The sequence below is a fragment of the Indicator indicator genome, chromosome 7, assembly GCF_027791375.1.
Source record: "Indicator indicator isolate 239-I01 chromosome 7, UM_Iind_1.1, whole genome shotgun sequence".
Lineage (NCBI taxonomy): Eukaryota > Metazoa > Chordata > Aves > Piciformes > Indicatoridae > Indicator > Indicator indicator.
Window position 1 is genome coordinate 1,550,001 of NC_072016.1, and position 142,664 is coordinate 1,692,664.

At 45.1% G+C, this 142,664-nt stretch overlaps 1 protein-coding gene across 3 annotated transcripts; it reads left to right on the forward strand.

The window, feature by feature from the left end:
• Positions 1-11,904: 11,904 nt before the first annotated feature.
• On the forward strand, positions 11,905-110,795 carry FGFR2 (fibroblast growth factor receptor 2). Of its 3 annotated transcripts, XM_054382215.1 has the most exons (17): positions 11,905-12,022; positions 30,057-30,323; positions 31,275-31,349; positions 40,135-40,304; positions 51,780-51,903; positions 74,233-74,423; positions 77,198-77,342; positions 79,935-80,131; positions 90,753-90,904; positions 94,707-94,828; positions 95,464-95,574; positions 96,799-96,989; positions 100,374-100,496; positions 101,922-101,992; positions 104,267-104,404; positions 105,193-105,298; positions 110,631-110,795. In XM_054382215.1, exons 1-17 carry the CDS (start codon positions 11,905-11,907, stop codon positions 110,793-110,795), a joined length of 2,466 nt encoding a protein of 821 aa, XP_054238190.1. The 3 variants fall into 3 exon arrangements, with proteins under 3 accessions (XP_054238190.1, XP_054238191.1, XP_054238192.1); XM_054382216.1 differs by lacking the exons at positions 77,198-77,342; positions 79,935-80,131; XM_054382217.1 differs by lacking the exons at positions 30,057-30,323; positions 31,275-31,349.
• Positions 110,796-142,664: the final 31,869 nt, after the last annotated feature.

Below are 142,664 nucleotides of genomic sequence, written 5' to 3' on the forward strand. Positions count from 1 at the left end.
AGCCATCTCTTGAGAGCCTCCCCACCCTCCTGTGGAACAGGGTCAGGCAGATCCCCGGAGAGGAGCTAGGTTGGTCGGTCTGTCTGTGCCCAGGGTGAGGAGCATAAGAGGTCATCCTCATCTTCCCGCACACGCTGCTTCCTCACAGGAAGCATTGTGGGGGATCTGCTGGGATGTTTTGCCTGGTTTTTTCCCCTCTGTTTATGCTTGTAGGACCTGATCCTCCCAAACAGCAGAGGGCTGGGGCCAGGAAGCTGCTCCTTGTTGTGTGTGACCAGGTGGAAGGCAGCACCAAGAAAGGTCCACTCAGTGCTCACTCAACACTTGATAGCTAAGGAGAAAGCACTTGGTGCAGGGTGGGATAGGCAGTGTGCTGGGATGTGTGATCTGGAACCCAACCATCACCTGTCTGTGGCAGGGCTTGCCTGACAGTGCCATGCAGTTTCTTGGCCTCCAAGCTTTTGTGCAGCTTGCTCTCAGTCTCTTCAGGGATGATTATTCCAGACTAAACAAGTGACACCTCTAAGGCTTTATAAGCCTTGTTTACAACAGTCCTCTTGCCCAGAATGCTCATGCTAACTGCTCATCAAAGGCAAGGTGGTCAGATAATCAAGTCCTGTCATCATGACAAGACTCTGCTTGGCAAATTAAGGGAGCATTACCTGCAGCTGATGTTAATAACCAGGACAAGCATTTCTGCACATCCACACAGATCTGATGTGTTCCTCCCACTAGAGGACAGTAGCTGGTGTACACAGCTGTCAGTAACATTTTACAACAGAGGCAAGAATAAAACTGCCCTACCCTTCCTGTAGAAACATGCTCCTTTCTAGTGGTTTTCAGGTAATGAATCCCAGTGAATATGTAACTAAGTCTCCCCTGTAATCAAGTTTCTGGCCTCCTTGCTTGTATCCACAATGTAAAACATTTCCTGATCCATTACACTCAGCATTTCTGGGAGTCTCCATCAGTATCTGTTTCTCTGCTCAGCTGGCATTAGACAAGCTGCATTTGATTGTCATTGAGTTTTTCTCCTCCAGACATTACTGATATGACCTTTCCTATCCTATCCTTTAAGAGATGAAAAGGATCTTTAGGACCAAAGCATGGCCATCTAAACGAAAAACAGGCCTTCTCTCCAAGCTCTGAAAGACTGCTGTATAGCCATATATCTATGAATATTCATTGATAGGCATATGAATAGTCAGCAATGCAAGTCTGGAGTTCATGCTTCCCTGGAACCCTCCCTTTTGAACACAAGAGAAGGAAGGAGAGAAGTGTGCTTCTGGGTCTGTGTGAGCAAGGTGACTTGGGGAAATTTTCTATGGTAAAAACTATGACTTGTGTATCAAATAGCAAATCTCTGTTTGGTTTTGGGCTTTACCTGCCTGACCATTACCTTTTCATTGCAGCTTTTTGGACTTGGAAGCTTATGAATGTGGTGACAGTGTTAACAAAGGAGGACTGCTGAACATCCATGCATCTCTGTTGACATGGAGAGTCTCTTGGGCAGGTCACTGGCTTCTCTCCAAAGCAATCCAGTTTCTCAAGTGAAATTGTGGGTGCCTTAATCACCTGGCAAAGAGGAGGAGGAGGTCATTTTACAGTAGGGACTGGAGCTGATAAAAGACATGGCTTTCACTGAGAGGGAGACACACAGGAAGAAGCAAATTCCTCTGAAAAACTATGGTAGGAGATAGGGAAGTGAAATGATGTGCAAGAATGAGGAGAGAAGAAAGAAGATGAAGTGCTTGGGGAATGGTGATTTTAAGAAGTTTGAGGGATGAGAAGAATGAGGCAGGGAAATAGTTGTAGGCATTCAGCGCTTTATTAACCCAGGGTTGTGGAAAGTGGGAAAAAAAAAAAGACTTTATGTTTTTGAACTGCTACAGAGTGACTGTGCCAGTGTGTGTCTGCAGCTGGGCCTCTGAAAGTGCGAACAGGAAACACAGAGCTTGGCAGCGCGGCGAAGGATGTGGGAAGCAGAAGGGGTCTGCAGGGATTTGGTAGTGCAGGGTGGCTGGGTCACAGGCCCTGCCCAGAATGAACAGAGTGCCTCTGCTGTGGATCCTTGCCATGAGTTTTGTCCCTCTTCCAGGGTTTAGACCTAGGGTAACACGAACCCTGGCGTAAGCTTGAGTTCACACCTTCAGCTCTGAGGTTGTGCCTGAAAGTCAGAGCAAGCTGGCTGAACCCTGTGGTGTCACCAGAGAGGAATCTGTTCTGATGTGACGTTGCAGGGGAAGCTGCCACAACCACCAATTGGTCCAGTTAGACAGCAGAGCTCCAGCGAAACAAACCGGTGTGTATCGATCAGCTGGAAACAGACATGGGCCAACAAGCCAAATATATCCAAGATCTGCAGCAGAAAGACAAATTGTCTTTGCAGCCTTTGTCTTCTCAGTTTTTATAAGTCTGGCTCTGCCTTGCTGTGCCCTGCTTGGCGCTGAAAAGGGGTTTATTCACATGGTTTCTCTGAGGCCTGCTTTAGGGGAGCTTGCTGTTCAAAGTTCTGCAAAGGATGCTGCTTTCCCGTCTTTTAGAAAAGATAACTCTCCCCCAAGAGCCAGAGGTGCTCCAGCAGGACAGTGTGTGACAAATTCTTTATGGGAGAATACATAATAAATTGAGGATTTTCTTTTATTTTGATTATTTAGCATTCAATATTTGCATTATGGAAGTGCCTGGAGGTTCCAGCTGAGATCAGTGTCCTATTGTTCTAAGCCATGCATAAAAACATGGTCAGAGATGAGGAGCTTACCATCTAAACAGATGAACTGGATAAAGGGTGGGAGACAGGAAGCATCTATTATTCTCATTTCATAGCTGGAGAGCTTGGACACAAATAAATTAAGTGTCTTTCCCAGGACTGTGTAGGAAAGGCAACACAGAAGGGCAGAAAGCATCAAATGTCCAGCACCCCAGCGCAATAACCTGCTCAGAACACAGCACATTTCCTGTTTAAATTTATCTCCCAACAGTGTAGTAATAACAACAAATATTTTTTGGAGTCTTTTCCTTAAGACATACAAAATGAGAGGAGTATCAGAAAGGTTACATGGCTACGAGGCATAACAGTCTGGAGGGAGCGTTGACACTCAAAATGCCATTGCAAGTCATTGACATGATAGCACTGAAATTAAGCTCACTTTTTTTTTTTTTTTCCCCAGCTGCCTGGCCTTTACTGCTTGAAGATTCTGTTGCGCATAATGTAGAGAGACATCAAAAATGGATAGGCAAAAGCAACTAATTTGTTTCACCAAAACCGGGGGGGTTTGTTGATAAACAGCCACAAAACCTACTCCTTTATGGACTGTGGGAACTGCAACTTTCCCATCCCTGTATACATTTTGCTGCAAAAGAACTTGGTAACCAATCTGCTTTACACTCTTGTGGGTAATTATTGGATATTCTGGCATTAAAACAGAGAAATTCTTATCTCCATTTTTCAGCTTAGCAGTCCCTTGAAGTAACACATGGTGAGGACTAGTGATGGAGGTCTCTCAGAAGCAGCTTTTATGTTAGGAAGGGTTTGTGTTTACTTGAAGTGACTTCCCCCTAAGATGCTGACAAATATATAGAGCAACTTTGCCTATATTTGAAAACAAGAATTTCAAGCCACAAGAAGTAGCTTCCTGTGATATGCTTCTTTGGCACTCCGAAACTGCCAGGAAAGAGAGCCATAAATACTTTGGAAATCAGGTAAACAGTTGCCAGAGTTTGGGTTCAGGTGCTTAAACAAAGTTAATAAAATGAAATCTTGGACAAGTATTTAGTGGCATCCAGCATGGTCAAGCCACAATTTTGGACAAGCCAGCTTGAATTACAAGGAAGAAATGTTGCTTCTCATTGTCTTCTGTGGAGAAGCTAAACTCTCAGTGCTGTGCATGGTTGAATTAGGATCTAGAGGATTCCTCTCATGGTTCTCTAAGACTCCAGTGTGTGGATTTTCTTTTTCTTTTAATTTGTTTAATTTTCTGTATTATATTCCTTTTTAAAATCAGATAGATAGGAATGTGATATGTTAGCAGGTCCAGCACCTGGAGAACAGACCAGGACTGGAGCATTTGCTTCCCTCAGGTCCCCATGGCCTCCCTTTGCCATCTGTCTGCAATGTGGCAGGAGCCAAGGCTTGTTCTTCACTGTGGTCCCACAGAGGAGCTGCTTTCCGTGGAGCCCTGACTACACTGATATCTCCAGCACTTAAAAGAAATGTCAGAGACTCTGTAAGGATTAGAACTGAGGAGTGCTCAGAAGCTCTGTTATGTTGTTTGCTTCTCTTTTTCTCAGGTGACTTTTCCCACATCACTCGAAGGCATTGCTTGCCTATCTTACCTCATCTCTTCACAGACACAAGTTCTTTGTCTTCTGCTTAACCTTCTTCTACCTTCATCCCTAAAAGCCCTTGATTTGGGCTCTTGTGGATCCACCCAGAAGCAGCAGGCACATTTTCACCTCGCCCTGCCAGGTAAAAGAGATGCCAGGTGGAAAGGAATTCATCATCTTACCTCTGCCTGCTCCTCTGTGGAGTTTTGGCTGAGCCCAGCTGTGCCTTCCCTGCAGCTGGAGCCGCTCACTTGGACCGTGCCCCTGTTGAACATTAACTGTATCCCTGCCTGCATGCGAAGCGGGGGGACCAGGGTCCAGCTGACAGCAGTGACAAAGAGCTGGCAGGGCTGAAAGATTCAATTTAACTTTCTTTCTCCTCCCCCGCTTCCATATGCGAGGGGGGACAGCGCTGTTCCTGCTTTTGAAACGTGCGGGTGCAAAGGAGCATTGGTGTCCTCATTTTCCTTCCTCCCTATTGATGTATCATTGCCAGGATGAAAAAGAACGTCTCAAGAGCTTTTGAAAAAATGGGTGACTACTCAAGACATTTTATAAAGGAAGCAGAATGGGAAAGAAAATAGGACTCGGTAGGGGGTAGAAGGAGCCTGAATGCATGCCTTGTCTGTCTATTCTTTTGCTTGAAACCTGGAGCTGTTGTTCCTATTTCAGTTCAAACTGTCACCTTTAGTTCATGATGGCTTTACTGCCCTTGCTCCTGAACCTCAACAGATTGGGGCTTATTTACCTATTCACACTCTGCTGTGGAACCTCATTAATAGGCTTATTAGCCACACCATTCACGTGCAGGAGGGCTCACAGAAAAGATCCCAGCCACTCTGAGAGGAGGAGGAAAAAACTGTAAAGAGATTATGCTCTCATTCAGCAGCCTAACTGCTATGAAAGGCTCCCTGGGCCCACTGAGATCCCTTGAAGCCTAAATATGATGACAGAATTGATCCCACCTCCCCCCTTTTAATTCCAAACATGCTTCTGCTTTTCTCAATTGAGGAACCAGGCTGTTGCGAGCCACTTCAGGAGAATGCGGCTCATTTAAGAGAAAAGGCTGCCATTGATAGATTGCTATCTTTTCACCACACCCCCCCCCCCCCCCAAAAGAATAATTTCTGAGAAGTGCTTCCAGATACTGGAAATAGGTGTTCTGATTTGTCGTTTATTTTTTAGTGGAATGCTTCCTTTTCTTTCAGGGGATGCAAAGATATCGATGAATTGCAGCTTCCTGTGCTGGACAATAATTTATGTGAGAATCCGTTAACAATGTTTTCAATGGGAGATGGACATGCCTGGAGCTGGGAAAATTGGGTCTTGACATCTCAGCTTCTCAATTAGAATTTTCAGATGTGTGATTCTTTAGGAACCAAAAGAAAAAAATAAAAAATAAAATAAAATAAAATCTTACCCCTGTGTTCCTAATCGATTACAAATTTGCCTGCTGTCTTTCATACTGCTGGCCATGGTGGGAAAGAACTTTCTGCAGAAAACTTGTCTTCAGGTTTTTTGTTGTCTGGGAGTTACGTACAGAGAGTTACTGTGCAGCCACAGTCCTTGAAAATCCCCTTGATCAGTACTGCACATCACATATAAAATGTACAGTAGGCCTATGCTTAAATAAAGTAACATTAAATTGATCAATACTGATTTAATCTGAGGCAACCACCACTTATTGATTTTGTTGTCAGGCTGATTCTACAAAGCCAGCATTACACAGGCTGTGTATTAGCAACCTTTTAGTCCATGGCCGTCTAAAGCCAATGCTTCATTAAGTAAGTACCAGGTTAAGTTATGCTGAATTGTGAATACCAATATTCAGCAGTTTTAAATCTGTGCGTGCAAGCAAATGATGTTTGCAGAACTGTTTGCCAACGTTCCTGTTCAAGCACCACACACGCTGTTACTAAAGGTGCAGACAGATTGACAGGGCAGTCAAAATCAGCCTTTACACTGAAAGGCTACTACACCACGGGTGCTTTTTTTTTTTTTTTTTTTAGTGGGTGTTATCTGTAGCTTGAACAGGCCACAGGCTAGCCATGACTAGAAAAAAAAAAAAATCTGGAGTTTTCGAGGAAAGTTGTTGAAGTGGTACCACCTTTGTGTGAGCATTTCGATGCCGCCTGGCATCACCCCTCTGTGTGGAGTGCACCAGGGACTCAAGGAGGCACCATGCCAGGATGGCGATGCCATGGGCCAAGCCCGAACCAAACCAAACCAACCCGGTGGGACGCGCCCCGATCCCCGTCTTCTCAACCCGCTGGAAAACTTTTAGTGGAGCGACCCACGCAGGGCTGTGAGGATTTCCTCCTCCCCACTTCAGCCCTTTGACTGCTGTGGGATGCGCTTTTCCGCTCTCCCGGGGACACGGAGCCCGGAGCGGGAGCGGGGCTCGGGGCTCACCGGGCCGGGTCGAGCCGAGCCGAGCCGGGCAGCGGGGGAAGGGGCTCCGTGCCGCAGCCGCCACGATTGGCAGAGCCGAGCAGCGCCGTCCAGGAAACGGCTCGGGTTGCAGCGGGGGGAGTGACCAGGGGAGGGAGGAAGGGAGCCAGAGGAGTACGTCGAGAGAGAGAAGGAGGAGGAGGAGGAGGGAGGGAGGGAAAGAAAGAAAACCACCAACCCACGCACCGAGGGGGGTTGTCGGCTTGACAAAGCTGCGGCGGCTTGGGGAGGACGGCTGGATGGAGCGGAGCAGGACCCGCGGCGCTCTGCTCGGCCATGCCTGCGCGGGGGAGGAGGCAGCTGGCGCCGGGCACGGCGGACTCGCCCCTCTGAGGCGGTAGCCGCTGCTTGCCGAGTGAGGGGACGGGACGGGACGGGACGCCGAGCCGGCTCCTGCCGCGCCTCCCTCCCTCCATCCCGCCTGCCTCAGCCGCGTCCCGCGGGGGATGCGCCCCGCTGCGCCGCTGCGGGTTTGCCAGCCGGCCCCGCCGGGGCTGCCCGCGGACTGACTGCGGCCGCCGAGGAGTTTCTTTACCCCCAGTTTCAGGGTGCCTCTGCTCGGCACCGCGCCTCAGCCCGCCTGTTGCGGGGGAGCGGACCCTTCCCACAGAGCCTTCTTGCTGCAGGTAAATGGCACCGGGCTGGGCTGAGTGGTGGCGGAGGGAGGTGCAGCCACTAAAAAGCGAGGCGGTTGTGTGGTGGTTGAGGACCGGGAGTCCCAGCACTTCCCCGGTTCCCTGTGCTCGCCCGCTGTAGAGCTCCGGCTCCCGACGCGGGGCCTCGCACCTGGAGCGCGGCGGTACCGGGGCGGGCTGCGGCGGTGCAGGGCTCGGGCAGCCCCCGAGGCGGGCTGCGGCGGTGCGGGACTCTCGTTACTCCCCGGCGGGACTGCGGGTTGGTTTTTCTGTCACTTGATCGTCTTTTACGTAGCGCGGCGGGCAGCCCGAGCAGCACCGCTGGGTCCGTGCCTGTTGGATGCACGGCGGTCTATGAGGACAGTTTACAGCGGTGACAGCGGGACGGCCAGCGGGGGATGAGAGAGGGAGGCTGAGCTCCTGGGGGAGCAGCCCTTTTTGGTTCGGAGACCGGCACCGGCTGGACGGGCCGCCCGGACCTGCCGGGAAGCGGGAGGTCCTCCCCGCCGTGCCCGCCGCGGTGCTCGGGGGAGAGGGGCCGGCGGTACATAGCTGCCCCCCGCCTGAAGTGAGGGGGCAAAGAAATCCGCAGTGAAATATATATTTAAATGCAAAACGGCCCGTTCAAACAGGGACCCATTATGCGTTTGGTGTGAAACGCTATCAACATTTAAAACTTCATTGTCTCCTTTGTACCAAATCCCTGTAAATCTTCCACTAGCCTTTACTCATTTTCATCTGAAAAGCTTGTTTGGGCTGAATAGACAGCAATCAGCAGCCTCTGGACTTCTCTCTCTCTGGAATGTCAATTAAAATGCAGATTTTTTTTTTTTTCCCTCTCCCCCCCCCCCCTCCCCGATCTTTTAGTGGCAAAAGACTTGAGAAAAACAGGATAGTACTGGAAAGCAAATGAAAGAAGTTCAGACAATGAAAAAGTACTGAAGCTTGCAAGCTGGTTCCCATTAGTCCTCCAGAATTAATGTTTAATAGCTGCGATGCTCAGATTTGCTTGGAATTGAACTGTGGTGAAGAACCTTCTTAGATACACAGTGTGTGTGTGTATATATATATATATATTTATAGATGCATACGTAATTGTGTGTGTCCATGTGTACCTGGAGTTTTTGTGATGAAGCCACTGGGGCTTTCAGGGCGCTTGAGGTTTCTTTGTGGAGGGAAGGTCCAAATGTCATTCAGATTTTTCTATTCCCTTCCTAATAGCCAAAGATGCTGAGGAGTTCTGCAGTGAGCTGTGTATTGATTTGGTTAACATGCTCTACAAATTGTACTCTTCCCTGGGGAGTGATAAACATCTTATAAACAATAATGGAAGTAGATTAAAAAGAACAGTGAACATTGAATTTAATTAATGCCACTGCTGAACAAGTACTACTTGTTTGTGTGTGCTAGCGTGCTTAAACTGAAGTGCAGCTTGGAGGAATTTGGTCGGGCTCCCAAACCAGTCAGCTTTCCCATGCTTGTCAGTTTGGCAAAGAAATTCGGGCAGGTATGTGACGAGGTGAAAATTGACTTGATGAGCGAGTGGCAAGGAGAGCCATCAATCATTGGAGGCTGACAACTCCTCCCCAAAGTGTAGGCTGAGAAGAGAGACAGAGTTCCCTTTCAAGGGGAAAAATAAACACTACGCGTGGCTTTCACTGAGCCTGAGACTCCAGGAGGGATTATGGTATTGTAGTCAGGAAGCCAGAATTGTGGAGGCCAAAAAGCATGCTGGGGCTGTGTTCCAAACATTGAGATAGAGGTACATAATTATCCAGCCCAGGAGGTCTTTCCAGGGATCCATCCCCCGGCGACTGTGGCGATTAAACTGTGGAAAGAAGTTGGGGTTGTTTCATCCTCCGTGGACTCTGCTTCTTTTGGGGAAGGGCAGTCCTCAAACCCCGGTTGCTGTCGTGGTGGTAGAAAGTGATTTGGCTTCATGGATGGGTCCAGATCTGTGATTTTTGCTTTGCTACACCTTTGCAAACCACGGGTTTGAATTTTTATGCTGCCCTGTGGATGAGGAGTCCCGTTCTTTTCTACTGGCAGATGTTCAGGTGCAGAAGCTGGCAGAAATCTTTGAGTGAGGAGACCTCAAGTAATATTGTGCTGCACATCAGGGCTTAGGGAGAGGGTAGGAAGCACAAGCGTGCTTTCAATGGCATTTAATATAGCCTAAAAATCTGAAACAGCTGAAATGTAAGTGGGATTAATGCTGTTAAAAGGGAGTCTGGAATATATACCAGTGCTCTGGAATGTTTTCTTTTTGCGAATTTATGATTAAATTTTGCATTTATGTACATAGCCTGTAATCAGGCTTTACAGGATGATCTATGGAAATTAAAGCAGCATTACATCTAGTCTGTTAATGAGGGGTCCTAGCAGCTGTGCAGCTGGATAAACTGAGCTACAGAGCTGTGGCTCGCGGACAGCCAGTCGGAAGGTTGACCTGGGTGGTAGTGTCCAGGAGGGCTTGCTCTGGTCCCACACCAAAGACAAACTGATTCGGGAGACAGAGCTCTCTTCACTTCACCTGTTCTGTGCTTACTTGGAGAAGTGCTCCGTGAGCTCTTTGCAGATGTTTATGCAGTGGTCTGGTGGTGTTTTCACTGCAGATTTAATAGTAGTTGCTGGCTTGTGGTCTGGGATGCTTGTGCTTCAGTCTCTAGAGGAGGGGCAGAGCTTTGAACTGGTACCAGCTGAGGTGAAAAAGCTTGAAGTGTCAGGGATTCACCTGAAAGACCATGTATTAATGATTTTTCCTAGGTGCCTTATGTCATCTGAAGTCTGTTTCTACTGACCCTGGAAGTTACTGTATATAGTGCGCAAAATAAAAGATGCCTCAGTGCATTTCTGTCCTCAGCACTGTAACCTTGTTTTGCACGTAGCAGGCAGCAAAAGCCTAATAAAATCTGAGACCTTCTTAATAGTTGGCTTTATACAGGGCCAATCGTTGTCCATGTTTCTGTGTGCTGTATGCTGAGGTGCCATATCCAGGGAGTTTTGAGGAGTTTGCCCCTTTATGGCTACTTTGAGAAGTTTGTCTTTATGGCTACTTTCCCTTTTTATTTATTTTTTAGCTACTTGTTTCTTTTTGAAGGCTGAGGACAGGAGAGTAGTACTCTCGTAAGTTTCAGCTGGGTTTCATCACATCTAAGATGAGTCATTGACGAGATGAGAACAATTGCTACAGTCACTTGTTTTATTCATTTACTGAGTTTTGCCATCTTTTATGTTTTGAAGTGGCAAATCAGGTCTAATTTTCTGGTTGAGCTGTTAAATCACCCTTTGAGGATGCTCTTCTGACCCTCACCTGGCTTCTTAGACTGGTGGCAGCAGGGTCCTCTGAAGGGAGTGCCAATTACTTTGGTCCTGCTTTTCCTTCAGCTCATGCCTGGATTACCAGTTAACTCCATGCAAATTACTGTGGATAAAGTAAACTCGTCCCACTCCCACCCTTCTTAAAAATAGATACCAATAAGCATTGCTAAGAGAGAAATGTGTGCGTGCAGGTCAGCATACATGAATGGAAAATTATGCTGGGGAGGTCTTTGGTGAAGCTGGAGTCTTTATACAGGTTTTAATTGCCTGTAATGCAGTGTAGCTAATCAGTATCCCTGTAAAGACTGTACAGGACTCCCAGGCTTTAAGAGGACAGTAGACTGAGTCAGAAGGCGGCACATCCATAGGGGAGCAGCCTGTACAGGACTCCCAGGCTTTAAAAGCAGAGTGAACTGAGTCAGAAGAAGGTACATCCATAGGGGAGCTGGAAGTCTTGAGATGAAATAAAATTTTAGAGATTATCCAAGTCTAAAGAGTAATTTTTTTGTTGTTGTTGTTCAACTGTGTTTTCCTGTGGAAAATTACTGAATTCTTGCAAATTCAGCTAGCTGCAGAACTTGCCTAGGTGAAGGAATGAAAAACAAGGCACACTTACATAAACCTTCAAACAATAACAAGAATATAATTTGAGTAATTGTGGTAATTTTGCAGCATTACAGGTTATGTGCCTGCACATGTGTGTGCCTTTTTCTTTTTTTTTTTTTTTTTTTTTGGTAACCTGTATATTTTTCTGTCAGTGAAAGAGCTCTCTAAATATGTGCTGAGAAGTGATTTTGTGAAAACAAGGAGGACTTGGTTACGCCTCAGGTGATGATGGAAACTGCTAACAGAAAATGAAAAGTCACTCACTTTTCACATATTCTTGAAACTGGAAAACTATTTTTCCTATCCCTCTCCCCCCCTCCCTCTCACTTCAGCTGCATTCAGGGCTTCCTGAAGTGTTTTTTTGTTTTTTGGTCTGTGCTTTAAGGTGTTTTCTCTGACAGTGTTAAATCTCTCTCCTCCCCACAGCAGCAGCCCTCATTCCGAGGGAGGAGGTATTACCCTGGCCGAAGACACTGCTTTCTCTCCATGCTTCTCTAGAGGTGTTCAGATGGGATTAAAGTCCACATGGAGCTATGGAAATGGACCAGGAATTTGCTCTAAAAAGATGGTCAACTGGGATTTGGGTTGCCTTATCTGCCTGGTGGTGGTCACCATGGCTGGACTTTGCCTGGCTCGACCTTCGTTTAATTTAGTTGTTGAAGACACCACGCTGGAGCCTGAAGGTAAATCACTCTAGAATCCTTAATTCAACACAGAGTAAGTTAAATGTAAATGCTTGGATGTATGAAATAGAAGTCAACATCTTTATGTGCTTTGGTAAATCTAAGGCAAGTACTAGATTAGCCCTGAAGTGTTATGTGTTTTTGCCTTTCCTTGCTTGCACACAGGCTGTGTTCATGGCAAGCACACACTTCTGTGATCTGATGCAAGCAAGTGGTGTCAGTGGTTGCACTTGGGACTGTCATCGTGGTGTAGAATCAAAGTGTAAGGCTGGAAGTTCTCAGGAATGGGGCTTTAAGGAAACCTATTTCCCTTACATGTGTGATCCGTGGTGCTGCCTCAAGGAACGAGATGGCTGTCCAGCTGCGTTTCTTTGTGGTGAGGCTCAGAGACAAATCCCAATCCTTTTCAGTCAAGTGTATTGGATGTTTAATTTTGCCAGGCACTCTGCAGAAGAGGTGCTGCAGCTTTATTGGTGTTTGTGCTCAGAATAAATTTCCCTATTGCTGTTAATACCCAAGAACAAGTGGTATGGTGTTTGGATCACAAGTTCTGGTGGTGTAAATGTTGAGATGTGAATAGCAAGGGCTGCAGGTCGTTACTGTGAAAGCAACGGCTAATGAGACCTTTACACTGGAGGAGCTGTTGTGATTAGAATCTCCTATTTAGAGCCTGCACCTGTTGGTACCTTCCTCTAGGTATAGCCCTTTGCAAAGTGGTTTACTTCTCAGAAGAGCTGAGGAGGGGCTGCCTTTTTTTTTCTTGTTGTGAGCTGATTGTGCTTAGGAATGATTTTCCTGTGTTGTGCAGGACCTTTCCTGCTCTCAGAGCACTTCGGGGGTAGTGGGAAGAAGCAAGGTTTCCTTGGTCAAGTTTTATCTGTCCTTTGGAGGAGTGATTACATTTTTAATATCTCAGCTGTCAGACCTGCAAGCCTGCTGGAGAGAATTTGGTCTTTCTGTATTGTCCACATATTGCTCATGTCCACAGGCACAGCTTTGTTTTTGTTTAGTACATTTTCATGCACAACTTGTTGTTTCTATCCTCTGCCTCTAAAAATAGATCTGACACATTTTTTAGAATCTGTTCCAAGTACATTTTTGTAGATGGCAGGGGATGAACTCTGTGGAGATAATGAGCTCTCCCTAGCAAGCATTCCTGAGGAAAATTGACAAAGTTTAGCAATATTGTCATCTGTCAGCCACAGAGATTGTTGAGAGGAAATATTTTTGGGTTTGTTCCTTCTTTTGAAGGTATCTAGAGAATTAAAAACCAAACCAAACCCACTCCTAAGTCTCATCACCACTTCTTGTATGATTTGTTAGTTGCACATCTGGTGGTGCCTTTTAGGCTTTTTCAGGGGAATGACAAAATCATGAACAATTCCTGCTTCAGAGGAGCTGTGTGTAATGAGGTCCCCTACTTTTAGGGTTAACTCAAAATGTGATTGAATGATTGGTGGAGTATTTTGTAGGGAGAAGAGTAATATGTTTTTGAATGATACCTGATAATTTTTGAGCTTTCCCAGGGAGAGATAGCTTTTAGTAATTTAAAAGGCAGAGTTTAAAAATATGTTTCTTCCACAGTGAATATCCAAGAGGTAGAATCTGGGTTTTATCAGAGTAAATTGTTAAAAAGAATTTAAAACTTCTTCCCTGGGCAGGAATAGGACTGACATGAAACAATTTTTGACATGAGAACCTGAATCATTACCAGAAACCAGAAAGGGGGGAAAAAAGAAAAAAGGAAAAAAAAAAAAAGGCAAACCACTTCTAAGTTAATGGTATAATAAGAGCTTTTATGCTGCAGAATACAGGGAATTGTGTGGGATTTATATCTGAGATTTGGGAAATAAAACCTCCTTTATGTACTTCATTAAACCCTTTAAAAAAAAAAAAAACCACACACCCCAAGTTTTTACACAATCACCTTCTCTGGGTTCCATCACTGCCACCCACAAGCTCTCTCCAAGCTGAAAACAAAACAAAACAAACCCTTCAAGAAATCTCTTCAAAGACAAAGCAGACTTTTTTTTTTTTTTTTTTTCCAATTTAGTAAATGCCAAATATTTTGGCCGCAGCTGATTTGGGGGATGGGGGTCAGGTGCTCTAATAATGCAGATTTTCAGCAGGGCTGCTGACTGTGCAGTCATTAGAGCTATGACATTTCATACCAGCTGAGAAGGTCCACGGGGCCATGACCTTTGATGGCACAGTTCCTTAGTCTTCCTTCAGGGACATAACTTAAAGTTTGTCTTTTTGTTAGGTGCTTTTATTGTTACCATTTATTGTCTTAATGACTCAGAATATTCACAAAGCCGTGTGCAGTGGCACAGGAATTGTGAGTGTGGCTTTTTGTTCCTTTGATTGTAAGAGAGAATGTACTGCAGTCTCTTAGCTAAATGCAACTGTAGGCACGTTTGGAATTGTTTTCCTTCAGAGTCCCTGGTCAAGTATGTACTTTAGTACCAGCAGTATTTATCCAACAGGCTAATCCACTGCATGGATATGTGCAAGGTGCTGACAAGCTACTTTTGAGTACCTGCAGCCAGCCCAAGCTTCTCTTGTGTGCTTTTATAAAACACAGCACTCACTGAGCTCTGACTCTCCTCTGTGACCATGGTTGATGTGCAAGGATTTATGTTGAAGATGGTATCTTGAGGCCTTGTAAATGATAATGTCAATATTGATAGCGTGGGTGCTCACTAAGGGCTGGATCCTGGCTATGGTTGTTACCTGGAGCAGTGATGATGAAGTCAGAGGCTGTTGAGCAGAGTGAGCAGAAGCAGGACCTGTAGGAGTTGGTCTGGGGACTGTCAGCTGTTGAATTATGTCCTGCATTGAGTGTTTACTTCTATGTTTTTTTGTCCTAGGCAGTATAAAGACTTTCTGCTTTTAAATATTTAGAGACAAGTCTACCCCAGTGTGTACAAAGGAGCCATTCTCTTTCTGTGTACCCAGCCTAGGAAGGCCTTTGATGATAGCCAACATTTCAAAAGGGCTCTGACCGCACACATAGGTTGAAGGGGTTACTTTGTGAACTGAATAATTAGTTTAGACATATATTTGATAAATAGCAAGCTCTCCCTTGACCTTCCCTTGCCCAGGCTGTGTGTTGTCCTTCTGCTGGGTAGCTAATTTAGGCTCTTCCCCACATGCCATGCCATGATGCTATCCTTGGAGCACCCACTCGGAGCCCTCCCCTGGTGCACTGATAAAGTATTTCAGTTCTTGCAATTCAGGGCAAATTTCAAAGGACTAATTTTAAGCTTTTCAAATTTCAAAGGGCTGATTTTAAGAAGCTTTCCACAAGGGCCAGGTTAATTCTGTGTCCTACAAAAAACACAATAGTTCCAAACAGTCTCAAATGTGTGTTTGGGAGGTTCTGGGAAGCAGCAGTGAGGACGAGAGAGACCTTTAGTGGGTGATGTATGCTTATGGCGGGCTCTGAAGTGAGTTGTCACTTGGGTTTGAACTGGGGCACAGCTGTTTCCTGGCACTAACCAACATACCAATATAAACCCTTTCAGTGCAGTACCCAGAGCAATGCCTTCTTTGTGGTAAAGCTGTTGCAGAATGTGAGCAATGCAGGTTAGTTTCTGCAGAAATGCTGGCAGTACTGAATGTCACCTGTGGTCACAGTGGTTAGCATGGTCCACTTGGACGTTCTTTGATGTCTGATGCAACCTGTCTGGATCAGGATGTGAGGTCTTCTGAGGTGCTTCTCAGGGCTGCAGTGTGTGGAGGGGGGGATGCTAGCGGCATGGCTCCTGTCCCACGGAGGGAGCAGCAGCAGCAGCCTGCCCCTTATCTTCGAGTGCTCCCCTGGGTCCTTCCCATGCTGGTGCCACCCTGCTGCGAGGTGGCAGGGCTGATGGGACCCCACACAGTGGTCATCTTCCCCAGGCAGACCTAGAAGAAGCACCAGGTTGCTGCTTCCCTTTTGGTAGGAAAAACGAAGCTAAAAGTTCACCCAGGGTTCCCTTGTTACAGTATTTATTATTGTGTAACAAGAACAGTGGCTTTGATATCTCCAATTAGTTCAATTGGAGGGCTTTGTTTCTTTTTGAGGAAGGGCAATTATCACAGGCCATTAGGGAGGAATGTGACATCCCCACGGCTCCGGGTGAGGGCTGGATGCCCTTTCAGGGATCTGGTTCAGTAAGTTATTTGGCCCAGTACAGGAACTGCTAGCTGAGATTCTGGGGAGCTGCACAAGCAGCCAGATTAAATCAGTCTTAATGTGTCCATTCTGCCTTCAAAATCTACAGCAGCCCTTTAGCAGGGGCATGGTCTTGGGCTGCAAACTAATTGGGCATGGGGAGGGTTGTTATTTATAGTCAGTGTTGATGAGATGCTGGGAGTCAGCGAGGAGGCAACCAGTGCACAAAGAATTGCATGTTTCAGTCTCATCTGCCATAAAATTGCAGCTTTTTAAAGGGGAGGGAAAAATACTAGCTTCTAGAGATTTGATTCCTCAAGTGATTTTTTTTTTTTCCTTCCTTTGGAGGCAGATTTTCAGAGGTGCTGACTTGAATTATATCTTTTTTTGGTTTGTTTTTAAAACCACTCGTGTAGATAAACCCCCAAACCAGTGACCAACTACAGTGGATGGATAGTTTTCTCATTTTAAAATAGCTCTCCCTTGGCAGAAAACTTATAAGAAATGTCAGGCTATGGTAACTTTTTTCCTTGTTTTTACTTTGAAAGCAGAATTGACAATAAAAGTGCTGTCAGCTGAAGTTACACCAGGTTGTGTATGCAGGAGACGATGGCCTGTTGTGGGGTTTTAATAATAACAACCATAGCTGAGCTCTTAATGAGCATTTTTTTGGATCCAGCTTCACTAGAAATGATCACTTGGCTTTAAACAAACACCTTTGAAGATCAGCATTTTCTTGGAATGAGCATTTGGTTCAGAAACAGGTGAGAATGCAAGAAAAATTCTTCAGTACCCCCTTTTCTATCATTAATACAGAAAAATTCTTTGCTAGGAGGGTCAGATTTTCAAGTATTTCAACATTTTGTGAGTCCTCAAGGTTGAAGGTTTCCAGTGAAAGCAGGCTTTCCTTGAAGCAGAGCTCCTGAGCAATCTGAATCTGTGTGTTTTACAGAACCATCACCCACTTCAGGCAAGTTGCATCTTGTCTGTTTGTTAATAGTGCACCTGGTTTAACTAGAAAAGAAAATGAATTCCAGGGTAGTTAAACAAGTGCAGAATTCATGCTGAAAAGGCATCAGGAACCTGTAACATGCCTGAAACCTGGAGTTTTGCACCAGTGTGACCAAGAGCTTGGTCTGGATACAGTGAGCTGCCCAAGTGGCTGCATTTTTTGCAGCCATGGTCAGGATGAACTGGTTTGTGTTTGCAGTGACTGTGGAAAACTGGGCAATACTTGATTTGACATGGAGCCTGCCAGGGTAAAAATATCCTTACAGCACTTTGGGAAGCAATGTGAAATTCAGACCTTTCTTTGAATTATAGGTTCAGTTTCCAGCCTGCTTTTAGGGATGGGATTGGGCACGGTGTGGCCCCCAGAAGGAAAGATGCCATCTTGTAGTACCAGGAACTAAAGTGAATTTCAAACTGATTGCAAGAGAAGTTAGAGCAACTTGGAGTCCAGGCAACTCTCAAATGAAGACCAGATTTGCAAGAGTGCAGCAGCAGCCAGCAGCTCCTGTTGTAATTGCCAAACTTGCGCTGGGAGCCCTGCTGCAAGTTGGGCCCTTCGGATTCCAGTCAGCAAAACCCTGCTGGCGTTTGACTGCTGGGGAGTTGTGCCCCTCCACCAGGACAGCTGAAAATGAGAGAGTGTGTAAAAGGGATGGATAGTTACATGGAGCAGCTGCGTACATCTCCAGGTTATCCTTTCCCATTTCTTCATTAGCAGTGCTGGTTTTCTTTTTTTTTTTTTAAAGAACCCCTTTTTTGTAGAGGTTTAGTTTTCCTGGACTGTGGTGGGTTTGAAGTTCCTCCTCCCAAACATGAACTTTGCCAGACCAGCTCAGATGGAAGCAAATGAAAGCTGTATTTACAAGCAAAACTGCAATCTACAATGGAATGCAATGAATATGTACAAAATGTACAATATTTACAGGTATTTACAATTAACAAACAGCACAAGGACCCTCCCCTGGCTGAAGACCAGGGGAGCTGCAACAGCTTCTCCCTTCCCTGCCTCCCCCTCACCCCTCTGTACAAAAGGGACAAGAGATAGAGGCAGAGATATTAGACTTAGCCAAAACAATGCAGCCAAGGTTAAGCAGAAGCAAGTTATTCTCTCCCAGAGTGAAGAGGTGAGAAGGGAGAAATTGTTTTGGGAACCAATGGAATTGTTTAGAATTCTCTTTATTTTCCTTTTTACACCCAATAGTAATTTATTTACATTTCACTACTTTCTGCTCAAGATCTGTGAAACGTTTTGAAGGTATAGTCTAAAACTGCCACACTGGACCTACTTCTGAGTGTCAGAGGGGTCAGCATCTGGTGCAGAGAGATGTCTCAGGGGCTTTGCTTGCTGCTAGCTCAGGTCCTTGTGCTGCTTGTCACCACAGAATCAAAGGGAGGGACAGAAAAGCAAGCTAAGCGTTGAGTCCCTCCGTGCGGCTTCCCTCGCTCCCCATGCCAGGATGATTTACATTGGAGTTTTTGAAAATGTCTGTAAGTGAAAGCATTTGGTGAACCTCAGCAAAGCTGAGGAGCTGTGAGGTCTGACCTACTTTCCTTCCCTTCCTCACATGCCGTTGCAAGTTGTGCGTAATTATTGCTTCTCCTGCTCCGCCAAAGGACTGGCTCATCGGTTTGGGACATTAACCGATGGCCAGAAGTGCCTTATGGTAGCAAAGCCACAAGAACTGAGAGGAGGGGAAAATTCCTTTGTACCAAGGAAGGAGCTGACTTCTGTGAGGCTTTGCTGGGAAGGGCAGTGTGCTGAAAGGGAGAAAAAGAAGGATGAGAAGCTGGCCGGGGAGGAGAAAATGGTATCTCGGCTGTATGTTTTGTCTTTGGTTTCTTCCTGGCTTTTCATGAGTTTCTATTTTGAAAGGAGTTTCTGTGACATGGTAGTTATCACCCCAGGCTTTTTCCCAGGGAGCTTGTGGGTGTTTCTGAGCGAGGCCTGGGGTTGGGTGCTGTGGCTGGGCATGCCTTGGCAGTCTGCACTGACCAGGACGAGTGTGTAGGAGGCGAAGTTGTGGTTGGATGGAGCAGAGCTTGATCAGAGCACCGTGCTACAACTCGGTTTTTAAAGGTAATTAAAAAGTTGTGGCATAGGAAAACTATGTAAGGTTCACAGTCCTCTTTCTTTAGGGTGGCCTGCATGGCTGTGCAGGTGAGCTGCTGGCAGGACCAGCTGCTGGCCAATGTGCTCTCGTGAGACTTGCTTTGCAGGTTCATAAAGTGTCTCTGTGTTGCAATGTTTAATTTGCTTCAAGGAAAGCAGCACGGTTTGTAACTCCGAGTGCCACCCAAGAGTTCTTAAAAATCATTTTGAAACCTCAGCTTCAGTTTTGAGTGGTTCTTGAGCTTGGTTTTATTAAACAGAGTAATCCTGTTTAGATGTCACAGTGTGGTCTGATCTGGTTTGCTCTCCAGGGGAGCACAGCTATGGCAGACCTGCAGCATTGATTAGCCTACCCAGACTGATCTGATCTGGTTTGCTCTCCAGGGGAGCACAGCTATGGCAGACCTGCAGGACTGACCTGGAGGCTCTGTATAAAATCTGCAGCACACCACTACTCAGTGAAGTCCTTCTCGTGACAGTTCAGAAGCATTGGAACCATTTTCCATTAGTAGGGCAAAATGCCTAGGAGCCACCCTGCTGCTGTAAGGAGTGACAGAGGTGTCTGCAAGTTAAAAATAACCTTTGTCATGTAAATGCTTGTGGGCCACCTGGAAGTGCAGATAGCTAGCCCAGCTTCTAACTTCAGGGCTTGTTCTGCTGCTCCTTCCTTGTCCCCAGGTACCTGAGGGGACTGTTCTGTCTATGGAGCTGGAATTAAATGAGTTGTGATGTCTTTGGGCTGAGCTTTGCTGTGGGTTAAAAGGCAGTCTGGTATGCCTTGGAGCTTTCAAGCCCTTGGAGAACATCCGATGGGTTTTGTGCGTGGTGGATAAGGCTTTCAGAAGGGCCGAGAGGATGTTTTGGGGATCTTGTTTCCAGTGATGTTTTTCAAATCCCACTTTAGGAAGATGAATTTCAGGGGAATGGGCAGGATGAGACTTCCAGACGAGCTGCTAAAATTAAGAGGATTTGTACAGTCAAGTAAAAATGGGACCGTGTACAAAAGCAACAACTGCTGACTTGCTTAGAGGGAATCTGAAGAGATGTTCTCTGCATCCAGAACTAACACTTCAGCATGGAATTGTGCAATTTTTAACCTCCCAGTTGTAATTTATTTCTTTTGCTTGTTGAGTTGTAACAGTCCTGAGCGTGGCCTTTGGCAAAGCTGGAAGCAAAAGGTTGTGTTTGGGTTTATGCTATGCCCTGTTACGTTTTTATGTTGCTCTTGAAATGCAAATAATCAACTGGAGAAAAAAAAAAGGCTATGGATTGGAATGGATGCAAGAAAATACCAAACCCCAGAAAAAAACCAAAAACCTTTGCAACTAAATATACATGCTCACAGCTTTTCCCAAGGCTGTATATCTTACATGGAGCCTTTCCCAAGCAGGCTTTAATGCTAAGTTGGACAATGGGAGTTGGTTAAATTGCTCTGCCACTTGGTTGTGCCTCATGCAGTCAGAGAGATTTGCTGTTCTGCTTTTAATGAAAGCAGAAACAATGACAAAGTGATCCTAGCTTTTTTTTTTTTTTTGAGAGAGAGAAGGTTAATATTCTTTTTCTTTTTCTTTCCCCCCCCCCCCCCCCCCCCCAGCTTTTCATTTGAGGTTCTGGCAAATGGTGATACATTTCCCCTTTGTATTGTATAATAGATTACATGAGAAGACTTTTCTGTAATGAGTTTAAAGAGTAGTTAATCATTTTTGAGATTGTTACATGTGTCTTAAGCTTATATTGTACTCCCCAATACGCTTTCCACAGAGACTATCACTCTATCACTTTAGGCAGCTGATGGAGCCTGTGGCTTCAACAGAAAGGGCCAAGATTTGTTGCCTGGAACCAAAGATTCACATCCTGAGGAGAGCCTGTGGTTTCATCACACTGATTAAATTATGAAAGGCAGCACAAGAACTTCAGGGCCCTTGGTGTGGCTGCAGGTTAGGAGTGCTCTCTGCCTCCTGCTGATACTGATGCTTTGCTGCTTCTTGTCCAATTCCATATCTGGAGAGAAATCCTACGGTTCCTGTTGCATGACAAAGTATTCATGCTGTAAGGAGCAGACCGTGGAGAATGGGGACAAACAGGAAGAAATGGCAGGGCAGTTCCCAGCAGCAGGAGGTGGCCTTGCTGGTCTCTCAGCTGTTTACTCTGAACTTGGCATGCTGGAAGTCTTCCTTGGCTTGGCTTCCAAAGGCACAGAGCACAGGGCCAAGCCCATGGGCATGTGATACCTGGAGCTCTTGACGTATGTGGCGTGGCTGTGCAGCTGTAACTCAACTACTGCAACCCTAAAGACAGGCAGGAGCAAGCAGGCTACAAGCTGTAGGAACCTTTAGTCTTTGCAGGAAGGCTAAATAAGTACATTTTTCTTTTTGAGAAGGAGTCCTTTCTCTTTAGCCACAGGATGAGAGACATCAGCCCAGCTGCTTTGCTGCCATCAAAGCCGTGCTGAAATTGCTTACGTGCCTCACCCCACATCAGCCAATACAGAGCAGGGTACCTCACAAAGTTTGCCCCTACTGCTCCTTCCTGCTGAGTGTGAGGAAGCTCTTGTCTATAGCCAGAGCTAAATGGTGCTTGAGGATAGTTCCTTTGAGGAGCTGCAGTTCCACCATTGCTCATCTGCCAGAAAGTGTGGCAGTTTTAGGAAAAATATCCACAGATTGAGTAGAAAAGTGGTAGGATGTAAATAAATCACTAGTGGATGGAAAAGGGCAAATAATGAGAAGGTCTAAGTAATCCCATTGGTCTACACAACTAATTTTATGTTAGTTATTAAACTAACTCTCTCTTTTTTCAGCTTCTTCACTCCAGCAGATCCTAGCTGGGTGCTTCTGACCTTGGCTGCGTTTCTTTGTTGTGGCTAAGTACTAACAAGCTACTCTCTGCTCTTCTCTCTCTTTTGCCTTGTACAGGGGGAAAGGGAGTGGAGAAGGGAAAACTATTAGTAGCCCACTGGTTTTGTCCAGAGGGGTTCTTCTGTTGTTTGTAACTTGTAACTACATGTAAATATTGTGTATTTTGTACACATTCACTGCATTTCGTATTTCTAGACTTTAGTATGCTTATAAATATGGCTTCACTTGCCTTCCACCTGAGCCAGTCTGGCAGTTTTATTTTGGGGACTAATTTCAACCCACCATATTCTATTAATTGGTGCCCAATGTGGGGCTCGAATCCACAAGCCTGGGATTGGAGCCCCATGCTCTACCCGTTGAGGGTAGATAGATGTAGCTGTGTGGGATAACTTTGAGGTGCATACACAGAGCTTCTTTTCTTGGCTGGGAGGTCCTGCAAGTGAAACTTTTTTTGCTGCTCACTGGAATTATTTATTTTTCTTAGCCTTCAAAGCTTAGGAAAACAAGTTAGGGCAGTGTAATATTTTCCCTCATTCTTGATGGTGTTGGCAAGTATTCCAATTGGAGGAGATTCTCTCTCTCTCTCTTTTTTTTATGATCTTAGTATATAGTCAACTCAATAGGAGCTGCCATGATGCTGGAGATCTATGCTATGGCACATCAGTGTGGCTGGAAGCTCTGTGCCTCCATGTGTTATGTGCCATCACTTACTTTGTTTTGCAGATGTTCACTTCCAGGGCAAAAGGATTCCTCCTGGATTGTGTTTAGTTTGTTTTGTTTTGTTTGCTGTTGGGTTGTTTTTTGTTAGGTCATAGGCTGGACTTGATGGTCTTAGAGGTCTTTTCCAGCCTCAATGGTTCTGTGATTTCATCTCTTGTACTCATCAGATGAGTAGGGCCCTTATCAAATAAGGGTAATCACTACATAAGATGCTAGGAGAGAAAAAAAAAATCTTAATACATTTTGGAGTGTCTGGAGATTAACATTGTGTGGAGATCATTGCTTTCAAATAAAGCACCCTGGAAGCTTATTCTAACGGAATAAGTTGAGACTTAGAATCTGATTAAGGGACTGGGGCATGTGCCTTATGAGGAGAGGCTGAGAGTCTTGGGGGGTTTTAGTCTGGAGAAGAGAAGACTGAAAGAGGATTTAATAAATGTTTATAAATATCTGAGGGCTGGGGGTGAGGAAGGAGGGAGGGGACAGGCTCTGCTCAGTTGTACCCTGGCATAGGACAAGGGGCAATGGATAGAAACTCCAGCACAGGAGTTTCACACACCTCAACACAAGGAGGAACTTCTTCACTGTGAGGGTGACAGAGCACTGGAACAGGATGCCCATAGAGGTTGTGGAGTCTCCTTCTCTGAAGACTTTCCAGCCCCACCTGGATGCGTTCCCGTGTGACCTGTGCTGGATTCTATGGTCCTGCTCTGGCAGGAGGTTGGACTCAATGATCTCCAGAGGACCCTTCCAACCCCTAACATCCTGTGATGCTGTGATCTGTTAGTTATGTTTGTAACTTTTATGGATTTCTCTTTGATGCTTTGTGTTTGACGAAGGTTTTCTGCAAGGTAAGATCTTTTTCATCAGTTTTGAACAGTTAATGTTATACATTAGAGAGGAGAGAAATAATTCCTGCTCTTCAGAGTGTCGTTGAGTGCCAGTGGGTTTTGGTTTATCTTACTTTTTTAGTGTTTTAAAATTATAGAGGGGACTCTAGTCATTTGGAAGAGTTTTGTCAGAGAGGCTCCCATGTTATGCTTGGTGGAGGCAGAGCTGGCAGCTAGCTGAAGGAAATGCAGCACAAATCAGACAGCAGGAACCCAGGGACTTGGGAGGAGCTGATGGGTGAATTGCAAATGCCATTTTGTCCCCTTTGTGCAGGAGACCTTCTTAGCCTTTGTAGCTTGGGTTTTCTGCTAGCTCATGGGAGGTAGTCAGTGTGGCCAGGCGTGGCTTTTTGCATGTTTACCCCAACAGCTGTCTGTTGTAGGCTGAGTTTAGCATCCATCATCAGGAGGCCACTGCTACTCTTAGCCTGCCAGCTTAAAGTGGGGGAGAAGCCCATCAGCTTGTACCCAGGAGGTGGGAGGGAAGATTACAAACCTGGCTGATGAGACTCAGACTTCCTGACCCTGCAGAGCAAGCATCCTGGAGGGAGGGTGAAGGCTTGGGTTTGACTTGCAAAGTTGTGGGGCTCATGGCTATTCTGCTTCAGGCATAGCTTGGCGTCCCCATGCCAGGTTGCTTGTCCAGTGTAGTCTTGCTGAGTCTTCCTCAATGACAGGAAAAACAGGAGAAAGGGTAGGAGAAAGCAGGGGGAGCACTGGTGGTTGGCAGCTTGGTGTTCCCTGTGGGGACATTGAGTTTTGCAATGAGCCTCTTGGATTCTTGACAGGTCAGGTCTGTTGACCCTTTTGGGCATGCTGTGATGAGGGTTTAGTTATTTACTAAAGCCTTTTGAAGAGAAAGTGGCTTGATGGGATCCCAGGCTTTTGTGTTATGGAGAGTGGTGTGAGAATCTTTGCTGGGGTTAGCTATTAGCCAATTGTTTAATTATTTGGCTCTGTAACTAAGTAACTGAATGCCTTGAGCCTTAAGATAAGCAGTTCATTGTTACCGTTTTAATACATGGAGGCAAATAATAATAATAGTTATAATTTAAAGCCTTAGGACCTATAAATCTCTCCTTTCACTCCAAATCTTGCATGGAAGCATGGTTTGCAATACAATCCTGTATCACATAACAGTCTGAAGTTAGCACATTCAGAATGCCCCCAGTCCTGTATTGTAGTCCTGTTTTTAATGCAAACATCATTGGATGGCTGGGTGGCATAAACTGTGCTGTGAGACTCTCTGGGTAGGCAAAGAAAAAGTTCACTTCTGTTTATTTAGCAGCAGCTCACTTTTCCAGGGTGGTATTGTTCAACAGCTCCACCTTTTAAAGTTTGAATAGGTGGTGTGCAGCACTCTTACAAATAAGGATGTAGCAGAGAGTGGACAGCAGCAGAATTCTGCAAGGTGGCCTCCCTCATCCCCCAGTGTGGCAGAACACCAGCAGCAGTCTTGCAGTGTCTCTGATGGTTGGTTTGGTAAGGGGTGACAGGCAGGTGGTGTTCACATTGGGTGATTGCAGCTCTGCTCTAGGAACTGATGCCACAGTTACAGGATTTGCAGGAGAACTCACTCAGAAAGGAGTCCTGTGCTGCCTTCCCAGGCAGAGCTTGCACAGCTTATGGGAAAGCCTACAGTCTGAAAACAGAGCATGGGAGAGGAGGGCTGGAGAATCATGAAAGGGTCTACCAGATCATCAAGCCTGGCTTGGTGCTCCAAGCTCTACAGGGCTCTCTCCTCCTTCTCCCATCCAGCCAGTTTTACTAAGGGACAATCTAGGATGCTGCTGCTGGACAATACTAGAGGATGGGTACAAGTGAGGGCTGAGCACAGCCTTATTTCTCTGGCACACACACAAGATGTGGGAGCAGGGAAAGAATCTGACATCAGCCCTGGGGTAACCATGGTTTTGATGGTACAGCATGCACCTGAGATGCCCCTCAAATCCCTGTGTGGTGTCCTGGGAAGAGAGCTGACTTTGCAGCACAGATTGTTTGGGTGCTGCTGGGAATTTGTTATTGCTTTTTTTTTTCCCCAACAGTTTAAGCTGGTTGATTTTCACAGTGAAGCTGTTGGGCAGACTCATGGCTCAGAATCCCACCTGTTCTCTGTTTGCTTTCGGGCACCATTTCAAACCCATGCTGGAAAAAGTTTATAGGCAAACATTATAAAAAGTGACAGTCTTAAGTGCTGCTACATTCAAGTCTGGCAACACAAAGGCTTACCTGAAGTAACTCACTGTTTCCAAACATGACTTCATTATTTCATGACAACACTTTGTGCTGTGTCTTCCCCAATGCTCTAGAGAGCAAGAAATGGAGTGGGATAATATTTACCAAATGCTGATACTGATTTGAACCTTGTTTTCCTTCAGTATGCTGGTAATTGCCCTTGTAAAAGGATTTTTTTTTTTTTTTTTTTGGGGCGGGGGGTAATTTTGAAATAAATTGCTGTCTGGAGTTTGGATTTATGTTGGAAGACTTACTGTAAATGTGGGGATAGTAGTTTAAAAAGAGGTGGAATCAGGGATGGAAGGCAGAAAGTTTATTTTCCTTGTCATTGTGAGTGGCTGATTTGCCTGGGAGGACCCTGCAACCTGTGTGACTATCCTGCTGCAAGTTTCCTGGGGCTCCTCAGCAGAAATCTCTAATGCACTTCAAGGAGGGTTGAGAGGAGCACATGCTGAGAGAGTTGGGGTTGTTGAGCCTGGAGGAGAGAAGGCTCTTGGGGAGACCTTATAGTGGCCTTCCAGTATCTGAAGAGGGCCTGCAAGAAAGCTGGGGAAGGGACTATGGTTATCAAGCCCTGTAGCAGTAGGACAAGGGGCAGTGGTTTTAGACTAGAGCAGGGTAGGTTTAGGTTGGACACCAGGAAGTAGCTCTTTATTATGAGGGTAGTGGAGTACTGGAACAGGTTGCTGAGGGACATGGTGGAGGTCCTGGCCCTGGAGACCTTCAAGATGAGGCTTGATGGGGCTCTGAGCAACCGATTTAGTTGGGGATGTCCCTGCTTATTGCAGGGGGGCTGGACTGGACCTCTAGAGGTCCCTTCCAACCCAGTGCATTCTATGATTCTCTGACCTTCACCCATGGTGGCTTGAAAAAAGTTTGAACAAAGACATTTTTAGACTGCAATACATTGTTGGCAGAGTTGAGACTGTAAAGGAAATTTTCTTTGAAGTTTTTAAGACTTCTGTGTAATGCTGTACATGCAAAGTAAATTAGCTAGCTGCCTTCAGCTGCATTTTTAATTCTTTTTTTTTTTTTAATATTGCTTTGATAGTGGAATCTGAATTAAAACAATCTCGAGCAGACTCAAATAAACTCATTACTGTCACAAAAATATGTGTGGAAAGGAGCTGGTGCTCCTGCTGAAAATGAGATTTCTGACAGTGTAGTGCTCAGTGAAACACTTGCATTGTAGGTCTCTAGATTCCTGACTGTATCAGCAGAGCTGAATTAGTTTCTAAGAAGTATAAAGCTGTAGTGCAGCTTGTCCTAGACTTTGAGGTGCAGCATTGCCTGCTGGAAAGTTTATAGACCTTGTCACAAAGTCTGAATCCAAGAATCTTTACAGTCTCCATAACTGGCCTTGGCTAAAGGGTTTTAGGTACTTCTGGCCACCATCTCGATGTGCTGCATGTGTCAAACCTATTGTTTGATAAAACATCTTTGCCTTGGGGAAGGAGCCAGGAGAAGCTTGCGCTTGGTTTGCGGGGGCACATCCCTGGATCTCTTCTCCCGTTGTTTTGGGCAAGCTTCCACTGATCTTCCTGAAATAGCATGATTCCAGGATAAGTTGGAGAAATTGGGCATGCTGCTTTCAAGTGCATTGGTGTAACCTAATGTTGGAATGCATGAGTGTCCTACTGTGGTGGCTGCTTCTGGTACTCCTAGAATCAGACTGTCTGGAGGTGAAAGGACCCATAGGGACCACAGAATTATTGAGGCTGGAAAAGACCTCTGAGATCATCAAATCCATCCTATAACCTAACACTACCACATCAGCTAAGCCATGCCACCAAGTGCCATATCCAATCTCTCCTTAAACACCTCCAGTGACGGTGACTCCCCCACCTCCCCGGGCAGTCCACCGCAGAGCCTAATCAGCCTTTCTATGAGGAATTGCTTCCTAATATCCAACCTAAACCTCCGCTGGCACAGCTTCAGGCCAGGCCCTCTTGTCCTGTCACAAGTTGCCTGGGAGAAGAGCCTGACCCCCACCTGCCTACAACTTCCATGTAGAGAGTGCTAAGGTTCCCTCTGAGTCTCCTCTTCTCCAGGCTGAGCACCCCCAGCTCCTCAGCCTCTCCTCATACACTGATTCCAACTCCCTGTTCCATGCCTACTGTCAGAGCTTCAGCATTTCCAAACTCCTGTTTCAGACTTCTCTGTGGAAAGTGTGGTGGCAGAAATAACAGCTCTGTGCCCCAGGGCTGAGGAGCCTGAGTCTCAGTACTCTTAGCAGCAAAGGTGGAGACTGAGGGGTCACCTGCTTTAGTGTTCCCTGGCGTTGTTTTCTGTGGAGGTGCACAGTTGGTGCCCGTGCAAGGCAGGCTGTGTGCTGGGGAGCAGCTGGCTGTGTGCTGTGACCCTCCTCCTGAGCAAACAGAGGATGCCTTCATGCTGCTGTCCTTTGTTTACTCTTCATGCTGGCCGTGGCGAGGCCAAGAGTCTTGTGGGAGAGGGATACTGTGGTTACAGGAAGAAACCAGTTGCAAAGGCACTCCACCAGACTGGGTACAGCATAAATGTGTATGACAGCATAGGTGTGATGTGGAGGGATCTCACTGCCCTGGTGGAGGTGGCCCCAAGTGCCTGGGGCTGCCATTCCCTTCCTCTTGCTGAGAGCCAGCCTTGGGAAGGGGTGATGAGGCTGTAGTAACTACAGGCAGATGCAGTTTTCCAAGGATTTGGGGGTTTTTTGTGCAAGAAGACTGTGGTTTGACATTCTTCTTGCTATTTGCTTACAAAAGGGATGAATGAGCTGTTTTGTTTTGAACTTCTGTATACTCAGGGACTTTGAAAGCTTTCCTCGTGCTCCCAAGGTTTTGCTGTGCTCTGCTTGGGAGAGGCTGTGAAGTGAGAAACAGTGAAAAGTGACATGAAAGGGAAAAATGAGTGCTGCTGGGAGCAGAGTAGGCAGTGTGGGAGGCAAATGAAGGGATTTGGGGAAGGGTGTAGGGAGAAAAATAAAGGACATCCTGGATTCTGTGTGCAGGAACTCATATTTATTGGCATAGCTAGTGAAGGGATTTTGGCCATCCTTTTCTTCCAACACAGCTCTTCTCAGTTTGTGATTTTGAATTTTTTATTTTTATTTTTTTTTTACTACTTTTAAAAAGCAACTGACAACATCAGATGGGGAAAGATAAATACTTGTTTGAATCACCTACTCAGATGCTATGATACAAAACTGAATTTGCTTTTTGAACTCCTCCTGGCATGTCCCTGGAGTTGACTTGCTGTGACCAGCGAGAAGGGTTGTGCCTTGGCATGGCACTTGGGATGAGGCATGTGTCCTTGGAGGTGACTTGCTGTGACCAGCAGGAAAGGTTGTGCCTTAGCATGGCACCTGGGACAAGGCATGGATCCTCAGAGTTGCCTTGCTGTGACCAGCAAGAAGAGTTGTGCCTTGGCATGGCACTTGGGACAAGGCATGGATCCTCAGAGTTGCCTTTCTGTGACCAGCAAGAAGGATTGTGCCTTGGCATGGGACTTGGGACAAGGCATGGATCCTCAGAGTTGCCTTTCTGTGACCAGCAAGAAGGATTGTGCCTTGGCATGGCACTTAAGACAAGGCATGGATCCTCAGAGTTGCCTTTCTGTGACCAGCAAGAAGGATTGTGCCTTGGCATGGCACTTGGGACAAGGCATGGATCCTCAGAGTTGACTTTCTGTGACCAGAAATAAGGGTTGTGCCTTGGCATGGCACTTGGGACAAGGCATGGATCCTCAGAGTTGCCTTTCTGTGACCAGCAATAAGGGTTGTGCCTTGGCATGGCACTTGGGCTGAGACCTGTGTCTGACACTGATCAGAAGGGAATGAGCTTTGTTTGTGGCTACCTCCTTGACAGCAAATCCCAGCCCATGCCCCTGCAGGTGGTGCAGTTTTGTGAGACCGATTGCTGGACTCATCCTGATGCAACTACTTTTTTTTTTTTTTTTTTTTTTTTAACTTGCTTTCTGTGGATCAAAAAGGGCCTTCACTGACTTGTGTTGGAATTCTCTCCTTTCCCTCCTCTTTCTTCTTATCCTTCCTCCTTGCCTTCCCCCTTCACAGAGCCACCAACCAAATACCAAATCTCTCAGCCCGATGTCTATTCAGCACTGCCCGGAGAGCCGCTTGAGTTGCGCTGTCAGTTGAGAGACGCCGTCATGATCAGTTGGACTAAGGATGGGCTCCCTTTGGGGCCCGACAATAGGACAGTCATTATTGGGGAGTACTTGCAAATTAAGGATGCTACAGCCAGAGATTCAGGCCTCTATGCTTGCACTGCTCTTAGGAGCCTAGACAGTGATACTCTGTACTTCATTGTAAATGTTACAGGTGAGTGAGTTAAAGAGGTTGATTTTGGGGTTTTGTTTTTTTGCTTTCTTTTTTTTTTTTGTTGCATGTAGAAGCTGTAAAATGTGATACAAAACTAGAAATGGGTGGATTCAGATTGGATGTTATCGAAGAAGCTCTTCCCCATGAGAGTGGTGAGACACGGGAACAGATTGCCCAGGGAGGTGGTGGAAGCCTCACCCCTGGAGGCACCTGGGGATGTGACTCTGGGCAACCTGATCTAGTATGAGGTGTCCCTGCCCATGGCAGGGTGGTTGGAACTGGATGATCCTTGAGGTCCCTTCCAACCCTGACAATTCTGTGATTACGATATAATGTGAAACAGTCCACTGGGGCACAGCTGAGTTGAGCTGAGTTCTGTAGTTATTTCAGGTATTTTTTCCCGTTGTCCTGACCCTGAAACAGACTCAGTATACACTCCTTTTGCTTCGTGGGATCTATAGTGATGAACAGGTGCTGAATAGCTCTCTGTTTTATGACAGGATTAAATGATACAGAGTCACTGTGATGATGATAAAGCCAGTAGAATGAATACAAGTTGTAGGTTTTTTTTTTTTTTTTTTTTTTTTTTTTCCCTCCCTGTGCATCAGAAGAGGTAAAGGGATATCCTACATCCTTTAAGTTCAGAGAGCAGTGGTTCTGGAGATGCTCAGCTCTGCTTGACTGCATGTCTTTTAGAAAAATAACAGTTGTAAGTGGAAAGAGTTTTGGAGTCAGCAAGCTCCCTTTGGAAACTTTGAAGCATTGCAGGCTGATTAGCTGGTTGAGTTAGAGTTTTAGAAGAATGACACAAGTTTTGTGGCTGGATTTTCTTTTTCTGTAGCTTGTGCACCACTAACACAACGCCTGTTCATAATCTTAAGATAGACCTAGTTGGCTTATTTGCCTGTCAAAATAGGCTGCTTTAAAGACTTGATTATTTTTCACATGCAGATGCCCTTTCTTCTGGGGATGATGAAGATGACAATGATGGGTCTGAGGACTTTGTGAACGACAGCAACCAGATGAGTAAGTAACAGTGGACTGCCAGAAGTCACTTGCAAGATCCACGTGGGAGATTGTGTCCTGTCTTTTGCACTTCTGCTCTTCGGAGCTTCTTGACTGTTAACTGCATGAGCTGTCAAGTAGTGGTACCTTTGTCACTTCCCATTTTCTGTTTCACATGCTTGGAAAAGCAAAAGAAAAATAAACTAATACTCTTCTAAACCCACTTTAGTGGTCTGTACTTTTTTCCCTTCTTCCTAGCTTTTCTGCAGTTTCCTTTCTCCCTGAAGTTCTGTCTTTGTCTGGTTTATACCCTCACAGATGAACTAACTTCCCCTGAACCTGAGCTGAAAGACTCGGCTCACTTGGGCAAAAAAGTAGTATGAAAACTAGAAAAATGTGAGTTGTAAGGAGGCAAATCCCTCAGTCCTTAATCTTGGCAGAAATCTCCCTAGGCAGAGTGAATTTGGAGACAATGAGGTTCTTTTGTCTGCAAAGGACCTCAAGTTTTACCACAAAGCAAGCAATCCAGCACTAAAACCACATTTTATGTTGCTTGTGCATGCTGAAAATGGGCTAAAAAAGTCTTAAACCTATCTGAATGCTAAACTTCAGTCCCTTTAGAGAATTTGGAAAGCTATTAATAGGCTCTAAATAGAGCAGTTGCTAAGAAAGAGAAAAGAAAAAAAAAAAAAGTGAAATTCATATTGGTTCCTTATGCTCCTGTGCACTGATGTAAAATCCCGGCAGTTGACTGAGTTTGCTGTGGCTCCTGCTTTGTGGAGTCAGGAACAGGCAGAACACAGAAATCCTTCATGGGAGATGTCAGCTGGTTCCAGCACCAGTAGCCAGGTAGCATATTTGCTCCTCAGCCTGATTGGTAATTGGCAGCTGTACTGTATGCTTGAACCACTTGTTCAGATGATAGAGTACGAGCCTGGCTGCAGCGCCCCCAGTTACTTACTGCTGTATACCACTGCCCCAGGTCTGAAGCTGTGAAACATTAGATGCTATTTAAAATGATATAAGTTCTTGGCTGCCTGCTTGGCCCCTGCCATCTGTTACTGTGATTAGCCCGGCCTGATTTGCAGGTGCAGCTTGGATGATGAAGCAGCTGGAGGCTGCTCTGACAAAGGAATGTGGTGGCAAAGATAATTGGTGACTTTGGAAAAGGGACACTGGCTTTTAAAAGAGGTTGTCTAGGCAAAATCCACCAGCCCAGGCAAACCTTAGTGTTTGCCTGAGAAGGGTTTGTGGGTAGAAATTCCTTTTGGGAAACATCCCTATGTGTGTTATCACTTTAGAGCTTTATTGGTGTTGGTTAGCAAAGGGCTTGCAATATTTTTAGTGTGTTAGTGAAGACAGTTGTGCTTCTAATCCATGCTGATGGCTTTGGAGATTCATTGTGAGCACAATGACTTAGGGAAGTGCATAAAGTGAGGTGAAAAAAGAGAGAAGGACCTGATCTCAAGGCAGCTTGTGCTCTGTAATGTTGTGGTAACGACTCCTGCCCTTTCTCCCAATGGGGAGAGCTAACCACTGCTGTCCTCTCTAACACTAGGGCATGTTCCTGTAATAGGAGCTATGGTTTTTAAGCTACTGTTAATCAATCTTGATTCAGGAGCTGGTGAAAGGCCATTGACAATTTCCATCTGCCAGGGATAGGGTGTGTGCTTCAGCAGGGGTCAGCTGCACTTTCCCTGCTCAAAATGAAGGATGCCTCTAGAGTGTGAACGTTTAAGCATCTTGGATGGTGGAGGGAGGGCGAGCTCTTGCAGCACAGAAGAGAGAAGACTGCAAGAAGACAGATTGCTCCTGAGGAGAGCATTCCACAAACAAGTCCTCATGAGGTGGCTTTTTGCAAGGTGCCCACAGGCTGCTGGGGCTCCTTGCAAGCTGCAGACAGGCATGGGGAGCAGCTCAGGCTTGCTCCTGATCTCTGAGCACTCCATGGGAGGAGCTGGAACCGGAAGAATGATCGTGGCACTGCGTTCTTGCGAGTGGTCTGTTTTCAATGAAGAGTTGCATCATAGTAACTCTGTTGGATTAATAGAATGTTGCTGAAAGAGGGTTGTGATTTGGCAGGATCTGAACCGTATGGAAGTTAGGGCTGGGATTTGGTGTGTTGCCTTTGCAAACCACTGAAGCTTGCAGATGAAGCCTTTCCATCAGGATCATTTGCCATTCCCCTTCTAGATTTTATCGTTGCAGCCAAAAGAAACTGTTGCAAGACAAACTGAAAAGGGAACAAGGAGCTGAGAGGCAGTTTAAGTCCTGAGTGTGCCATGTGTAATAGTCAAATGCCCTTTACAGAATGACAGGATTACAGGAGCTGGAAGGGGAGATCACCTAGTCCAACCCCTGTGCCAAGAGCAGGTTGCACCGGCTGACGTTCAGGTGGGCTTTGACTGACTCCAGAGATGGAGACTCCTGGAGTCTCTGGGCAGCTTGTTCCAGTGTTCCACCATCCTCAAAGTAAAGAAGCTCCTCCTCCTGTGTAGATGGAACTTCCTATGTTCAAGTTTGTGCCTGTTACCTCCTGTCCTGTTGCTGGGCACTACTGAAAAAAAGACTGGACCCACCACCACCGTCTGCTGCCTAAGTGAAGCAGAGGCTAGGGAAGTCCAGGACCTCATGGGAGTCCCTGGTTGCTCCTCTTTAAGAGAATAAATCTTTAAGTGTTTCCTGAATCATGGTTTGAGCTTTGCAGATCTAAACCGATTTAAGTGATAATTTACATACAAATTACAGCTGTGATTGTTAAGGATAAGAAATGGAAATTGGCCTGGTTATGCCTTTGCTGGTAGAAACAAAGGCCACAGTCTTCAAAGGTTGTTGCTTTTTGATGAAACAATTCTGATAAAGTCCAGCTGTCCTGGCATGTTAATTATGATGTGATGAGGCAGGAAATGGCTCTGGTGCCTTCCACAGGAAGCTGAACCTTGGCATTCTCATTCCTGCATATTTAAAAGCAAAGCAAACCTTTCAGAGCTGTTTTATTTAAGATGGTAAGTAGCCTTTTAAGCATCTCAAAATTTTCTTTGCCTGTGTTTACAGATACTTTTTATTTTTTTTCCCCCTTCTCCCAGAGGCCAAGGAAGGGTTTTTTTGGATGCAGGGAGGGAGGCTGTTGAGGAAATCCTGTGTAGTTTTCAAGGCTGCTCAGGAAATACAACTGCTCTTGAAGTCAGGGGAGGCTGTAAGTGGCTGGGTAGCTGTGAGGAACAACTCACTCTCAGGAGAGGAGGGCACTCACATGCACACGTGTGTGCTCCTGACCATTTGCCCTGTGTGTATTTTTAAGTCAAGGCATGCATCACAGATTGCACTCTCTGCTTGGTGTCCTTTGAGCTTGACAGATATTTTAACTGTCTGAGAAAACACTGTGGTAGATTTGTTCCAGACTGCATCCTGAATAGCTTTTTATTGCTTCCAGCTTTTGTTGAAGGGATTAGTGATTGTGGGGAAGGTGCAGGATTGGCTCCACTGCAAAAATAGTGCTCTCTCCTCAAAAAGGCTTCGTGGCAACGTGGGTTTTCCCTTTATTGCCCTGAAGAGGTGCCTTAGCTTGGTTCTGCAGTTTCACCTCTGAGGACGTTGTCCTAGGACTTCCTTTTCAGCTGAGGGCTGATAATCATTATCAGTGCCTACTGACAGCACTGGAAAACACATTGTTGGTACTTGTTTGCCTCATCCTCATGGGAACTTTGAGAGGTAGCCCTCACTGAAGGGATTTCTGTAACCCTCACTTGGTGCTGGCAAGGCAGCAGTTATCCTGATGGTTGCACTGAGGTCCACCAGTGGTAATTTGTTGTGGAGAGCCCTTGGTAGCCCTGAAGATGCTGCTCTTCTGGCTCAAATTCTAGTCAGGAGACTGGAAGCTTTATGACTCTTTTTTTCCTTATCACCCTTTAAACAATTTCTTCTGGGCCAAGCAATGGTAAATTGGCACCGAGAACAAAAAAAAAAGAGTATCTAAATGTAATCCACATGCTGTTCTTTTCATGCCTTGAAGAGTTTCAGAAAGGATGAAACAAGCTTCAAATTCATCAAATCCTGTAGAGTGGAAACCCACTCAAGGGAGCAGCAAAAATTGGATGTTGCCTAGAAATGATTTTAATTAAAGGTCAAATACAATAGCAGTGAAAACCTTGGGTTTGATGTCATTTCAGGGGCACTGTTGCCTGCTCGAGGTGCTCGTCGGGCAGGCTTGGGAGCTGACTACTTTTTGTGTTTCTTTGTGCTAGATAAGCCTAAATAAAACCTTAAGGAGTCCTGAAGTGAAGTGGTCCCCTGGGCTGCCTAATTTCAATTTCACATGCAGGAGATTTGCCTGATTAGATGTAATGTATTTGTAGTGGAGTGCAGTGTGGGTCAGCAGGATATTTTCTTCACTAATGAGGGCTCTAAAAGCAATCAGGAATTCCCACCCGTTCCCCTGCTGCTCGTTACCACTGTGTGCTGGAGCCTGCTCTGTTTTTGCTGTGAACTTTGAACAGTGCTGCTACCTACTTCCACCTGTCCTGCTAGCAAGGATGGGATGTGATGGACATGGTCTGTAAGAGGACTTGGCAGTCGATGGTGTGCACTTGTTAACTGCGTTCATTGCTGCGTTTAGTGAATCTGGAGGGTTTCCTCTCAAGACCAACAGAACAGCAAAAGGTGCTTTTAGGTTCTAATTTAAACTCCAGAGAGAAATGCTGCCTGTTAATTGGGTCAGTGGCTGTATGAAAGCACAAAATGAGGGTGGGTGTTACAGTTTGTGGATGCTGCTGCCTTTTTCTTTTGCTCCTACCTAGTGAAAAATGGGAGGATGTTTGCAGCATGTGATGTCCTCATGTTTTTCTCCAAGCTCCTCAGTAATTCAGGAGCACTGCAGGTTGTGCTGAGGGATTGTGTGAGGGGAAGCTTTGCAAGCAGAGCCCTTTCTCCCAGGCTGGGGAGTTACCTTCCTGCTTCTCTCTGTGGCACAGAACTGAGCTGTGTCACTTCATTCCTTCTGCGTCCTCCTGGCCTCTTCTCTGCTCCCTTCTCTTCTACAAAGCAAAGTTTTTCCTCCCTTTGTGTTTGTTCTCTCTGAGTCTTACTGGAGCACCTCTCTTCCAGGAGCAGAGTTTTTCTGGGGTGATGGCTGATTAAAAGGGATGTTGCATGCAAGAAAAGCAGAGGATGAGCTGCTGTTCCACAGCAGAAGCCTGGCTGCATGAAGCAGCCTTGTTTGGGAAACTGTAGGTGGCTGGATCTTGACTAGCTCCAGTGCCCTGATTCTGGGCTGCACCCTGAAGCTTCTGCAGAGCTTTGTCCATCCAGCCTGTGTGCTGCAGAGCAGCCTTGCCAGTGAGCAAGCTGTGGAGCCTGTGGTTTGAAGGTTGTGCTGGCCAAGCTTTTATGCCCTGAGTGAGAAGGTGCATGTGATGGATGCGATGAGAAGTGGCTATGCTGGCTGCAAAGTTCCTGGGTTGGCATTGCCAATTCAGGGTCAAATCTGTCTGAGACACCAATATCACTGGTTCATACGGTTGATTGCTTTTGACCTGCCAGTTTACTTCAGCTTTGTGGGAACTGTGAGTAGAGCCCAGTAGTGGTCACCATACTTTGCCTTGTGGAAGATGTTTAGTGCCCAGTGGAAATATCCTTTTAATTAATCAACATGTGATTCTGCCTTTGCCTGCTGTATTTGTAATGTGATTTGGTCTTTGCGTGTAGCAGCTAATTCCTCTGGTTGGCTTTCTTTTAAAGTCTTCTGTTGTTTTAATGTGATCCTGATTTTCAGCAAACAACATCAGCAGTGATTTTCCTGGCATCCCTAATTCACTTTAGTCCGTGTAACGATTTCGTAGTGTTGCAGTTAAATCTTCAATAGCTACCTGATTCTCTGTTTTGATTACATGCACAAATTTGCCTGGCTTTTCTACTTCATTAATTTCAACACTAATTGCCCCTGGAGGCAAAAAAATAATAAAACAAAATAGAATTCCTTATCGTTCGCAGCATCATTACAAGCCTTGCTTTGAGAATGTTTTCTTTATACTGAGAGAAATGTTGTGAGAGGCTTGATTCCTGTCTTTTCTATCCAGCTGTAGTTTTATCTGGGGAGGGGAGTGGTAGCAGGATTTCAGAGTTTGTAGTGATTGTAAGAGCTGCTATAAATATTCGAGGAACGTTAGGCAGCTAATGAAGGAAATGAAACAGGGCTGAGAGCAGTGGAGTTATTTTTCTGGACCCCTATAGTCCCTAAAAATTCCACACTAATCTGATTTGCTTCAGGAAAACTCCATTACAAAAGAAATGGACATTTCCTACTATTAAACAGAATCCTTAACTTTTAAAAAACTGTTATGGTGAGACAACTGAAGCAAGGCCAATGTCAAGACGCTGTGCAAGGCAGCCAATATGGTGCAGAGGTCCAGAGCATGGAATAACTTTGTAAAGCCAGGAGGATGCTTAGGGGACCTGAGTATCTCCCCTGTGAAGAGAGACTGAGAGCCCTGGGGCTGTTTGGTCTGGAGAAGAGAAGACTGAGAGGGGATCTGATCAATATCTATCAATAGCTGAGGGGTGGGTGTCAGGAGGAGGGAGTCAGGCTCTTTTGGGTGGTACACAGGGATAGGACAAGGAACAATGGGTTCAAACTTGAACAGAGAAGATTTCAACTCAACGTGAGGAGAAACTTCTTTACAATGAGGGTGACAGAGCACTGGAACAGGCTCCCCAGGGGGGTTGTGGAGTCTCCTTCTCTAGAGACTTTCCAAACCCATCTGGATGCATTCCTGTGTGGACTATCCTACGTGATCCTGCTTTGGCAGGGGGAACTGCTGATCTCTTGAGGTCCCTTCCAACCTCTGATATACTGTGAGAGTGTGATACATGGATCTGTCTACCCAGATTTCCTGCTTGGAGGATAAAAACAGATGGGTAGTAATATCTTTATATCTTTTTTTTTCCTTCCCTTTTCTGGTGTTTTTCCTGTGACAATTGGCTGAGGACCTGGCTGAGAGAGGGGTTTTCTACATGCTCACTTTCATCCTGGGCACAAGCTGGGCAAGGGCATGGCAAAGCCTGGAGAAGAGGAGGCTCCAGGGAGACCTAAGAGCAGCCTGCCAGTACCTGAAGGGGGCTACAAGAAGGATGGAGAGAGACTGTTTGCAAAGGCCCGCAGTGACAGGATAAGGGGCAATGGCTTCAAACTAGAGAAGACCAGATTTAGATTGGATGTGAGGAAGGACAGTGGAACACTGGAACAGGTTGCCCAGGGATGTGGCTGAGGGCCTGTCTCTGGAGATACTCAAGGTATCTGTATCAAAGTATCTGGAGATACTCAAGAGGGCTCTGGGCAACCTGTTGAGGATGTCCCTGCTGACTGCAGGGGGAGTTGGACTGGATGAGCTTTGGAGGTCCCTTCCAGCCTGGACCATTTTATGATTCTCTGGCCAGGAGTGAGCGAGAGCCAGGAGAGCTTTGCCAGGAGCTGGGACAGGTGATCACTTCAGTAAACATTGGCTGAGACACTCTGGTTTTATGCTGTGGGGTTGGACATCACTGAGCATTTGGGCTTCAACTCCTGAGCGGGAAATCCCTGCAAAATGGTCAATGCTGTTCTGAGTTTTGGCTGGTCCACATTTACTCCTTTGGTTTCTTCTTCTTTGGTTAAGATTTCAGAAATCTATTCCATTTGGAAGTATGTTTCAGTGGTTTCTGTGACAGTAACAGCAGGGCTTACCTTGCTGTGAGCTTTAGTGTGCTGCCGGGCAGGCAGATGTGTTTATCCCCTTTCTAACAGATGGGGGAAGGTTAAGGCTGATGCTTCCAATGGGTCTTCTGCCTTTGCCTGTCTGGCTTCGCAGCTGAAGGCTCAAATTTACTGAGCGCTTGCAGTAACACGACTGGAGGTCAAAAGCATCTGATGGCTTGAGTCTGCTGAGGAGCTTGGTCCCTCTGTCTTACCTGATGTACATAAACCAAAGGATAGCTGGGGTTAATTATTGGAATTTTGTCATGTATGATATACTCAAAGATTCGAACAGACTCAGTAAGGTTGGAAAAGACCTCAAGGATCATCAAGTCCAACCTGTCACCCAAGACCTCATGACTACTAAACCATGGCACCAAGTGCCACGTCCAGTCCCCTCTTGAACACCTCCAGGGATGGTGACTCCACCACCTCCCTGGGCAGCACATTCCAATGTCTAACAACTCCATGAAGAACTTGCTCCTCACCTCTAGCCTAAACTTCCCCTGGCACAGCTTGAGACTGTGTCCTCTTGTTCTGCTGCTGGTTGCCTGGGAGAAGAGACCAACCCCCACCTGGCTACAACTTCCCTTCAGGTAATTGTAGAGAACAATGAGGTCTCCCCTGAGCCTCCTCTTTTCCAGGCTAAACACCCCCAGCTCCCTCAGCCTCTCCTCATAGGGTTTGTGTTCGAGGTCTCTCCCCAGCCTCGTTTCCCTCCTCTGGACACATTCAGGAGTCTCAATGTCCTTCTTAATTGAGGGGCCCAGAACTGGACACAGTACTCGAGGTGCAGCGTAACCAATGCTGATCACAGGGCAGAATGACTTCCCTGCTCCTGCTGACCATACTATTCTTGATGCAGGCCAGGATGCCATTGGCCTTCTTGGCCACCTGGGCACACTGCTGGCTGCTGTTTGCAGAGCTCTGGTCAACACCTGTGACATGATTTCCATCCTTCTACTCCTCCAAAATCACACCGAAAGTGAACCTGTGCCCTGTTGTAGGTCTGCAGAAGGGGCTGGAAAGGGAGCTCAGGTTCTGAGTACTGATGTGCCTGGCTGTGTCTCTTTCAAACAGGGGCACCATACTGGACACACACAGACAAAATGGAGAAGAGGCTCCACGCAGTGCCTGCAGCGAACACCGTCAAGTTTCGCTGCCCTGCGATGGGGAACCCAACACCGACCATGAGGTGGCTGAAAAACGGGAAGGAGTTCAAGCAGGAGCATCGTATTGGTGGATATAAGGTAAGATCACAGAGTCACAGAACACTAAGGATTGGAAGGGACCTCGAAAGATCATCCATCCCAACTCCCTGCCCAGGGGAGGTCAGACAGGAACGCATCCAGGTGGGTTTTGAAAGTCTCTAGAGAAGACTTCACAACCTCTCTGGGCAGCCTGCTCCAGTGTTTTGTCACCCTCACTCTCATGATATGATTTTGCATTTTTTGTTCTTGACCAAGACTGAAAAAAAAAACCAAAGCAAAAAACACCCCACCAAAAACCCTCCAACCAAATCAACCCACACCACAAACCCCCCAAAACAAAGCACAAAACCCAACCCCAACCAACGAACAATAACAACAACAACAAAACCAACAAACAAAACAAAACAAACCCCAAACAAACAACAGAAAAAAAAAGCCTCCAAAACAACAAAAAACAACTTGCTGAAGTCAGCAGAACATCTTTTAATGGCCTGGATCAAATGTAGAAAGGGATTGCTTTCTTCTGGGGAAGGGGTGGGTGGTTTCTTTGGCAGTTCTGAGCGCTAATTATATATATATTTTTTTTTTTTTTGTTGGTCTCAAATTCAAGCTTGTAGCAAAGAAGTGCAGCTGAGGATTATTTGCAGAGACTTATTTGGAAAACTTAAGCCTGACTTTGCAAGGCAGAGTTGAGACTGTTTTGCTATGCTCACTTTTCAGCTGCATTGTTGAAAGCACGACCATCCACTCTGGTGATTGTAGGGAGTTTAGTAAGGGAGGGGTTGGAAGGCAAAAGTTATTATATTCTATAGAGTTTATGGTCTGTGAAACTGAGGTGGGAAGTAGAAATTGAGGGACAGCAACAGCAATTACTTGCAAGGGATTGTTTGAATTTTAAACAGCTTCAGATTAGATGCTTCATTCTAAATTGGTGGTTACTGATTAAGAGAGGGTTTCAGGGAGGCCAGCTAGCTCTATGGGGGAGCGCATGGACCTTTAACCTCCTTGTATCTGCCTAGGTCAGGTCATAAGTCAGGACTCGGTCATCTTATCCCATTCCTCCCAAGGAATGGGAGTGTGACTGATGGCAAATTGCTTTCAGGCTCTACCCTTCCCATCCTGCCCCACGTTTCAGTTACCTTAACCTCTTCTGAGGACCTTCTGTCAGTGGCTTCCTCATGTACCTAACACCTCAGCAACTTCTCTCCGAAGACGAGAAGGTTCCAAATTAGTCACCTTCTAAGTCCCAGCCTAGAACTTCTCCTGAGGAGCTCAGTGAAGTTTGTATCTGTCCCTGGAGGTGTTCAAGCGCCATGTGGAGCTGGCACTTAGGGGCACTTAGGTTTGGTGTTGAGACTTCAGTGCTGGGTGGAAGGTTGGACTGGATGATCTTAGAGGTCTCTTCCAACCAGATGTATGCTGTAACTGGTAGTTAAGACAGAGGTTAACTGACTTTTCCTGGTGTCACAATAAGCTCAGGAGCGAGTCCTGGGGCCTGCCTGCTACTGCCTCACCCCAGCAGCTGCACTATTTTTGGGGGGCCACTTTTTGCCATGCCCTGATGGAGCCAGGGTGTATATTGCTTCTTGCGCTGTTGACTCAGATCTTGCTTGGTACAGAAAAAAACAAAAATCCCATCCCACCAATTTTCAAGTGCAGAGGAGGACAGGCCATAGTATTCTTTGCTCTGTAGCTAGATTTACTGTAGAAAGTGTCAAATTTTCCAACATTTCTGTTCACAGAGAGCAGAGCCCAGAAAAATCTTCCTGCATGAAGACTAATTATCTAAGTAGACTTTTCCGTCTATGTTTGCTTACCCCATAAATTACTGTTGCTTATGGGTGTACACCTGGCAACACCTGCCTTTCATAGTGCTGTGGAGTGTTAACATCTTGGCTACGGTTCAGTGATTTTTCACCTTTTTTAGTGCTTTTTTTAAAGACAGAAAAAAAACCCCCAACAAATTAAAAAAAAACCCACACAGTAAACCAAACAACCAAACTAATCCTGTCTTGGAAAATAATAGTAACTGGTTTAGTACTGCCTGAGGCATGATTTGAACACTTGACATCTCCTGAAGGGGAAATGTAGATACCACTCTTGAAAACAATGAAGGAAAATGTGTCTTGTAAGGCAGAGTGGAGATACCTGATCTCTGGCCTGGGACAGTGACCTTGGAGGGATGGATCAGCTTGGCTGTGGTAGGGATTTGGATGAACTCATTTATACTTGAGCCTATGAAGTGGCACAAATTGAACTTTTGCTCGTGTGTATTAAAATAATTCTGTTTCCTAGGTATGTGAGATGAACCCACAGAGGTCTGTTTTTAAAGCCAGCAGGATGAGTGAAGTATATACTTATAAAATCATAGCTTCTTGCATCTCTTCAGTAAAGAACAGAAGGAAAAAGAAGAGGAGACACAGCTGTGGGTTTTAGACTTTTTGTTGTTGTTGCTGCCCTCAGAAATCCATCAAATTCCAAATGATCTTGTAGCATTTCCATATTGTCATTCTGCCTACCAAATCTAGATTTCTTTCTGTGTTTTGAGCAACCCTCTCTTTAAGATTGAAGTTTAATTTCAGTGAATGGATCTTAAAGAACAAGAGCTTTTGGGGCTATATCCTCTTCTTGTCAGAGGAATAGGATGAGGTCACTGTGGACCTAATCAAAATTATTCTGGGATTAAGAGAGAATTGTGTTTTCTTGACACCTCTATGCTGACAAACTTGTGATGAAAGAATTCTCAGAAAGGACTGAGGCTTTCCATGCTGGGCTGTGTTCAGCCAGATATCACAGCAGCTGAAATCATGATCATTCTTGTTTTGAATCTCCATCTATTTCTGCTGGAGACATTCATATTCAAAATACTTTGAGCCCCTAGAATAGCTGGAAGCAAACTTGACCATGTCTGCCATGTCCACTTGATGGAACACTACCTGTCCCATTGGGAAGAGGCAGTTGTCCCTTTGAGACTTTAAGAACAAAGTAAAAGGAAGGAAAATGTGAAGCTTTCCATAATCCTTCAGCCATCTCGAGCTAAGAAATCTCTTCTTTGTATTTTCTTTATCACAACCAGATAGTGACCTGTGGCACTTTGTCCCTCTGACTGGGGAATGTCTTGAGTCAATTTGCACTGGGGCAGGCTAGCAGAAGGGTGTGTGTGCTGGCCAAGATAGCTTCCAGAGCAAAATTCCTCCACCGTGACTAACTCCGGGTGGCGAATTTCAAACCCGAACTTTTAATGGTTTTTCAAGGTGTGCAAAAAGTTCCTGCAGCAAGGAGGAAGGGAGCACTTATCGTTGGTTTCAATCCTTTTTAGTCTTCCCCCCCCCCCCCTCCCAAGTGATGATCTTGCTTGAGTATTTAGAGGCTTTGAACAATTGCTTTGAGTGAATAATCGAAATCCTCTCTGAGACACCACAGGAGCCTTTGCTTTCTTGTATACCACCCAGAAAGCAAATGTACTTCTATCAGCTGTTCCTGTTTAACAGGTGTGTGTTTTCACATGTGCATTTTGATAAGCTCCATCACTACAGCCATCACACACACATTTAAATGCAGGCAGCCAAATGCAGAGTTAAGACAGGCTTCTGACTCCATAGGCTTTCCCACTTCCTATAGCTTTTGGATGGATGTTCTGCACTCGTTCTCTGTGGTGGGTTGAAATTACCCTTCCAGCTGATTTGGGGAAAACTACCCCCAACGTAAAATTGCCAGACCAGCTCAGTTGGAAGCAAACGAAGCCATATTTACAAGCAAAATTAAAATCTAGAAATATGGAATGAAATGAATATGTACAAAATATACAACATTGACATGTATGTACAATTTATAAACAACACAAGACACCCTACCACCACCCCTGTCCCCGGGCAGAACCAGGGGGTTACCAACAGCTTCCCCCTCCCCCCTGTACAAGGGACAAGAGAAAAGGGAAGAGCAGAGAGTAGGTTGTTAGTGCTTAGCCACAACAAGAACACAGCCAAGGTCAGCAACAGCCAAGCAAAAGGTACCAGCTGGTATCTGCTAGAGTGGAAAGACCAAAAAGAGGAGGAGTTAGTTTATACAACTGACTTTATCTTAGCTATCAGACCAATAGGATTATTTACACCTTATCATTATTTCCTCTTTACATCCAGTGGTTATTTATTTACATTCTAGCAGTTTCTACTCAATCTGTGGAAAATTTCCTAGGCATCAGCCTAAACCTGCCACATTGTCTCTCCCCGAGCACTATCAGTATGTGTCTGAACTGTGCTGGATTTGTGGGGAATCATATTTTGGTTCCTAATCCTTCTTTCTTTTGAAATGCATTTGGAATTGACCCTTTTTAGCCTTTCATGACTATTTTTCACAACTTATCTGTACACTGAAGACTTGTATTTTAATATTAAACTCAACTATTCACCTTTTTTTTTTTTTTAAATATGACACTCCAGAACCAAAAGCTTTCTGTGAAACATTCTTTGCCTCTACCTGGATTCAGAATCATAGAATCACAGAACTGTTAGGGCTGGAAGGGACCTCAAGCATTATCCAGTTCCAACCCCCTGCCATGGGCAGGGACACCTCACACTACAGCAGGTTGCTCACAGCCACATCCAGCCTGGCTGCAAAAACCTCCAGGGATGAGGCTTCCACCACTTCCCTGGGCAACCCCCTGGGCAACCTGTGCCAGTGTCTCACCACCCTTGTGGGGAAGAACTTCTTCCTAACATCCACTCTGAATATACCCACTTCTAGTTTTGCTCCATTCCCCCCAGTCCTATCACTCTCTGACACCCTAAAAAGTCCCTCCCCAGCTTTCTTGTAGCCCCCTTCAGACACTGGAAGGCCACAAGAAGGTTTCCTTTGAGCCTTCTCTTCTCCAGACTGGACAGCCCCAACTCTCTCAGTCTGTCCTCATAGCAGAGCATCTCCAGCCCTCTGCTCATCCTCGTGGCCCTTCTCTGGACACCTTCCAGATCCTCCAGAGCCCTCTTGTAATAGAGGCTCCAGAACTGGATGCAGTGCTCCAGGTGGGGTCTCACCAGAGTGGAGAAGAGGGGGAGAATCACCTCCCTTGACCTGCTGGCCACACTTCTCTTGATGCAGCCCATGATGTGATTTGCTTTCCAGGCTGCAAGTGCACACTGACCAGTATTCCTTGGTGTTTTGATTCCAGCTTGCTTCCTGCCTCCAAGCTCTATCTGAAGGGGATAGGTGTATTCATTTGATAATTTAGTTAATCAAAATGTTCAGAGAGATTGTTTGAAAACTGGTTAAAATCTGATAGAGAAGATGGCGAAAAAAAAACCCACCTCAGGAATTTGTTGGAAGAGCTCACACCTAGTCAGGAGGAGAAACAAACCAAGGCATGTTGAAATTGTATTTATTACTCAATAAAGTACCATTTTTGGGCATGAAGCACAGATAAAACATGAAAATAGGTACTGCAAAGCAATAGAGGGGGAAAAAAAAGTCAAAGCTTTTAGTTATTAAACTGTGGTGACAAAGTATGTGAAGGGTCAAGCTGTGATTTGAGATGCTTGGAATGCAGTTGTTCCCTGAATTTCCCTCCATCAAGAAAGGCAATGACAGACTGGGAGCGACAGTCTGCAAATCAGGTGAGGGAGCAGGTGGAACTGTAAGGGTATTCTCTGGGATTTTGGAAGAGCTCAATAGAAGGTGGAGCTTCAGGGAACAAACCAGAACTAACAGGGTAATAGCTGCTGGAGAGTTAGTCAGGTTAAGGAGCTGCAAGAGTTTCCTACAACTGATGGATCTCTGTTTGGGGATGCTTATCCTTTGCTGGACCTCTTGTGTCTGCTGAGGAGGCTTCTGCTTTCAGCAGCTTGTTGCTGCTCTCCTGGTTTTCTCCCAGTGGATTAGTTCACCTGAGCTCCCTACTATGTTCTGTTTGCCAGAAGAGCTGAAGTCATCTATGGAAACAGCTTCAGTGGACCAGCTGGCATTACCTAGGGAAACTCAGTAGGGGCTGTCTGGAGAGCTGGAGGCCTGGTGCCTTCAGTTAGAAGGGACCTAGTGAGCAACCAGGAGGTGCCTTCAGTTAGAAAGGACCTAGTGAGCAAGCAGGAGGTGCCTTCAGTTAGAAGGGACCCAGTGAGTAACCAAGAGGTGCCTTCAGTTAGAAGGGACCTAGTGAGTAACCAGGAGGTGCCTTCAGTTAGAAGGGACCTTGTGAGCAACCAGGAGGTGCCTTCAGTTAGAAGGGACCTAGTGAGTAACCAGGAGGTGCCTTCAGTTAGAAGGGACCCAGTGAGTAACCAGGAGGTGCCTTCAGTTAGAAGGGACCCAGTGAGTAACCAGGAGGTGCCTTCAGTTAGAAAGGACCTAGTGAGCAACCAGGAGGAAGCTAATGGCTTTGACCTCCATTACGAAAGAGTCCATCTACTTAGAATCTTAGAATCATTAAGGTTGGAAAAGACCTCTAAGATCGTCAAGTCCAACTGTCAACCCAGCACTACCATGACCACTAAGCCATGTCCCAAAGTGTCATGTCTACATATTTCTTGAACAACCCTAGGGATGGTGACTGAACCACCAGTTTGTTCCAGTTTGTTCAGTAAAGACATTTTTCCTTGTATCCAATCTGAACACCCCCTGGTGCAATTTGAGGCCATTTCTCTCTTTTTGTCACTTGATTCTGGGGAGAAGAGGCAGCTGCCGCACTAGAACCTCCCTTCAGGTAGTTGTAGAGAGTAATGAAGTCTCCCCTCAGAGCTTCTTCCCCAGACTAAACAACCCCAGTTCCCTCAGCTGCTCCTTACCAGACCTGTTCTCTAGACCTCTCACCAGCTTTGTTGCCCTTTTCTGGACCCTCTCCAGCACCTCAATGTCTCTCTTTCACTGTGGTGCCCAAAACTGAACTCGGTTCTCAAGCTGCAGCCTTACCAGACACTTGTCTAGCTTGGTCTCAGTTGTTTGAGCCAGGACAACTGGGGTGTTTTTAGGGCAAAAGAAAAGTGTAGGTGTTAATCTTGTTGATTGTTAATTGTTTTTAATCTTGTACTGGCAGCTTGAGTCACAAGGATGAGTTTTTTTGTTGTTGTTGGTTTTTTTTTTTTTTGTTTTTTGTTTGTTGTTTTGGATTTCCCCCCCACACCTCTAAAATGAATATCACTGCTGTAGTCCATCTATTTGCAGAAGACCTGTGTGCTGTGGGAGCACTGCTTTAAAACTCTTCGGAAACTTGCTTCTAAACAAACTGGTGTGGTTTTGGTGCTGGTTGGCAGAAATGACACCAGCTTTGCTGCTCAAAGGCAGACTTTGTTGGGACCAAGTAGTGAAGGCAGGTTACAGCCCATGTTCACAAAGCCTCTGTGGTCATGAGTGTTGTAAGGGGAGTGATTGCAAGACCACACTGTGTCTGGGAATCATAGAATCATTGGATGTTTGGGAAGGGACCTTTAAAGGTCAGCTACTCCAACCCCCTTGCAGTCAGCAGGGACATCTTCAACTAGATCAGGTTGCCCAGAGCCCTCTCCAACCTGGAATGGTTCCAGGGCTGGGGCATCTACCACCTCTCTGTGCCAGTGTTGCACCACTCAGTGTAAAAAAAAATTCCCTAGTCTAAATCTTCTCTCTTTAAATTTAAAACCACCACCCCTTCTATCACAACAAGCCCTGCTAGAAAGATTCTTCCCATCTTTCTTAGAGGCCCCTTTTAAGTATTGAAAGGCTGCAATGAGGTTTTCCAGAATGAAATGTTCCACTTGGGAGTCTTCAGCAGAAGATGCCATCATCTGAGTTTGCAGTGCTGTGCTTGTAACCAGAAAGTGCTAAGCTAGCAAGCTGAATCTAGTTGAATCCAGCTCCAGGACATAAATCCAGTTGTGTAAGGATGCATCATAAATACTTCGGGCCTCTACAGCAGTTGTTCAGCTTCAGTAGAGGAGGCTGAAGCTGTTGTTTTATTCTAAAGATGTTATCTCTTCTCACTGGAGTTACAAGAAGGGCACAAATTCTTGCTCATATTGCCATCCAGGAGATCCACTTGTGATTGTAAATTAGTTGTGTTTCCTTATTGAATGGTAAACAATCTCTTGTGTTTTCCTATCAAATTAATTACTTACAGCTTGTTACTCTGACTTTTTGTTTGTTTCTCTGCAGAACCCTGATCTGTTCTTCCTGTTTTGCAGTCAAATAGGTTAAAAACCACTTACTCTGATTCTGAGAAGTGTGATGTAACTTGTAATGGAAAAAAGGTCAGGTCAGTTTGACCAAGTCTTCTTCAAAAGAGCTCATAAAGAAGTAAAATACTCAAAAATATGTAGCTGGTGCGTTTGTTCTTTCCCAGTGGTTTATGGCAGTCATTCATCCTGATCCCAGCTTTGGCTTGCAAGGTTGCTTAGCAGGATAACAAGACAATAAAATAACCCTGATGAACTCTCTCTAGTTACATAAACTTACTTAATTAGCTCTTTATAGTGTGACCAAATAATAAAATAGATATATTTGTGGTGTGTACCATCAAGGAGAGGGACTGAGGGAAAGGAGCTATAAGTTGGGAATGCAGATTTGAGGCCATGTCACACATTTCTGTGACATTTAAGTAACATCCATGCCCTTCACCTGCTGCTGGAGTCTCATCTACATTTATCTGGTTTTTCAAATCTCAGTCTTGAACTAATAAGTGATAGAACAAGAGGAAACTGCTGGAGGATAGGTTTAGGTTGGACATTAGGAAAAAAATTATTCACAGAAGGGCTTGTAAGGCACTGGAACCAGACTTCACAGGGCAGTGATGAAGTTGCCATCCCTGGAGGTATTTAGAAGTTGTGTAGGGATGTGGTGCTTAGGGACATGGTTTGGTGGTGACCTGGCAGTGCTGGGTTAATGGCTGGTCTTGATGATCTTAAAGGTCTCTTCCAAACAAAACTATGATTCTGATATTATTAGCCTGTAACTGGGCAGTAATAGCAGTAACTAGTTAATGAACTGATTGCTATCTGGGGGACTTGGAAAGTCAGAATCCTCTTACAGAGAGGCCTCTTCTTCCAAGCTCTGAACTGAAGGCATTTCTACCTCCCACAAGTGTGAGGGCTCAGGTCCTGGCACCGAGGACACAGCCCTGAGCAGCCTCTTTCTGCTGGAGGAGGACCTACACAAGAGTCAGGCATCAGACATGATTTCAGGGCTGAAGTTGTAATGATCTTTTAAGAATGTATAGTTGCTGGAAGTGTCACTGAATGGCCCATCATTTTTTGTCTGGAGTACTGCACTGCAATACTGCTTTCCATTTGGCTGATGAAAATGACTGCAGCAGACTGTATTTTCCTTCCATTTGTTAAAGCAAGTACTTTGCAGTTTAAAAGCTGTACATGACAGCTACATAATGTTAAGATCTTTGAGTGCTTTGTCAAAAATGTAATGCTAAAACAAGGGATTAGTGGATAGCCAGCAGAGGTCATTTTGGGAGCCAAGTTATGATGCAGGAAATCTATATGTGTACTGGATGACTCTATAGCCTTCCAGTGCTGGGATGTATCCTGTTCTCTGCAAGAACTCCTTTTGAGTTCAAATAGGAACAGAACAGCACCTTCAGTACATCTGGCCAAGAAGGATTCTGTTACAAGAAAGATCTGAATGTGCTGTAATGCGTCCAAAGAAGGATCACAAGGATGCTCAGAGGGCTGGAGCTCCTCTCCTATGAGAACAGGCTGAGAGAGTTGGGGGTTGTTCACTTCAGAGAAGAAAGGCTCCAAGGAGACCTTATTGTGGCTTTCTAATATCTGAAGGGGGCTACAAGAAAGCTGGGGAGGGACTTTTTAGGGTGTCAGGGAGTGATGGGACTGGGGTGAATGGATCCAAGTTAGAGGAGGAGAGATTTAGATTAGATGTTAGGAAGAAGTTCTTCCCCATGAGGGTGGTGAGAGACTGGCACAGGTTGTCCAGGGAGGTGGTGGAAGCCTCATCCCTGGAGGTTTTTGCAGCCAGGCTGGATGTGGCTCTGAGCAACCTGCTGTAGTGTGAGGTGTCCCTGCCCATGGCAGGGGGGTTGGAACTGGATGATCCTTGAGGTCCCTTCCAACCCTAACAATTCTAAAGAAGTGCATATCCTCATGTGCTGTTTCCATCAGGATTTTCTTCAGGCTTTTTTGGTCAGGCAGCATCTTCTATTTCTTTCTTGTGCTACCTCAGAGCAGCAAAAGATGTGGCTTCTCTGTCTGTGGGAGGGATCCCAAGCATTGTCCTGCTGCTTTCCACGAGCTGTGTAATAGAGCTATTAGGAAAAGGTGGAGGCTTGGATGTTAGGGGATCACATCCATCCTATATTGCTGGTGGGTAGTTAGTATTATCAGATGATTGTTTGGATACAGATGGGAAATACCCTGAGGGTGTGAATTCAGTGAGTGGATTGAGAGGTAATACCTTGTAAACATAACTGCTGCTAATTGGTGGTGTCCTCATAAGGCTGGTAGGACTGAGTGTCTGCAGAGCTCAGGCTGGAGGTGAGGTGCACTTAGATCTTCATGTGTGAAAGCTTCCACTGCTGCAGCCATGCACTGCACCTCTAGTCATAAATGAAGTATCTCACTGTCCACAGCTGTCAGCTGAGTACAGAGGAGGTTTCTAAACATAGATGACAAAACCTTATCTGGAATATTGTGTCCAGTTTTGGGGTCCCCAGTTCAAGAGGGATCTGCTGGAGAGAGTCCAAGGGAGGGGTACAAGGATGCTGAAGGGACTGGAGCACTGCCTGGTGAGGAGAGGCTGAGAGCCCTGGGGCTGGTTAGTCTGGAGAAGAGAAGACTGAGAGGGGATTTAATAAATGTTTCTAATTATCTGAGGGTTGAGAGTCAAGAGGGAGGGGACAGCCTCTGCTCAGTTGCACCCTGGGATAGGACAAAGGCCAATGGATATAATCTACAGCACAGGAGGTTCCACCTCAACACAAGGAGGAACTTATTTACCGTGAGGGTCAGCCTGGAACAGGCAGTTCAAGAGGGACAGGGATTTGCTGGAGAGAGTCCAAGGGAGGGCTACCAGGATGCTGAAGAGACTGGAGCACTGCCTGATGAGGAAAGGCTGAGAGCCCTGGGGCTGTTCAGTCTGTAGAAGAGAAGACTGAGAGGGAATCTAATCAATGCCAATCAATAGCTGAGGAGTGGGGATCAAGAAGGAGGGGACAGGCTCTGCTCAATTGCACCCTGGGATAGGACAAGGGCAATGGATGGAAACTACAGCACAGAAGGTTCCACCTCAACATGAGGAGGAACTTCTTCACTGGGAGGGTGACAAAGCCCTGGAACAGGCTGCCCAGAGAGGTTGTGGAGTCTCCTTCTCTGGAGACTTTCAAGCCCCATCTGGATGTGTTCCTGTGTGCCCTGTGCTGGATTCTATGGTCCTGCTCTGGCAGGGAGTAGGACTCAATGATCTTCAAAGGTCCCTTCCAACCCCTAAGGTCGTATGATCCTATGAACTCTTCAGGAAATGTTTCTTTTGGAGGGATGGGAAGAGGGTGAAGCTCCGCTGGTGAAGTTCTCAGCCTTTGTGGTTCCCTCTCTCCAGGTGCGCAACCAGCACTGGAGTCTCATCATGGAGAGCGTGGTCCCGTCCGACAAGGGGAATTACACCTGCATCGTGGAGAACCAGTATGGCTCCATCAACCACACCTACCACCTGGATGTTGTTGGTGAGTAGAACTGGCACCAGGGAGGCAAGGAATGAGTTGCTTTGTTAAACCCTTTAGAGCTGAGCTGTTGTGTTCTGTGTCAGCGTTGAAGGGGATTTTGCATGAGTCTGAAGATGAAGCTCTCGCTGCCTGCCCATCTGCTCCATAACTTTGGGTGTTCACCTCTCTCACTTGTGTCTGTAGGACTGATCTACCCATGCCTTGGCAAAGGTGTAACATCCATGAGGTTAGCCTGGATAAGAGGAGGCTCAGGGGAGACTATTGCTATCCACAACTACCTGAAGGGAGGTTGTAGCCAGGTGGGGCTTGGTCTCTTCTCCCAGGCAACCAGTGACAGAACAAGAGGACACAGTCTCAAGCTGTGGAGGGGGAAATTTAGGCTTGATACTAGAAAGAAGTTCTTCACAGAAAGAGAGATTGGCCGTTGGGATGAGCATCCCTGGAGGTGTTTAAGAAGAGCCTGGATGAGGCACTTATTGCCATGGTCTGGTTGATTAGTTAGGGTTGGGTGGTCAGTTGGACTTGGTGATTTTGGAGGTGTCTTCCAACCTGGCTGATTCTGTGACTCTGGAATTGCTGTTGCTGTGATGCATCTACAAGCATACTGTGGTGACCAAAAAATAAATAGAGATGCAATTGGAATAAGTAGTATTACAATTTAATTATTACTTCTACAATTGTGCTAACTAATTGTAATGACTAGAGTTAGGCAAACTGTGAGGTGAGCCTTTAGGTTGTTGTTATTGGAGCTGAAACAATTATTTAGTTTAGTTTTTCAAATGCAAAGCTAGATGCTGACTTTGAACCTAGTGCAGATCTGGAGCTTCAGGAGAGGTACTTTGCATTCACAGCTATGTAACAGAGAGAGAATCATAGAATCACAGAATAGTCTGGGTTGGAAGGGACCTCCACAGGTCATCCAGTCCAAACCCCTCTGCAGTCAGCAGGGCCATCCTCAACTAGATCAGGTTGCCCAGAGCCCTGTCCAGCCTCACATTGAATATCTACAGGGATGGGGCCCCAACCACCTCCCTGGGCAACCTGTTCCAGTGTTCCACCGCCCTCATGGTAAAGAACTTGTTCCTAACATCCAATCTCAATCTGCTCTTCTCTAGTTTGAAGCCATTGCTCCTCATCCTGTCACTGCAGGCCTTTGCAAACAGTCTCTCCCCATCCTTCCTGTAGCCCCCTTCAGGTCCTGGCAGGCTACTATTAGGTTTCCCTGGAGCCTTCTCTTCTCCAGGCTGAACACCCCCAGCTCCCTCAGCCTGTCCTTGTAGCAGAGGTGCTCCAACCCCCTGAGCATTTTCCTGGCCCTCCTCTGGACCTAATCCATCAGGTCCATGTCCTTCCTGTATTGAGGGCTCCAATGTGCTCCACCAAATTGCCACTGAGAGCTAGAGGAACCTTCATGGAGCAGAGAAGGAAAAAGATAATGTTGTGATGGGGATGTCCTCAGACTGAAACCCTACCACCAACCCCAGTGTGGTGAAGTCATCAGAGTCTGTGACATGAAGCACAGGGAAGCCAGCCGAGCCCTGTGAGCCACCCAGCTCATCTGTGCTTGGGCTTAGGTGTAGTGAAAGCCACTGAAAGCAGGATTCTTGTTGCCTGAGTGTGGTATTTTGTCATCCTGGGTGGAGTGAGCTGTGTGTATTGTTGAGGTGAACTGAGTGACTGGCAAAGCTTTTTTTCTTGTTTGAACACTTGTTTAAACAAAGTTTATGGAGGGTGCAGCAGCAACGACTGCCAGGGATGGTAGTAAATTGTGTCCTGTGTGATCCTGTCCTCCACTGACCACCCTGCCTGGGCTTGTTGGGGTGACGCTTGATTTACACAGCCTTGCCCAGGAAGAATATAAGAAGATGATGAATTGTGGCATCTTTGGAGACGTTTTAGGGTTTTTTCTTAATCCTTCAGGGAGCCCTAGTTTGGCTCAACTTCGGTTTTGCTTGAAACCATTTTGTAGTAGGCTACATGGGAGGCAAAAGCTTTGCTGTGCTGGGAATTTTCCTTGCTGAAACAAAACTTGTTGAAAATTCCCCTTCCCTTCTCTTTCCCCTGCTCATTTTCCTCATTACCACTCCAGTCTGAATCTGGCATGTTTCATGGTGATTGTAAATTTTTTTTCACCCATTTTTTTTTTCCTAGGCAATGTGTTCATGAGCAAATATTTGTCAGAAACCCTCCTGCCTCCCTTCCCCCTCTGCACCTTCTGAATGTCTTACATTGAGAAACCTTATGCAGGAGTTTATTTTTCCTGGCAGCAAGTTACAGTGACCTGCATGAATGAACGGAATGGTAATAAGGATTATGTCATTTATTTAAATGTCTATTCCTTTCCTATAGAGAGGCAGAAAAGTAAATAATGAGGTTTTTCAGAAGTGCCTAGTGATTTGGTGTGCTGATGACCTGGCTGATGGCACCCAACAGAGTCTTGGGTTTTCTCTGGGCAGATAGTTATTCAGCATTTCTTGATTCTTTAGCCTTATGAGAGATGAAACCAGAAGTCCAGAAGTGACTCTTGCAAGTCACAACCTGCATTTTGGAGTTCTGCGTACTCAATGGTTTTACTTTCAGGTTGTTGTTTGCATTCAATTTCAAGGGTGTAATGATTAGTTTGCATTGAAAGCACGTGTAGGAATATGCATCCTATGCTTCAAAGAAGAGTTTGGGTTGGAAAGGGACCTTAAAGATGATCTAGTTCCAACCCCTCTGGCACTGGCAGAGACACCTTCCAATAACCAGGTTGCTCAAGGCTTCGTCCAACCTGGCCTTGGAGATACCTGTCTTGAATTTACTGTGAGTCTTCCAAGACACATTGCATTGGGACTTAGACCTGAAAGGAGAATTGATGTGAGAGAGCTCAGCCATCACTTTGTTGCTGAAAGCTTACAATAATGGTGGAGGTTGGGCATAAAATTGCTGAAGCAGTAAGTTAAGACTGGCCAGAAGGGAAAACTGACAGTTTCTCTAGTTAAGAGTGTCCTACAGAAATTAATTTTGTGCTTTTTATTTCTGTTTCCACACACATATTCAGTTCCCACAGGGCTGTGGAGAGTTATGGATGTTTGTTTAGAGGCAATTGCATGCCTAGACCACATCTTACAAACCTCAGGTTGTAATTTTAGATCGAGTTGTGTGTGGAAAACTGTCAGTTGCAAGCCTCTGAAATTGCTTTTTCTATATGGTTTAACTGGTTCCAGAGCTGATTAAGTGTAAGTAATAGCAAATGGTATTAAACATGGTAACATATTACACTAACATGAGCATCTGACTATATGGTGTAATGTAGAGAACCCTCTGATTATGTCACAGATTTGGGAGGTATTCCAGCAAAAAAATCGTGCCAAATAATGACACAATGCTAGTTAGGAATATCCACTATTACTCCATGCCAATAACTTTCCAAACCTTGAACTCTTCTGACAATTAAAAGCTTGGAGCCAGCAGGGCTGAGCAGCTTTTCAGTCAGAGTGAAGGTGTGAACTGCTCTCGTTTTTACCTTGTAATTACTTGCAAGAACCCTCTTAAAATAGTCAGCCCAGCTCAGATGGTCTCATTCAAATTTACAAACTTGGCAAAGCCCTTACACAGAGTTTTGTACAATGGGAGTAGAAAATACTGAAGGAAAAATGCAGAAAGTCATTGGCAGCCTCTCTGTATTGCAGGGGATACTGCTGCACGTTGACAGCGTTAGCGAGGAACCGTTGATCTGGCCGGGACAAAGTTTAGTCTTTAAATGTTGGGGGTACCCCAATCGACTGCTTTTCCCTCCTCTCCTCCACCTCCATTTCAAAACAGGTTTCAGCAGGCAGCGTGCAGGGCTTTGCTCCGGGCTGCAGAATGTGTTCAGGCTGCGGGAGCCTCAGATGGTGGCGAAGCAAAATTCCTTTCGGGTCCTGTGAAAGGGAGACGAGCCGAGATTGGCTTTGTATTGGAGCTCTATCCAGAGACTTTAATTATTCTCGGATACTTATTGTCCAAGGCAACGTGCCAGCACTCAGTAATTGCTTACAACCAAACCCCAGAGAGGCCGGAAGAAGGAGGAAATGTCATTGTCCATTTTATAGATGAAAACCCGAGCTGTGGAGTGATGAAATTTCTTGCCCTGGGTCACACAGGAAGCTGGTGGCAGAGCCAAAAAGCAAAGCTGGTACTTGAATCCTAATCCAGGACCTTAATTAAGAGAATGTTCTTTCCCTCGTACAGTTTAGCCCATCAGCTGTTTTTTTTTTACATGCAGCTGAAGTGCCTTTCTGTTCTTTTGTGTTTAACAGCAGGTAGAAGCTTGCATTTTTATAGCAAGCTTACTAATAGACTAACTCCATTCTCATTAAACATATATAGAGTCATGCAGTCTTAAGGGAGAATGAATGGAAGCGATGTGGTTTGCACTTCTGAGTTGTGTTGTAGTGAATCCGGGTTGGAGGAAGCAACGTGGGAATGCAGCCACTGAGACTGGTATATAATTAGATCACTCTTGGATTGCAATTATCACTAGAGTGCAATTTCAGTTCTCTTTAAGCATGGAAGTAACTAATTGAATTTATATTTTAATGGCAAAAAAAAAAAAAAAAGGAGGAAAAAAAAAAGGGAAAGAAAAGGTTAGTCTTTGAAGAGTCTTAGTGCAGGTAGCCTTTCCTGTCCTATTTAATGTCATCATCCAGGGAAACAAAAGGTGGTTTGGTTTCAGCTGGAGTTTGGCACATTAGCTCCTTTGCTGGGTTTTATAAGCAGCTGTAACAGCATGACACATCTTCCAAGAATGGATAAGACAATCCTGCTGTTTACTATGAAAATGAACATAGCTTTTCACAAATATATCTATATAGCTATATCTTATCTATATTTAAAAGAAGTCCTTTTGCAGCCAGCCTAGCTGTAGCTTGACCACTTTCTAACTTGCTTAATAGCTGTGCCTTTGGCTCTTGTTACCGAGGAGTCGAACTCCAGAGGTGGCAAAGTACCACGCAGCTGTCCCTAAATATTTCCAATTTTCATATGAAAACAAGTGAGAGAATAACTTCTGCTCCAGGAAGCATTTGAAATCACTCTCAGTTTGAAGCTTGGGCCCCAGAAATCTCATGTATGAGTGGTTTTTCCTGATGGCTGTGCAGAGAAATGCTTCCATTCTGAATTCTGGGAGGTTTTAGAGGGCTTTGAATGTGTTTTATTCTTGCATTTTACAGCACATTCTTAAAAGAAACCTGATTAAAATGGAACACTTCTGCTGTTGGTGTTTCACTGTTTATATTTCCCCTAGTTTAGGGCAGGAGAGAAGACTTTGTTTCTAGTCACTTTTATTTTTGGATTCTCATGTGCTCTCAGAGCTGCCAATATGGCACAGATTTTTTTTTTTTCTTCCTTTAAAAGAGTTGTTTCCATTTTGTCATTCCCCAATTCATCACCGCATATGCATTGTTATTTGCTTTTTGTTGAGGCTTGTTTTGTCAAAACACGGTTCAGAATTGGTTTGACTTCACTGCAGTAGGCTCTTTAATTTCCAAAGATTTATTTTTAGGATTCAGGTTACATATGAAAAAGGAACTGACACCAGCTAAATGCATGCCTTGGACGTTGCATCACTAATGTCTGGCAGGAGTTCAGTGTAGATATTACAACCAAGCCTAAACTTGCATTTCTGGCAGGTGTGCTCAGAGTTGTTGACTGACTCTCTACGTGGACAAGCTTTAGCTTGATGCCTTCACCCAAGAGCTTGCGGCAAGGGACATGATGAGACAGGGGCTGGAAGCGTGAAGGAATCCACGCTGATGCCTGCCCTCAGGTATTTAGTTAGGCTGAGAGGGAAGAAGATTTTATTTAGTGTACTGACAAGCCCAAGTGTGGACTTTACACCTGGCACTGGGCTTTTGGCAAGGTGTGTGCACCTAAGACGTGATGCAAATTGTTTGGTGCTGGAGGGTGTGCAGTTCACTCCTGGAAACAAAGACTGCAGTGTGATAATTCAGCTAAGGGAAAATTAAAGGTGATGCTTCTTCCTTCCCCCCTCTTAATAAGGTAAAAATATTCCATCCTGTTAGGTTGTAGTGATAAAGCTTCAGATTTCATTGGAGTAGTCTGGCTAAGTTAGGTTTTATGGCCAAATGTCATTACTTCATCTGCTGGGCGAGCAGTGGATTTGTCATCTTTGGAATGCTTCTTGCAGACTCTGCTAGGGGAGGACTGGTCTCCCTGTCCCACTTTCTGTCTCATTACAGCCCCAAGGCAGGTATTTCTCTCTTTTGATGAGTGAGGAGCAGGATATTGTTTCAGCTCTGTTATTATAATTTTTAATCATGCCTTCTAATTGGTGCAGTATCCTACTCGTGGAAGTGCAAGTAGGAATTTGCAGGAGCTGTCTGAGGATTCTCACAAGGCTGTTGCCATGTTAAATGTGCAATTGGCAGCTGTCAAAAGCCAGAGCTGGGTCTAATTCTTATTGTTAATCCTTCTATCACCTGATGCAGTTTCTTCTAACAATTTTTACAGAATCACAGAAACATTCAGGTTGGAAAAGAGCCTCAGGATCACCAAGTCCAATCCAGAACCCTACTCTAAAGGGTCACCCCTAAACCATATCCCCAAACACCACATCCAAACAACTTTTAAACACATCCAGGCTTGGGGACTCCACCACCTCCCTGGGCAGCACATTCCAATCCCTGACAACTCTTGCTGGGAAAAAAAAATCCTCCTAATGTCCAGCGTAAACCTACCCAGTGGCAGCTTGAGGCCATTCCCTCTTGTTCTATCACTAATTACCTGTGAGAAGAGACCAGCACCAGCCTCTCCACAATGTCCATTCAGGTAGTTGTAGAGAGCAATGAGGTCTCCCCTCAGCTTCCTCTTTTCCAAACTGAACAGCCCCAGCTCCTTCAGTCACTCTTCCATCAGATTTATTCTGTTATTGGGAAAGCCATCAGTGTAATTGGCAGTAACTCGGTCAAGTTACATCCTCTCTAAAAAAGGTTAAAAGAACCGAAAAGTTTTAGTTATCACAAGCATAGAAAGCAGTGAATGAGCTGTGATTCTGACTGGATGAACACAAGGCTGTGAATCATGTGTGTGCATGTTTGCACCTGCATTTCTTCATGCTGTCGCCCCACGTGGGAGGAAACACAGAACTGGGACAACCCCATGGCTGTGTTGGGATAGCTGCCTGGGATGAGTGAGATGAATCCTTCCTGAGACCACCACACTGGTGGTTTTAGGGATTAAATTAGGGTTAAAAGATGTAGTATAGGTGGAAGTGAATGGAGATGGCAGCAGGCGAGTTGTGACTGATGAGCTGAGGCTGGGGGAGTCTGGGGAAGATCCAAGAGGGTAGGGATGCCCAATGCCAGCTCAAGGGGCAATGGTGGAAGTCGAGGTATAGGAAGTTCCATGGAAACAGGAGGAAGAATTATTTCACTGTGAGGGTGACAGAACCCTGGAACAGGTTGCCCAGGGAGATTGTGGAGTCTTCCTCTCTAGAGATATTCAAGACCTGCCTGGATGAGTTCCTGTGTGACCTGCTCTAGGTGACCCTGCTCTGGCAGGGGGGTTAGACTGGATGAGCTCTTGAGATCCCTTCAAGCACCTGTGATTCTCCCAAAGGTTTGCAGTGCAGGGAGGAAGAAAACCTTGAGGAGTAATACCAGCATGAGATAGGTAAGAGGGCAGGGTGTTGAAACAAGTTTTCCAGGGAGGTGGTGGAGTTGCCATCCCTGGAGATGTTCAAGAAGCTGTAGCTGTGCCCCTTCAGGATATAGTTTAGTGGTCATGGTAGTTGGGTTATGGTTGGACTTGATGATCTTAAAAGGTCTTTTCCAACCCTAATGATTCTGTGATCTGGCAGTACCAAAATGTGGATGAATCAGTAAAATGTGAAATTCTCTGGCTATTAAAAAAGAAAAACAACCCAAAAATTGCACTTTAAAGTCTTCATGTTGGTATCCTCTCCTCCCACTGCTCTGCAAACCACTGTGTGGTTTGAAACCCAGAGGTGGCTGTGTCTTCCAGGTTTGAAGTTGTTAGGTCATCATCTTTAGATTGTCATCATCCCTCTGGTGCAGCTTCAACAACAGTGATTCCATGTAAACCTACAAAACCATAATTTCCTAAGCTCTTCTGGATATTGATCTGCTCTGTAAATAGGAAATATGAAGATGATTTTTCTTTTTCTTCAGGTTGCTCTTCAAAAGATTACATGAATAGCTTGACAGTTCTGACTGTTCCTGACAGAAAACCACTGATGCTGTCAGAACTTGAGCTGAGAGAAGAACTCAATGGGACAGTCTGTTAGTTGGAATAAAGTTCATCTTTACTCTTTGAAAAAGAAACTTGTGAGGGGCTAAAATGATATACTTTAGGGGATTTTTAATCATCAGGCTAGATGATCAAAACAGTTGTTCATGTATTTTGTTTTTCCAAGTGAGTATCCATGCTTTGATTAGTGTTTCTATGCTGCCCTGTGAGGCCACATCTGGAGTATTGTGTCCAGTTCTGGGCCCCTCACTTTAAGAAGGACCTCAGGGAGCTGCTTGAAAGAGTCCAGCACAGATCCACAAAAATGATTAGGGGTGTGGAACATCTGCTTTATGAGGAGAGACTGAGGGAGCTGAGGGCTCTTCAGCCTGGAGAGGAGGAGCCTGAGAGGTGACCTCATTGCTGTTGATAAAGATGTGCAGGGTGAGTGTCCAGAGGCTGGAGCCAGGCTCTGCTGGGTGATGCCCAATGACAGCACAAGGGGCAATGGTGGAAGCTGAGGCAGAGGAAGTTCTATGGAAACAGGAGGAGGAATTATTTCCCTGTGAGGGTGACAGAACACTGGAAGAGGCTGCCCAGGGGGCTTGTGGAGTCTCCCTCTCTGGAGATATTCAAAACCTGCCTGGATGTGTTCCTGTGTGACCTGTTCTAGGTGATCCTGGTCTGGCAGGGGGGTTGGACTGGATGAGCTCTCGAGGTCCCTTCCAGCCCCTAACATTCTGTGATTCTCTTTGCAGTGGTTTCTGCTGCCAGGTTTGGATTAGATGCTTTTACTGAGCAACAGAATTTCATTTCATCAGTTGGTTTCAGACGTGCCTTTCCATCGACAACCTGGCTAATGCATGGGTGTAGAAGAGAGGTAAAGAGCTGCGGAAAGTAGCAGGAAACCTTTCTTGGTTTGGAGCACAAGGTTGATGACGTGCTGTGAATGCTGCTGCATCTCACAAACTACCTGGAGGTAGTGAATCATTAGAAACACAATGACCAATGTGCATTGTCAAGGTCACACCAAGAGCAGTCATCTTCAGCATCTGGTACAACCTTTAGGACAGATTAGGGATTCTGTATTGCAAAAGGGAGGGTGACCCTGATGAGGGAATAACTCCCCTCCTGACATGGGAGCATGGCAAACTTGATCAGCAGGGAAGGCAAGCCCATAGGCTGAGTAAGGTCCTACCCAGGCATGTCTTGAGGTGGAGCTAGGATGATCCAGCATAGGGCACTGAAATTGGGCACTGGAGCTTCTCTCCAGCCCTGGAAGTCTGTGCACTGGGTATGGTCAGTCAGCCAGCTGGGAAAGGGAGAAGGCTGTGGTCCAGCTGATAATTTCACACCTACATTGCTCAATGGAGCAAGTGTGCTGTGTAAGGGAAGGGGGAGAGTGTAGAAATGTAAGAGGGCTTTTAAGGGTTTACATAACCTTTTCCATTTTACTTTAAAGGCAGAGCTGTTTTCAGGAAAGGAAATTTGGAGGATGAAAAAAATATGCAGTCAGGTCACAATAACAACAGCCATAATAACTCGCAGTGTGTGCTTTATGGCATTGCTGGATACACTGGTGAGCTAAACTGACTGCAGCTGGGAGAGGACATCATCCCTGTGGGGGATATGCCATTTGCCAGGCATACTGCAAATCTTTGGCAAAACCTACTGGAGAGCCCACTCCAATGATGCTGGACCCCAGCATTGTCTCTGGTTTTTGTAAAGCAGCTGAGGGCTGGGAGTACAAAGGAGGGTATCTGTGTGCAAAAAAAAAAGTAATGCAGTCTCTGGGAACAGCCAGAACAATAACGTTTTACCACTTGTCTGTCAGAAGCCACAAGTTGGTTTTCATATTCTCTTGTCTTCCTTTTTCTCTTAGGGTGCACTAAAAAGAATGTGAATGAAAATCTTGGCTCCTTATTGTTCTGCTTCCCATGGTGGTGGTGTTTTTTTTTTTTCACACTAAAAGCCTCTCCCCTCTTTGTTCAGACATGTATGAAGCTTTTGCTTATGCATGCACTCTGTGAGGGATACTGCAAGTGGGCTCCGTGTTAGTGTTGTACAACTCTTGCTGCTGTGGCTTTTCTTGCCCCACAGGGCTGATGAAACCCAGGCTGTGTCAGCCTGACAACGAGGCCTTTGCTTTAAGGACAGACTGCTCTTAAAACCCTGTTGGTGGTTTCCTGTTTTAAAACAAGAGCCTTAGCCCTGGGCTTGCTGAACGTTCCTGCCTCTCTCAACTCTCTGATAGAGGTGTGATGTGAAAGGATGGCTTTTAACTAGCTCTGTGCTTGTTTTTCTTTCTCCTCCTGTTCTCACTCACATCAGTGGGTTTTGTATGGAGCCAAGTCAGGCAGTTTTGTTTTCTTCCTTTCCCCGGCTTGGGAAGGAGGTGTGCAGATGAACTTCTGCTGCAAAGGTGTTGTGTGAGGATGGATTTTAGCTGAAGTGCACATAGGACAGCAAGCTGAAGCCATGCTGCAGAGCTATCCAAAGCAGCAGATGGGATAACATCAGCAGGAGCTGTGCCTGCTGAAGAAACAGTGCCAGTACTTCAGATCAGAGGTGAAGGTGGTAAAGCCAAGGACAGAGAGTTTGAGTGCAGCTGGTCAGCTTCTGGAAAGGCTTCTTTAAAGTCACTGCTTTTTACCTGACTGGCTGTGGTGAATAGAAGGCCTTGGGTGGCACAAGGAACCTGGAGGGGGTGGCAAAGGCTTTGCTGTGAGTAGCAAGTGGGTCTGTTTCTGATGTCTGTGACCAAATCTGAATCTTTAGAACTAAGGTTCTTTAATGGTGTTCAGATGTTTTAACTTTGAGGGAAGTATTCAGTGACAGCAGGGAATATATGGAGTCCAGTTCCCTGCTTTCTCACTTGGTGTTGACTGCTGATGCTCATCCACAAACCAAAGCAGAGATGGACATTTGGGCCCACTAGTTAGGAATGATGAGGTGTGTGAGACAGCAGTAGAAAAAATGCCTCAGTTTTATTGAAAAGGCTTCTAACCAGCCTGCAGCCTGCTCTAGGTGAGCCCACTTTAGCAGGGGGTTGGACTAGATGAGGTCCCTTCCAAATCCTACCATTCTCTGGTTCTGTAGACTTGAGTGCAGAGTTTAGATAAGTGGTTGTGAAGGTCAGCCCTTCCCTTCCACCTCCATGGGCAGATCCCTGTGCCTGTGCTGTTTCAGGCCCTGTTGAGTTTACTTGTGAGGAACCAGGAGCTCCAGCTGCAGCGATACCCCTTTGAGCTCTTGGCCACTGAGATGACTTCTTCAAGTAGCTTTGGGCCAGTGGGAAGTGCTGTACATGGGGACTCCTGCTGTACAGGAGCACTGAATAGTGGGAATGTGTGTTGGCTAATGCCTGCTGATAAAAGATGCCAAAATGTGTAAGGCATGATTTCATCAGCACTGCTCTGGTCCATAAGCCAGTCTGCTGGTCTGCCTGACAGGCTCCTGTTCTGTGTCAAGTGTTCTTGCCAGGGATGCTCTTTATCTCTTAGTGCTTAACAACAGTGATCTGTTATTCCTTGTAGGCTTAAAACATCCTCTGAGTTTGCAGAGTTTGGGGAGAGAGCTTTGTCCCTGCCTTGCTGTGGCTGCTCCCTTGGCTCGTGTGAGTCACCTGGGCAGTGATGACTGGAGGGCTGTGTGTGTGTGTGTACAGATAAATGGAACATGACAGGTCAGCAGCACTTCTGAACTGGCCATGAACAACATGCAGTGCTTCAGACTATGCAGAAAGAGAGCCAGACTGATGTGCAGCTGGTGGAAGCTGCTCAGCTCCTGGCTCCTGTACACACAGTGTATGACGTTAGTCAGTACAGCCCTTTTGCCTACACCTGCTTGGTTGCTTCTGGCCTTTTGAAGAACAGCCAGTACTCAACTTTGCTTCTCCACACCATGGAAGCTAATAGTGGAGTTAGAAGTGTTTTCCTTCCAGTGTTTCATAGAGCACAGGCCCCCATAAGCAACTGCTTGCTGCTGCAGAAAGGAAGCCAAGGTTTGGCTTGGCCTGTGTGCAGAATGCTAGGTTGAAGGAGGAAATTCCTGTGGGGACTCTGACATCTGTTTGGTTAGACCCCTCCTATGCCAGTCTACCTAGGGCTATGGAGAGCAAGTGTAGGTTCAAATTGGGTCCTTTGTGTGAACTTGGACAATGCTGGATTTATAGAGAAAGCTGAGTTGCAGTTCCTCATGCCTTGGATGCTCCTTGAACCCTCCTCAAAAGACCTCTCTAATTCAGAGATCAAGAATCAATCCTTCCTCAGAGAGCTTGTGAGCTGAGGTCAGCCTTGCTGCTTGTGTAGGTAGGAAGGGACCTCAAGGATCATCCAGTTCCAACCTTGTTAGGGTTGGAAGGGACCTCAAGGATCATCCAGTTCCAACCTTCCTGCCATGGGCAGGGACACCTCACACTAGATCAGGAAGCTCAGAGCCACATCTAGCCTGGCCTTAAAAACCTCCAGGGATGAGGCTTCCACCCCCTCCCAGGGCAACCTTCTGATCCTTCTGTTGCTCCTTGCAAACTGGTTCCTTTGCTGTCAACTAGGGCAGCATAGAAGCTTGGAAGATCTTTACTCACCAAAAGGTTAAGGCTCTGACAAATATTTAATATTGTTTTTAATGGTAATAGGTAGGGATCAGGGACTGATATCCTGTGGCTTTAGTAAATATGGTGACCCAGTGGTAGGTATCCACACCACCAAACCCAGCATTAATAGTGTGCAAGTGCACAGTCTCACCAGGGCTGCCAACAGGTGACCAGAGAGACAGAGTGGCTTGCAAAGGCAGAGAGAGCTTTTCTCTCAAACTACATCTGAAATTAATGTGGTCATTAATGCCACTTCTGAGAACAGCCTTTCAGCCTTGAGGTGGCCCTGGGGGAAGCTGGAGTTGAGAGCTTTCACCTTCCTGGTGGTTCCAGGCAGTGGTTAAATCACCTGAGAAGTTACCATGTAGCTGCATTTTCTGTTGGAGCAGTTCTGCTAAGCCCATAGGTATAGTTTGGATAGAGAGCATGAGAAAGTGGGCTCTGGGTGTTCCAGAAATGGGTAATCCCACACAGGCTTCCCACTCCTCAGGGCTTGTCTGTGGGTCACTTGATGCCTTGAGGGATGTGTCAGGTGTGTATGCATCTGTCTGTAAAGCATCTGGTCAGGGAATCCCCAGATGTGATGCACTGCTGGATAGGAGAGGGCACACAGAGCTCATCTGAGGGCAGAGCCATCCACCAACAATCTTCTGTAAGCAGTGCTGCTCCCAAACCTTGGTGGGCTTCTAGGTCTTCCCATGCTAGGTACATCTTTGTGGAACAGGTGAGAGGGTGGTGTGTGAAGATGAAACACAGAGAACTATTTCAGTGCCCATGTGTGAGGAAAAGGCTGAGATCTTTTTTTTGTTGTTGCTGTTTTTTAAGGCTGAAGAATCAATCTTGCAAGTAGTTTGGGATGCCAAGGCAAGAGGCTGTGAGTACAGTCTGGCCTAGAGTGCTGTAGGATCCTATTGAGACCCATAATTTGCAGGATAATTATCATTTTCCAAAGCAACAGGTGGTTGGGAAGGGGCAGAGTTTTCACTGAGCAGGGACCAGGCTGCTGCTGAAGACTTCCTGAGGCTGGAGTCAGGCAGGATAAGCAACTGGGGCTGAATGTGCTGTGCTGACCAGGACAAGCAGACATGGCAGGCCTCTGTTTTCAGTCAAGCAGAGAAACACCTCCAACCGCTTCATTTTTGTGTTCTCTGATGACTGAATACACTCAACTTGTACCCTACGAGGCTATGGATCCAGAACAGAGATGCAGTGAGAAGCATCACTTGATGGAGCTCTCTGCAGCTTCATGGTGGCAGCCATCAAGGTGACTCCGTAGGAGTCAGTAACATTTCAAAACTGGTATTGGAGGCTTTGATAAACGTGTCTAATTAGAAATTGTGGAAAAGAATTAGGTAACTTTTTTTCTTCCCTCTCTCTTCCCTCCCCTTCTTAACTGAGGATCTCTCTGTTGTCCCCAGAACTCATGTTTTGTTTTGGTTTTTTTTTTTCAATTGCATTTGCTATTCATCTTTTATTTTCCTAGCCTGCACTTGATTCACAGATTTGCAAGGAGAGGAAACAAGCACATTCAAAAGGACAAAATAAGAGTAGATTTCATTTTCCTTGAAATGAATCAGATGCCTTATCCAAAGCCCATTGAATTCCATGTGAGTTTTCCCTCTGACTTCAATGGGCTTTGGTTCTGGCTTTTAGCTCCCATGAAAGGTCCTGAACTGTCTGTGCTGGGGTGACAAGGAGGCTTGGATAGACAATTACCAGAGCTCTTCTCAGCCCCTGGCACAGCCAGGTTGCTAAGGAGACTTGGCCTCAGGATGGGCCCCAGAGCTCACCCCTTCCGGGGTTATTGTCTCCTCTCCCTGCCAAGGCACTCCAGTAGGAGCAGAGCTGCTCTTTCAGCCACAATACCCTCTGCCTTGGCCTCTGGCAGCAGCAGTTCCTGCCCTACATCTTCCCTCTGCCAGCCTGCTCGGCAAGCAGCCTCTCTTCCCACAGTTTTCCATCCCTGCTCCTCCTGCAGCAGGACTGGAGCGGTGGGGTTGGATCTCCTGGTCTTTATTGGCTGGGAAGCTTGGCCCCTGGCATCCACCTCTGTACCCCAGCTTCTTCACTCATTCATCCACATCATGACTTTTTCCTGTGCCTCTCCTCTCTGATTTCCCTCTGTGCTGGCTACAGCTGATCAGAAAGAAAAAAATAATTAAAAAGTTGAAGGAGATAAAGCCAAGAATGAGAGAGAGATGAGGCCCTTCTGTAGGAACCACCTGTCCAGGGGCTGAACCTTAAAAAGCCAATTCTCAGGTCTCCTTGTGAAGTGTGCAGGTTCCAGTAGTCATTTCCAGAGCAGTCCTTCCAGGCATGAGGATGATTAGGGGACTTGAGCATCTCCCCTGTGAAGAGAGACTGAGAGCCCTGGGGCTGTTTAGTCTGGAGAAGAGAAGACTGAGAGAGAGGGGATCTGATCAATGTCTATCAATAGCTGAGGGGTGGGTGTCAGGAGGAGGGGGCCAGGCTCTTTTGGGTGGTGCACAGTGATAAGACAAGGACCAATGGGTTCAAACTTGAACAGAGAAGATTTCAGCTCAACATGAGGAGAAACTTCTTTCCAGTGAGGGTGACAGAGCCCTGGAACAGGCTGCCCAGGGGGGTCATGGAGTCTCCTTCTCTGGATTCATTCCTGTGCAGACCACCCTAAGTGATCCTGCTCTGGCCAGGGGGTTTGGACCTTATGGTCTCTTGAGGTCCCTTCCAACCTCTGATACACTGTGAGGCTTTTCCCTTTCCATCATCTGTGTCAGGATGGATTGGATGGGTTCCCACCCATCTTCAGGTGTCCCGCAGAGCTAGGAGCTTCCTGGACAGCTCCTTCCTTTGTGCCAGGTTTTTGGAAACGCGGAATTTTCCAGCTTTGGTGGATTATTTGCAGATTTCTCTCCTAAAGGATGGCATTATAGAATCACAGAATTTTAACCAGGTTGGAAAAGACCTTCAAGATCATCTAGTCCAACCTATCACCCAGCACCATCTAATCAATTAAACCATGGCAGTGAGTGCCTCATCCAGTCTTACTCTGAAGTTTTAGCATGAACAGGCTAAATGAGTTTCCTCTAAGCCATTGGGCAGATCTCTTTGTCAGTTATCTCTTCAGATTGTCATCCTGTCTGTCTGTAGATAAGGGATTAGAATTTGCTCTGAGCAGGAGTGCTCAAGCCCTGGGTACTTTTATGATGGTGTGAAATGTAGATGCTTGTAGCCTTGAGTATGGTAACTCCTCAGGTGAACAATCATTTCTGCTCTGCTCAGTGTAGATAACTGACCCCTCAGGTGGGGGTTGATGCTGGTTTGGCTGGAGGAAGCAAGCAGGTATCTGTCTCTTCAGGTGGGATCCAGCATTAAGTAAGGATGCTTTTCAAAAAGCACTATGAAGTTACACTTTGGGAAGAAGTAGAATAAAAATGAACTGAAACATGGAGATTTAGATGTTGAAGGCAATTATCAGTTTGAATTGCTTTCAACATAACAAAAGATATTTTTCTGTGTTATTTATTTTTTTTAAGCATCCATTGAATTCACTTTTGAACATCTGTTACATTTCAGTTGAACCAGGAAGGTCTGTTTGAGAAATCACCTGTGATATCTGTGAAAAAAGCCTTGTGGGTCTCCTGTGTAGTTCACTAAATTACTAATATTTATGCAATAAAATTAGTATCTACAACTTCTTAGGATCCTTATGATGTACTTTTTAGGCTGCTCCAAGACAGCTAATCCACGGGGTGGTTTTCTGTGTTATTACAAGACACTGTTGACTTGGTGTTCAAACATGTTGTGTTAGCAGAGTGGAACACAAGATTACAGTGGTCAGGTAACAAATGTTTATTTCATTGAGGTTCTGATTCACAGAATCACAGAAACATTCAGGTTGGAAAAGACCCTCAGGATCACCAAGTCCAACGCAGAACCCTGCTCTACAAGGCTCACCCCTAAACCATAGCCCCAAGCACCACAGCCAAACCACCTTTAAACACATCCAGGCTTGGGGACTCCACCACCTTCCTGGGCAGCACATTCCAATCCTTGACCACTTTTGCTGGGGAAAAAAATTCCTCCTAATGTCCAGTCTAAACCTACCCAGTGGCAGCTTGAGGCCATTCCCTCTTGTTCTATCACTAATTACCTGTGAGAAGAGACCAGCACCAGCCTCGCTACAATCTCCCTTCAGGTAGCTGTAGAGAGCAATGAGGTCTCCCCTCAGCCTCGTCTTTTCCAAACCAAACAGCCCCAGCTCCTTCAGTCACTCTTCATCAGATTTATTCTCCAGGCTGTTCACAGCTTCCTTGCCCTCCTCTGCCCTGGCTCCAGCACCTCCACATCTCTCTTGTATTGAGGTGCCCAAAACTGGACACAACACTCAAGGTGTAGCCTCACCAGAGCTGAGTCCCAGGGGACAATCCCCTCCCTGCTCCTGCTGGACACAGCATTGCTGATCCCAGCCAGGTTGCCTTTGGCTTTCTTGGACACCTGGGCACACTGCTGGCTCCTATTCAGCTGCTTGTCCATTAGCACCCCCAGGTCCCTTTCTGCCAGCAGCTTTCCAGCCACACTGCCCCAAGCCTGTAGTGTTGCTTGGGGTTGTTGTGCCCCAAGTGCAGGACCTGGCACTTGGCCTTGTTGAAGCTCATCCCATCAGCGCTGGCCATGGATCCAATCTATCCAAGTCCCTCTGAAGAGCCTCCCTACCCTCATGAAGATCAACACTCCCACCTAACTTGGTTGTCACCTGCAATTAAATATTAATGAGCAAGGGGAACAGTGAAATCAGTAGGGCTACAGAGCTGTGAGATTAGTTTGTTTTGTCTGAGTTTTAATAACTAGGAATGTACATTGCCACTCTAGTGTAGTGATGATCTTGGTTACAGCTAGTAGGTAATGTAAGTCTAATGGTAAAATTAGTTTCACCATCCTTTGTTCTCTTTTTAAAGGCTGATTTGACTCTTTTGCTAGTCTTCAGTGAAAAAGAAAGCTCTCCTTCCACCTAATCTTAGTGTAGCCAGTTGAGTGATGAGATCTGCTTACAAATGTATGGTTTGTATCTTAAATGCTTAATGGTGATGGGAGATTTATGAATAAGGGGTTTGACAGTACCTGTGCTTGGATGTGTGGTTTGCAGATAAATGAGAAAGACAAGAATATCAAGCTGAAATTGCTGTTGCCAAGAAGTGATACTGTACAGAATTACACTTGGTCAGTTGTAATTAGTTCAAGTTTCTGTGTCCAGTTCTGGAGCCTCTGTTACAGGAAAGATCTGAAGGTGCTGGAATATGTCCAGAGAAGGGCCACGAGGATGAGCAGAGGGCTGGAGCTGCTCTTCTATGAGGACAGACTGAAAGTGTTGGAGAAGAGAAGGCTCCAAAGAGACCTTCTTGTGGCCTTCCAGTATCTGAAGGGGGCTACAAGAAAGCTGGGGAGGGACTTTTCAGGGTGTCAGGGAGTGATAGGACTGGGGGGAATGGATTCAAGCTAGAGGAGGGGAGATATAGATTAGATGTTAGGAAGAACTTCTTCCCCATGAGGGTGGTGAGAGACTGGCACAGGTTGCCCAGGGAGGTGGTGGAAGCCTCATCCCTGGAGGTTTTTGCAGCCAGGCTGGATGTGGCTGTGAGCAACCTGCTGTAGTGTGAGGTATCCCTGCCCATGGCAGGAGGCCTGGAACTGGCTGATCCTTGAGGTCCCTTCCAACCCTGACCATTCTGTGATTTTTGCATATTTAGTTATTTTCCCTAACACTGAGTCTATTTTAAGTCTTTTTTTTTTTTTTTCTGAAACCCTGCTTAATCTGCCTTGTGATGGTGATGTTCTGTGCTGTTGGATGTAGGAGAGATCCCTTCTGCAGAAGTGTGGGAGCTGACCAACAGCAATCATTGCTCCATATGTTGGAGGGCAACTACAGTTTCTTTTTGACACATTTACCCTTAGAGAAGAAATATCACCAATGGCTCTGTGTTTGTAAATATATATATATATGTATGTATGTCTACACCTATGCACAAGGACACATTATTTAATTTTTTAAAAGGAATTTGGGACCAAGAAAATCAGAACTTTGCTTTTACTTCTTTGCTTTGCCTCCTCCTTTTTTTTTAGTAGGGGAAAAGTTTGACAGTCACCAGTAAAAGATTAAATCATTGATGGCTATCAGAGTAAACTAAACACATTCTGTGTGTTGATGCTGGCATAGTAGGAACTTTTCCAAGATGTTTCAGGCCTCCTTCTCTGGTTTGTTTAAGGGCAGAGAATAAGGTCACAAAGGAAATCAAACCCTGATGTGGAGAAATGAAACATGAGGCCTAGTGACTTCTAAAAACATTTTAAATAACATTCTCTAAGGTTTCATTTTATACTGAAGGCAGCTGTAATAAGTTTTGGAAGGTGGTGTAAGGTTTCTATTAAAGAGAGATTTTTTTTTTTTTTTTTTTGCTTGCTGGTTTTGTACCCAAACGAAAGGGTGAGGGAGCTGGAATTGGAGCTTATTTAGTGTAAGGTGAGAAACTGAAAGTGCTCTCCAGGAGTGTAAAATTGTCATTTATGTGTTGTACTGTCACTTCCAAATTAAAAACCATTAATCTGCTCCTGCATCTCTGACAATGACACACCTAGCCATGGAATAATTTAATAACTGCAGCACAAATGCACTTTTGCCACAAGTGAAATAAGATTGCTGCTGCTTTGTAGTATGCTGCCAGCATACATAGCCTCAGTGAACAAATTCCCAGTAGATGTTTGCTGCATGCCAAATATATTGGACTGTATAAAAGATCCCATTGTTCCCTGGGCATCATTATTTGCTATTATACTCTCAGTGTTTGCTTGTGAAACAGTTTATTGGCAACTAGTACGTTTCAGGAGGAATGCTTGACTTCAAATGCGGTTGATTTGGCTCCTAAAGTCAAAGCTTTGACAGTGTACAGCCTCTAAAAATAAATATTTAGGTCCACTGGTGGGGAGGTTTTTTGTTGTTGTTTTGTTTTTTTTTTTTTAACTTCAAAAGAATTCCTGGAGCAGGGGAGAGCAGGCAGCTTGGGCTGAGGACAGGCAGTGGGTGTTTCACTTCTGATATGTGTGATGAAAGTACGTGTGGCTCAGGATTCACTTCACATTCTTATAGAAAGAAGTGAGCAGAAGTGAGCTGGCGTGAGTGAAGTGGCTGGTTCACACCTAGGATGATGAAAAGCTCTCTGAAGGCTTTTTAGGGAGGGTGGTGGTGTCCATCCCACTCCCTGGATAGTCATAGAATCGTTCCAGTTGGAAAAGACCTTTTAAGAGCAAGCATTGCCTAACTCCACCAAAAATACAGTAAAGCAATTTGGTAAGCAGGGCTGTCATACTGAGGACTTTTCAAAGAGGTAGATTTTATGCTTTACCCTCTTAACCTTGTCCAGCAAAAAATCCCCAGATTCCTTGGTGGCCCTGAGGGTTGAGAAGCTGGCTCATGTGCTCCCCACCACCCAGAAGATTTTAACAGCTTTTCAATTTGGCTTGGTGTGGGTGATGCAAAGCTGCCTGATGGTCATAGCTGAGGGCAAAGTTCCCAGTAGTGCTTTCCCCAAAGACTGTGGATATCACATCCACAAAGTTGTCCTGGGAAGGCTGGCTGCAGTGGCTCTGGATACCCAGGTGATATAGGATGCACCAATATCATGGATTCAAGGAATCACAGAATATTAGAGATTAAAATTGATGTCTAGAGATCATTCAAACCAATCCCCCTACCAAAGGATCATCACATGAACCACACAGGAACACATCCAGGTGGGGTTTGAAGGTCTCCAGAGAAGGAGGCTCCACAACCTAGGCAGCCTGATCTAGTGTGAGGTGTCCCTGCCCATGGCAGGGGGGTTGGAACTAGATGATGCTTGAGGTCCCTTCCAACCCTAACAATTCTGATTCTATGATTCTAGCCTCTCTGGGTAGCCTGCTCCAGGGCTCTGTTACACTCACAGTAAAGAAGGTTCTCCTTGTGTTGAGGTGGAGCTTCCTGTGTTCCAGATGATACCCCTTGGACCTTGCCCTGTTACTGGGCACCACCACAAAGAGCCTGGCACCTTCATTTTAACACCTACTCCTCAGCTATCCATAGCCATTGATCAGATCCTCTCTCAGCCTTCTCAAGACTAAACAGCCCCAGGGCTCTCAGTCTTTCTTCATAGCAGAAATGTTCAAATCCCCAATCATCCTCGTAGCTCGCTGCTGGACTCTCTCCAGTAGATCCTTGCCTCTCTTGAACTGGGGAGCCCACAACTGGACACAGTATTCCACATGTGGCCTCACCAGGGTAGAGAGGGAGGAGAACTTCTCTCATTGTACTCAATGGAGTAAGTTGGACAAAGAACACTGAAACAATCCCACAAGCCTGTAGACTACAAGCTCTGTTGGCCCACATTGAATCCACTACAGTTTTCCAGAGAACTCTGTGTTTCCATGTGTCCTGCTCAGAATAAGAATAAAGAGGAGTTTCTGCTGCTGTGTCTGGGTAAAGCAGAGAGCAGTGTTTATAGCAGTACTGGTCAGGGTGTGCTGCAAAATTGAGTTGTCTGATATGTGCATCCTGCATGGGGAGCTTCAGTGCTGCTAGTTTTGAGAAATTGCCTTTGGTTTAGTTTAATACCTTAGTCAGAGGGGTTTTTTTATTATTAATAATAATACTTCTTCTGAATTCATAGAATCATAGAATTGTCAGGGTTGGAAAGTACCTCAAGGATCATCCAGTTCCAACCCCCTGCCATAGGCAGGGACATCTCACACTACAGCAGGTTGCTCACAGCCACATCCAGCCTGGCTGCAAAAACCTCCAGGGTTGAGGCTTCCACCACCTCCCTGGGCAACCTGTACCAGTCTCTCACCACCCTCATGGTGAAAAACTTCTTCTTAACATCCAGTCTGAATCTGCCCATTTCTAGTTTTGGTCCATTCCCCCCAGTCCTATCACTCCCTGACACCCTAAAAAGTCCCTCCCCAGCTTTCTTGTAGCCCCCTTCAGATACTGGAAGGCCACAAGAAGGTCTCCTCAGATCCTTCGCTTCTCCAGCCCCAACTCTCTCAGTCTGTCTCCATAGCAGAGGAGCTCCAGTCCTCCACTCATCCTCCTGGTCAGTCTTTGGACATGTTGTAGATGTTTATTCCAATCAGGTGTTTAAAACCCTGAAGGTAGTTATTACAACGGCTTTAAAAAAAAAAATTTTTTTTGCTGAGTTGGGCTATGAAAAATGCTTAAAAGTTTTCAAGCAGGGTTTCTGTCCTCCCTCCAGATAGCTATTCTTGATTTTTTTTTTTTTTTTTTTTACAAGTGTACTGCTCAAGTCCTCTCCTTTGAACTGTAGTTTTTGTTACAGGTTTTGGCTGCAGTGTTATTTCGGAGGAGTCAGCCAACAGGCTTGCAGGGCTTTTTGGCTGGAGTTCACTGACAGTTTTCTTGGCAGCTCTGCTTATTTATGCATCTTTATTTCTCTCTTTCCCTCTTGCTCCTTCTCTTTCCACCCACCTCACCCGAACAGAGCGATCACCACACAGGCCCATCCTCCAAGCTGGCCTGCCAGCAAACGCCTCTGCAGTCGTGGGAGGGGATGTGGAGTTTGTCTGCAAAGTCTACAGTGATGCTCAGCCTCACATTCAGTGGATCAAACACGTAGAGAAGAATGGCAGCAAATATGGACCAGATGGGAGGCCCTATCTGCAAGTTTTAAAGGTGAGGCTTCGCAGGTGCCGGTGATGGCCACGACTGCTGTGAAGTGTTGACTTTATTTGATGTAAATCCAAGAACCTTGAGGTCTGACCTTCTTCTGGAAGTGGAAGTGTTTGTGTTCCAAATGAAGCAATGAGTTGGGTAAACTTTCAGTTGTCTAAATGCTAATTGTGCTACTCATAGACATTGGTTTGCTCTTTTTATTTTGTTCTATTTTGGTGTGCTTCTGTGAAGTCCTTCTATCTCTGAATGTTTCAGGAATGACTTTATTCAGAGAAAAAAAAAAAAGCCATGAAAACCCTCTCAAAGAACATCATTGACATCTATGTATGGGTAAAATGCATCCAAAGCATACCCAGGACAATCTTCTCCATTTCCTTCATGTTTCTTCGGCTGGTTTTTTGTCTCAAAGTAGCGTGACGCCTGCTGCCAAAAGCTTGTTGGCAGGTTGGGTTTTCTTGATGCTGAACCTGCAGAGAGGTCCATTTTCAACAGTGTATTGGTGCTTGCACTCCTTCCTGCAGGCCTTTTGATCCAGCCTAAGCAAGGGAACTCCAGATTTTTCTGAGCTGGATGGCATTGCCAAAGCTCAGTGCTTTGGCAGGCAGGACAGCCAGCTCTATACCATCTTGTTCCTCACAGCTGGTCTGCCAGCCTAAGTGTTTTTTCCCTCCACGCTGCTGTTTTCCAACTCCTTGAGGGATGCTTCAGATACTAAAAGAAAAGAAAACAACCCAACAAAACCCTAAAGCAACCTGAAACAACAACGGAAAACCCAACCAAGCCCCAAACCCTCAATGTTTTGATGCTGATACCTGTATGAAGTGAAAGGCAGGTTCTTATGAGGTGTTGGTGGTGGGACCATAGACAGATTGGTGTCCCTTCTGGGCAGCAGTGACATTGTTCTCCTGTGTTATTGGTCTATTCTAGCATTCGGGGATAAATAGTTCCAATGCTGAAGTGCTGACACTGTACAATGTGACAGAGGCGGATGCTGGAGAATATATTTGTAAGGTCTCCAATTATATAGGGGAGGCCAACCAGTCTGCCTGGCTCTCTGTTCTGCCAAGTAAACAAGGTAACAACGTTTTTTAAAGCAAGCTGGATGTAGAAGCTGGAAAAAACTGGTGCTTTGGGAGACTGCAGGCAGCTTGTAGGATACCTCTTTTGGCCTTGTGGTATATCTGTAATCCTCCTTTGGTGATGCAACTGGTATTGTACCAGCAGCCATGGAAAAATTCCCACAATATTCTGTGTGTACCATAAGCACTGGTTTCTGATGCTGATCTTCCTTCTCTCCTGTGTCTCTGTGTCTGTGTGTGTATGTCCAGTTTTGTTGCTAAGTCTGCATACTGTGCAGTTCACACAAAGCTTACTCGTTGGATGACGTAATTGTGACTTAATTACTGCATATTTATAGAGATGCAGGTGTGTCTATATATGAAATGTTCACATCAGTACTCACTGAAGCACGAGTTGCAGCAGTTTAGTCACTTACAAGGTCCCACATCACTGGTGACTCTGCAGAGTGGGAAGGTTCTCCAGTTGTTACTCACCCATTATTCAGTGGATAGTAACAAAGAGTGGCAATAGTTGTGACTACAGCTCACAACTAAATTTAATTCTAAATGGTCTGCTAAAAATGTGTTGATTTCACTTCATCATTCCCTTCAGAGTAACATTTTTGAATGAAACAGAGACAAACAATTTCTCTGAATCTCCATCATAAAGACCTTGGTGCCGATGCCCTGCTGTGTCCCTTTTGGGCCAGCCACAAAGTTCCAGCTCTAAGATTTATTTTATTGATATGAGTTTGGATGATCCTTGATGCACTGATTGGCCTGGTGCATAATGACTTGTCAAATCAGGGATGTAGCAAGTCTGGAAGGAGGCCAGAGTGGAGGGAAAAAAAAAAGGAAAAAACCCAAAAGCCCTTCTTGATGTTTTTTTCAGTCTCTTAAGATTTGAAAGGATGTATTTTATTTCCATCTCCTCATTCTTGAACCTATAGGGTCCAGTTGTTCTTCACATCACCATCTCCTCATTCTTGGACCTTTAAGGTCCAGTTGTTCTCCATGTCCCTGAGAGCCACAACTGATCTTTTCTGAGCAAGAGCTGAGATTACCTTCCACTGTGCTTCTAAGCAAGGCAGCAAATAGCAGCAGGCTTAGGTTATGAGATTTGACAACACTGCACAAGCCACAATATTTAGATGTAGTGCAGTGGATGATGTGAGGACCATACATTGCTTAAGATGGCTGCTAAGTTGTGTCTTTTGGAGCAGATTTTGCTTTTTTTTCAAAAACCCTTTCAGAGCATATTTGGTAGCAAATTCTTTCCCCTGAAGACCTACATGTGAAGAACTACATCCTCTAACTCCATGTGGAGGATCCTCCATTCTGTCCTACTGTGTTTTCTCTTTGCTTTTCTTTCAACTTTCTTCTGTTTAAAAAAAAAAAAGAAAAAAAAAAAAGAAGAGAATAAATAATAATAAAAAAAAGCTTTGTGGGGTAATTTTTCCATGTTTGATTGCATGCATGTCTAGGTGGTGAGTTTTTAGGTGTGGTGAAGGGTGTCGATTACTTTCTGAGGTGAGCTGGGACCTGTTGGTGAACGCCTTTCGGATGAGGGACTGTGGATGGGGAAGGAGCTTTGCCTCTCTCCACCTCTGCCCTGTGGCTCCATCTCCCTATCCACAAGAATTCTCTCAATGTCTAGCTTTTTTTTTTTCTCTCTCTTTTTTTTCTCTCTTGCTTCCCTCTCTTGTTTTTTTCTAGGCTGCCGGTGTTAACACCACGGACAAAGAAATTGAGGTTCTCTATATACGGAATGTAACTTTTGAGGATGCTGGGGAGTATACATGCTTGGCGGGTAATTCTATTGGGATATCCTTTCACACTGCATGGTTGACAGTTCTGCCAGGTATACACTGCTCTCTTTCCGTGATTTTTCCTCTTTTTTTGTGTTATTTTTCCTCTCTGTGGTGACCGCTGCAGAATCAGCACAGCTTCTGTCTCAAAAAGCGACTTTTACAATGATTTTTAAAATGCCTTTTTTTTTTCTTTACACAGTTATCTCACACTGATGGATTTTGGTTGTATATTTGCAACTCATGATGACCAAAATGGGGGGAAAAAAAAAAGGGGTGGGGGGGTGGGATGGGGGTTGGGCAGGGAAATGGCTATTGCACTTAATTGAAATATATATATTTGGGTTTTTTTACATCTGTTAAATTTTCATCAGAAACGCTAAGGAACTGCATTTCCTTAGCACTGAAGTGAGATAACTGAAAATCAGCACATTAATCATTGTAAATGTTTTCAAGAGGAGAAAACTCAAAGTTTCTTAGGAAGCTTTGGGACTGATTTGGCCACAGTCACGTTAAAAAAAAAAACACCAACAACAAAAAAACCCCCAAAACAACAACAAAATCAAACCAAACCAAACCAAAAAACCCAACTGTGTTATTCACTGCCCTAAAATTGACTTTCACCATTCATCCAAAGCTCTGATGGAAATTCTGTTTGGAATGCCAATGGATTGTGTACAGAAGCAGTGCCTTCCATGTCTTGGGAATCGGCTCCCTGCATCTTTAAACATTGCATGCTCTGAGAAAAACCAAGTAGTCATTTGCTTTCACTGCAGAGCATGCCTTGCTGTTCTGGGGTTGGTGATGTTTCTGCCCTTAAAAGAAACAAACATCAATGTGCTTTATTGCCTGAAAATTGTTATCAGCTGTTAGATGATGTAACCAGACTTTGGTTTTGACACCAGTCAAACTTTCTCATTTATAACTGTTGGCAGCTGCCTTAGGAGTTCCTCTGGAAAAAACCAAACCAAAACAAACCATGAACCACCTGAGGTTTGCTGGGTCATCTTGTGCTTACCATGTATTAATTGTTAATCCTAAAGTGAAAAGGTACAAGACCTGCATGTGCATATTGCTGAGGTTCCTGTTACCAGAGTGAAACGTTCCCCCTTTGTGCAGATAGTTTCTTGGCCTTTATTAAAACACATTAAACAAAGGCAACTTTATCACATCCCTTAAGTGAACACAGAGCCTGCGTGGGCTGTCACCAAGCAGGCACAGCAGTGCTTGTGTAGAGCTTGCTTCTGCTAGCAGTGTTTGCCATTTTGCAAGGGCTTGAGCAGCATTTTTGCAACCTGGTTTTCTTGAATGAAACATTTTTATATCAAGCCTTAGGACGAGGCACAAGAAAATTTCAACTTGAAACGTGCATTGCTTGTGGAGCGACTGCCGATGGCTGTGGAATGATGTTTATCCAGGGGCTGAGTCCCAGATAAGGGATTAGGGACAGTGTTTGCACATAGAAGTGTCTTGGAGATCATTTCAAAGCGGTTTCAGTCAGAGTAACAGCTCTGCAGGACCACTCCCCCCTAAAATCTAATCTCCTAGGCTAATATGCACTGGTGAGGTTACTTGAAATATGCAGTCCTCACAGGGGGGGACTTGTCATTTAAAGTCTTGTTAGCGATAAAGCTCCTGCTTGCTTTATGCTTTTTTAATCTGACATTGGGCTCTCAAAAGGACCTCAAGGGGAGTTAGGCACCCAGCACGAACTGCAGCTAGTTAAGGAGCTGGGTCCTCGAAACACTCTTGAAACCCTAAACCGGAGTTGATAAACACAAGGAGGGACTGATTTATTCTACCTTCCCTTTCTGTCTGGAGATCCCAATGAAAATTTGGAATAAGCAGGCAATGCAGGCTCAAGCCTAAACACTTGATTGCAAATTTAAACGCTTTTCTAGGCTAGGTCGCTCAATATTTTATTGTGATCTAGTGTAAGGTGCCCCTGCCTATGGCAGGGGGCTTGGAACTAGATGATCCCTGAGGTCTCTTCCAACCCTAACAACACTCTGATTCTATGTGCTAATAAAAAAAAATTGCTTTTGAGTTTTGATGGTGAGCAACAAAATGAACCTGAGCCTAGTTTGAATAGTTCATTTTTTAATGAAAATTTGGGATAAACAAGCAATGCAGGCTCAAGCCTAAACACCTGTTTGCAAATTTAAACACTTTTCTTCTAGGCTAGCTAGCTCAATATTTTATTGTGAGATGTGTTTCTCTGTCCTAAGAAGAAATACAGTGCTTTTGAGTTTTGATGTAAGCAACAAAATGAACCTGAGCCTAGTTTGGACCCTTCAGTTTTCACTTCATCCCTAAAATTCTGCTTGACCACCTGATAGTTCAATGTTTCTGTGTCTGCCTAGGTGGGCAGACTCATGTATATGTCTGTACATGTATACTTAACATGCACAAGCTCACACTCAATGGCAAACTGAGAAGTCAAAGCAGTAATCTAGTAAGAGAAACTCCTCTCAGCCTGCAGGATGACCCAGACACTCACAGTATACTCTGTGTCACACTGTCACTACCCAAACCGCTCATCTTTGACCCTTTCCAAGTTGTTCCAAGCAGCTGTTCTGAGCTCTGCCTGTACTGCCTGCTAACTTTGTGGCGTGGTTGTTCCCTCCTCCACACTCCCAATCCAGCTCCTGAGAAAGAGAAAGAATACCCAACCTCTCCAGACTACGTGGAGATAGCCATTTACTGCATAGGGGTCTTCCTGATCACCTGCATGGTGCTGACGGTCATCATGTGCCGCATGAGGAACACCACCAAGAAGCCTGATTTCAGCAGCCAGCCTGCGGTCCACAAGCTGACAAAGCGAATCCCCCTGCGCAGACAGGTAACAGAAAGTAGATAAAGAGTTCAAAAAACCTTTTACCTGACCACTGAGCCAGCACAGCCTTCTGATGAAAGCTCTGGAAGAGGGGAATAAATAATCGTTTGATTTGATTGCACGAGCAGTGGGATCTAACCTGGCATCTGCTCTGCCATGGGGAGGCCACACCTGGAATATTGCATCCAGTTCTGGGCTCCCCAGTTCCAGAGGGACAGGGATCTGCTGGAGACAGTCCAAGGGAGGGCTACCAGGATGCTGAAGGGACTGGAGCACTGCCTGATGAGGAAAGGCTGAGAGCCCTGGGGCTGTTCAGTCTGTAGAAGAGAAGACTGAAAGGGAATCTGATCAATGTCGATCAATAGCTGAGGGCTGGGGATCAAGGAGAGGACAGGCTCTGCTCAATTGCACCCTGTGATAGGACAAGGGGCAATGGATGGAAACTACAGCACAGGAGATTCCACCTCAACATGAGGAGGAACTTCTTCACTGGGAGGGTGACAGAGCCCTGGAACAGGCTGCCCAGAGAGGTTGTGGAGTCTCCTTCTCTAGAGACTTTCCAGCCCCATCTGGATGTGTTCCTGTGTGACCTGTGCTGGATTCTATGGTCCTGCTCTGGCAGGGGTGTTGGTCTCCATGACCTCCGGAGGTCCTTTCCAACCCCTAACATCCTCTGGTCTGTGATCTAGGAGTCTTACATGGGAGGAAATCTCATCTTGACACATCTATGTCTGTCTCCAGGCTAGGAAGTCAGGGGTAGGGATGTCAGAGGAGAAATGTGAACAAAGGGAATATGGTCTCTATTAGCAGTCTAAAGGTGCCAAATAAAGAAAAAAAAAAAAAGTGTATTTACAGGATTTTGGGACCTGGTCCCACAGCTCATGGAGAAATGTTTAGTGGCTTAATGGACTTTGGGGGAGAATCCTGTTTAATTGTGTATTTAGAGTATCTCTAAATGACTATTGTCATAGTAAGTAGGTACCACATACAGATGATTTTTTTTCAGGAAGAATGGTGAGGATTGAAGGGAGGGAATTTCATAGCCAACTACCCAGAAACCACCCTAAAACCAGAGACAAGGCTGTAATAAAGTAAAAATGGCGGAGAGAGTATATCAGACCTCAGACAGTCTGATCAAGATTCCTTTTGAATGAGGAACAAAAGCAAATGTCGTTTAAAAGGCACACAACAGCACCACATAAAATAGATTTTACACTTGCTTGTGGCTGGCAAGGGGAGCTTCTGGAAAGGGCAATACCATGAGCTACAAACCAGTTGAACGAGTAGCAGGACTTTGGCTTTGCCACAGGCAGCCTCCATTCCCACGTACTAGCCTCTCCTGAATGACTTGTTCCTTTGGAAGCTGCACTTTAATCAACGTTGATTTTTGGGTTTTTTTCCTGCAGTAGGCCTGCAGGATAAACCTCTGAACCCACCAAATCCACCCCTCACGTTTCAGCCCTGGGCAGTGGAGGGGTGTTGGCATCTGAGGCTGGGGCTCAGCCCGTTGTGCCAAATAGGGACCAGCTGCAGGGGATTGATCCAGAGTTTGGGCAGGGGGGTTTGGATCTGAGGATTTAATTGAGGTCAGTCTGCATCATGAAGAGGTGGTGCAGAATTCCTGCAGCTTATTTTTACAGCCTGTTCAGGATATTATCACTGTCAGAGAAATTTAAGTAACTTTCAAACTAGTTCTTCAGTGTGGATAAGTGTTTGAAATGGAGATGCACAGAATTTAGACCTTGGTCTTGGGATTTTGAACATCATTACTTTTTTTTTTTCTTTTTTTTTTCCTTCTGAATCCTTTTTTCATGGTTTCTGAAACTCCTTGGTTGTGCTACAGACTAATAATGCTTTAGCCATCTTTCTTTAAAGTGCAGTCTTCATGAGGGGGACATAAGCACATTTGGTTGGTTTGATGAGCAATAATGTTAATGATGATTTTTTTTTTCATTTCTATGTCCCCCTGGGTTTGCTTCTGGGAGTCTGCTTTTAGGGGTCTGCTTTTAGGGGTTTGCTTTTAAGGGTCTGCTTTTAGGGGTTTGCTTTTTTTTTTTTTTGTTTGTGTTTTGTTTTGTTTTAATCTATAATGTTATGATTGTACTCATTTGCTTGGAAATCACTGGGGGAAAAGAGGGACTTCTGGCCCTGAGTGTACCAGAAAGAGTGATGAGAAGCCCTCAGCTGAATCCACACATCTCTAAGGCTGAAAATCTGTGTAGATTTCTGGACCAAGAATACTTTTCAAAGGTTGTATACTTCAGCAGAGCAAGAGCCACACATCAGCTGCTTAGATAAAAGACATTTAATAAATTTTTGCCTGCGTTTTGAGCATCACAATGACTCAGAGATAAGTTGGCAGCATAAAAACTGCCTCGGGTTTGGTGTGAGCTGAGTTGGGAGTGGATGCTGGGGGGGTGAGTGTTAATTTCATTGCGTGTGACAGCACTGCCAACCGCTGCCCTCTGTGTAGTTATTGATCATTAAATGATGCAATGTGGACCTTCTCCACAGCTATTGTTTTCACAGAGGAAAATTTCTCTGCTTGTCAGCTAGGGGTTTATCCTTTTTTTGTATTTTGTTTTTTGGTTTTTTTTCCCTATATTTTCTTAAAGCATTTTGCTTTTAAAAGTGGTAATAATTTTTCCCCCACTACCCCGAAAACCAGCACGAGTTTGAAAGTGTGAATCCTATTTCAACCCCTAAGCAAAAATTCCACTACTCTCAATTCTCCCAAGTACTTTGTTGTTTTGTTTTGTTTTGGGTTTTTTTTATTATTAACAGGAGTTTCTCATTGAAGTGCTCTCTGCTTTTGTGTCTCCACAGAGGAAAATAGAACTAGTAGAAGTGTTAAAAGAAATCTGTGTTTCTGTTTTGCTGATTCCACTGGTCAGTTCACTGACGGTTTGTATTAGCTTGCAGAGGCAGGAGGAGATGGGCAGTCCCTGAAGGCTTGCTCAGCAACAGTGAGGATTCCTAAATTTCTCAGTTAGCATCAAATTCATCTGTAAGGCTGAAGCAGTTCTTTAGTTTCTGCATTCTCTAAAGCTGGTTTTGGATTCCGGAATTGTTGCCACAAGTGAGGAATTGGGGAATAATCCAGGAGATGTTTTATTTACTGGGGTTTTCTGGGTTACTCAACTGTTTTCTTGTCCTGCCAGGCTTATTTTTGTTTCAGTTCATTTGTATTTCAGAGAATTGTGTTTAAAGCCTGATGGGGTTTTGTCACTAAACCTTTATTTATCTATTGATTATAGAATCATAGGAGGGTTTAGGCTGGAAGAGACCTTAGAGATCGTTTAATCCAACCTCCCTGCCATGGGCAGAGATGCCTCTCAACCTAGACCAGGTTACTCAAGGCTCCATCCAACCTGGCCTTGGTCACAGGAGCTTCTCTCTTGCCTTTGTGCTGTGTGTGGGAGGAAAGTGGCCAAGCTGCTTAGAGCAAGGCTGAGTGCAAGCTTGTGGCAGGTAGATGGTGTGAGCTAGGTGGAGACCTTGGGCTGGCTGTTGGGATTGGTTGGAATTCCAGAGAAATAAGGCCATGGTCTGGGGAGTTCTTGATGCTGTTTTCAAAGCTCTCTGCTGCTAGGTCAGGCTCCCTGAGGATCTGGATATGAAAATAATCTCGGTTCACGGAGAGGTGTTTGCGTAGCTGTGATGCCATCTTGTCTGGTGGGAGGAGAGTCTTGCTGAGTAACATCTGGTTTGGTTTGCAGGCCTGGATTCCCCTGCAATGTTTAGTCTGAGCTACCACAGGATTTTACCATTCCCCACATGCAGGCCTTTTTTCCCTGCCAAAATGCAGTTCTTTTCACATTCGTAGGAAGGGTCGTGACGGAGTCAGGAATTATCAGTTCCCTCCCCCTCCAACCCTTCAGCCTCACTGGGATCTGGTACTTGCTTTTTGAAATAGAAACTGCTCACAGGGAAATCCAGCAAGGAGTGCCTTCTCTTTATACGAAAGCACAGAGGTGTGGTGCTCTGTTCTATCATCCATGTTTTGCAGAGATGTGTGCCAGCTTTAGAGGCAGGAGAAAGGAGTGTTTGTAGGACTGAACATAGAATGGTCTGGGTTGGAAGGGATCTCCAAAGGTCACCCAGTCCAAGCCCCTCTGCAGTCAGCAGAGACATCCTCAACTAGATCAGGTTGCCCAGAGACCTGTCCAGCCTCACCTTGAATATCTCCAGGGATGGGGCTCCAACCACCTCCCTGGGCAACTTGTTGCAGTGTTCCACCAGCCTCATGGTGCAGAACTTGTTCCTAACATCCAATCTCAATCTGCTCTGCACTAGTTTGAAGCCATTGCCCCTTGTCCTATCCCTACAGGGATAAACATCACAAGCCGAACCAACAGGTAAAGAGTTGCCTTCAATAGGGTTTAGATCCATCTTGTAGAAGTTTTTTCTTTCAACAATTAAGTTCTAGCTGAAAAAGCCAGTCCCATCTCTTGTGACTTGCCCAGCTGATGTCCAGTGCAAGTGTTTGTCATCACTGGAGCATTTCATTAGTGCTGTGTTAGTTGATCTGTCACATTTGGAACCCCTCAGATTGGGTGTAGATATGCTGATGGAGGGTAGGTGTCAGGAGGATGGGACCAGACTTTGTTCAGTGGTGCCCACTGAAAGGACAAGGGGTGATGAGCACAAACTTGAACATAAGTTCCATCTAAACATGAGGAGGATCTCTTTAATGCAAGGGTGACAGAGCACTGGAACAAGGTGCCCAGAGAGGCAGTGGAGTCTCCTGCTCTTGAGTCCTTCCAAACCAATCTGGATCTGCTCCTTTGTGATCTTCTCTAGGTGAACCTGCTGTGGCACAGGGGTTGGACTCCATCTACAGAGGTCCCTTCCAACCCCTAACATTCTGGGATTTTGTTTGTTTGTTTGTTTTTTCTGTGACAAAGGCTGATTGCTGGGTGAGCTTAAGTCTTACCAGAAGAGCTGATTGAAAGTGAAGATAGCAGCTGGAACCTGGAAAACAAGAAAGTCACCTGGAATGTGCAAAGTAACCTAGGAGGCCAGGGAGTTCTGAGCTGGAAAATAGGATTCATTTTAAAGAACAGACTCTGGAAAACAAAGATGAATACACAGTAGGAGATGTTGTGAGGAATTTACCTCAGTAGATGGTTTGGTTGCTTTATCCTTGAATTCCTCTCTATGGACACCTTTAACTTGCTGTGTTTTGTTATTTTGTTGTTTAATTCTTTCAAAAGCACTTTTCTTTTCATAAAGGAGTGGGGCATGTGTTGTAAATGTCAGCACTTAATGTCAGGAATCTTCAATTTCATGTCAGTACTAAACATCAGGAGTCCTCAGTTTCATGCAGTGCCTTTAACCTTATTTTCCTAGATCCAGTCACTCAGATGGACTGTTTGTATCTCCAGCTAATAGCATTATTTGCTAATTATATACATATATGCATATGACTTTAAATTGACTTTTATAGCACAGCCTTCAAAAAGACTGACAATTATTTGGAGAGGGGGGGGGGGGGGGGCGGAACATCACTTCATGCCTGCTCAAGTTTCCCAGCATGAGTGCCAGAGCTGACAGACCTAGGCTCCAGGACATGGCATAAATCATCAGTGCAGGATAGCTCCCCTCATAATCAATTACAGACAATTACATGCTGCTCTGCAGCTGATTTTACCACATGGCATTTAAGGATTCCAGCAAAGATTTGTTTGTTTTCAATGCTCCACTGCTTAGAAATGCTTGTAGAGCATTATCTGAGAGCTAATGAAATGTTGGCCAAAGGAGAAATATGTTGTTAAAATGAGTATATAATTGTGCAGTGGTGCATAAGGTTTGAACACAGTCAGCTTTTCTCCTGCAGGTAGGGAGCTGAAGGTCTGTCCAAGGCTGGGACATTTCCTGGTTCTGACCTCCTGAAAGCAGAAAAGAAGCACACAAAGACTGTTTTATAGTGAAGAGTTTACCTTCCTCTTGAGCTTAATATGCATATCAAAATAGTCCTTTTAGTGTTCTGCACAAGTCAAGCTGACTTTGCTTTCCTGGTTGTGATTAAGTTCTCAAAATACCTGCTTAGTGTAGTTTCATCACTTAAAACAGGTGCCACCAACACACTGAGTAGTGCTTGGAAGATGTTTAAATTACCCACCTCAGGTGCCCTTCCTTGCTTCTCTGCCCTGGCTCTGCCTTACTCTCGTTTCTGGGAAACAGATTGGTGAGCTGGGTGCTTGCCCAAGATGTCGATGCATTTTGACTGTGTGTCCAGCTGCTGCTTCTTGGCACCTGGTAGACCCAGAAGTGGCCCTGGAGTCTCTGTTGGCCAGGTCTTTGTTGTGCCTGTGTCCTGCAGACCTTGAATCTCTGCATAGCTGCAATCAGAGAGAGCAGCCATGAATTGCCAGGGCTGGAAGGGACCTCAAGGATCATGCAGTTCCAACTCCCCTGCGATGGGCAGGGACACCTCGCACTGGATCAGGTTGCTCAGAGCTACATCCAGCCTGGGCTTCAAAACCTCCAGGGATGAGGCTTCCACCACCTCCCTGGGCAACCTGTTCCAGTGTCTCACCACCCTAATGGGGAAGAATTTCTTCCTCACATCCAATTTGAATCTACCCATTTCTAGTTTTGTTCCATTTTTCCCAGTCCTATCGTTAGCTGACACCATAAAAAGTCCCTCCCCAGCTTTCTTGTAGCCTCCTTCAGATACTGGAAGGCTACAATAAGGTCTCACCAGAGGCTTCTCTTCTGCAGACTGAACAACCCCAACTCTCTCAGTCTGTCCCCATAGCAGAGGATCTCCAGCCCTCTGAACATCCTCTTGGCCCTTCTCTGGGCACGGTCCAGTGCATGCTGAATTGTGGGGCTCATGGCAGGAGTGTCCCAGGTTCTTGAACCTGCATGGGTGCAGAGCAGTGCTGCAAGTAGGCAAATGACTGCTATATGCTATTACTTAAGCGTGTACATGTAGATGAAAGTTGACCATGTCTGCTGACCTTGGAGTAGGTAGGGGTTTCTTCATTGTTTTATAGTGCACTCTAAGGTAATGAAAAAGAGATGCTTAAGGGAGGAGTTCAAAGGTTAATTCTTTGCTATTGCAGAGAAGGTGAAAGGCCCTTTTGAAACAAAAATCTCCAACCACAGCGTAGCCTTGGTTGGCTTCATCTTTTCTGGAGCAGATTTTTATAGCCCTTGAGCTCCTGTAACTCCTTGTACTGCTCCAATTAATCAATCAGAAGAATATTCCCTGGGACTAGAGGCTATTTTTCTTCTCCCAGACACTGAGTAATTCCTCTGGATTTCTCATCATTCCTATCCACGCTAATGCCCTTCAGCTACCTACAGCATCTCCAGCCAATCACAGAGTAAGTGGATGAAGTAAACATGTGCAAGAGTGTTAAAAGGGAAACTGGCAGAGTGTTTCATCTGTTTGTCCTGTATCTTATTACTATTTAACTCCTGTGTTTCCAATGCATCACCAGAATATCCCAGTGTAGTGCAAGTTTACATTTTTAGGTTTTAACCTCCTGAAGACTGAGTGTAAAAGCTTGTGAAAAGAGGAAACTCTGGCAGAGATCTCAGCTGTGTCTCATATAAATATTGTATTCATGAGGAAAAAAAAGAAAAAAACACAACCCCAGAACATTTCTGAGATGTGGGGGATATCACCTAAATCTTGTAGCTTCGTTTCCAAGCCTTCCTGATGTCCCATGGAAACACGGACTGTAACAAGAGAGGAAGGTGAGAAAGGAAAGGCAGTGTTAATAAACTGCTAAATAAATCAGGAATTCAATAAATACTTTGGTAGAATGGCTGGTTGGTGGGTTTTGGAAGCATGAAGGGAGTTGTATGTGGATTATTAGTAGTAGGTTTGCAGTAGGAGATTTAAGAACACAAACCAGAAATAAGAGAAGTGAAATGCAGAGGAGCTGTGGGGGCAGAGGAGTTGCTGCATTGTTCATGGAGCTTTGTACATGTCTTAGTACTGAGCTAGTTCATTTCATGAAGCCTTCTTTTTAATCTGTAGTGGAATGATGAAAATGAGCAATAAAGAAGTCAAAGCCTAATTCTAGCTGGAAATCTCATGCTGACCCTGCCATGCAGTTCTGAGCCAGCAATTCCACTCTCGCAGGTTGGTCCTCTCTAGGCTGGGCATAGCAGCACCTCTCAGGACTCCATCCAGTATTCACTTACTGATTTGTTTGGAGCTAGCTAGTCTGCCTTAATAGTAGTTTTCTGTTTGTATTCAAGTGGTCACCATATTTATTAGCCTGGAGGAATATGCCAGTTACTTTTATTTGCTGAAAGTAAATATTAACATTTACCATGGTTGGATGGACAAGGGGGAAAGCAGTCCACCTCTCTGATTGGAATGGTGGCTGTATTTGTGCAGTTATGCTCTATTGATCCATAGATACCACATCTCACATGCAGAAGCTGGAGCTTCTGAGGGCAGGTAAGGTCTGTCAGGCAGCTGCAAAGCTGATTAGCAAGGTGAATTTTTTTTTATAGCAGTCCCTAATGCTTTCTTCCTTATGAAATGTCTTTCCAGTCATGATTGTAGAATGGTCTGCATTGGAAAGGGCAGGAACACCTTCTACTAGACCAGCTTGCTCAAGGCCCTATCCAGCCTGGCCTTGAACATTTCCAGATGTCTGGTCAGCCAGAAGAAGCCAGCCCCCATTTGATGAGAGGGGCTTGAGGATGCTGCCCTGAAGAAAGATATTTTTTATTTTTTAATTTTTTTCCCCCCAAACAAAATACATTGTCAGCCACCAAAAGAAATTTCTTTGAGAGCCTTAGCCTTGTCCTGTCAAAATACATTGTGTAAGAGCATGGCATGGTTGCAAAAGCCTCTCAGCTCCATTCTGAGGAGCTTGAGTAAATCCAGAGGCTGAGACACTGTGATTGCTAATTAGACTTTATCACAGAATCATTAAGGCTGGAAAAGACCTTTAAGATCAAGTCCAACCATAACCCAGCTACCATGGCCACTAAACTATATCCTGAAGCACCACAGCTACAGCTTCTGGAACACCTTCAGAGATAGTGATTCCACCACCTCCCTGGGCAACCTGTTCCAATGCCTCAACACTCTTTCTGTAAATAATTTTTTTCCTAGTATCCAACCTAAACTTCCCCTGGCACAGCTTAAGCTCATTTCCTCTCATCCTATCACTAGTTATTTGAAATAAGGGATTACTGAGTTGTGCTTATCAGATGTGACAGAGAAAAGAGGACTTTGTGTTGGTGTCACCCAGTGTCACTGATTTGAAGTCTAATGCTGTTAGGATCTATTTGCTTAAAATTTTATTTATTTGGTTTTTTAAATCAAGCTATATGACCTCTCAAACAAAACTGTAGCCTGATGGCACTTTTCCATAAGCAAACCAGGATTCCAAGTTGTCTCCAGGTAAGGAGGACTAAGGTTGAGAGGTAGTTACTCTGATGATCCAGGCTTCCACTTGGGCAGGATCCCAACAAGGGCCAAGAATAACCTTCTGCCCCCTGATGGAGGATGGCTACCATCAATGGCATTGCAGAACAACCTTCATCCTTCACTGGCCACCAGATTTGGACTTGGCCAAGACTGTCACAGCCTGAAGAAAGAAGAAAGATTCACACACAGGAGAGGGGAAGACATTTGTGGCAGTACAAGCAGCTTTGTTTTGTGTTCATAGTCACTTGAAACTCCGAGGTCAGCAAACAACAGGATGCTGCTTGCAGGTTGGAGGCAAGAGCCATATGGAAACTGCACTGTTCCCACCAAAACAAGTTTTGCTCTGTGGCTGGGAATAGCTGCCTCCTTTTTCAAAGCTGTTACCATTAACTACCTTTGATGCTGTTGAGGCTGCTGAGAAATCAAGCCGCAAAGTGAATTACACAGCAAAGCAGTGGACATAGTAAATTATTTTTATGTGCTCTCCTCCACGTTGCCTGCAGAATCTTTAATGAAAAGAATACAGTTAACTTAAGTATCCCTCAATTACTGCCATAGCTTTTTGATGCTTTCAATATTGAATGCTTAGAAAATAAGTAAGAGAATCCAGCACAGTGATATGTGTGGGGTCTTGAGCGTTGGCACCCATGAAAAGTGTGTGAGCCTTTGCAAAAAGACCATTTTTTCAATTAAAAATTTTAAGTTTCCTTGTAAGAGCAAAGAAATAGTACAATTTTGTGCTGATTTGGGAAAGAAAGGATGGGACAAGCAGCTAGAACTGAAAGAGAAGAGTTTGTTGGTGACTGCTGCTCACAGTATAAGCTTCCCACTTAACTGTTTGAGGGTGGTGGTGGTGTAAATAGTCTCAGCTGATTCAAAAAAATACTGGTTTGGTAAAAAGAAGGGAAAGTTTATTGAATTTTTCTTCTGAGTGAAGTTATTTAAAACTTACTTCTTTTTTTTTTGTTGTTTTTAACCTGGCGGGTAGAATTCCCACCTTGGCAGTGCTTGGAGTCAGTGTTGTGCTTAGAAGGGAGAGTAAATGTATGAGGAGAGTAAAACCAGGGCTGTAGATCCTGTTGCTTTCATCTACCACCGTTCTGAGCTGGCTTGGTTCTCATGTAGTGATGTTTTTCAGACACAGGGCCAAGATTACATCTCCATCTTCTTGGTTTTTTTTCCCCCTTCTTGTTGCATCTTGCATTGCAACAACAGGTGTCTGCTGACTCGAGCTCCTCCATGAACTCCAACACTCCTCTGGTGAGGATCACCACTCGCCTCTCCTCTGCTGCTGATGCCCCTATGCTGGCAGGAGTCTCGGAGTATGAGTTGCCAGAAGACCCAAAATGGGAGTTTCCAAGAGATAAGTAAGTAGCCTCTTTACCTTAATACTACCTATGCCCAGCTGTTCAACATGACACAGAATGAGAAGAAGTAACACAGAGTGGGAGGGAGGAAGCATCTGTCCTGATGTCTCTCAGGGTTTCTTTAGTTAAAAGAAAATCTCAGTTACCTGAATCTCCTCTGAAGATCAAGAGCCAATTCAATTATCTGAAAGCAGTCTGGTTAAATAGGAATTACATTTTCTCTGCCTGTCATTCCAGTTTTCAGATTTCCTGTAGGTTTTTCAAATGTAATCCCTCTGTTAGGAGAAGAGTGAATCTGAAATGTTATTTCAAAACACAAGTGATGTGCACTGGGAGAGAGCCCCATGTGCCAGCACTCTTGAAGGGTAGTTGAGATTTCCATAATCATAGAGTAGTCAGGGTTGGAAGGGACCTCACACATCATCATCCAGTTCCAACCCTCCTGCCATGGATCCACACTAGATCAGGTTGCTCAGAGCCACATCCAGCCTGGCCTAAAAAACCTCCGGGGATGAGGCTTCCACCACCTCCCTGGGCAGCCTGTGCCATCCTCTCACCACCCTCATGGGGAAGAATTTCTTCCTAACATCCAATCTGAATCTACTCATTTCTAGTTTTGCTCCATTTCCCCCAGTCCTATCATTCCCTGACACCCTAACAAGTCCCTCCCCAGCTGTTCTTCAGATACTGGAAGGCCACAAGAAGATCTCCTCAGAGCCTTCTCTTCTCCAGACTAAGTAGCCCCAGCTCTCTCAATCTGTCCTCATAGCAGAGGAGCTCCAGCCCTCTGCTCAGCCTCTCTAACATTAAACTGTGTTTCTTGGTTGATTGCTTAACATTTATTAAACAGGTAACACACTATCATAGGGGAGATAAAGCCTCAAAGATGGTATTAGACAATCTTTTCTTTCTGTCAGGACCCTGGGAAGGGTTTTGTGCTGACTTAATGTTAGCCTGTGTTAATGCAGAGGATGATTTTTCATTTAGGGGGACATTCTGCACTGTATCTGCAACATGAAGTATTAGATCTCAAGCAGAACATGCTATGCAAATTCACATGGCTACAGAATGCTTTCATCAAAGTCTGCTGGCTAGCATGCCAGAGGAGCTGCTGAACAATCTTAATTGCAGCTGTAACTGTATTTCTTAATATAAAATGGCGTGTAAAAGAGAGGTAAGAGACAGGTAGAATCATGATTAATATATTAAAGTTAGTACTACCTTTAAGAAGTCCTTAGGTGGTTTTGAGAGCAGAACATCTTTTTATCCTGAACAGCTCTCTCTGAAGGCTCAGGGTTATAACTTTTGGCTAGAACCTTCTGACAACTGCTCTGGAAATTATTGGAATGATATAGGTGAAAAAAAAAAACCCTGGTGCAAAATGCTGTAATTGCCACCTGCAGTATCCTAGCCAACAGTGGGGGCCTGTCAGTGTCCTTCTGTCAGCCCCATGCCCTGTGGGGATACACGGAGGGCGGAAAAATTGTGAGTGCTGAACGTTTAAAAACAAGGTTCAGCACAAACGTAGGTGGAGCAGAGTTGCAATGAAAGGAGGCTATTTAGAGGCAGTTTATTAGGTTGGGGGGCAGGAGGCACACAATGAGGGGTTTGTTAACTTAGGGCTAGCAGGGCAATAGCACATAAATTAACCAGTTTCCAATGCAAATGTTTGTTCTCTGCCAAGATCCTAAATTCAGTTTCAGTTCTGCAGGGTGACCTCAGCGTAGCACACACTGCAGTCTTTGCACCTTTTCCAACTCACCTTTGCTTTAGAAACCAATCCAAAACAGCTCCAGGAATTCTTACCCCTTTTGACAAGGAGTCTCTCTGAGCTGTCTTCAGGAGGGACCACCTCTCACTTCTGCCCTGTGTCTTAGGAGGGACCACCTCTCAATTCTGTCTTGTGCCTGAGCAGATAGGCAGGCTTTTCAAACTCCTTAGCCCTGCTCTAACACTCTTCTGTTGATGACAATCTCTTCCTGTCTTTCATGGGGAAAGCCAGAAGACTGTGCGTTCAGGAATAAAACTCTGTGTATACCCTGCCTGTGAATCCTGCTTTTGACCATGGAAAGTGTAGAGCTTAAGAACTTAATGAAAATGCAAATCTTGCTTCTACATTAGCAGCTTCAAACTTGCTGAGCACCCTCCCTGATTTCTGCCATGCCACTGCTTTTGGATGTTAGATGATATTCTCTGCCAGTAAAAGAACCCAGGTTTGGCTTTTAAACACTTAAGCTGGAACCAAAAAGATTTTGCCCATGGGCTTTGAAGTTTCTTTTTCATTTTATCTCTTTATCCTGATAAAGTTGAGATCGACATCTTTGTGTCTGTTACAGCTGAACAGGTTTTGCAGCCAGGGATATGCTCCACAAAACACATTTTATTTAGCTCATTTAATGACTTCTCTTTTTGAAAGGGTTTGGTTGTTTGGTTGTTTTTTTGATGTTGGTGCTGTGATTATAACTGAGTTCCAGTTTCCCCCAGTCTCTGAGCACAGCCTGGGTGCTGCAGGCAGGAAGCATCTTCTGTTAACCCTCATACATGATGTTTGTGGCAGCAAAGAGCCTGCAGCCAAGGAGGGCGAGACCCAGCTGTGGGTAAATAAAGCATCCAGTCTCACTGCTTAAAGGATCCCAGTGCTGAGGGAATGCTGCAGATGTCAGCAGAGTGATCTGGCTGAGGGTGGGGAGGCTGTGAGCAGGCGTTCCATGGGGGATGCTCCAATCCACCAAAGACTTTGTCCCAAGAAGGTGTTGGCTTTGTGCTGTGGCTCATGTGGCCGTGCAGGGACAGGGTCACCCCTGTGGGAGCTGCACTGGGGCATGAGCTGAGGAGCGGAGCCAGTGGCAGCTCCTGGCAGCTGTTCAAGGCATGTGAGCATCAGGGCTCTCCTGGCATTGTCTCAGGCGCCCGTACCCAGGCAGGCTCTCCGCAGCAATCCCTCCCTCCTTCGCCACAGCCTTGTCGCAAGCCTCCTTTCCCTTTCCTTTCCCCTCCTTCCTCTCTCTCTCTCTCTCTCTCCCACAGAACGGCATCTCTCTGGCCACCTCCTCAGCCACATGAAAGCCGCATGGGTGTTACAGTGCACATACCTGCGCCCCGACGTCTACTGACATGTGCTGTCTCTGTCCTGTCTGATGCCTTCAGCACAAGAGATCATTAGGCAAATGTTCCCAGCCCTCATTCCCCAACAGAAAGCAACAATATGGACTGTGGGCTGGGATTAAACTGCCTGAGAACGTGTTGGATTTTTTCCTTGCACTGTGCCATTATATCACATACACATGTGATGTATTTAATATCTATTTAAAACATCTCCTCTGCACTTTAATACCACTCTCTGCCACACAAACCATCAGCCACCTGGCAGCACACACAAAGAAACTTTCCTTTCATCTCCTTGCAGTCAGTGTGGCAAAAGAAGACGTCCAGCTGTGCTGCAATGACAGGAGAAGCTTGTATGGTGCTGGCTGCTTCTGAATTTCAACTGCAGCCTGATGCTTTGTGAAAGCTCAGCCCCTTCCTGCTGTCTCTTGTCCCCTAGCCATCAAGTGTAGCTACTTATCCTGTGAAGAGGCAGGGTTTGAAAGCTGGGTTTGGCAACTGAGGTGCTTGCTAGAGCATCTCTAACAAAGCCTGCTGGGGTGCACATGAAAACTGATGTGTGCCCAGAGTCTCTGTATGATAAATGCTTTGTGCTACAGCAAGTTGTTGAAAGCTTTTTGTATTTAGCCCTGGAATTTCACTGACTTCATCCCTTCCACCAGATGCTGTGTGTTTAATCTCCTGTTTACACCTCTAGGCTGACACTGGGTAAGCCCCTGGGAGAAGGTTGCTTTGGGCAAGTTGTCATGGCTGAAGCCGTGGGGATTGACAAGGACAGGCCAAAAGAAGCAGTGACTGTGGCAGTGAAGATGTTGAAAGGTAAGAAAATTGGTTGATCAGGGATTGGGATGGCTGATATGGCAGTTCTCATGCAAGAAAATTTCTTTTGTGGCATCTGAGCTCTGTCATCATGGAGGAGGTCAAAGAGCACATAGCTGACCTCAGCCTTCAGCAGTGTGGGGTGTAAATCTGTGCCCTTGACAGCCTGTTTATCTTGAGCAGGGAGTATTTAGGAACCAGGAGATGCATTAGCATCGTGTGGGTCTCCCTGCTTTTAGTTTAGTTTGTGTCAGGCTGGCCATGTGCAGATCCTGGCCCACTTAGGTCTGGCTGCTTGGTGCCTCTTTGTTGTCAATCTCATTGTAAGGTTAGTTTGCAAGATAGACTTAGTGCAGGTACAGGAGCTCAGGACAGTGTTTTTATGTCTGTCCTTAGTAGTTTTCAACAAGCAATACTGAAGAGGTGGTCAGCCCATCAAAGAGGTTGAGACTGTTTTGTGGTTAGGACATTACACGTGGCTCGGTGTAACCTACAGTGTCTGTTGGGAAACAAATACCACATCCTGCATTTTGAAGCACACTTGGTTTACCCCAACTGAGTTCAAACCACCTGAGCCTGAGTGAAGCTCAGGCTGGCACCCTGTAAAACATGATCTGAACCTGTGTCTTGTACAGATGATGCTACAGAAAAGGACCTCTCTGACCTGGTGTCAGAGATGGAGATGATGAAGATGATTGGGAAGCATAAAAACATCATCAATCTTCTTGGAGCCTGTACCCAGGATGGTGAGTAGAGAACAGAAGAGTAAAGCAGGACTTTGCAACAGGCCTGAGAGAGCCTCATTAATCATCATTTTTCAGGAGGTTTTGAAGGAAGCAGTCATGCTGTGAGGGGATTTTTAGATATTTCCTTAGCTTAGCAGCAATATTTTAACTTCTGTCTCTCATTATGCTTGCAGCTTTAATATGAGAAAGGGCACTATATCATAGGAAAACTCTCTAATCCCTTGCTGTAGGGAAAAAATGACATTTTACAGGGCCTTTACCTATGCCTGTTGTTCTGAATTAGCAGTCCTGCTTTAGTGGAATTTGTATTCCCTGAACTCGAAATAAGAGTTTTTATTCTTTAAAGACCACATTTATTTTTATTTTTATTTTTTCATTCAAAGCTAACTGTGTCATGTAAAGTGATACAAAGTGGCATACAGCTCTGGAATGAAAAAAAATAAAATCTGAGGAAGCACGTTCCCCTTGTTTGAGGTTCATAGAATCAAAGAATGGTTTGGGTTGGAAAAGACCTTTACGATCATCCAGTTCCAACCCCCTACCATGGGCAGGGACACCTTCCACTAGCCCAGGTTGCTCAGGGCCTCATCCAGCCTGGCCTTGAACACCTCCAGGGACGGGCATCGACAAGCTCCCTGGGCAACCTGTGCCAGTGTCTCACCAGCCTCATGGTGAAGAATTTCTTCCTAATCTCCAGTCTAAATCTGCCCTCCTCAAGCTTCAATCTATTCCTTCTCATCCTACTACTACAAACCCTTGTAAAAAGTCCCTTCCTGTCTTTTTTGTAGGTCCCTTTCAGGTAGTGGAAGGCCATTACAAGGTCTTCCCATAGCCTTCTTTTGTTCCAGGCTGAACATCCCCAGCTCTCATAGCCTATGCCCATAGGGGAGGTGCTCTTCATGGCCCTCCTCTGGACCCACTCCAGCAGATTGATCTCATGGCATTGTTTTGGTTGAAAATGCTGGCTTTTCAGTACATTGCATGGTCTGGAAGGGATAGGCACTGGGTCAGGATTTAAGTACTTCCAGCCACTACTTTAACTCTACTCCTACCCTGCCATGGAGCTTTGGGTCTGCACTTAGCCAGGTCCGGACCTCCTTTTCTTTCCATTTATGCTTGCTGATTTCACAGGTCAACATTCATTGGTTCAGTTACTATAGAGCACTGAAAGCATAAAACATTTCACCCCCCAGCCTTACTCCACATGGCTCTGTTTGTCCAAAGGTCCCTTGTACGTGATAGTGGAGTATGCCTCCAAAGGAAACCTGCGGGAGTACCTACGAGCACGCCGGCCCCCTGGAATGGAGTACTCCTTTGATATCAACAGGGTACCAGAAGAGCAGATGACATTCAAGGAGTTAGTGTCCTGCACATACCAGTTGGCAAGAGGCATGGAGTACCTGGCTTCACAAAAAGTAGGTAGAACTCAGTAGGTAGAATTCCTGAGGTGGATTTGTTTGGTGCTTTACTTTGTTGCTTTTTTCCTTTCTCAGTTTAGTTTTGTTCTCACCTCTGTGTTCAAGAATTTGCTGGGAGAAGGACCTCTGTTGATGAAATTGCATCATACATCAGTGGGGAAAATTCATGTGCTGAAAGTTTTTAATCTCTGTTTGACAGTATTGCTAAGAGGAGGCCCGGAGTGAATCGTTTCAAGTAAATATTGCACACATAGCTGCACTTGGAATTCGTAAGAGCAGGTGGCCACTTGGTTTCACAAGTCACATTACTCCACCCATGGGACCACAGGCACCATTTGCCTGCTGTTTCCAGTCAAATAGACTGAATCAGCTGACAGAGTGGTGTGAAATAAATGCATCTGGTTAGTGGAAGGCTTTACAGGATAATAGCAGGCAGAGCTGAGATGACCACAAGATGCCAGGGTAAAAACTGTGAACAAAAGAGGTAAAAACCAGTGGAGTGCATTAGTCACTTAAATGAGGCACTGCACTTAGAACTAATGTTTGTCAGGAGAGCAAGTTTGAAGGAGTCTGTTTATCTTATCATGTCCCTAGACACTTATTTCTTTGACTTCCCTTCATTATATGTTTTGGGGTTTTGGGTTATATTATAGTTCTGAAACATTTAACAGCCCTGCACAGCTAACTCTGTAAACATACTGTGGCTTGGTGGGCAAGCAAGCATGAATACTGTGGGTGGTGTTTGGACCCAGTGGCCAAACCAGATACTGATGCAAAGTGTGGAGTGGTTAGTGGGATTTCTACTGGGATTTGTACTCATTTCCAGTCAGGTCCCTTCCCAAGTATGGAGCTGTGTTTAACCAAAGAGCTTGAACTGACTGTAAGCCTCCATTCCTGCTGTGGAGAGTCATGATCTTTTTTTTGGCTTTCTTGATTTTCTGCACTTGTAGAGGTTAGGAGGAGGGAGAGTCAGGATCTAATTTTGCTCTTCTCCTTTTGTTTTGAAATAGTACTTCTCAGCACAGTGGTGTGCACAGGGAGATGAGCACCGAGACAAAGTCTTCTAATAATGCAAACCCCAGTATTGTATTAGGTAAAACAATTAGGAGATCTTTTTTATGTTTAATGAAACATCTTCCTGGCAATGAGCCATGTCCCAAGAAAACAGAACTGTTGTGAAAGGAAAAAAATTAAATCTTTTGATTGGCAAATCTTGAGAACAAGCATCTGCTTGAGGAGCTCAGAAGTGCAGGGTAGGACACTGCCAACCCAAGAAGGTGTGCACGCAGATGCACACTGCAGAACTGCTTCATCCTTGATCCAGTTCCTTTGCAAAAGCATTTGATCAGCAGTGCACAGAACCTGGCAGAATGTGAGGTGTTGCTGGAGGCAGAGGGAAAACCAAGGCAGCACAAAGTACAACTCTCTGCTCTGGTTCTTCAGGTAGCTCACCATTTCTGTTTGTATTTCTCTAGCTCTTCTCCCCATAGGGATCCATTTACTGAGCTGGAATAAGACAGGAGCTGGCCTTCTCCTGGTATTTCCATTGTGCAGGAGCTGTGAGAACCAATCTGTGCTTATTTCAGTGCAGTAAATTGGCTCATTGAAACCAAGAAATACACATAGAAGATTTTTAGGCACCTACTTTTTCCTTTGCAAAAGATTATTTTTTTTTTTGCCTTGCAAGCAACTGTGCATTGGAAATGGGATATTGTTCCTAACTTGGATGCATGCTTTTGAAAATCCTGTTGATGTGTCCTTTCTGTTGTTCCAGTACTGCATAAAAAACAACAGGGGAGCTCCAGCTACAGGGACTGGCCCAGATCATTGCCAAGAGCCAGCAAACTCTTAGGGCCAGAGAGTTAGCTGTGAAACCTGTCACAGATACCATAATGGCACCATTTTGAAAATAGTCTCAGTTGTAAAACTCTAGGGTGTGAGAAAGCAGAAGATCATTGACAGAAGGTAACAGGGTTTGAATTGTTTGGTAGTACCTCAGAGGTGTTGTGTGGCATTTGAGATGCTCTCTGCTACCCCCAGACTGACTCTCTGGAAAGGTGCTGTTCTGCTGTTGATCCCTTGTCTCATCAAGATCCCTTGCATCTCACAAGGCATCTCAGATGAGAATCCATACTACTTTTGGGACAACTGAATTGAGTTCCTGGTGTGATGTAACACAGAGGAGGTTTGAGAACAGGAACAAAGAAGCAGGAAGACTGGTCTGTGTTGCTTGAGTTCTCAGCATTGCTGATGCTGAAGTAGAGGACTGATTTGATGCTGAAAGCATGTCCTGTTGTCTGCTTCTGCACACAGGAAGGCATTGCTGGAGCAGGTTTTTTCCTGGCAGTTTCCCATGACTAACCCAGTGAGGAACAGAAGTGATTTTACCCATGAAAATTGCTGGTTATAATGCAAGAAAAAAATTGGCTGTTGTACAGGGTTTGGTTTTTCTTTTTTTTTGTAGTGGTTCTGTCCAACATGTCTATGCACGTGCTGAAATAAAGAGGGCAGCATAAAGAGGAATCCAGAATTCAGGAGGGAGAAAAGAAAGGCTGTTTAGCTTTAAAAGAAGTAGAATAACCTGAGAGGATTCCAAAAGCAATGTTTCTTACCATGCCCATAATAGGGCTGCTTAAACACCAGCGAAATACCCAGAGCAGTCACAGCATGCTTTCAGTGACAAGAATCAGTTGTAAGTTTTCAGGCCAATGCTGACGTGAAGGAAAAAAGTCTGAAGGAGATAACATTATTAGTTTGAGTATCAAAAGCAAACAGGCCAGGCCAGGTTGTGTTGGTTTGGTTTGTTTGGCTGGGGTTTGTTCAATTAAATCGTGATAGTCTCGTGGTTGAAGTAAATACACACACCTTAGACATCCAGCTTGAAACTGCATCCTCTGGATTTATGAAGACTTCCTTTTTTATATGTAGTAAAAAGGGTTGCACTGATCCAGACTGTCAGGTTTTTAGCTGTGATGGGATGATCTAATTGAAGAGAAGCAAATTAATGAAAGGCTCATTAACAGTTTTGGTGATACCTGTAGCTGGGCATGTGTAACAGGGAGTGAATCACAAGCACATGGCATAGTTTGGGTCACTGCCCAAACTTCCAACCTTAGCAAAAATCTCAGTTTTAACTAAACCAGATTTGTCCAAGAGGCTTCCTAGGCCTGTTGTTCAACTTGGAAGCAACAGCTGAGGGGCTGGATTGTAGTAATGAAGGCAATCATATTTCACAAGCTTGTAGTGAAGGTATGAGTTCCCCACCTTGTGAGGTTGGCTAAAATCTGTAAAGGAGACTTAGTTCTGGTGCAGAAGCAATCTCACTTGCAGAGCAGTTTATTTCAGTGGGCTTTTTTTTCCTCTTTTTTCTTTTCTTTCCAGTGTATCCATCGAGACTTGGCTGCGAGAAACGTGTTGGTGACTGAGAATAATGTCATGAAAATAGCAGACTTTGGTTTAGCCAGAGACATCAACAATATAGATTACTACAAAAAGACTACTAATGTAAGTGGATGGTTTTCCTATCTCTTGGAAACAAATGCTTTGGTTTGGGTTGGATTTGGTTTTTCAATGATTCACTTCAAAACTGTGGTTATAAACCTCTCGTAGAGCAGCCTCACTGTCCATCCCAGACAGCAAACAGAGATCAAGGACATCAACACTTCTGTTCCCTCTTACAGACAGATGGTTTAGAAACATAGCCCAAGAGGCTGCATTCTGTGGGATTCATTAGCAAATCCTGAAATGCTGCAAGAATTGGGTTTTGTGTGTCTCTGACTCCAGTCACTTGAAGTAACTGGCAATGCTCCTGCTGATTCCAGCTTGCTTTGTAGCAAGGCAAGTGTCTTGCAAACCACTGTACAAAGAGTGCTAGCAATAACCATAAACAGGAGTTTTATTGTATGTGGAATAAGCCTCATACAGCTTTATACCTTTTGCCTGTGCTTAGTCTGTTTGATAGTACTGCCATAACCTGCACCTAAGTGGGGCTAGAGGTTGAGAAAATTGATTTTTTTACTCCCTCCCCTGTCACCATTTTGCTGTTTAACCCTTTGGTACCAAATCAGGAAGGTAAAACACTGCAGATGTAGTTATTGCTGCCTGGTCTGAGCAGCTTGCACCTCCTTCTGAGAGAATCAGTTAAGATCCTGATGAACTACCCCTGGGTTTTGATGGGAATTGTGCAGAACTCGCTCAGTTTTACACCCTTTAATATTTGGTATAAAGATTAATTACTGTTAATGATTACATTAAGATGCATATCTAGGAAAACAAAGCACTAAGTGATGAATAGCGTTTTGATGGTGATGCCTGCCTGCTTCCAAAAGACATAGCAACCATGTGTGGGGCTCAGTGCTGGAGGGAACTGAATCTCTTCCTATCAAATGTGGTGTAACTCCTGGGCTCTGAGCAGGGCAGGCTTTGTCTGCAAAGCAGCAGGCAGTTGTGACTGTGAGCTTTGGGTCACAGCAAAAGCTGGAACAGGAAACCAAAATTCTCTGGTTTAGTGGGTTACCATTCTTTTCAGGCAGGCCTACTTTTCAGAGGATTATTGATTGATTTTTTTTTTCCCCCCTACCCCCAGAGGGTTATTGATTGGCTTTGGGTTTGTTTTTGTCTTTAAAGACTCATAGTAGAATGATCTGTTAAATTTTGATCTACTTATCCTATTATTCTCCTAGCAGAGCAGTCTTGGGGACTTTCTTAGAGCCCTCAATGCTTTTGATTTTTATCATCAATATCTGTTTTATAAGTCTCCCTACTTCAGCCCATTTTACTATATTCCCCCTGAAAATTTTAAGAAAATTGTGTGCATTGCATTAGCAAATTGTCTTCTGAGAACTGATTAATCTTCTAAAAACAATAAATAAATAATTGCTGTTGAAATAATCCTGGAAATTGCTACAGTTTTCATTTTTCTTCTGACAGGGACGACTTCCAGTTAAGTGGATGGCTCCAGAAGCTCTGTTTGACAGAGTTTACACACATCAAAGTGATGTGTAAGTGGCTTTATTTGAATGGGGGTTTGGAGGGGGTGGGAAGAAAGGTTGTTGGGGTTTGTATTTGTTAAAAAGTTTGTGATAGTTTAAAGGTCTTTTGCCTCTTGTCCTTTACCTTGAAGAGTTTTCATTCTTTTTCACATATTAATAGATGGAACAGGAGTTGCCCTTAGAAAGTGAGGATTTTATGGTAGACTGCTAACCAGTGCTCTGTTACTAATCTGCCCAGCTTCAAAGCACATGAAAGGTGGAAAATGCTAACCTCCTTCTGTCAGTGCGGAAGCTTCCCCCCTTGAACTTATTTACGGATGTGCAGCTACAAAGAGTCTATCTAATTTGCTTGGCTTTTGACACACACTAGACTTCCTTCAGGTTTGAAAAAAAATAAAGGGAGGGAGTAAAAAGGAAAGAGAAAAGAAAGCTCCTGAAAACTTCTTATGAAAATCAGTGCTGAGATGAAGTATAATAAAAACAGAGGTTGGAGGTACTGGAAAAGTTTTTAGAGGTGGTGTTGCTTCCCAGGAGTTCTTCACATGTAGTAGGAAATCATTGGGCTCTGACACTTCAAAATCTTCTCATGTGTGCAGAGAGCCAGTGGCTGATGCAACTGCTCAGGATTTATTCTGCTTCCCATTACAGTTTCCTGGGCCCATCTACACTCAGTGGTGTGTGATGTGCTTGAACTTGACGTGTATGTTTTTGTGCAATGCAGATGAAGATCTTACATTTCTTCAGTTCTGCAAGAGAAGCTCTTAACTGTGTAAAGAGCTGGATGCTTCCCAGCACAAGTGTAAAAGGCTATGCATGCCAGTGCAGGGCTAAAAAGTAAGAGGGTAGGAGATAGCTCTTATTTTATCTCCTTTCTCTTTAAGCTAGGTGTGCTTCCCAAGCTGCTGCTCTCCTTAAGAAAAGCGTTCACTGAAGCTTCTCCTGCAACCTTTACATTATTTATGAAGCAAACTGTATAAACAGGTGAAGGGTGGATCAAACTTTAGCTTTAAAATAACATCTTGGCAAAATATTTAAGTGAATGTGAAGTAAACGACTGCACTGGTTCAGGGCTACAAGTCAGTCTGAAGCTTCTAGGCAGCCAGGGAGTGCAAGGATTCCAGTGCTGGAACTTCAAGACTCTTGGCCCCATGGTGGCTCTGGGAGGGCTAAAGATAATATTATTGTAGGTCTGTGCAAACAGTTTACTAAAATACAGTGCTGCAAAGCTGGGAGAGCTGCAGAGAATCTCAGGAGCCAGTGCAAGCTGTGTGCTGTTGCTCACCTGGCAAAGCAGCCTGCCAGAAAGCCCTAGATTGCCAGCAAGGCATGATGAGGCAGGCTCAGGAGGAGGTGGCAAGCAGGCAGGAAAAATGGCTTAAAATTATCCTCCTTCACTTCCTAGCACAAATTAATTGGAAGGAAATAAAAAAGAAAAAGAGAAAAAAAGAGAGCAGAATGATGCAAAATATTTTTGTTTTGGACAGCCTGCTTTTTCCAAAATATCCTGCCCCAGAACTGCAGATCCAGCTCAGCTCAGAGTGCTCTGTAAATAATTAAGCTGTGAAGACAGCTCAGCCACCAGACAAAAGGGGGCTGAGAACAAGCTCAGGTCATTCCCTGCTGCTTCCCATGCACCTGATGCATTTCACAGGTCGATGAGTGCCTGTGAACCTTATGAGGTCCTACAAGGCCAAGTGCAAGGTCCTGCACCTGGGTTGGGGTAATTCCCACTGTCAATACTGGATGCAAGATGATGGGATTGGGAGAAGCCCCATGGAAAAGGACTTAGGGATACTGGTGGATGAAAAGCTGGATGTGAGCTGACAGTGAAGAAAGATGGAGGCAGTCTTTTCAGCAGGACCTGTTGTGGCAGGATGGTTTTAAATGTTGCAAGGGGTGGTTTTAAACTAAAAGAGAGGAGAGTTAGGCTAGAGAGAAGGAAGAAATCTTTTACAGTGAGGGTGGTGAAACACTGGCAGAGGTTGCCTGGGGAGGCAGTAGAAGGCCCATGCCTGGAGACATTCAAGACCAGGTTGGATCTGAGCAACTTGATCTAGTTAAAGATCTCCCTGCTCATTACAGGGGATTGGATTAGATGACCTTTGAAAGTCTCTCCCAACGCAAACCATTCTGTGATGTCCCACTCGGGGCACTTGGAGTTGGGCAGATGCTGATTTAAGCACCTCCTGCGAGGGACTGACATTCATTGCAGGTGCTGCAGACATGCCTCTGCTTTCAGCAGCAGGGCAGCTCTACTAATGCAGTTTTCTCTTTGCTTTGTAGTTGGTCCTTTGGTGTGTTAATGTGGGAGATCTTCACCTTAGGAGGATCGCCCTATCCAGGAATCCCAGTGGAGGAACTTTTTAAGCTGCTTAAAGAAGGGCACCGAATGGATAAACCTGCCAACTGCACCAATGAGCTGTAAGGACCTTTTTTTTACTGTAGCAGCATTGAAAGGCACAAACCGTGCTGAAGTCCCATGTTTAATCCACTGACAGACTTGTTTTCAGAACATCTTGACTCTAAACTTGTGGCTGTGTGTATGCCTTATGTGGAGACAAGGTATGAAGAGGTCTTCAGGAGATGTTTGACAGAGGGCTCTGACTTTACACACCCTGCTGTGATCCCACTGAGGGAAAGTTTTATCTATAAGCCAGCCTTTGTCTCAGTGTTTTTAGACCCAGATTTGTTTTGTTTTAATCTCATGACCATAAAAATTCCTTCCTGGCACACATACTGTAAGCTACATCAGGCTGGTTTTGCACACAGGAAATTACAGCTGAGAGCTTCTGCATTAATAGAGCACTGTCTGGTGCTGATGAGGGAAGTGTGCTTCCATTTGCTCATATTTCAGTGCAGCCCTCAACTATTTGAAGTCGTTGTCACCACTTTAATTAATTCATTGCACAAAGACCATAATCCCTGATGTGCCAAAGCTACTCCAGCATGTGTAAATTAATACCTGGGACAGAAGGCTACAGGATTCAGCCCACACAAAGGGACTTTAGACACTGGGCAAGAGAGGAGTAAAAAAACGCAGCTGTGAGGGAAGGGAGTATGGCACAATCTGGGGCAAGTCAGTGGTCCATGGCTCAGAGTGTGGGTGCTCCTGGCTTTATTTGCCTTGAAGGACGTTGTCTGTGCATGAAGAGGTTCAGGACAAGGAGGTGTGGTGGGACTGAAGCCAAGACTGTGTCTGTTTCTTGCAGCTATATGATGATGAGGGACTGCTGGCATGCTGTGCCTTCACAGAGACCGACTTTCAAACAGTTGGTAGAAGACTTGGATCGGATCCTCACTCTCACAACTAATGAGGTAGGTACATTTGTTTCCCTCCATAAGCTGCTGCTGAGGAGAAATGTTTCAGGACACAGATGGAATTTATTAAATTATGAAATCCTGCTCAAGTTCTCTCCTTGTTCTGTTTGTCCTTGTCCTCTGAGGATACAGGCAGCTAAACTGTATCCTGGGTCCAGAGGAGGGCCAGGAAAATGATCAGGGGGTTGGAGCAGCTCTGCTATGAGGACAGGCTGAGGGAGCTGGGGGTGTTCAGCCTGGAGAAGAGAAGGCTCCAGGGAGACCTAATAGCAGCCTGATAGTACCTGAATGGGGATACAAGAAGGATGGGGAGAGACTGTTTGCAAAGGTTTGCAGTGATAGAACCAGGGGCAATGGTTTCAAAGTAGAGAAGAGCAGGTTTAGATTGGATATCAGGAAGAAGTTCTTTACTGTGAGGGTGGTGGAACACTGGAAAAGGTTGCCCAGGGAGGTGGTTGAGGCCCCATCCCTGGAGATCTTCAATGTAAGGCTGAACAGGGCTCTGGGCAACCTGATCTAGTTGAAGATGTCCCTGCTGACTGCAGAGGGGGTTGGACTGGATGACCTGTGGAGGTCCCTTCCAACCCAGACCATTCTGTGGTTCTGTGAAATCCTCAGTTTCTTGCCATTCTGCCTTCTTTTATGTAACTAAACAGAAACACATCTTTAAAGTGTTTTTGTTTTTCTTGTTGCATCTGTTGCTGGTTTTAATGTAACTGTATCAGAGGACTACACAGGGCAGGCTGAGAGGCAGTGTTGGTTTTGTTGTGGATTTCACTTAAGGGGAAGATGGAAAGACTGTGGTGGTTTTCCTTTATCAGCTCCCTTTGATTCTCAGCCATAATATCTAGGTCAGAAGAGGAGAAACTGTCACTGGTAGATTTCAGATTATATGTCTGAGACTGAATTAGATTCATGGAAATAGATCTCTGTGGAGGGAATGAGGACCCACAGGGAACTTGTGAGCAGCCATCCAATTATCCAAAGGTCCTGCCTAGCACTGCTTCAGGTTGGGATATATGAATGCAAAAAGGTTTTATTGGCAGAGCATTCTTTCAGGGGTCTGAGATACGATTAGTTTTAGTAAGGTACACACTGATGAGGGTATTCACGCAGGAATCTCTTATCACTAAGTCACATCCACCTTTAAGGAAGATCACAAGTGGAAGCTTCTTTTAAGGGAAGCTGCTTGGTGTCCCAGAAATATTTTTACACATTCCTCTCTACATTTCTGAGGAGTTGATATGTAGAATGGAAAGGGAAAAAAAAAAAAAAAAAAAAAAAGAACCAAAACCCCAAAAGAACAAAACTGTACAGAGGAAAGTTGCAAGAACCAATGTTGGCTGCCTTCAAAATAAACTTTTTGGATTTACTGTGATTAGAGCACTTCTTCAGGAGGAAGGGGGGAAAGGTAGGAGGGAGGGGGGTAAAATAAAGAGCTTTGGCTCACATTATATTGGTCCTCACCACTGCTTTCCAACTTTTCAGAATGATTAGAGAAACACCAACTGGATTATTAAGCAGCATTAGAAAGGCTGTATGCAGTACAGGAGAACCTGAGTCAAGAGATGCTGGGGTGTAGGATTACCTTTTGCCCAGCAGATCCAGTTGAAAAAGATTTTCGGCTTCAGTAGCAGCTACAAATGTGGCTGGATTCTGCTTTTGGAGGTTTACTCTAAGAAAAGTGGCACCCGCAAGGGTGATTCAGAGATGAGACAGGAATATGTGTCCCCTGTGGAGCTAGCAACCCAGCTCTACATAGGGTCACCATTTCCCCGCTCATCCAGTACTGGCTTGCATCTTTTCCTGCCTAATTTATATAGGATTTCACAAGAGTGGTTGGAGCGCTGGGTGGCTTGGCCTGGCTGTGTGTTTGCACATTCAAGAGGGAGGTTCTGGGCTGCAGTTCCATGCCTGGGAAAGGATATTGCTTGCTTTTTGCTTTTTTCCTGTGTGCTTAGCCCTCTTGCCTCCCCAGTCCTCACCGCTCGTGGATCTGGAATCATCTCAAAGGTAACCTGAAAAGTCCTTTAGGGTTCTGTAAATTACTTGAGGCTAGAATCATAGGAAAAAGGGCTGGAAAAAGCTGAGGAGAGCAGATCCAGCCCATCTGAGCATACGTTTGTCATCCCTGACAGATGTTTATGGAGCTTGTCCTTAAAGATCTCCACTGCTGTATTTCCGCATCGCCCCTTGACGCTCTCACTGCTTCATTAGCCCTGCTGCTGGGGAAGGTTTCCCCAGTCTCTAATGTTTCAACATAAGATACTGCTTTTGTCCCTGGACACAGAAAGCAAATTATTTCCCTTTGCAGCACGTTTTCTCTTCCTGACAACTGGCCATTCTCCCTCAGTGCCTCCAGAGAACTCTGGCGTGTCCTGTTTTCCTCCTGACGTTGTGCTTTTCAGAACCCTAATTTTGTGTCATCTGCCCAGTTTTCTGGAAGCACAGGTCCTTGGTGCTTTGCTTTTCTTATCCTTCTCCGTGGTGCATCATCACCTGTTGGTCTTTTTCTTGGACTTTTGGGTTTGGGGGCTTTTGCTTTGGCTTGTCATTCGTGGGCTTTTTGTTGTGTTTTGGGGCTTGGTTGGATTGGGGTTTTTTTGTTGTTGTTGCTGTTGGATTGTTTTTTTTTGGGGGGGTGTTGTTGGTAGGTTAGATTTGTGTGTTGTTTTTCTCCCTCCAAAAAAGACCCCATGCTCCATGATTCCCACAATAATAAGGATTTACATGAGCTGAAGTTGCCAGGAGTCATCTTCATGGCTGCGTTGTTATAAAGGCACCAGAAACCATCCTGATACTGCAAACTTCTTACACCTTTTTGTGTGACATTGGATAGTGGAGAAGGGGATGAAGATTCCACCTTCGGTACTGGATTCATAGCTGGATTACATCGTGTTGCTAGGATGAGCCACCCCTGATGTCCCCACGAGAAATCCTTGTTTCTTCACATACTGCACTACTTTCTTCTTTCTGCCTACGAAGTGTTTTCTGGTTTGCCAATATTGCCTATGTTTATAGGTCAAGGTTGTCCTTGTGGAACTTCTAAAAGCCTGGCTTCTGAAAGCAAGATTATAGAATCACAGAATTGTCAGGGTTGGAAGGGACCTCAAGGCTCAGCCAGTTCCAACCCCCCTGCCATGGGCAGGGACACCTCACACTACAGCAGGTTGCTCACAGCCACATCCAGCCTGGCTGAAAAAACCTCCAGGGATGAGGCTTCCACCACTTCCCTGGGCAACCTGTGCCAGTGTCTCACCACCCTCATGGGGAAGAACTTCTTCCTAGCATCCAATCTGAATCTCCCCATTTCTAGTTTTGGTCCATTCCCCCCAGTCCTATCACTCCCTGACACCCTAAACATTCCCTCCCCAGCTTTCTTGTAGCCCTCTTCAGATACTGGAAGGCCACAAGAAGGTCTCCTGGGAGCCGCCTTTTCTCCAGACTGAACAACCCCAACTCTCTCAGTCTGTCCTCATAGGAGAGGAGCTCCATCCCTCTGCTCATCCTCATGGCCCTTCTCTGGACACCTTCCAGCACCTCCAGATCCTTCCTGTAACTGGACACAGAGCTCTAGGTGTGGTCTGAGCAGAGGGGGAGAATCCCCTCCCTGTCCCTGCTGGCCACACTTCTCTTGCTGCAGCCCTGGCTCTGCTTGGCTCTCTGGGCTCCAAGTGCTCACTGCTGGCTCATCCCCCAGCACCCCCAAGTCCTTTTCTTCAGGGCTGCTCTCAAGCCAGTCCCTGCTCAGTCTGTATCGGTGCCTGGGATTGCCCTGACCCAGCTGCAGGACCTTACACTTGGTCTTGTTGAACTTCATGAGGTTGTCTCGGGTCCATCTCTCCAGCCTGTGAAGATCTTGCTAGTAATCATCATTCCAGGCTGCCTTTCCTTGCTGCCTGCTGTATTTGCCAGCATTTTAAAGCTCAGATTCTCTCCCTCTTTTAAAATGATGACCATTTTTTAACCATAACATGGTAACAGTTGGATTTCTGACTTAAAATGCATTCACCAAAAAAGAAATTACTCCAGAAATCCTGACTGAGGTGGAGGATTTGTCTCGTCAGTAGGATCAAAACTTGTGGTTTAGCAAATGAAGAGGTTGCATTTAAATGAATGCAGCTGCCTTTAGAAGTTGAAAGAGAAGGAACATTTCAAGGGGAAAAAAACCTAACTTTATTCTCCTGCCAAAACTGTTGTTTCTAGCTGAAAAGCCTTAACCCAAAACTTGGATTCAGCAGATATTATTTTCTTTATTAATGACTGCTTTGGTCATGGCTACTCTGGTGTGCACACACATGAGGACATGTAGTGTAAAAACCCCAGACCCAGTGAATTTATTTTTTGTTCTCCTTTTGGCTCTTTTCTTGCACGTATGCCACTGGATGTTTAAACACAAACTTCACATTGCAGAATACGAAACAGATATTCCGACTGACCAAGGGAAATATCTAGTTGGAAGAGTCTTTCTCTCTCCAAATCACTACCATGTGCTAAAGAAAAAACTGGTTCTCTTTAGGCTGAAATTTCATTTTTATCATTGGGAGTGAAAAGCCCTCTTTTGATGTGGTTGGCGTGGTTATTTCCACTGACGTGGCTAATGCTGCTGATGTTGGACTTCAGGAGAGGGCAAGGGACTTGGCTGGTTTGGTTTCTTTTTTTTCTTTCAGTTTTTTTTTTTTTTCTTTCTTCACTCAAGTTCCTTGTTTTCTGAGATACTGAAGCAACAGGCAGGTCTGAATGGAATCACCTTACAGAAATGAGTGCAGTTCTGACCTGTTCTTTTACCCACTGGAACGTGTCCAGAGAAGGGCCGTGAGGATGAGCAGAGGGATGGAGCTCCTCTCCTATGAGGACAGACTGAGAGACTTGGGGTTGTTCAGTCTGGAGAAGAGAAGGCTCCAAGGAGACCTCCTTGTGGCCTTCCAGTATCTGAAGAGGGCTACAAGAAAGCTGGGGAGGGACTTTTTAGGGTGTCAGGTAATGATAGGTCTGGGGGGAATGGATTCAAGCTAGAGGAGGAGAGATTTAGATTGGATGCTAGGAAGAAGTTCTTCCCCATGAGGGTGGTGAGACACTGGCACAGGTTGCCCAGGGAGGTGGTGGAAGCCTCATCCCTGGAGGTTTTTGCAGCCAGGCTGGATGTGGCTGTGAGCAACCTGCTGTAGTGTGAGGTGTCCCTGCCCATGGCAGGAGGGATGGAACTGGATGATCCCTGAGGTCCCTTCCAAGCCTGACAGTTCTGTGATTCTAGGAAGCCAAATCACAGCAGTGCTCTCATCAGCTTTGCTTCCTGTCTAACAATGCATTTGCTTTCTCTTCATCACAGGAGTATCTGGACCTCAGTGGACCCCTGGAGCAGTATTCCCCGAGCTACCCTGACACGAGGAGCTCATGCTCGTCAGGTGATGACTCTGTTTTCTCTCCCGATCCAATGCCTTATGAACCTTGCCTTCCCAAGTACCAACACATGAACGGAAGTGTGAAAACATGAAAAGAAACCATGCAGAGGAGTAAAGAAAGGAGGACATCAAGCTACCTACCAGATACCACACAAAATTTCTTCTCCAGGACCTTAGTGTTTCTGCTTGTACATAGGAAATGTGGGGAGAAAAAAAACAAACCAAACAAACAAAAAGAAGAGGAAACAAAATGAAAAGGGAAAAAAAACAAAACAAAACAAAAGGCAAACTTGGAGGAAAACAGTCAGAAGCTACAGAAAGGAGCTGATAATTTGCAACTTTTGAATATTCCCAAGAGAGAAGAATGTTTTTCTGAGCTGTGTACCCATCACTATCCATTTTCTGGCTTCCTGTAAGCTGCAACAAACTTCTTTTTTTTTTTTTTTTTTTTTTTTTGTACAATGGACCAGTTGGACTTGAGGCAAACCCTGGGTCTGCCTTCCTTGTTTATTTTGTAATATGTGGAGAAAATATATGTTGGCAAACACTTACAGAGCACAAATGCAGTATATAGGTGCTGGATGTATGTAAATATATTCAAAATATGTATAAATATATATTATATATATTTACAATGAATTATTTTTTGTATTGATTTAAAGAAAAAAAAATGGATGTCCAAATCCACCTAGCAAATTAGTCTTTTTTTTTTTTTTCTTTTAACAGCTATTTGCTAAAAATGCTGTTTCTTACACAGAAATTTCTTAATTTTTCACCATCCAGAGGTGGAAGAAAAAAAAAAAAAAAACCAAAACCTTTGCTTTCAGGGAAAATGGTATATCATTAATTTATTAACTAATTGGTAATGTACAAACGAGTTAATTGTTTCTAGGGTCGTTGTGTTTTTGTAATTTAAATGGCATTTCTATGCAGGCAGCACAGAGAACTAGTAGATATATTGCTCAGACTTTACTAGTTTTCAGATCTTTTAAAAAAGAATTAAAAAAAAAGAAATATTTACAGTATATAACTAATTGGGAGGGGGAAGTTTTAAACTTTTGATTTATTTGTGTTTAAAAAAAACCCAAAGCAACAGCAACCTGCAGTGTCAGATGAATTTTCTTAGCCAAACCAAATCCTTTTAACAAGAAAAGTGTTGTGTTTTTTTTTTTTTTATTCTCAGTATCTGCCACTTCAACAATATGACTCATTAGCAAGGATGCCATGGCCAAGAGAAAAGGCAGAATCATTCCATGGTGGGGGAGGGGGGGGGGGGGGTTGTAAAGAAAAAAAAAAAAAAGAAGAGAAAAATTGAAGAAGAGGGAAAAAAAGAGTGAAGAAAAAAAAAGAGGAAGGGGGGGAAAAGAGGGGATGGGGGGAAAAGTAGGGGGGGGGAAGAAGAGGAGGGGGAAAAAAAAGAAGAGGAGGGGGTAAAAAAGGAGGGGAAGAAGAGGGGAGAAAACAAAAAGCAGGAAAAATAAAGAGCAGGAAAAAAGGGAAAAAGGAAAAAGAAGAGGAGGAAAAAGAGGGAGACAGAAAAGGAAGAGGGGAGAAAAAGAAGGGAAAAAGGAGGGAAAAAAGAAGGGAAAAAAAAGAAGGGAAAAAAAAGAAGAGAAAGAAAAAGTGAAAAAAAAAAGGGGGGGGGGGAAGAAGAAGAGGAAGGGAAAAAAAATAGGGAAGGTAATTTAAAAGAGAATTCCTAAACTAAGTAAAGAGATGAATTTGTCTTTCACCATAGCAGAACGTACTGCTCTAAAAGGAGCTGAGCCTCTACCCTGTGTTGCACATGCATCAGGTTAGCAGAATTCTCCTCCCTGAGTTGGATAATGGGTTCCAGATCTTTTGGCCTGGATCTTTTGCCTTTTAGACTTATCCCTCTACTGTAACTTAGCTTAAAAGGAGAGAAGTTGTTTATAATGACAATTTGCCATAGGAATATCAACATCTTTTTTTTTAAGGGATTAATTCATGCTGGCTCCAGGATTTCCTTCTGATCCATTCCATAACAGTAGGTATAGCACTGACCTCTGCTCAAATGTCACTGTTGTTTTGTGTCTTTGTACTGAAGCCTTTATCTTTTTACTTTCAGAACACTCACACTTGATGTGGCCATGCAATATGAATGCAAATTACACTGTTTTTATCTGGTGATGTTTTTTTGGGTTGGCTTGGGTTTGTTGTGTTTCTTTTTTTTTTTTAATTAAAACAAAAAAAAAGGAAGAAAAAAGTTGGGTAAAAGAAGGATTAAATTCTGTTAACTTTTGTACTGACAATAAAAATGTTTCTACAGATATTAATGTTAAAATTACAAAATAAATGTCATGCAGCTTATTTTTCCTAATCCTTTGTGGCATGCAAAATGGTGAAACAGGTCCAGAAATGCTTCCTCTTGACCTTATTGTGGATCCTATATCACAAAGCAGTTCTTTCAGGATTAATACTTCTGCCCCTGCCTTATAAAATGTCTGCTGATGAATCACTTGGGTTGTTTGAGTAAGCACCTGGACAGTCCTTGGTGTTTGTGGGACCAGGACACTTTTATGGGAAGTGGTTTGAAGTCTTCTTAGAGGAGATACAAAATATTTTATTTAGTCAAGCTGGATCCCTTAATTAGTGAGAATTGTCCCACAGGCTGGAGAGGCTGAGTGACCATTCCTGTAGGAGATGTATCAAAAGATCATAGCATGGGGAGTCATGAAAAGACTAAAAAAGCATTTTGATGTTGTGAGGGTTTCTTTTGCTTTAAGCAGAAGGGGAACGCACAGCAAACTAGCTGGTGCTTGAGACAAGAATGGGAAACTTTTGGTCACATTACTGTTGCAGCTTAGCCAAGAAGGATTCTTGAACCTGGACTTTACCACATACTGCAGAAGTGCTCCAGTCCCCAAGCTATTCATTAATTTCTTTCTGTCTCTTTGATTACTGATCCCACAGCAATCCCACAAAACTTAAGTGAACAAGATGGGTTTGGGCTGAGAATAATCCCACTGAAAAACTCTCACTGGCTCTGCTGAAAACTAGCAGTTGCCTGTCCCCACGTCTCATACTGTGCAGTGGAAGAGACTGGCAAGAAACCAGACACAGCTGGTGGCAAGAGTGTCTTAAGGGGTGTTGGAGGATCTTGCATCTCATACTGAAATGATTTTCAGTGCATCTTTGCTACCTTTGTAAAGTCACAACAGTACCCTGAGAAATGTTATGTGAAAGATAACTGCAAAATGGAAATGTCTGGAGAGGAGAAGGCTCTGAGGAGACCTTCTTGTGGCTTTCCAGCATCTGAAGTGGGCTACAAGAATGCTGGGGAGGGACTTTTTTTTGGGTGTTGGGTAGTGGAAGGACTGGGGGGAATGGATCCAAGTTAGGGGAGGGGAGGTTTAGATTACATGTTAGGAAGAAATTCTTCCCTATGAGGGTGGTGAGAGACTGGCACAGGTTGCCCAGGGAGGTGGTGGAAGCCTCATCCCTGGAGGTTTTTGCAGCTAGGATGGATGTGGCTCTGAGAAACCTGCTGTAGTGTGAGGTGTCCCTGCCCATGGCAGGGTGGTTGGAGCTGGATGATCCTTGAGGTCCCTTCCAACCTTGGCAATTCTGTGATTCTATGCTTTGTGTTTTAAACAGTCTGTTTGCCTTCCCTTTGTTAAGATTTGGTTTAGCTCTCAAAGATTGAAATTTGCTTCCTGGAGACAGAGCAGAATTCTCCAAATGCTGCCTCAAGTCCTTTATGCCATTTTCCTAATTTTGTAGTGTGGTCCCTGGGTTAAGCTTTTATTCTTCCCTGCTCTCCCAAGACTTTCTTCTCCATTGCCTGCTGGCTGATTTCCTTCTGTGAAAACACTGTCTCTGGAGCAGGGCACAGGAGCACTCCAGTTCTAGGTGAGCAGAACATCTTCTGTGTGTGAAGTTGCAACTTTAAGGCAGAAAGTTGCACCTAGGCAGCAGAAAATAAAACCTGACATTGATATTTGTCCAGAGGGGAAAGATTATTGCCATGATTGCCTTCATGAGCAGATAGGGTTAGGGATTGGGATTTCTGTCTCCTGTGAAAATAATATTGCTGTTAATAACAGGAGCAATAGTGAAGAGCAGCATTGTGTCAGGAAATGAGTTTGTATTGATGTGGATAATGAGGATTATGTTCTGTGTGCAATCAGTTTCCTGCAGCACCTAATGGTTTCTTGTGCCCTGTTTATAGTATTGATCCAAATGGACTCTGTAATATATGAGGAAATATGGATGTAGAAGGCAGGTTTGTTGTGGCTCGAGTCCATAAACCATGCTGCCTGTTTTGGTTTGGGTTTTTTCCCTCTTCTTACAAGTAGCACAGGCTATGTACATCAGATAAGAATACAGCGTCTCTTCTGGCACTTTTTTTCCTTGATTTCCTATCACTGAACCTTTCATTATGCTTTTACAAAAGGAAGAGTTGAACTGTGTTTTGAGGTTCAGATTTGCCACAAGACAAAGAAGTTTGCTGGTTTATTTCTGCAAGTAGCACAAGCAAAGCTGTGTACAAACCCCAAAATCTAGTTGTGTTCATGCCTAGCCCCTGGGGAAAGAGCACCACAAACCCCTGAAGTCTAGAGACCATCTTTTTAGTGAAAGATTCACTCATCTCAGTCTAATTCATTAAACCAAGAGAGGGTTAATCATGGAATCATAGAATTGTCAGGGTTGGAAGGGACCTCAAGGATCAGCCAGTTCCAACCCCCTGCCATGGGCAGGGACACCTCACACTACAGCAGGTTGCTCAGAGCCACATCCAGCCTGGCTGCAAAAACCTCCAGGGATGAGGCTTCTACCACCTCCCTGGACAACCTGTGCCAGTGTCTCACCACCCTCATGGTGAAGAATTTCTTCCTAACATCCAATCTGAATCTCCCCATTTCTAGTTTTGTTCCATTCCCCCCAGACCTATCATTACCTGACACCCTAAAAAGTCCCTCCCCAGCTTTCTTGTAGGAAAGAGTTGTATATCAACTGCTGTTAAAATAATTTTAATAATCAAGGTCTGCTCTACAAAAGCTCCACATCCAGTGCCTGAAATGTGGAGCAAGGCCCCTCCAGGCTCCATGGAAGGGCACACCATATTGTTGGGTGCCATTGACCTGCCCCCAGTTGGAGCAAACATGATGTCCAGTGGCTCAGCAGTGAACAAAATCCATCAGTGAAGTTGGCTGCTGGTGCTGCTTCCTCTTCCAATCCTCCAAGGCTGGTGTTATACAGATCCTGAGTGGCAGCTTTGGGAGACTTTTCCTAGTCCAGTAAGTTTCCAGTAAGTGCAGCCTGGCTGCTCAAACTGGTGTGTGATTGGCACTACTAAGGAAAGGTAAAGAACAGTTTGGAGGACAAGTCCTTTAGAGAACCTCTCAGGAACTTTCAAATGCTTTAGTCTCATTTGGATTTTTCTAAGTAGCCTAACATAAGGGTGAAAGTGGAGAGAAAAAAAAGCTGCTGTTTATAGAAGGAAAGAAACCCATAGAAAGGGAAAGAGAAGCCAGCCAACACCTCCTTTTGAAGGGTCATCTGTCCTGTCTGTAATCAGGAAGTTCCTTGTCTGCATCATTTGATCTAATCATTACAGAAATATTTCATGGAGGGTTTTTTTTAATCCCCACAGTAAATGTGTTAAGTTTGTTGTGATGAAGTATAAGTTACCTCTAACAGTTTGTGCTGTAAATATGTCTCTGTGCTTCTGAGCTTTGGTCACACTGAATGTTACAAGCAGCTCAAATGTGGAGCCAAGGTTTTTTTAGAAAAATCCCCTTTTACTATTCCATAAAACTCTTAGGAAGTGGGAGAAGATGGAGGCAGTTGTTTTCTCCACAAGGATGCACAAAGAACAAGGGGCAAGAGACACCATCTGATCCAGCATATTTCTGTCAGTTTTAGAACCAATTTCTTCACTCTAAGACCACTTGGACACTGGGATAAGCTGCCTAGAGAAGCAGTGGAATGTGCATGGCTGTAGTTATGCAAGAACTTGGCTTGATAGGGCCATGGATAAGCTGATCTGAAGCCTTGCTTTCAACACAATGTTGGCCAAGATGATCTCCAGGATCCCTTCCAGCTGAAACCTTACTGTGAGCTTTTGCAAATCTCTGTTACTGGCCAAAGGTAGCCCAGGTCTGCAGAGGAGTCCTGGGGAGCTGCACTGACTCCTGTTGAGGCTGTCAGTGGGATGGATTATTCAGTAAATTCCATTTAGTGATGCATTTCACAAGAGGGACATCCTCCTCTGTTAAGGCATTTGGATTTTAGAAGTCAGGTCCTGTTTGCTTTTGGTTATCACAGCTGTCCCAAGCTTTTCTGATTTAATTACTATGTTTCCTCAAAAGCTTTCTGAGGCATGAGTGTCTTGCAAGCAGATGAAGTATTTTGGCTTTACCAGGGTGGCATGACCCCATCAGAGTCATCTTGTCACAAGGAAATGAAGTCACTTTATGATGCAAGTGTTTAACAGCAGACAACTCTATATAAGGTCAGAGGGGGGTACTTTGATTTTATCAAATGAGAAGGGTTAGACTAACTCAAGAGTGACAGCCTGCACATCACTGCCCTTTTAAAATGTTTTATTTCCAGTTCTGTCTGCTGATGAGTTTCCCCACCATGTACCAAGTGAGGGATACACTTCTAAGGATCAATGATGTTTATATTGCTCTGAGTCCCCAGCAGTATTTCCACAGCAGCAGGTGTTGTGCCCTACAACCAGACTGCTGTGAGCAAGGCCAGGATCCTGGGTATCTCAGAAGGGTTTGTGAGGAGCCTGGTACCACTCCCACTGAACAGTACCACACACTGGGACCAGGTTGCCTGCCCTGAAATAGTGAATTACCGGGGAAGCTTTTCCAAAGCCTCCACAGATTGCCAGGGAAGACTGATCCTTCCTTGTGGCAGAGGAGCAGCTCATCTTTTCTGCTCTGGCATCCTGCCTTTGAAGTGTCTGAGGCAGTAAGGGGAGAGTGGAGAAACAAAACAGCAAAGGAGAGCTCCCAGTGTCCCTGCTATGGAGAAAGCTGGAACCAAAGGGAACTGCTGTTGGTAGAAGCAAAAATCAGCACTGCCAAGACCTGTTCTAAAGCATTGCAGAGAAGGTAGCCAAGGTGCAGGATTTTGTCCAGGTGTGTTCCCTGGGACAGCACTCACTGTTTTTAGGGCTGTCCAGCAGCATGCAGTGCTGCCTTTTCCAAAAGCTTGTTAGCACACAGATGCTTGAACTGACAGCTGAATGCTCAGCTGGTGAGGGATCTGCCCTGCGCGTGGTGAGTTGGGGCTTGAGAGGAGCAGCCTGCATCCAGGCCTGGAAAGTGTGGGTGTGACACCACTGAAGGAAATGGAGCTTCATCTTCTTGCATCCTGCCTGAATTTCAAGCCTTACATGTTGAGTTCTAAGCACTGGGAGCACTTGAGCAGAGTTTGCCAGAGTGGAAGGCTGCTGCCAGTGCTCTTGAGCAGCCTGCCCACATGCACCTGCAGCTGGCTCACGATGAGGCTTCCTGAGGAAGGCAACTCAGCGCCCAGGCAGAAGGATGCCTTTGCTCTTCACTCCACCAGCTGGGTTTTGGAGGGCAGAGGGCAGAGCCCACACTGTGCAGTTTCTGATGGTGCAAAATTAATTTGGAGCTGAGGGTCCTTGTTGGTGCCACCTTCGTGCTGGTGGTGCAGGAAGGGCAGGCAGAGGCCTTCAGCTGAAGGGAGAGCGCTGGGCTGCCCCGAGCAGGGAACAAACACCCTGCGGGGACAGGGGAGAGAAGAAAACAAGCACAACAGGCACTGGCTCTTGATTCAAAGCTTTTCCTTGTGAAACTATTCATTTTCTCCTCCTCATCAGCTCCAGGAAGCTACCAACCCAAATGCCTGTGTGCTCCTCTGCTGTGGGGCTGCCAATGGCTTTGAAACGAAACTGCCAGTCTGCAGCTTGCTTGGCTCATCCAACCTTCCTGAAGCACTTGCTTTTGTGATGCTCCCTGCTTCTACCAGCTTTCCTTTACTTCTAAATAAATTTTGTTTTGGTTTGTTGTTCTGTTTTGTGGTGGTTGTGTTTTTTTTTAGTGGGTTTTATTTTGTTTTCATTTTAATTTTTCATGTTACAGCTTGGGGGGGAAGACCAAACCCAAGAGTTTCTGCTAGGGAATTGTAAGGAATAAAATTTTGCTTCTATATATTTCCAAATCCATGTTTTCCCCTCTCATTCGAAATTCCCAAGACTTGTTTCCTGACAGCTGTTATAACAAATGGTGGACTTCTTCAGCTGATGTAATACAAGACCTCATTCATGTCAGAGGACATGTAACATTGATTTATCAGCTGGCCAACGAACTGGATGAGCCAGTGGTTTGCTTGTCAGTTCAGTAGCCTTTTTGTTTTTCTTTTTTGTGGGGGGGAGGGGTATTTTTCAGTAAAAATTGTCTATTTATCTCTATTTATCTGTATTATAGCTATAGATATTATTAGATGTAGATTATAGATATAGATATAGATGATTAGTCTGTATAGACTAAGCCTGTACAAGGATTTTTGTAAGTCCACCTCCATGAAGCTAATGGAGTGTAAATATTCAGTAGTCAGGTAACAGATGTAATCATGACAGGGTTCTGGAAGAGTCAATACAAATGTTACAGCCCAGATAAAAATTCCAAAGGGGAAATGTTTTTATTGTGAATTAAAAGCATTGGTTTGCCTCCCCCGCCCCCCCCCCCCCCCCCCCCCCCTTAGTATTTGGCAGGACTTTGCTTGCTCCTCATTTCTGCTTCCTTGTTTGCAAATACTCATCTGGCTTCATAGCTGAGAAAGAACAGCTCCATTCAGGGTGACTCCAGCAAGTCAGAAGTCATCCCAGAGTTTCATGCCTGGTCTCTCTTTTGATACCAAGTGCCCAAAATATGTAGGCTCTCAGCTGGATCCAGACTTGGATCTTGCATTTTTCCACGTGTGTAAATCAGCTTCCCAGTTAGTGTGTGTGCTGAGCTCCCTTTATTCTTGGTGTTGCACTAAAGAAAGGGGAAACATCTACTGTGGTTTTCTTTAGGCTTTGCTTCACTTGTTGCAGACAGATGAGGAGGGAAGAGGCAGCAGCCGTTTGCTTTTTGTAGTGCTGTGTTAGTTGTCTTTCTTGCTGGAACTCCTTCCACCTCCTGCCCCCTCACAGCTACACACCAGCAGTTAAAACCCACACATCCTCCAAGACCTCCCTATTTTGTGGAGGTTTCTTTGTGACTGGAATGCAGACAGCCGTTGCTCTGTTAATCAGCTCCCCCTGTTTGACAAATGGGAGATTTATGGTGGTTGGGTTGATGAAACCAAACTGCACTTCAACACAATGGCTCAGGGTGGCTGAAGTTTCCAGATGCTGCTTGCCAAAGCCTTCTCAGTCTTCATTAGAGTCGAGGCTTTGAGAAGTGTGGGCTGAAGACAAAGACAAGATAATTTTTCCAGAGTATTTCCAGTCTCTCTAAATGCCCCCAAAGGTTGATGTGGGTTTTTTAAGGAATAAAGAGCCAAAGGGAAGACAAGAATGTAGGGGTTTATTTTTGGTCCTGGAGCAGGAGTGGGGGTGATGAAGTGGTAAGTCACTGAATTTGTATGGTTTTTGCAGGCACAGTGTCTGCTTTCACTCCGAGGGGCACAGCAGCCATGCACAGTGTGTTCCTCTTTGGGGGGAACATTCCCACTTCATTAATTAATAGCAAAGATCCTCTCCAAGCATGGTGAAGCTGCATGCTGGGTTTGTAAACGCTTTCCTCAACAGCTTTGCAGCTGTGGATGTGCACAGGGACTCTGTGTACACCCACAGCCCAGCAACTGACTTCCAGGAAACTACCATCCACCAGAAACTGCTTCATTTTATTTATTTACTCCATTATTTGCTGCTGAGTGCAATGCTTATTCTTCACAGCAGCTGCAATATTCACGTGGGGAGTCCAAAATATTTTGAAGTTGTATTCTTCCATCCTTTGAGGAGAAATGCTGAGAGTTCCTTGAGGTTACACAGGTTAAATGCACTGTCAGTGTTGATGGTATATATATCTTGCAGTGAAAAGCTTGTGTAAATTAGATGTGCTCTTCCTAGAGCATGAAAAGGGAGAGCTACTCAGATATTAGTGCCTGTGCTCTTCCTAGAGAATGAAAAGGGAGAGCTACTCAGATAGTAGTGCCTGTGCTCTTCCTAGAGCATGAAAAGGGAGAGCTACTCAGATAGTAGTGCCTGTGCTCGTCCTAGAGCATGGAAAGGGAGAGCTACTCAGATAGTAGTGCCTGTGCTCTTCCTAGAGCATGAAAAGGGAGAGCTACTCAGATAGTAGTGCCTGTGCTCTTCCTAGAGCATGAAAAGGGAGAGCTACTCAGATAGTAGTGCCTGTGCTCGTCCTAGAGCATGGAAAGGGAGAGCTACTCAGATAGTAGTGCCTGTGCTCCTTGTGCAGTCCATATATTGAGTTGATTCTTACATAGAAGATCAAGAATATTTTCCTATGCACACAGGAGGAAAGATGTCCCAAGATGGACATCACCCAATGGAGAAAAATCTGCTGGGGAAAAGGTGTCCCATACCAGTAACCACCTTCTGATGGCATGGCCATGCCAGGGAATCACAGAATTGCTTTGGTTGGAAAAGACCTCTAAGATCATTGAGTCCACCTGGTGACTAACACCACCATGGCCATTAAACCATGTCCCCAGGTGCCATGGCCACAGTTTCTTGAACACCTCCAGGGATGGTGACCTCCCTGGCAGCCTGTTCCAATCCCTGACCACCCTTGCAGTGAAGAAATTTTTCCTAACATCCAACCTACCCCTCCCCTAGCACAATTCAGGCCATTTCCTCTCATTCTATCACCTGGTACTAAGGAGAAGAGACCAACTCCCAGCTCCCTGCAACCTCCTCTCAGGTAGCTGTGGAGAACAATGAGGTCTCCCTCAGCTAGCTGTGAGGGTTCAAAATGCTGGGATGGTGACCTGTAGGAATTGATCACTGTGGGTCTATCCCCCATGTAGTTGCTGTTTCATCATCATCATCAGTTACAAGACAGCTCCACATGAAAAGAGCCTGCAGACCACTTTCAGACATGCAACCACCCCACAGAAAGATGATGCCTCAGCAGCTGTGCAGATGATGGCTCCAGGGCTCCTACAGCTGCAGGAGCAGTCAGAAGTCACAGAAAGGAGATGCCTCACTGCGGCCACTTTTGTTTGCCATCATTAACAGGAAAATGTTGGATTCTCTGGAATGCTGTGGTATCTGGTGTGGCATGACAAGCATCCACATAGGCTCTGTCCTCAGCTTGGTGTGCTAGAAGGTGACAATTCTGGACAGGACTCTTGGTCCACTGAGTCTGACAGCTTGCTGCTGCTAGTACTCAGTACCTGGAGTAGTTTGCTGCTGTTTGCTGTCTCCAGGAATGCTGCTGGGAAGTTTTGGAAAACGGCACTGCAACTCGCAAATTAATTCATTGAGAGGAATGTTGCTTGCAAGGTTCATCCTCTCTCTGTGAACACCTCCTCTGCTTGCCGTGGCAGCACCAACCACCCACAGCTTCTTTGCCTACAGCAGCAGTCTCAGGGGAAGAAACAGCTAATGGACACAAAAAATCTGTCCTCCCATGCTTGCCTTTGTCCCCCAAAGGGATCCCCACACTTATTAAGGCTCCCCAGCTCACGTGTGTTTGTCCTGCACCAGTGCTGCTGGCTGGAGGAACAAGCAGCTTACATCCTGGCCTTCCTTTACCTCCTAAAACAAATGAATCTCAGTTTTATTTAAGAGCAAAGCCCCACTTCCAGTGCCTCTGAAGTGTTACCTCCAGAAGGCAGCTACTGCACTGCCCATATTACCTGGACACTGCGTGGGCTCTGCTCAGCTTTGGATTTGGTTTCAATTTTCCAATTGTTAATTTCTTAATGTGTCCCCCAGGACCCCTTTATTAATGGACAGCTTGCAGAGGAGGTCTGGGTTACTGTTTACCACAGCCCTCAATGCTTTGGCATCCCTTGAGTCAGATTGAGCTCCCAGGCTGCTGCTTGCCAAGTTAAATCCTTTTAGCATTTTTATAATCTCCAAACACAAGTTCCTTCATCTCCCAGGCAGCCTCTGCAGCTCACTGAGCGTTTGTTGTTTGAAATCAGATCATGATGAAATCTCTTAATAGTGGCTCTGTGAAAATATTTTGTTTAAAAAAAAAAACAAAACAAAACAAAACAAAAACCACCCCAAACTTAATTGGAATGAAAATAGCAGCAGCTGGATTGCAGTTTGAAGTCCTAGGTCTGAGGAGCAGCTGGAACAGCAGGATTCAGAGAGGGACACTTCTAAATCGTCCTCTTCCTCCAGGAACGTTTCAAGGCTGCTTTGCTTTGGCAGGCAATGAAAGGGAGCCCCTTGAGTTCAGCTCTTGCTGACCACTATCCTGTGCTGCTTTCACCTCTGCCACTTAGCTTGGCAGGCAGAGTACCCAAAATTCATCTCTTTTGCTGGTGTATGAAGGATTCTGCTGAGCTCCAAGACCTCGTTGCCATTACTGCCACATCTCAATGACTTGCTGTGGTGGTTTAAAACTGTCTTTTTATTTTTTCTTCTCAAAGCTCAAGCAGAGAAAGCTAAAGAATGTAAATAAGTCACTATTGGGTGTAAGAAAGCAAAATAATGATTGTTCTAAAGACTTCCATTGGATAGATAGAAATGTTTAAGAACCACTACTCAAAACAGAGTTGGGGCAGTCGGAGTCTGAGCTCTCAGCTTCCTTGCTGGGCTGTCTGGCTGCTGCTGCTGCTTCTTTTCTGTGAAGATAACACACTGACCTTTGCAAGCTAAGTTTAACAGCCTCTCTGCTCCTTAACTCTCTGCCTTCTGCCAGGGAGGTCTGGGGGACTCTTTCTGGTCTGAGGGGGGAAGCCCCTTTTTGGGGGAAGCAAAGGGAAATTGCTTGTGCTTTTTCTATTGATTGTACCTATTTGTACATGTTGTGCTTAGTGTCTCTTTGTACATATCCATTGCATTTCATCATAGATGGTAGATTTGCTTGTAAATACAGCTTGCATTTACTTCCAGACTGAGCTAGCCTGGCTATTGTTGGTGTGGGGGGGATTTCAGCTCACACTGTTACACTTGCTCTGCCAGAGGAATTAATTCTCAGCTTCCCTAATGAGACTTACTGAAAAATCTACTGTAAAGAAAGCTTTCGGATGATTCTTCCCTGGTTGGCAGCTCCTTCCTTCCATTGTAATCAAGTGTGGCTCTTAACTTGTCCTAAAGCAGAGCTCTAATTACATGACTACAAACATTCATGGACTTGCTAGGCAGTTTTTGGTGTGTTTTGTTTCTACTCAGTCAGAGGAGTTGTTAAGATTCCAATAGCTTGAGACCTCAGATATGCACAGCAGTGTCACTTCTGAGTGCAGCTGGCCAAATGTCCTTTTCAGACCAGTCCTCTGTCCAGTTTCTACCAGATAAAATTCCTTCCATCACAAGAGCTAATTGATAAGGATGGAATTAATTGCCTGCAGAAATCTCCTTCTCGGGGTAGGAGTAATCACACACAGCACAGCAGCTTCTTGTTTGTAGCTGGAAGTACTGGCTCTTGAATTTCATCACTGTAGAACATTTTGATTTAGATAAAAAGGAAAAAGAATTTATTAAAAAAGAAAAGTCATTTTGACACTGGGGCTGTAAGAGGTATATGGAGAAAAAAACAAACCTCCTAAATTACTGCAAACTCATTGGAGCAGCCTGTAGATTAATTCTTCTCATTGGATGTTTACTTCCAAATTCTGGCTATGACCAGCAGGATATCTGATGCATAAACCATTTTAAAAGTACAGATACAGTAATACAAACTTGGCACACAGTGGAAGAAGAATGTCAGCAAGCTCAGAAGCCTAAAAGAATCCAGTGCCTCTTGCTTGGATGAAAGATTCTGCTCCCTGTCAGCAGCAATTCAAGACTCCAGTGAGGACCTCTGGAAGTTTAAAGAGGCATCCAAAGTGATTTAGACATGCCTGAAATCTTAACAATACTGATGGGCTTTTGGGTTTGCTTTGCTCTGGTTTGGGCTCTTTTTTTCCCCTCTCTTTCTGATATCCTGGCATGCAAACTGAGACCAGGAGGCCCTAACAGCTGAGTGTAGTTGAAAAACGAAATGGTTAAGCTCTCCAGCAGCTGGAAGGAGTTGTCCTTGTTCTAACTCCTCCTGAACAATCCAGTTATGCTAAGGTAATGACAGCTATGAAAATGAGGGGGAAAGAAGCAAACATGCTTTAATGCAGAAGGGGAGTGATTATCTCCCGTTACTCTAAGTCAGCCCACCCTGACCACACAGCAAATCATTTATTACAGGCTCCATACACATTGTGGCTTCTTCTTTCTCAGCAGAATTATTTCACTGTCTATAAGCAATTTAGAGTTTTTTTGTTGTTGTTGTTTCAGTTAAGACCAAACTCATCTTCCTTGGCTTTTTTATCCCTCCATCAAGTGCATGGGCATTGTGTGCCTGCAGGCAAGGCAGAGTTTCATTAGTGCAGTCAGAACTGCAGTCTTCCCTTTTTTCTGATAGATTTTGTGGGAGTAAAACTTGGAGATGTCACCAAAGAGCTATCTGCCTTGCCCATTTCCAGAAAATCACTGAATCACTATGGTTGGAAAAGACATTTAAGATCATCAGGTCCAACCATTACCTAAATCTACCAGGACCACCACTACACCCTACCTAGATGGCTTTTAAGTACATCCAGGGCTGGAGATTCACCCACTTCCCTGGGCAGCCTTCTTCCATTCTTTGATAACCCTTTCAGTACAGAGGCTTTTCCTAATGTCTAACCTGGCATACCTTGATGCCATTTCCTCTTGTCTTATCATCTGTGACTTATGAGAAGAGACCACCACCCACCCCTCTGCAGCCTCCTTTCAGGCAGTTTTAATGGGGTCTCTCTCAAATTCCTTCATGGAGAGGTTCCCTCTGCCTTACAGCCCTGCAGTAGAACACCTGGCATTAATTCCACAAACTGCTTCTCTGCTTGGTTCCTGCACATCCTTCATTAGCACTGGAATCAAGCTGAGGGGAAATCATGTGCCCATGCACCAGAGTCAGGGCTTCTGAGTGAATGAGGAGGAGGTGGCCTGTGGGAAAGGGTTTTGAGGTGGCTTGGCTGACCCATGTCTAGCAAGGCCCAGGTAGAGGGCCATGGGGCAGGTATCTCCCTGGGTACAGAAGCACATCCAGCATAAGCAGGGCATGCCACCTGGATTCCCTTTCTGGGCTCACCTCCATGGTGTTGCAAACAGTGCTCAAACCAAGGTTTCCCTGAGGAGAAGCAGCTCTGTAGCAAATCTAAACAAATAACCCAGCTGGATGTGTTCCTGTGAGACCTGTGCTGGATTCTGTGGTCCTGCTCTGGCAGGGAGGTTGGACTCAAAGATCTCCAGAGGTCCCTTCCAACCCCTAACATCCTGTGATCCTTCACCAGTTGGCAATTAGTTCTGGAGGGTTTTGTTTGTTTGTTTGTTTAATCACTCTCCAAGTTTTGTATGATGAAGATGCCTTTCTGGCCAGGGCTGTAAACATCAGGAGTGTCTCATCAGCTTGGCAGTGTGAAATGGACACATTAACACATGTGATGCGGAAAGGACCTGATGAATACTTGCTAATACATTCTGTGAATGTTCATTTGGATTTTGAGCTGAATTCACTTTGGCCTTGGTCACAGAATCACAAAACGTTGGGGACTGGAATGGACCTCAGAAGATCATCCAGTCCAACCCCCCTGCCTGAGCAGGATCACCCAGGGCAGGTCACACAGGAACACATCCAGGTGGGTTTGGAAGGCTCCAGAGAAGGAGACTCCACAGCCTCTCTGGGCAGCCTGCTCCAGGGCTCTGTCACCCTCACAGTGACGAAGTTTTCCCTTCTGTTCCCGTGGAACCTCCTCTGCTCCAGTTTGGCTCCACTGCTCCTTGTTCTATCGTTGGCTATGCCTGAGCAGAGCCTGGCTCCAGCCCTGCACATCTTTAACACCAGCAATGTGGGCAACCCTCAGGCTCCTCTGCTCCAAGCTCCAAGCCCCAGCTCCCTCAGCCTGGCCTCACAGGGAGATGTTCCACTGCCTGCAGCAGCTTGGTGGCTCTGTGCTGGACTCTTTCAAGCAGGTCCTTCTTGAACTGAGGCGCCCAGAACTGGACACAATATTCCAGATGTGGCCTCATCAGAGCAGAGAGGGAGGAGAGCCTCTCTCCACCTACTCTCCACAGCCCTTCTAATGCACCCCAGGATGCCATTTGCCGTCTTAGCCACAAGGACACATGATGGCTCATGGGCATCCTTCCATCCACCAGGACCCCCAGGTCCCTCTCCTCTGGTCCTCCATGTTTGGAGCTCACACACTAAGAGCACTGCAATTGTAACCTCTCTGACTGTGTATAAAAACAACCTTTACAGTGATTTGCTTCTGCAGAAGTCAAGTTTTGCATTTGCCACATTTACATCACAAGTACTTACCCCAACTCTCCAGAAAGAATGGAGAAAAAAAACCTTTGTGCAGCACTTCTGGCTGATCACAAAAGATGCTGCTAAGAAGGAAGGGATTAATGTTGATCATTTTGCCTTGTAAGCATAGCAGAAGATTAATTTTGTTTGGGAAAAAAAAAATATAAAAATGTATTCCTCCTGCCTTTTGCTGAAGGTTACATTGCACCCAGAGAGTGGTCACTACAATTCTTGAATCAGCAGGAGGTACTAAAGGGGAGGGAGCTGTCAGGTGAAGGGATGTGAGTGGAAAGGGGACCTGGGACCCTGCAGTGGTTTGGCTGCCAATGGGGAGAGAGTCTCTTTCTGTAGAAGACCTTTGTGTGCTTGTATTCAAGCTCTGTTGAGCGTTTCACCCCCAGGTTATCTTACACATAGGAGTAAATGTAGGTCCTGGTCTGATGGAATGGAGCAGAGCAAACTGGTAGCAGTGGCTGGCAACTTTCACTGGGATGGATTTTTATCAGAGAAAATGGGTTTAGCACAGAGTGTTCAGCAGTTCTAAGAACAATCAATGAAAGAAGGGAAATAAAGAAATGGATGAAAGAAAATCCTGCTGCAGATTTAATAACAGGAGCATCCAAACAGGTTGTGACCTGTTCATGGAGCCTCTGCATTCAGAGAAGTTAAATCTGTCAAATACTTTACTGCTCTGAACATTTGAGTAATGGAGGGGTTCACTCAATTCCTGACTGAACACATAAGCCAATAGATGAACATGGATTTCAAGAACACCCAACTGTCACAAGGCTGAAAGCTGAGTTCCCAGCTGTGGTCTGCTAGATCCATTTTCCTTCCTTCTTCCAGAGTAGCCAGGAGCCTGAACTGCTAGGTTAGGATTACCTTTCAGAAGAGAGTGATTTAAAAACAAAGATCTCATCACACATATTCCACAGCTAAGCACAAAGCCTTCAGTTGTGCTCTGCTGAAATTCAGGTGAATGCCATCATTGTATCGATTGCTGCAGCTGTTTGGGGGTTATGGATTCTTTCCTGTGATCATATTAAATCTTAAATTGAGTTTCTGAATTACCAAAGTAAATGAGAGCATCAGCTGGTATAAATGATTAAATGAATATAAATGAATTATCAAGGAAGCTGCATCAGTTTCTACAGCTACCTGGAAGGAGGTTGCAGTGAGGTGGGGGCTGGTTTCTTCTCTCTAATATCAGGCATAGGAAGTTCCATGGAAACAGGAGGAATTATTTCACTGTGAGGGTGACAGAACACTGGAACAGGCTGCTCAGGGGGGTTGTGGAGTCTTCCTCTCTGGAGATATTCAAGACCTGCCTGGATGAGTTCCTGTGTGATCAGTTCTGGGTGATCCTGCTCTGGATGATCTCTCAAGGTCCCTTCCCTCCCTAACATTCTGTGATTCTGTGATCAGGTGACAGAATGAGAGGAAATAGTCTGAAATTGTGCCAGGGGAGGCTTAGGTTGGAGATGAGGAAAAATTTCTTCACTGCAAGAGCGGTCAGGGATTGGAACAGGCTGCCCAGAGAGGTGGTGGAGTCCCCACCCCTGGAGGTGTTTGGAAAATGTGTAGACATGGCCCTGTGGGACATCGCTCGGTGTCGGGTTGATGGTTGGACTCAGTCTTAAAGGTCTTTTCCTACCTTAGTGATTCTTTGAATTCACACAGCCTGAGCTGTGAGCTGTACTTTATTTCATGCAAGCTGCATGCTTCTGCAGCATTAAATGCTGCCATGGTATCTGGGTTTGGCCATTTGATTACAAAAGAATTTTGTCACCAAGACCCCTCCCATCTTCTAAGCCAAACATGCAGTTAGTGTTCAGGATTCTCATCTGCTGTGCAGGTATCAGCTACTAAGCAAACCTTTTCTCCACATTTATGAATGTACCCTAGAGCATAAGGGATTTAAAAAGCCACTCTAACATTCTGCTGTTGGAACACAGCCTAGCAGGAGGCTGAACACTGTGCAGCAGCTCACAGGAGGTGAGAATCTTGTGTTTAGAGCCACTTTGAAACCAGCTTTTATAAGTGCAGGCAACATGTACTGATGCTGGACTACACATAAAGTCCTTTTGCATTCATGATCCTTGGAGTAAAATAATGTTGGTGTCTTTCCTGTAAATGGCTGAATAGGGAGGGGGAAAAAAAGAGAAGAAGAAAAGGGGGAGGGGGAAAAAAGAGAAGAAGAAAAGGGGGGAGGGGGAAAAAAGAGAAGAAGAAGAAAAGGGGGGGAGGGGGAAAAAAAGAAGAAGAAAAGAGGAAGGGGAAGAGGAGTGAAAGGAAGAGAGGAGAAGAAGGAAAGGAGAGGGAAGAGGAAAAAAGGAAAGAAATGAGACAAGTAAAAGAAAAATAATGAAAAATAAAAAGAGAAAAAAGAATAAAAAGAGAAAAAGAATTTAAAAAGAACAATAATAAAAAAGGAAAATAAAAGGGAAAGGATAAAAAAAGAAAATAATAAAAAAACAATAAAGAAGAAAAAGAATAAAAAAGACAAAGAAGAAGTAAAAAAGGAATTCCCCAAGTGCCAGTCTACTGATTTCTCCCAGGTGGTGTCATCAGACCCCAGTGCCAGTCTGAGCCAATGCTCTCCGTTCAGGGACTGTATCTGCTATGCTTTAGTGTATGACAATCTTCCCTAGATTGGATTCCCTAGGCCACTGTCACAGGCAGTTTTGTGAACTCCTTGTCACACTCCTTTTTTTCACCTCCTTATTAGTTTTTTCTTCCATTTAGGCATATCTTTCCCCTGCTAAATCTCTTGTCTCCTTAATTACTATCAGTCAAAGGAGAAACACTTGCTCAGCAGGCTCCTCCAAAGCAACCTACACAGCTGCAAGGTTTGCTGAATGCAGGAGGCTGGGGCTTGGAGAAGCAATGCTTGTTAGCAGGGTGATTAGCATCAGCTGGGGCACAATTAAGGCTATTTAGGTGCTGAGGAGCCTTTCCTGTTTCTGGGCACGGTGGTGTGCTGTTGGAAGGCACCCTGGAAGACTTGCTGGAGTGTTTCCAAGGAATGCAAGACGTTGTTGAGGCCCAGGATTGGAGACTGCCTGCTGTGGGATCAGAAAGGTAAGAATCATGCTGCTTGGTGATTTTATGTTTATGTATTGGGGAAGTGAGAGCTTGCCCATTGGGATGTGCTGCCTGGGGGGTGGTGGGGTCGACGTCCCTGGAGGTGTTTAAGAAGAGCCTGGAGGAGGCACTTACAGCCATGGTCTGGTTGATTAGATAGGGCTGGGTGATTGGTTGGACTTGGTGATCTTGGAGGTGTCTTCCAGCCTGGTTGATTCTGTGAAGTGGCCAAACCTTCTTCTCCAAAGCCTTTTTTATTTTCCCTTAAGCAAGCTGCTGCTAAGGTGTCTTGTCTTCAAAAAGCTGTGCAAACAGAGGTGGTCTTTTGTTGTGTAGTGATGATGTTATGTTGCTGGCAGCTTACTCTGTTAACATGTGCTGCAGGAAAAAAAATGGAATTTGATTTGGGATAGTCAGTGGTGACTGTGGCTTCTGTGGCTGTTAATGAACATCTGCAACAGCAATAGCTGTGGTTGGGTCACCCAGCTGCTGTGTGAAACCATGGTGCACAGGCAGTAAATGATCTTGGGGACCAGTTCCTCTGATCTTTTTCTAAGGGATGAGTTGATAAGTGTTGATGTCACCAGACATGTGTCATTTAGGCTCTCCAGGATGTGCTGCATTGCTTGGACCTGCTCCTTTGCTAAGTCACTTTCTGTCACTATTGTTTTTAAATGTTTGGCAGCACTTTGTTGTAAGCTCACCCCTCATATCCTGCCCTGCTTTCTAGGAATGCATACAGAGATTTGTTCTCACAGCCCTCCCAAGAGGAGCTGTCCTGCACTTTAACGTCGAGAGTTGTGTGATGTGATTATGTTAAGTTTTATTTCTGTTGTGTGTATCCTGGCAGTCTGATCCTGACTTTAAATGGCTGGTTATGCTCTAGTGGAGTTACTCCTGATTTACCCTTGGAAGAGTGGCAGCAAAGCCAAACCATTTGTATTGACCATTCCCATTTACACAGCATCTGGGAGGGGAGTGGAAACCTGGTGCTCACTGGGCTAGTGCAACGAGGTGGCCCTGCTGCTGCATTTCTATGGCTTTGGGTGAGCCTTGCTGGGCAGAGTGCTGAGGCTGAGCTCAGCTTTTTGCACTCCCCATCGTGTAGCATTCTGTTTGAGCCTGAAAAGAGCTGAATTTTTCCCTGAATCTGTTCTTTTGAGTGATGGTTGCAGCTCTCATACTCTGGGAGGAATCATGGGCATGGAAGGGCTGGAGGTGTGCTGGCACAGCACATAGCTGCAAACACCTTTGTTGGCTGTGCTTTTATGAGATGTCTAAGGAGTCTGTGGAGGGCTGGGCTGGCCAAGCAGGAGTCAGCCCTTCCTTGGCAGCTGCCTGCTGCTGCCTCCCAAGTGTGGCTGCTCGCTCACTACAGGGAGAACTTGCCCAAGACACACTGGAGCCTTCCTGGCTGGGAACAGCCAGGCACAGCACCTGGCCCCTGATGGGAACACTCTGGTGCTTGGTGGGTCCTCCACCGTGGCTAACCAGGCAAGTAAAGTTGTCTTCAGCCCTGGTACCTCATGAGGAGCTCCCAGGAGGTCAAAACAGCATTCACTCCTGGGTGCCAGGAGGAAGCACTTGGCCAAAACCAGACTTACACAGGGCCTGAAAAGATTCTCTCTGCCTGCCCCTGTAGCTCTCTGCTGGTTGTAATTAAATGAAATAAGCATTCCTCTCTTATTGACAGATGATTAGTGGTGGAAAAGCAGTCCTGGGGAGGCAGAAGCAAAGCCTGTCTCTAGTCCTGTGATGGACTCTATATTTTTAGTACTTTTATCAAACACTCTCTCAGCTCTCCCTGCCTTTAAGGTACATTCCTCATTAGAAATCCAAATATAGTCAAGTCCTGAGCAAACTTGGGTTTGATGTTCACATTTAGGTACTTATTTATCTATAATGTTGAACTGCCTCATGGAGTACAGCCAAGGATGTGGGGCACAGGCTAGGATGAGGAACACATGATGTTAAATTTGCTTTGTGGTGACTCTTTCTCACAAACTCTGTTTTTTAAACATTCAGAAAATTCAATGGATAATCCCAGATTTATTGTAGCTCCCCTACTGCACCCCCAAGTCAGCCCAGGTGGCTTTGAACTGCACTGGGAGGATTGAGCACTGGGTTCTTGGCTGTAACAAACGGAGAGGAAAACAGGAATGGCAAATTTATGGTCCCTGGGGGAGTGGGCATTTCTGCTGCAGGCAGAAAAGCTTCTGCTGTAAGTCATCCTGTCACCCAAACACCATCCCAGAGGTTAGAGATATGAGCTCCCCCAAGCATGACAAGCAAGTGTCTGAGCTTCTCATCATATCCTTAGATTTGAGCCAACCTGTGAAAGCCACCAGCTCTGGTGTAATGCTCAAGTGACAATTTTAAAGCCATCCTGTGTGCTCCTTTCAGCCTGTAATTTGCTAATGACATTTCAATCCAGAGCTGGGGAAGTGGGAGGGAGCATGTGTCTGACCTCCTGACCTCACAGCTGGATCTGGGCAATTGTGCACTTCAATGATTTTTTTATACAGACTTGTGTTGGGTTAATTTAGAATAATTTACTTTTTTTTTTTTTTTTGAGTTTTCATAGAAATGAGAGTCAGGAACATGGTGTGTTCCAGCAGGGGAAAAAAAATAAGAAAGCTTGAAACACTGCTAAGAGAACTTTACTTAACAACTTGATTTTTCCCAGGACATAAGCATTATTTATGACTGCCTCTCCTTATCATTGTGGGCAAGGTTAAATATTCCACTTTGAACTAGGACTTTGCTACTGCTCCTATCAAACAGAGCTTCAGAGCATCTTTAGATGCTGATATACACAAATCATCCCACCATGGCAGAGAAGTTGGACTTTGCTGTCCTTTCCAACCCCAAACTCTTCTATGGTGTTGATTCTCAAATAGTTTAAGGCTGAGAGGCTCAGATGGATCATTTTAAATACAAGGGAATTATTTTTTTCATTATTTTATGTTGTAATGAGGCATTAAATCAGCTGGCAAAGAATCCCCTTTATGTTGAGTTGTGTGCAATGACCTAATTCCTGCTAGAACTGTGTCCTGCTGTGTCCAGTTCTGGAGCCCTAGAGGGAAGGTGTCCAGAGAAGGTGCATGAGGATGAGCAGAGGGCTGGAGCTCTTCTCCTATGAGGACAGGCTGAGAGAGTTGGGGTTGTGCAGTCTGGAGAACAGAAGGCTCTGAGGAGACCTTCTTGTGGCCTTCCAGTATCTGAAGGGGGCTACAAGAAAGATGGGGAGGGACTTTTTAGGGTGTCAGGGAGTGATAGGACTGGGGGGAATGGGTCCAAGCTACAGGAGTGGAAATTTGGCTTGGATATTAGGAAAGAAATTCTTCCCCATGAGGGTGGTGAGACACTGGCACAGGTTGCCCAGGGGGGTGGTGGAAGCCTCATCCCTGGAGGTTTTTGCAGCCAGGCTGGATGTGGCTGTGAGCAACCTGCTGTGGTGTGAGGTGTCCCTGCCCGTGGCAAGGGGCTGGAACTGCATGATCCTTGAGATCCCTTCCAACCCTGACAATTCTGTGTGATTCTGAGAATCCCATTCTACAAGGACAGGTCAGCTCAGCTGCTGTACCTGTATTTTTCCTTTCAGTTTTACAACTTCCATCACTTCCTTAATTTATAGCAGAGCAGTACAGGTTGCTGCACCTGTTGAAGTGAAGGGCAATAGAGAGTGATAATAGGCATGTGTGGAGGGGGTGAAAGCTACAACCTTCAAAGTGGCTTTGATTTTGGAGGAAGAATGATGTTGTTACATCCTGATTGCCTAAAATCCAATCTAAATCTGCTCTGCTCTAGTCTGAAGCCATTGCTCCTCATCCTGTCCTTGCAGGCCTTTGCAAACAGTCTTTCTCTGTCTTGTAGCCCCCTTCAGGTACTGGCAGGCTGCTATTAGGTCTCCCTGGACCCTCCTCTTTTCCAGGCTGAACACCCCCAGCTCCCTCAGCCTGTCCTCATAGCAGAAGTGCTCCAACCCCCTGAGCATTTTCATGGCCTCTTCTGGACCCAGGTTCCATCAGGTCCATGTCCTTCCTGTGTTGAGGGCTCCAGAGCTGGATGCAGTACTCCAGGTGAGGTCTTGCTGGAGTAGAGTAGTGGCAGAATCACTTCTGTGCATCTGCTTGGCCATGCTGCTTTTGATGCAGCCTAGGCTGCCCTTGGCCTCCTGGGCTGCAAGCTCCCACTGTCTGCTGCCTGCCTGATCTGTGTGAGGGTGAAGTGTGTGCTTTTTCAGTTATCAAGGCATTCACAGGTTATTTTATGGGGAAACAAACCAAGGGGGGGAAAAAAACCAAAACAACCACCCTATTCATCTTCAATGTTGTCATATGCTGGACACATTCCTTCCTTCAGTACCTAGTGAAAATGGGGCTGTACAAATTGCATGGGTACAAAAATGAGCGTTACCTAGTCAATCAATCATGCAAGGAATTTGGTATCTGTGTGCTTAATCTAAATTTGTTAATACTGGCAAGATAAAGGTCAGTTGGACTCCCTGCCGACTCTGGAGGCTGGGAAGCCGTTCAGCAATTCTTGGCTTCTTCATCCAGCTGTGTACATGTGCCCTGTTATCTAATACTTTAATTGCTAACAAAACAGTGGCTAGGAGAGAATATACCATTCTGTGTCAATATTTAAGTAGGGCTTTACTTATGGCTCAAGTTTATTCACCTTAGAGGGAGGGAGAGAATTTTTGCCTTGCTTGAATAGCTGGGTGAAGGAGCACAGCTGCTCTTGTGGTTTGTACTTACTATAGGGGCATAGAAAAATATGTGAGCTGTTTCTTTTGAAACCTATTTCAGTTTCTGGATATTTTATTTTTCTTTACCCCCCACCCTTTTTTGAGATTTCAGAAACTGTTGAGTCTTCTTGAAGGTCCAGCACCTTTCTCCTTCTTCCTTTTCCCAGAGGTTGAGGTGAATGGAACCCTCTGGCTTGTTTCTAATGAATATTTGCCAAAATTCTTAAAATTCTTCCACAACAAGATTAGTAATGGCGGTTGTCCTTCCTTTCTTTCTCATCAGTCCTTGAAAGGCTGGTGATGGGGGCTTCTGCAGGCATGCATACAAGGGAAGCTGAGAAGAGAAAGCAGAAGATGCTCAAGTTTAGGTCTGGAGGTCACCATCCCTCTTTATCTCTGTTCTGCACTTGGTGGCTTTTTCCAGAAGCTGGTGTCACTTAAAGTCAAATTCTTGTGTTCAATATTCAGACTGATCCTTGCTGTGGTGGGTCAAAAGTTCCCTCCCACATTAACCACACCAGACTAGCTCAGCTTGGAAGCAAATGAGGCTGTGTTTACAAGCAAAACCCAGTCTACAATGGAATTCAGTGAATATGTACAAAATATACAGGATTTACAATGTTTACAGATAGGTACAAGCAACAGAAACAGCACAAAACCTTCCCAACCAAAGCCAGGAAAGCTGTCCCTCTGCCTCCCCCTTCCCTGCCTTCTCCAGAACCCCCCCGGCAAAAGGAAGAAAGGACAAGCAGCAGAGAGGTTGTTAGAACTCAGCCAAGGTCAGTGTGCAGGTGTGTTAGCTCTGAAGCAAAGACAGAAGAGAAGAGAAGCAGCACCCTGATGGACTGCCCAGCAGAGGAACACCAGACAGACTGAACTTGGCGTTGGGAACTGAATCTTAAAGGTTTCTCTATCTCCAGTGGAAGTGTTGAGAGTAATCATTAGTTTTCTTTCTTACATCCAGTTGTGATTTATTTACATTCTTTTACTTTTCTGCTCCAACCCTGTGAAAAAAATTAAAACCCCCACATTTGCTGTGGAGGAAGCTAAAATAGCAGATCCCATCCTATTCCCAGAAACTCCTAAAACATATGGAATAGGAATTCAGGAGGATTTTTAAAAAGTATGGCATTTTTTCTCAAACTGGAGTTGTCCATGTGGGAGAAGCAGCAACATGGAATTGTGGAAGCTGCCATGTGCAGAGCCTCAGGTTGGGTAATTTTGCCTGGAATCTGTTCACAAGCCTTAAAGGATCTGTTTTCAATACCTCATGCTCACCAACCCATGACAACATTAACAAACCAAGTCTTGAGGAAGTTGCATACTTTGAGCCTTCCTTTTATGCTTCCTTAGAGTCTCTCCTGACTTGATCCCTTTCCCCCTACTGTGAGTTTAATCCTTGCCTCTGCTTTTCACCATCTCTGTGCTATACTGGGACATGGAATAAATATGGAGCAAAATGAAACTCTTCTATGTCAAGACACGGAAGTTATATTCAGCCTTTGCCTTGTGAAATAGGACAATGTTGTAGCTTATGGCTATGTTGTGGAGCATAGCAGAAACTAGGAATGTAGGCACCAAACTGCTGCTTTTCATACAAGTCTCATTATGACTTTAAGACCTGGTTTATGGCTATAGAAGTGGTGGCTTTGAATGTGGGGGTTGGGATTTTTTTGTTGTTCTTGTTTTTCTTAAGCATAGGAAATGTGCAAAGAGCATGCACAAAGTTATGTGAAGATAATTGAGGAGAGGAGGAAGAGGGTGACCAAAGAAGCTTCTCTGCACAGAAGATGTTCATGTATGCCAGGCCTTGACAAACGTCTGCCAAATCTGACTGAGCTTGTTAAAGGAGCTGGCTGGAGCTCCTCCATGGATGTCCCCAGGTCGATGGGGCTCTAGCTGTGTCCCTCAGGGGGGCAGTTGAGAAGTCCTGTTGTTCAGAATGGGGTCTAGGCTGGTGCTTGTGGGGCATGAAAGCATAAAGGGAAGCAGAGTGAGAGTTGGGTGAACTGCATTTAGCAAGCTGGCTGACAGTTTCCAGCCTTTTCTCTGTGACAGACAGATCTCAATTGTCTCTTTCAAGACAAGTTTTGGATGTTTTCCTTACCTAATTTCAAGCTGTGGCAAATCCTAGTGTGGATTTTGTTTGTGAATCAGCATTTTCTTTCCCATCCTACCTCTAATCCAGATTTGTCTGTAGCTCAGAGCAATTCTTACTGATACAACTCCAATGTCAAAGCAATGCCATAGCAGTGGATCTAATGATTTAATTTTAGCTGCTTTCTAATCTCATCTCTTTCCCATGTATATTTTCATTAGGAGTATTTACTGAAAGGACACTTCAATATAACATGGTAAGGATCTAAAAGTGTGCAGTGTAGACGATAAAACTAAAAGATTATCTGCTCTGAGAATGAAAATTCAGTCTGCAGCTCAACATTGCTAACTCCGAATACATCAAATATCTTCTCTGTCCCACCTGTGTCTAGCCAGGTGCTGGATCAGCCAGAATCTGAGATCCTTTTTATTAAACTTCTGGGGTATGGACCCCTGGAGTTTGTTTTCAAGGCTTCTTGTAACAATGAACAGTAGAAGACCTCTTTTCTAGTGAAGCCTGAAGTTCTCCTGTGATCATTCTACACACTGATGCTTCAAGGTACCAAACACCTTTTAGCTCAGAGTATGGGAGGAGATAATCTGCAAGGATGAAATGAGAAATATTTCCAGATGTGGAAGAACCAAGTTAGTCATGTCATAGAAAGCCCAGAACCCAACCAAATCTGAATCTTTCATAGATGTATTTTCCTTAGGACTTCCTACTAAAAATGATAGATCCACCAGCCTGTACCATGACAGTGACTTAGACTTTGTAGGAGCATTGGCGTATGGTGGCAAGAGAGGGTTACCTGTGATAAATGTTGGAATGTAGGAAAAAATAGTTTTCGTCTAATCCTACTACTTTCCTTCCTGCATTCTTCATGATGTTTTGCTTCTCAAAACCAGTTTTTTTTCCTCATCCTAGCAGACCTTTGGAACACAGGCTGTAAGAAATGTTGTTCCTCCTAATGCAGTTAAACCCCTGCCATTTTAGTTTTTTTTTTTTATGCCTTTAATTTTAAATGTGCACTTTGGGGTCTTTTGCCCACCCTTGGGTATTGGCAGGCTGCAAAGAGCTGTGTGTAACACTGTGCCAGTTGCTCTCAATCATTCTTGCCACAACAGTATCCCTGTAACACAGCCAGAGCAGGGTCTGTGTGGATTATTTGATGCTTAATTACCTGAATTACCAGATCTAAAACGACCTTGGAGCACTCATAAGGTATGCAACCAAATTATTCAAACTCTTCTGTTTTCTTCCCCACTTTGTCCTTCAAGATTTGCATTTGTGAATTGTTATTTGTATTTTTTTTTTTTTTTTTTTTTTAGAAAAGCCAAGAGCCCCAAACCAGGAGATTTATGTTTCTCTGCTGGTGTGGATTAAGACGGCATGTAACATAAACACAAGAGTCAGTTTGTGGGTTAGCTTTGCTTCTCATCCTCTCTCACTTTGTATTTGAAGCAGGGCAGCAGAGTTGCTCTGTGGCATATGACTGTGGAGTTTTCCTAGCTTGTGCCTGCTAATGCATGTGAAGTTTTGTAAAGCAATGGCTTTACAAAGAAGTCACTTCCAGGACTTCTTATGAAATTCCTTGTGCCTGGGGGGCATGCAATGAAGTGCTCATGTCTGTATTGCTGCTCATCTACAGAGGCTGTGTGTGGATCTAAATGAGTTTTGAGCTCCAAGAAGGTGTCATGCAGCTGTGGATAAAGAGATCCTAAAGCTCTGGAAGTGTTACTCACCAGATGATTGCTCCAGGGGAATTATATCTATAGCAATTCTAGAAACTCCTGCCTCAGTCCTTGCCTAATTGTTGGCTGCCACTAGACAAACACTACCTCGTTGGCAGTGCTGACATTTACTTGGGGACAAATTAGACAGAATCTGACTTCTGGTAGTCTCCCCTTGACAAGCCAGTAGGTGGTTCAGAGTGGCAATTCCAGCATTGTCCAAGCTTTTGCACTGGATTAAAAAAATAATGCAGTAACCCCATGCCCTTTCTGTTAGGGCTGGTACCCACTTAGTCCTTGTCAAAGAGCCTGTGGAGTCATGGCTACCCCTAACTCCTGTGCTGGCTCAACAAGTAAGCATTCACATGATGGCAACTTATTCTACACCACCTCATTGTAAAGTAAGGTTCTGAGAATTTCTGATGGTATTTTATCCTTCCTTTAAAAAAAACACTCAACAAAATACACAAACCCCCCCACCAAAACCCAACCAAACAGAACACCAAAACAAAAAAAAAAAAAAAAAAAAAAACAAACAAACAAAAAAAAAACCTAAACCAACCCAGATCTGAATGTAGCCTTTCTAGGTGCATAACTCTGTGCTCTTAATCTACCCCGTGTGTGTTGCAGGCTGCTCTTAGGTTTTGTGTTCCAGCTAATGGAATTTAAAAGGAATGGTTTAACTTGCAGAGCCTACCACTTAAAGCTACACTTGTGCCAAGCTTTCTGTTGAGACTCTAATCAGCCACCTTTTGCTTTTAATTGCTCTTTTGGCAGGCTAGAGAAAGGAAATGGAGATTTTGAACAAATTCATATCAACATGAACCAGAAAAAGAACTTGATGAGACAAAGAAAAGGTCTTTTTCTAACTCAAAGATGCTCTGCTTGCCAAATATCAGAAGCTTTATGCAATCATCAGAGGGAGAGGTTTTTATGAGAGGAACTTGTTAGACTCCTTTTCTGTGGAAGACTTTCTGCAATGTAGAATCATAGAATCAGTCAGGGTTGGAAGGGACCACAAGGATCATCTAGTTCCAAAACCCCTGCCATGGGCAGGGACACCTCACACTACAGCAGGCTGGCCAGAGCCTCATCCAGCCTGGCTGCAAACACCTCCAGGGATGGGGTCTCAACTATCTCCCTGAACAGCCCATTCCAGGCTCTCACCACTCTCATGGGGAAGAACTTCTTCCTCACATCCAATCTGAATCTCCCCACTTCCAGCTTTATTCCATTCCCCCCAGTCCTGTCACTACCTGAGATCCTAAAAAGTCCCTCCCCAGCTTTCTTGTAGCCCCCTTCAGATACTGGAAGGCCACAAGAAGTGGCCTCAGACCTCAGAGCCTTCTCTTCTCCAGACTGAACAGCCCCAACTCTGTCTGTCCTCATAGCAGAGGAGCTCCAGCCCTCTGCTCATCCTGGTGGCCCTTCTCTGGACACCTTCCAGCATGTCCATATCCCTCTTGTAATAGAGGCTCCAGAACTGGATGCAGTACTCCAGGTGGGGCCTCAGCAGAGCTGAGCAGAGGGGGAGAATCACCTCCCTTGACCTGCTGGCCACACTTCTCCTGATGCAGCCCAGGCTCTGGTTGGCTTTCTGGGCTGCAAGTGCACACTGACAGGTAAATGCAATATTTACTTCCATTTAGAGTGTTTCCTACTGAACACATCTTGCCCACCTAAATTTCCACTCCCTGGACCAGCTTCTTGGCAAGCTTTGTGGAGCTCTGATACACATTGAAAAGCAACAAACCTGGTATCCCCTTTACCCAGGTAAACTCTCCCTATCTGTGTCCTAGCTTGCATTTCCTACTGTAGATGTGCCCTACAGCATTACTGACTTCCACCTCACTCTTTAATACCACAAGCATAGTTGTGGCCAAGCCCATCCTTATCAGCAAGGTCTGTCCTCCTCCATTCATCCAGTGAAAAGCAAACGGCCCAGCTGTTAATGAAGAAAGTAGCTGCTTGTCATTAATAGCCACTTTGCTTTAAACTTAGTTAAGCACTGGAAACCCCAGAAGCTGCTCCTCCAGTTGCTTATAATGTGCTCTTTGTGCTCTGTTGGGCTTATCTGGAAGCACAACGCAATCTGGAGGAAGCACGCCCACTCCCCGATGTTTTCCTTGGGAGCTAGACACGTGTGCCGCAGCCTAGCCAGGCAGTTGCAGAGTCAAAGGGGAGTGGATGTAATGAAAGGTGTGGGGGGGTGGCGGTGGTGGGGTGCAGGAAATTGTACTCAGCTTTTAAAGGCTGCAGATCCAGGCTAGAAACAGAGCTGTGACACTTTCTGGTTTGAGATTGTGCAGCCAGAGTCAAAAAGCTCAGCTAGCGAATGCAAGCCCCCCACTCAGCTGGCCCAGCTTGATGGATGGCTTCTTGAGGCTGGTACACCTTGTCTTGGGAGTACACCCAGCCTTTGGAAGGTTCAGCAGCTAAACTGAAACTAACCATTGTTCAAATACTTTTGTAATGAGAGAACCTTGTTTACTTTAATGGTTTCCCTTCCTAACTGGCATGCTGGTTTTCTTTTCCTTCCCCCGCCCCAGCCAATAACCTTTCTACTTTTTTTTTAACACCATTTTCAAACCTGACATTATCCCTGGCTCCTTGGATAATTAATTCTGATTTCTTTTCAAGTTTGGTTGTGGTGTTTGTTTGTTTGCCTTTTTAATAATTTTTGAGAGTTAACATTTTTTTTGAGAAATTAAAAATTTTTCAGAATTAAGTTTTGCTTAAGTCTTTGATATGATTTTGGTTAATCCTCAGTCTATTAATACAGAAGGCTTGACTTTAGACATGGCTGGCTTGGGAGTCTAGATGTAGAGTGTGTGTACATTTTATCTATCTATACATAAAAAATCCATCCCTCCCTGAACATGTTCAAGGCCAGGCTGGACAGGAGAAACTTCTTCATAAATTGTTTAGAGGTTGTTCAAGGTCTCATCCAACCTGGTCTTGAACACCTCCAGGGAGGAGGCATCCCCAACCTCCTTGGGCAACCTGTTCCAGTGTCTCCCCACCCTCACTGTCAAGAATTTCTTCCATGTGGTAGGAGGTAAGAGCAAATCCAATGTGTAACAGGCCAAGTCTTAGAGGTGTGAGGCATAGCACCACTGTGCACATCATTGACCATTCCTTCCTAGGAGCAGATCACAGTACCACAGTACACTAGAGGTTTGAAGGGACCTCCAGAGACCACCAACTCCAACCCCCTTGCCAGAGCAGGATCACCCAGGGTAGTCTGCACAGGAATGCATCCAGATGGGTCTTGAAAGTCTCCAGAGAAGGAGACTCCACAACCTCTCTGGGCAGCCTGTTCCAGTGCTCTGTGACCCTCACTGTAAAGAAGTTTCTCCTCATGTTGAGCTGAAATCTTCTATGTTCAAGTTTGTATCCATTGTTCCTTGTCTTATTACTGCACACCACTGAGAAGAGATCGCCGCCCTCCACTTGACACCCACCCCTCAGCTATTGATAGACATTGATCAGATCCCCTCTCACTTTTCTCTTTTCCAGACTAAACAGCCCCAGGGCTCTCAGTCTCTCTTCACAGGGGAGATGCTCAAGTCCCCTAAGCATCCTTCTGGCTCTCCCTTGGACTCTGTCCAGCAGGTCTCTGTCTCTCTTGAACTGGGAAGCCCAAAACTGGACACAGGATTGCAGGTGTGGTCTCAGCAGGGCAGAGTAGAGAGGGAGACGAACCTCCCTAGCCCTGCTGGCCACACTTCCTGCACCCCAGGTTCCCATTGGCTCTCTCGGCCACAAGAGCACATTGCTGTCCTGTGCAGAACTTGGTGTCTGCTAGGAAGGACTCCAAGGTCTTTCTCCAT

Bases quoted from the DNA above. Each gene is read 5' to 3' on its own strand.
- FGFR2 (XM_054382215.1), top strand. From the start codon at position 11,905: ATGGTCAACTGGGATTTGGGTTGCCTTATCTGCCTGGTGGTGGTCACC. The intron at 74,424-77,197 runs GTGAGGCTTCGC...GTTTTTTTCTAG, and splicing joins CCTATCTGCAAGTTTTAAAG to GCTGCCGGTGTTAACACCAC. The intron at 80,132-90,752 runs GTAACAGAAAGT...TTGCAACAACAG, and splicing joins GAATCCCCCTGCGCAGACAG to GTGTCTGCTGACTCGAGCTC.